General features: G+C 49.4%; 1 protein-coding gene across 1 annotated transcript; it reads right to left on the bottom strand.

Annotated features, from left to right (window-relative positions):
* Nucleotides 1–68,411: 68,411 nt before the first annotated feature.
* LOC140394986 (carboxypeptidase O-like) lies at nucleotides 68,412–124,712 on the bottom strand. The gene is made up of 11 exons (XM_072482258.1): nucleotides 124,561–124,712; nucleotides 122,173–122,248; nucleotides 118,287–118,411; nucleotides 116,870–116,981; nucleotides 116,684–116,785; nucleotides 114,601–114,705; nucleotides 107,087–107,197; nucleotides 106,858–106,948; nucleotides 80,449–80,651; nucleotides 79,013–79,097; nucleotides 68,412–69,043 (listed from the first exon to the last, which is right to left on the bottom strand). Exons 1-11 carry the CDS (start codon nucleotides 124,647–124,649, stop codon nucleotides 68,772–68,774), a joined length of 1,371 nt encoding a protein of 456 aa, XP_072338359.1. The 5' UTR covers nucleotides 124,650–124,712; the 3' UTR covers nucleotides 68,412–68,771.
* Nucleotides 124,713–144,179: the final 19,467 nt, after the last annotated feature.

Genomic DNA, 144,179 nt, shown 5'->3' with positions numbered 1-144,179 from the left:
CACCTCCGTGCTGCCACACTCCTAGGGTTAGATTTTCAATGCAACCTCCAAAGCTTAACCTTTAAATTCGGTGGCCCTATACCCCCCTCACTGTCTGCAGCCTCGCGACCCTCAAGGTCAATCCGCCTTCCCTGTTTGCGAACCTCACCCCGGATTGCAAACCATTCACCACCAGGAGCAGACGGTACAGTGCCCAGGACCGGACCTTTATTAGGTCGGAGGTCCAGCGATTACTGAGGGAAGGTGTCATTGAAGCTAGCAACAGTCCCTGTAGAGCTCAAATAGTGGGTGTAAAGACCGGGGAGAAGCATAGGATGGTCATCGATTATAGCCAGACCATCAACAGGTATACGCAGCTTTGCGCGTACCCTCTCCCCCGCATATCCCATCTGGTCAATAGGATCGCACAATACAAGGTCTTTTCCACGGTGGATCGAAAGTCCGCCTACCACCAGCTCCCCATCTGCCCTAGCGACCGCAAATACACTGCTTTTGAAGCAGATGGACGGCTCTACCACTTCCTAAGGGTTCCCTTCGGTGTCACTAATGGAGACTCGGTCTTCCAACGAGAGATGGGCTGAATGGTTGACCGGTACGGTTTGCGGGCCACGTTTCCGTACCTCGATAATGTCACCATCTGCGGCCACGACCAGCAGGACCACGACACCAACCTCCGAAAATTCCTCCATACCGCAAAAATCCTTAATCTCACATATAACAAGGATAAATGCGTGTTCAGCACCAACAGTCTAGCCATCCTCGACTACGTAGTGCATGATGGAATTATAGGCCCAGGCTCTGAACGCATGCGCCCCCTCATGGAGTTCCCCCTCCCTCACGGCGCGAAGGCACTGAAACGCGGCCTGGGATTTTTCTCTTATTATGCCCAGTGGGTCCCCAACTATGCGGACAAGGCCCACCCGCTAATCCAATCCGCGGTTTTTCCCCTGTTGACAAAGGCGCGCCAGGCATTCAGCCGCATCAAAGCAGACATCGCAAAGGCCACGATGCACGCCATCGATGCGTCCCTCCCCTTCCAAGTCGAGAGCGACGCGTCCGATGTAGTTCTGGCGGCCACCCTCAACCAAGCAGGCAGACCCAAGGCATTCTTCTCCCGTACCCTCCATGCTTCTGAAATGCGCCACTCCTCAGTTGAAAAGGAGGCCCAGGCCTTAGTAGAAGCTGTGCGGCATTGGAAGCATTACCTGGCCGGCAGGAGATTCACTCTCCTCACTGACCAACGGTCGGTGGCCTTCATGTTCGATAATGCACAGCGGGGCAAGATAAAGAACGACAAGATCATACGGTGGAGGATCGAACTCTCCACATACAACTATGAGATCTTATATCGTCCCGGGAAGCTAAACGAGCCTCCTGATGCCCTATCCCGCGGCACATGTGCCAACGCACAAGTGGACCGCCTCCGAGCCCTCCACGAGGACCTCTGCCACCCGGGGGTCACTCGATTCTTCCATTTCATTAAAACCCGCAACCTGCCCTACTCCATCGAGGAGGTCAGGACAACCACCAGGGACTGCCAAATCTACGCGGAGTGCAAGCCGCACTTCTACAGACCAGAGAAAGCGCACCTGATAAAGGCTTCCCGTCCCTTTCAACGCCTCAGTATGGACTTCAAAGGGCCCCTCCCCTCCACCGACTACAACACGTACTTCCTGAACGTGATTGGCGAGTACTCCCGGTTTCCATTCGCCATCCCCTGCCCCGACATGACCGCAGCCGCCGTCATAAAAACCCTCCACAGTATCTTTATGCTGTTTGGTTTCCCCGCCTACATACACAGTGATAGGGGGTCCTCCTTTATGAGTGACGAACTGCGTCAATTCCTGCTCAGCAAGGACATTGCCTCGAGCAGGACGACCAGTTACAACCCCCGGGGAAACGGACAGGTAGAGAGGGAGAACGGAACGATCTGGAAGACCGTCCTACTGGCCCTACAGTCAAGGAATCTCCCAGTCTCCCGCTGGCAGGAGGTCCTCGCGGATGCCCTCCACTCCATCCGGTCACTGCTGTGTACCACAACCAACCAAACACCTCACAAACGTCTCTTTGTGTTCCCTAGAATGTCCTCCTCCAGGGCCTCGTTCTCAACCTGGCTGGCAGCTCCTGGACCGATCCTGCTCCGCAAACACGTGCGGGCGCACAAGTCGGACCCATTGGTCGAGAGAGTCCATCTCCTCCACGCCAACCCTCAGTACACCTACGTGGTGTACCCTTACGGCCGACAGGATACGGTCTCCCTACGGGACCTGGCGCTCGCTGGATCCACACACACACCCCCACCACTAAACCCACCCTCCCTCCCACTGGCGCACCCCACAGGTGGATCGGTCCTCCCACCGGTCCCGTCTAGGGGTGATGAAGCTGCCGAAGAAGCTGAAGCCACAGATGCCTGAGCCGGCGCCTTCATCAGCACCGAAGCCACGATGATCGCAGAGGATGAACAGGGCCCCCGATTGACTAATTGCTTCATTCTGAACTGTAAATAAATTTTGTAAATAGTTGTAATGTAACAATGTAAAACCACTGTACTGATGTATACCGGGTACCTCCATAACCTTAACCTCTACAACTGTGTAATGCGAGGCCACCACCCCCGCCAGACTCTTTTTTTAACAGGGGGTGAATGTGGTAGTCTGTATTAGAGGTATTACGGTACCCTGTAATGTGTAGGAGGTACTGTTTTCATTGGTTAAGCCTGCCTGCTGGTTCCACCCAGTAAGGCGGAGTATAAGAGCCCGTGTCTCCCCAGCAGCTGCCTTCTGTACCTACGCTGCTGGGGGAAACATCTAGTGTAATAAAGCCTTCAATTGTCTCCAATCTCGTTTCTGGAGTTATTGATCGAGCATCAAGTGGTGACTACCACACAAACATCCCCCACCTTTTCTCAAACCCCTCTGCAGAGCCCCTTAACTCATAGTTTATCTTCCCCAACAGTAGGAAGTCGGACAGATTACCCAACAAAGTCGCTATCCCCAGTGGCGATGACGACTGCCCCTCCAGTAAAATTCACTGCCCTGCAATCAGAGAGGCGAAGGCCACAACATCGGCCTGCCTCCTCTCCATAAGCTCCGGCTTCTCTGAAACCCCAAATATCGCCACCAAAGGGTTTGGGTCCACCTCCTCCTCCACTACCCTTGGTAAGTCCGGGAACACTCTTGCCCAAAATCTTTCCAACTTTTTGCAACCCCAAAACATGTGCGCGTGAATCGCTGACCCTTGCCAACACCTCTCACATTCATCTGCTACCCCCTGAAAGAACCCACTCATTCTCGCCCGAGTCATGTGCACCCTGTGCACCACCTTAAACTGTATCAGGCTCACCCTTGCACAAGAGGAGGTCCCGTTTACCCTCCTCAGTGCCTCACTCCATACTCCCCAATTGATCTCCCCTTCCAGCTCCCCTTTCCATTTCTTCTTGATCTTCACCACCCGCTTGCCGCCCCACCAGCCGTTTGTATATATCCCCAATTCCTCCCTCCTCTTCCACATCCGGAAGCAGCAGTCGCTCCAGCAGGGTGTATCCCAGCAGTCTAGGGAATCCCCTCCAGACCTTTCGCGCAAAGTCCCTAACCTGCAGATATCTGAACTCACTACCCCTCGGCAGCTCTATCCTCTCCATTAGCTCCTCCAGACTGGCGAACCCTTCCTCCAAATACAAATCCCTCAGCTTGATCAGCCCCACTTCCCTCCACCTCTTGTATACACTATCCATCCCCCCCGGCTCAAACCCATGATTCTCACATAGCGGCGTTAGCACCGACATCCCATCCACCCTAAAATGCCTCCTCAGCTGATTCCATATCTTCACCATGGACTGCACCACTGGGCTCCCTGAATACCTACTCGGAGCCATTGGCAACGCTGCCGTCACCATAGTCCTCAAACTAGACCCCTTACAAGATTCCTCCTCCTTCCTAACCCACTCTACCCCTTCTCCTTCTCACCATCGCCACACCTTGTCCACATTCGCCACCCAATAATAATGAAGCAAGTTCGGCAACACCAACCCCCCTGCTGCCTCTGCCTCTGTTGTAGGATCGTCCCGACCCTCGGCACCTTAACTGCCCATACAATGTCCGAAATGATTGTGTCCCATTTCCGAAAAAAGGCCTTTGGTATAAAAATCGGGGAGCCTGAAAAACAAACAAGAACCTTGGCAGAATATTCAATTTCATGACTTGGACCCTCCCTGCCAATGTCAGCTGCAGTGTATCCCACCTCTTAAGATCCTTCCTGGCTGGGCAGCACGGTGGCACTGTGGTTAGTGTTGCTGCCTAACCAAGGTCCCAGGTTCAATCCCGGCTCTGGGTTACTGTCCGTGTGGAGTTTGCATATTCTCCCAGTGTTTGTGCAGGGTAGGTGGATTGGCCACGCTAAATTGCCCTTTAATTGGAAAAAATTAATCGGTACTCGAAATTTTTTTTAAAACCATCGTCCCTGACTTCCTCTACCAGTTTGGTTAGGTTCCACTTATGGAGCCCTGTACATTCCCTCGCTACCTGAATCCCCAAATACCAAAACCTATCCCTTGCATCCTCCCATACATATGCCCGCCGTCTCAAATCATTCACCGGGAAAATCTCGCTTTTCCCTCCATTCAGTTTATACCCCAAGAACCGTCCAGATCTCCCCAGCAGGCCCATAATCCTTCCCAAACTCTCCAGTGGATCCAAAACATACAGCAAGAGGTCATTGGCATAGAGCGACACCCGATGCTCCCTCTGTCCCTTCACAATCCCCCGCCACTCCGCCGACCCCCTGAGAGCCATAGCCAATGGCTCTATGGCCAGCATAAACAATAACGGCGACAGCGGGCACCCCTGCCTCGTACCCCTGTGTAAGTCAAAGCTTTGCGAACTCATCATTCGTCCTCGCCCTCGCTCTTGGCGCCACATTCAGCAACCGCACCCATGTCACAAATCTCGGCCCAAACCAAAACCTTCCCAAAACCTCGAACAAGTGCTGCCACTCAACCTGAACAAATGCCTTCCCTGCGTCCATGGACACCACCACCTCCGGTACCAGAGCCCCTGACGGATTCATCACCACATTCAACAGCCGTCTTATATTACTCGCGAGATGCGTGCCCTTTACAAAGCCAGTTTGATCTTCTGCAACCACCCCCTGGACACAATCTTCCATCCTCCTCACCAACAACTTAGCCAATACTTTTACATCCGTGTTCAATAGTGATATGGATTGATACGACCCACATTCCACCGGGTCCTCCCCCTTGTTTGGGATTAGCGTGATTACTGCCTGCTTGTTCCTTTTATCGTCTGTTCATTTTTTGAGGAATCGTCTCCGGCAACTCCCCCTTCTCCCACGCTTCATTAAATGCCCCCAACAGACGTGGTGCCAGGTTCGTCGCAAATTCCTTATAAAATTCCGCCAGATAGCCATCTGGCCCTGGGGTCTTCCCCGACTTCATACCCCTGATACTGTCCAACACCTCCCTCAGACCCAGGGGCTCCTCGAACGCCTGCCTCTTTACTTCCTCCACCTGGGAAAATTCCAGCTCGTCCAGGAACCGCCCCACTTTCCCCTCCTCTCTCCCCGGGTCAGCCTTGCACATTGCCTGGTAGTATTCCCTGAATGCCTCATTTATCTTCCCTGGCTCCGACACCACAGCCCCAGTCCCAGTCCAGAGGGTGGTTTAGCACAGGGCTAAAGAGCTGGCATTTAAAGCAGACCAAGGCAGGCCAGCAGCACAGTTCAATTCCCGTACCAGCCTCCCCGAACAGGCGCCAGAATGTGGCGACTAGGGGCGTTTCACAGTAACTTAATTTGAAGCCTACTTGAGACAATAAGCGATTTTCATTTCAGTCCGTATCTTCAATATTTCCCTGGCCGCAGCCTGCTTCCGCAGCTGTTGCGCCAGCATGCGGCTTGCCTTCTCCCCATACTCATATTGCACCCCCCCCTTGCCCTAAGCAATTGCCCTACTGCCCTCCCTGTTATCAGCCTGTCAAACTGCCCCTGAAACTCTTTCCTCCTCTCCAATCCCTCCGCGGTGGACACCCTGGAATACTATCCGCACGAGCCTTGAACAATATAATTTCCCCCTGGGCCACTGCCTTCAGTGCTTTCCAAAAAATTGCCGCCGACACCTCCCCTTTCTGATTCAACTCCACAAACTCCTTAATCGCCGCCCCCACCTTATCACAAAAACCTCCATCCTGACGCAACCCCGAATCAAACCTCCACCCTGACTTCTGCTCTCGTCCCAATCTAAACCGAATCTCCAGTCAATGGTGCGCATGTTCTAAGATAACTATCCCCGCATACTCTGCCCCCTCCACCCCATCCAAAATCTCCCGACTCACTACAAAGTAATCAATCCTCGAATACACCTGAAAGATGTGTGAATAGAAGGAATACTCCCTTTTCCCTGGGTTCTGAAAGAGCCATGGATCCACCATACCCATCTTCTCCATAAACCCCCCAGCTCCCTTGCCACTCATACCCGATTCATTGACCTGGGACTCGACCTATCCACCCTCGACCTAGGACACAGTTAAAATCTCCTCCCATGATCCACTGGTGCGTGGCCAAATCCGAGATCGCTGCCAGCAACCCCCTCATAAAACCCACATCATCCCAATTTGGAGCAAACACATTTACCAACCCTACCTGCGTACCTTACAATAGCCCACTCACAATCACATATCTCCCACCCAGATCCCTCACCTCCTTCGCACTCACAAATCCCATTTTATTTCTCATTAAAATCCCCATTCCCCTTGATTTTAAATCAAACCCCAAGTGAAAAACCTGCCCGACCCACCCCTTCCTTAACCTAACCTAATCCTTCACTCGGAGATGTGTCTCCTGCAGAAAGACCACCCTCACTTTCAATTTCCTGAGGTGCGCGATCACCTGCGACATTTTAACCGGCCCATTTAGCCCCCGAACGTTCACTTCAAACATGTTTCCAACCATTACGAAATGCTAGAACCCCGGTTCCCAAGCAATGTCCACTCAATTCTCTCCCGGTTTACACTTCTTAATGAAGTCTTCATCTGCTTCTGGGGTCTCGGAAAAATACTCCTGGCCTCCGAATGTCACCCATAATTTCACCGAGTCAAGCACCCCAAACCTGATCTGCCGCCGGTATAGCACCACCTTGGCCTTGCTGAACCCAGCCAGCTGTTTTGTCAACTCGGCTCCAATGTCCTGATAAATTCAGACCTTGTTCCCTTCCCAGTCGCAGGTACGCTTCTCCCTGGCCCAATGCAAAATCTTCTCTTTCTCCACAAATTTGTCGAGTCTCACAAACACCGCCGCCTGTAGTGATATGCATCACTGTATATACAGCAAGCGGTTAATGTAAATACACTACAACTAAGTAACCACTAGAGGGAGCACCAGAAATGTATAGAGACTCTTCACAGGAATGGCAGCAGATGAGCAGGACACAGACAGGCAGCTCAGAGGTAACATAGTATAAGCGCTGGAGAGAGAACAAACTCATAGAAATAAAGCATCTACTTCAACTGTAAGACTACGAGCTTTATTCAGACACAAGGAATAATACATGGTACCAGGTGACTTCAGAACGCTTACTAGAAAAGTTACACAAGATGCAGACAAAGCAAGATCGAAAACAGAAGAAAACTCGTACGTGGGGAGACTTCGCTTAGTCGATGAAACTCATTGGAACTCCACCGCAGCTGAAAACAACAGGTAATTTAAGTCACAGATGGAAAAATGTTAAACAAACGTTCAAACTATATATTGCAGCTAATGAATTGAGCACGGCCTCAGAAGAAATGAAAATAGCACTTCTACCAGCAGGACATCAAGCTAGAGAAATCTATAACTGCTTTAATTACTTGAAAGGTGAAGACAACACCAGAGTAGAAGTAATATGCAAAAAAATTTGAAGATTACTGTAACACCAGTAACAATGCTGCTTTAAGACATTCAATGCTCAGAGACGAAATTGCACAGGGAATGAGTGTTGCGAAACTCAAACAATCATCAGAACAGAAAGGTTTAATGCTGGAAATCGCGATTGACAAGTGCAGATCGCAAGAAAAAAATAACTTTAAGTTCTTAACAAGACTAAAAAAAAAGTCTAAATCAGACAACAAAGTGATTCGACCATTCGAACACCTCATGATGACTTCTTGAAACACAAGAACACTGACGACGTTCACAAAGAAATGACAACATCAACATCACCGCTTCAACAACAGAAGAAGAAAGCAACTCAACCGAACAAATTCATAAAGTTTGGACTCATAAATTTTTTAAATTAAGATTGGACTCATAAATATTAATTGGCATTGTATAATCATCAATATCATCACAACTTGTACATATCGACATTTATCTACCTGTTTTGTACAATTTTCTTTAGCAAAGTACAGAAAATATGTAAAAAGAAAAAAGGGGAGATGTAGTGATATGCATCACTGTATATACACAAGAGGTTAATATAAATACACTACAACTAAGAAACCACTAGAGGGAGCACCAGAGATGTATATATACATAGACAAACAGGAAGTCAAGAGACTTTTCACAGGAACGGCAGCTGGCGAGCAAGACACAGACAGGCAGATGAGATGTAACATAGTATAAGTGCTGGAGAGAGAGCAAGCTCATAGAAATAAAGCATCTACTTCAACTGTAAGACTACGAGCTTTATTCAGATACAAAGAATGATACACCACCCATGGCGGCTCCCCAGCTCTCGGCTTCTGCCTCAGGGACCTTTGTGCTCCATCTAGCACCCCTTCAGCCATCATCCCCGCCAGCATCCTCGAGACGTACCTCATGGCACTCATACCTTCTACTCCTTCAGGCAGGCCCACAATTTGCAGGCTCTGCCTTCTCAGGGTATTCTCCCGCTCCTCCACCTTTGCCCTCAATGTTTTACACAGGTCCCCTAAGAGCCCAACCTCCGCCTCCAGAGCCACCACTCGATCTCTGTGGTCCGAGATCACTCCTTCAATCTCACCTTCCACCTTGCAGCAGCCCTTTCCCCACAGCCATCCTTACATTGACTGCTGAAGCACAGGTTTCCTCCACATCTTTGGCCAGGTCTCTCACAGTCTTCTGCCTGGTTTGGTAACCAGCGGACAAACCATTCCCGGGGGAAACCAGTCCTCCATCTTTTCATCAAAATTGCACCCAGTATCAGGTAAAAAGAGCTCTTTCCTGTGTCTTCAGCAGGGGCTGGCCTGTGTGCGACCACTCACACCATGGCCGCCACCGGAAGTCTCCTTTATTTATTTTATGTTCGTGTATGTAGACCTGTTGGGATGTGTGAAATTCTATGTAAAATTGAATCTGGACAGGATGCTTAATTCAAGGGAAAGATAACTCTAGCAAGAATAAAGAATGGTTCATTTCAAGAACTGATTTAGCACTGGGTGTGAAAAGTGTAAAGTCATTTCAGAAGCAGCTGGCTACTGCAATTAGAGATTTTGTATCTCAGGAGAGGGGAGGGAGGTGAACGAATGAAAAAGGGCCAAGGTCTCTTCTCCTCAAACCTGTTTGTCCAACTTGTGGTTGAAGTGATAAACCACTCACTGCTGGTAGGTAAACACTGTATACAGTTCTGGTCTCCTTATTGAGGACGGACATAAATGCATTTGAGGCAGTTCAGAGAATGGTTACTAGATTGATTCCAGGGTTGAAGGACTATATTCGCTGGACTTTAGAAACAAACATGCATACACACACACACACTCTCTCAATTTCATCAATTCTCTCACACTTGGCATGTGTCTAGGAGACCCTCTGCGTTTGTGTTCCTGTCCATCTATCTCTCGGTCGCTCCATTTATGTCTCAGTGCTCTCTCTGTGGATGTTTGTATGCGTTGCACTCTGTGAGTCTCTCTCTGCCTCTGTGTGTCTCTGCTCTGTGTTTGTCTGTCCCCTGGTATGTCGGTGTCATTGTGTGTGTCTGTGTTTCTCTCCTTTACTACAGTGTCTGCAATGCCCCCCTCCTTTGTGAACACAGAAACAAATTATTAATGGGGAACTATGCTCACTCTTCTGCCGCCACACACCGTTCTTTATAAAGCTCGGATAGGTCCAGCTCCAATCACCACACTTTGGAATAATTTTTTAAAATAATCTTTATTAATGTCACAAGTAGATAAAATTAGGCCCTGGTATTCATAAAGCGAATAAAGCCACAAGATTCCACGGGTTCAAAACAAACCAAACTAAACTTTACAAAGTAAGAAAAGTCAAACAATGTAAAATATCCATCTTATACTCTACATGTTCAGAATTAACAAGGTACACATGGATTAACAGACAAACTATGGTCGAACACACTACACTAGCGAATACATGACAGATGTGACCAAGACAGATCCATGGATTTCTCAGCAACCGGGCCACACGTCACTCCTGAGACTGAGTTCCACTGATCCCTCAATGTTGCACTCCAACACCAACTGCCAGTCACAACTCCAACTCTTTGGCCACGCTGAACAGAACACAACTGCTCCAGAGGGTTACCTTTACCCCAAAGGCTGGAGTCACGTCACGGAAGTCAACGATCATCCACTGCATTTTCAGCTCTCCAGGGTTCCTCCTGAGCCTTCTCTACCCAGAGCCTGCCAACAGCAGCCCTTTTGCGGCTAGAGTGCTCCTCCCTTGCCCCTCTAGCTGGCGGTCTTCTCCCAGTTGCTCCTTCCCCAATCTCGCTCTGGGACCGCTCCTTGGGCTCTCTTCTGTTGGCCCCGGGATGCCCCTATGTTATGACTCCAAATCCTGGCTTCATGACCCTTGCAGCGATGTTCCTTATGACCCAGGTGGCTGAGCCCTTTAACTAAGAAAATAAAATGAGAACGGAGCAACCACAGCCTCTCGTCTTGTTGAAATGAAAATGAAAATCGCGTATTGTCACAAGTAGGCTTCAAATGAAGTTACTGTGAAAAGCCCCTAGTCACCACATTCCGGCGCCTGTTCGGGGATGCTGGTACGGGAATTGAACCGTGCTGCTGGCCTGCCTTGGTCTGCTTTCAAAGCCAGCGATTTAGCCCAGTGTGCTAAACCAGCCCCTCTTCGCACACCAGAACTCTTGTGTCTATCTGGAAAATAAGTTCACGGCACGGCCTCTGCCTGGACTAAGGTAAGTTCCCTTTTTTAAACAATAGCGCAAGCACATTTAAGGGGAAGCCAGATATGGACACACAGGAGAACAGAATCAAATAATATGCTGATAAGCTGATAGAGGGGTGGTGGGGGGGGGGGGGAAATAAATGCACTTTATCAGCCTCTGCAGCATCATTTCAGTGGAAATGTGAACTCCCAGTCTGAAAGATCATCAAACCACTGGAAGCAAAAGTGTGAGGCCAGCAAGCCGAGCAGAGAGAAACCCTCTGACCCTCCCACTTCAACAAACTGAAGATGCCTCAGTTCTGGGATGTGATTCACAGCAAAGATAATCACTTGCGAAGTCGCTGGTGTCTCAGCAGGATTGATAACTGAGTAAATCCCTTCCCACAATCAGCACAGGTGAATGGCCTCTCCCCAGTGGGAACGTGCACATGTGTCATCAGATTGTATAGCTGAGTGAATCCCTTCCCACACTCAGGGCAGATGAACAGTCTCTCTCCAACTCGCTCATGTCTCCGTAGATGGGATGACACACTGAACCCCTTCCCACACTCAGGGCAGACGAATGGTCTCTCCCGGTGTGAACTCGTTGGTGTGTCAGCAGGGTGGATGAATCACTGAATCCCTTCCCACACCCGGGGCAGGTGAACGGCCTCTCTCCAGTGTGAACTCGCTGGTGTATCAGCAGGTTGGATTGGATTGGATTGGATTTGTTTATTGTCACGTGTACCGAGGTACAGTGAAAAGTATTTCTCTGCGAGCAGCTCAACAGATCATTAAGTACATGGGAAGAAAAGGGAATAAAAGAAAATACATAACAGGGCAACACAAAGTATACAATGTGTGGTATTATAGGTATTACGGTACCTGATAGGCTACAACACAATTGGTGGAAACTGTATGCTTTCTATTGGTTAGAATGTGTGATAGCTCAGCCCTGCTAGGCGGGGTATAAGAACCCGTGCTGCCCCAGCAGCCTTCATTCTGTACCTGAGCTGCTGGGGGAAACATCTAGCTTATTAAAGCCTTCAGTTGGACTACAACCAGCCGGAGTGTTTGCAACTTAGCCCTCACGCGGCGAACTCAGCGGCAATCTTTAATCACTAGCTGGCATGCTTTAAAGGGTATCTCGGGACGGCCAAAATCACACCCTCGGGAGAGCAGAAACTGCACGTCCTGCACTCAAGGGTGAGCCCGGAGATCTACACCGTCATCGAGGAAGCGGAAGACTTCGATGCAGCAATAGAGCTGCTAAAAGGACACTATATTCGCCCGGTAAACCAGGTCTACGCCCGGCACCTGCTTGCAACAAGGCGACAAACCCCTGGGGAATCGCTGGAGGAATTCTACCGTGCACCCCTGGTGTTGGGAAGAAGCTGCAGCTGCCCGCATGTTTCGGCGAGCGAACACACGGAACTCTTAGTCTGGGGCGCTTTCGTGGCAAGTATGCTATCTTCACAAATCCGCCTGCGTCTGTTAGAAAAGGTCACCCTGGGTCTCAGGGAGGCACGGGCACTTGCAGGCTCCCTGGACGTGGCCTCCAGGAACGCCCGTGCTTACATTCCCGACCACGCGGCAGCCCCCTGGGCAGCGTGGAATCCCTCCCCGGCCGACCCCGAGATTTCCCCCACAGGCCTGTGCTGCAAGGCGGCCTGGCAACCCCGAGGGGCCCCGCTGCTACTTTTGCGGGCAGGCCAAGCACCCCCGCCAGCGCTGCCTGGCCCGCGCATCCACCTGCAAGGGATGCGGCAGAAAGGGCCTGTTCGTGGTGGGATGCCAGGCCCGTGCGGTTGCCGCGGTCTCCGGCGGTGAATGCGGACCGCAACCACAATCTTCTCCACGGGCCCCGTGTGGCCAGCGGTCGCTGCCATCTTCATATTCCAGGGCCACGGTCGGACCCCGGGCGCTGCCATCTTGTTCCGCGGACGCCACGTTGGAGGGATGGGCGCCGCCATTTTGTGCACCCCCAGCCATGTGCAACCAATGGGAGCCGCCATCTTGGATGAACCCCCAGGACCCCAGCTCGGCTGACCACGCACTGCCCAAAGAGAACTCTCAACTGCTGCGATTAGCCTCGGTGACTCTGGATCAGTCTCGGCCTCGAACACTCTCAACTGCTACGACGCCTGTATTCATCAACGGGCACAGGACGTCCTGCCTAATCGACTCTGGGAGCACGGAGAGCTTCATACACCCTGACACGGTAAGGCGCTGTTCTCTCCTCATCCACCCCGCCAATCAAAAAATTTCCCTGGCTTCCAGTTCACACTCAGTGGAGATAAAGGGGTTTTGTGTAGCAAACCTCACAGTCCAGGGAAGGGAGTTCAAAACTTTCCGTCTCTACGCCCTTCCCCACCTCTGCGTGGCTACACTCCTGGGTTTAGACTTCCAGTGTAATCTTAAAAGTCTGACGTTCAAATTCGGCGGCCCTATACCCCCCCTTACTGTCTGCGGCCTCGCGACCCTTAAGGTCGACCCGCTTTCCCTGTTTGCGAACCTCATCCCGGATTGCAATCCCGTCGCCACCAGGAGCAGACGCTACAGTGCCCAGGACCGGATCTTTATTAGGTCAGAGGTCCAAAGGCCACTGAGGGAAGGGGTAATTGAAGCCAGTAACAGCCCCTGGAGAGTTCAAGTAGTGGTGGTAAAGACCGGGGAGAAGCATAGGATGGTCATCAACTACAGTCAGACCATCAACAGATTTACGCAGCTGGACGTGTACCCTCTCCCCCGCATATCCGACCTGGTAAACAGGATCGCGCATTATAAGGTCTTCTCCATGGTGGATCTCAAGTCCGCCTACCACCAGCTCCCCATCCGTACAAGTGACCGCAAGTACACTGCCTTTGAGGCAGATGGGCGGCTCTATCACTCTTGAGGGTTCCCTTCGGTGTCACCAACGGGGTCTCGGTCTTCCAGCGCGAGATGGACCGAATGGTTGACCGGTACGGTTTACGGGCAACATTCCCGTATCTCGATAATGTCACCATCTGCGGCCACGACCAGCAGGACCACGACACCAACCTCCGAAAATTTCTCCAGACCGCTAAAATCCTTAACCTTACATACAACAAGGATAAATGCGTGTTTAGCACCGACCGTCTAGCCATCCTCGGCTAAGTAGTGCGAAAAGGAGTTATAGGCCCCGACCCTGAACGCATGCGCCCCCTTATGGAGTTCCCCACCCTCACTGCTCCAAGGCCCTGAAACATTGCCTAGGGTTTTTTAGCTATGATGTCCAGTGGGTCCCCAACTATGTGGACAAGGCCCATCCCCTGATCCAATCCACAGCTTTTTCCCTGTCGATAGAGGCCCGCCATGCCTTCAGCCGCACCAAAGCAGAAATTGCAAAGGCCACGATGCACGCCATTGACGAGTCCCTCCCCTTCCAGGCCGAGAGCAATGCGTCCGACGTAGATCTGGCGGCCACCCTCAACCAAGCGGGCAGACCCGTGGCCTTCTTCTCTCGTACCCTCCATGCTTCCGAAATCCGCCACTCCTCAGTCGAAAAGGAGGCCCAGGCCATAGTAGAAGCTGTGCGACATTGGAGGCATTACCTGGCCGGCAGAAGATTCACTCTCCTCACGGACCAACGGTCGGTGACGTTCATGTTCGATAATGCACAGCTGGGCAAGATAAAAAATGACAAGATCTTGCGGCGGAGGATCGAACTCTCCATCTACAACTACGAGATCTTGTATCGTCCCGGGAAGCCAAACAAGCCTCCTGACGCCCTGTCCCGCGGCACATGTGCCATCGCAGAAGTGGACCGCCTCCGAGCCCTCCACTAGGACCTCTGCCACATGGGGGTCACTCGCTACTCCATCGAGGAGGTCAGGACAGCCACCAGGGACTGCCAAATCTGCGCAGAGTGCAAACCGCACTTCTACAGGCCAGAGAAAGCGCACCTGATAAAGGCTTCCCGTCAATTTGAACACCTCAGCATGGACTTCAAAGGTCCCCTCCCCTCCACCGACCGCAACACGTACTTCCTGAACGTGATTGACGAGTACTCCCGGTTCCCATTCGCCATCGCCTGCCCCGACATGACCACAACCACTGTCATCAAGGCTCTCCATAGCATCTTTGCACTGTTTGGGTTCCCCGCTTACATACACAATGATAGGGGGTCCTCCTTTATGAGCGACGAACTGGTCAATTCCTGCTCAGCAAGGACATCGCCTCGAGCAGGACGACCAGTTACAACCCCCGGGGTAACGGACAAGTAGAGAGGGAGAACGGAGCGGTCTGGAAGACCGTCCTACTGGCCCTACGGTCCAGGAACCTCCCAGCCTCCCGCTGGCAATAAGTCCTCCCGGATGCCCTCCATCCGATCACTGCTTTGTACGACCACCAACCAGACACCTCACGAATGTCTCCTTGTCTTCCCCAGGAAGTCCTCCTCTGAGACCTCGCTCCCGACCTGGCTGGCAGCACCCGGACCCATCCTGCTCCGAAAACACGTGCGGGCGCACAAGTCAGACCCGTTGGTCGAGAGGGTCCATCTGCTACACGCTAACCCCCAGTACACCTACATGGCGTACCCCAACGGCCGAAAAGATACGGTCTCCCTACGGGACCGGGTGCCCACCGGAACCCCAACGCACATCCCAGCCACCAGTCCCACCCTCCCCTCCACCTCAGCACCTTACAGGAGGATTGGTCCTTCCGCCGGTCCCATCTAGGCCCCCCCACCCACTGACGCCCCCCGCAGGTGCTCCCTTCCCAGGTCAACCGTTTTCCCCACCAGCGCCGTCTAGGGGTGCCGAAGCTGCCATGGAGACCGAAGCGACACTCCCGGAGTCACAGACGCCCGAGCCTCCACCGGAGCCACCACCGAAGCTGCGACGATCACAGAGGGCGACCAGGGGCCCTGATCGACTTAATTGTAAACTGTAAATATAAACCATCAAATGTTCATAGCCATCAGAATTGTAAATAGTTACTAAACACTGTACGGAGGTATTACGGTACCTCCATAACTAATTCTACCACATTGCTATGTTTTGTAGTTTCAGGCCACCACCCCCGCCGGACTCTTTTTTAACAGGGGGTGAATGTGGTATGATAGGTATTATGGTACCTGATAGGCTAAAGCACCATTGGTGGAAACTGTATGCTTTCTATTGGTTAGAATGTATGATAGCTCCGCCCTGCTAGAAAAAAGAACAAAGAAATGTACAGCACAGGAACAGGCCCTTCGGCCCTCCAAGCCCGTGCCGACCATGCTGCCCGACTAAACTACAATCTTCTACACTTCCTGGGTCCGTATCCCTCTATTCCCACCCTATTCATGTATTTGTCAAGATGCCCCTTAAATGTCACTATCGTCCCTGCTTCCACCACCTCCTCCGGTAGCGAGTTCCAGGCACCCACTACTATCTGTGTGAATAACTTGCCTCGTACATCTACTCTAAACCTTGCCCCTCTCACCTTAAACGTATGCCTCCTAGTAATTGACCCCTCTACCCTAGGTGGGGTATAAGAATCTGTGCCACCCCAGCAGCCTTCATTCTGTACCTGAACTGCTGGGGGAAACATCTAGCTTATTAAAGACTTCAGTTGGACTACAATCTCGCTTTAGTGGTCATTGCTCGTGCATCACAATGTAACTACATAACACCGGCATCAGGTGAAGCATACAGGGTGTAGTGTTAATGAGGTCAGTCCATAAGAGGGTCATTTAGGAGTCTGGTAACAGCGGGGAAGAAGCTGCTTTTGAGTCTCCTCATGCGTGTTCTCAGACTTCTGTATCTCCTGCCCGATGGAAGAAGTTGGAAGAGTGAGTAAGCCGGGTGGGAGGGGTCTTTGATTATGCTGCCCGCTTTCCCCAGGTAGTGGGAGGTGTAGATGGAATCAGTGGATGGGAGGCAGGTTCGTGTGATGGACTGGGCGGTGTTCACGACTCTCTGAAGTTTCTTGCGGTCCTGGGCCGAGCAGTTGCCATACCAGGCTGTGATGCAGCCAGACAGGATACTTTCTATGGTGCATCTGTAAAGGTTGGTGAGGGTTAATGTGGACATGCCAAATTTCCTTAGTTTCCTGAGGAAGTATAGGTGCTGTTGTGCTTTCTTGGTGGTAGCATCGACGTGGGTAGACCAGGACAGATATTTGGAGATGTGCACCCCTAGCAATTTGAAACTGCTAACCATCTCCACCTCGGCCCCGTTGACGCTGACAGGGGTGTGTACAGTACTTTGCTTCCTGAAGTCAATTACCAGCTCTTTAGTTTTGGTGGCATTGAGGGAGAGATTGATGTCGCTGCACCACTCCACTAGGTTCTCAATCTCCCTCCTGTATTCTGACTCATCGTTATTCGAGATCCGGCCCACTATGGTCGTATCGTCAGCAAACTTGTAGATGGAGTTGGAACTAAATTTTGCCACGCAGTCGTGTGTGTACAGGGAGTAGAGTAGGGGGCTAAGTACGCAGTCTTGCGGGACCCTTGTATTGAGGACTATTGCGTAGGAGGTGTTGTTGTTATTTCTTACTGATTGTGGTCTGTTGGTCAGAAAATCGAGGATCCAGTTGCAGAGTGGGGAACCAAGTCCTAGGTTTTGGAGCTTTGATATGAGCTTGGCTGGGATTATTGTGTTGAAGGTGGAGCTGCAGTCAATAAATAGGAGTCTGATGTAGGAGTCCTTGTCGTCGAGATGCTCTAGGGATGAGTGTAGGGCCTAGGGAAATGGCGTCTGCTGTGGACCGGATGTGGCGGTATGCGAATTGCAGTGGATCAAGGCGTTCTGGGAGTATGGAGATGATGCGCTTCATGATCAACCTCTCGAAGCACTTCATTACGACTGAAGTCAGGGCCACCGGACGGTAGAAATTGAGGCACGTTGCCTGGTTCTTCTTTGGCACCGGTATGATGGTGGTCTTCTTGAAGCAGATGGGGACCTCGGCGTGGAGTCAGGACATGTTAAATATGTCCGCAAATATGTCTACCAGCTGGTCCGCACAGGCTCTGAGTGCACGACCAGGGATCCCATCCAGGCCCGTCGCTTTCCGAGGGTTCACTTTCAGGAAGGCCGATCTGACTTCGGAAGCTCTGATGGTGGGTATGAGTGAGTTATGGGCTGCTGGGGCACTTGACAGCGGATTGTTGGTTACCTGCTCAAACCGAGCATAGAATGCATTGAGTTCATCGGGGAGGGGTGCGCTGCTGCCGGAGATACTGCTCGGCTTTGCTTTGTAGCCCGTTATGCTGTTTAGTCCTTGCCTCAATCGCCGAGAGTCTGTCTGTAACTCTAGCTTGGTTTGATATTCTCTCTTGGCATCTTGGATGGCTTTGCGGAGGTCGTACCTGGATTTCTTGTATAGGTCAGGGTCGTCTGACTTGAACGCCTCAGATCTGTCCTTCAGTAGGGAGTCAATCTCATGATTGAGCCATGGTTTCCGGTTGGGGAACGTACGTACTGCTTTCTTCGGCACGCAGTCGTCCACACATTTGCTGATGAAGTCTGTGACGGTGGTGGCATACTCATTTAAGTTGGTCGCTGAGTTCTTAAATATTGACCAGTCCACTGTCTCTAAGCAGTCACGTAAGAGCTCTTCTGTTTTCTCGGACCAGCACTGCACGACCTTCTTAATGGATTCTCCCGCTTGAGTTTCTGCTTGTATGCCGGGAGAAGGAGCACCGTCTTATGGTCTGATTTCCCAAAGTGCGTGTGGGGGATGGAACGGTAGGTGCCCTTGATTTTTGAGCAGCTGTGGTCAAGAGTGTTGTCGCCCTGGTGGGGCAGGAGATGTGCTGGTGAAACTTTGGCAGTATACTCTTGAGGTTGGCCTTAGAACATAGAACATAGAACGATACAGCACAGTACAGGCCCTTCGGCCCACAATGTTGCACCGAAACAAAAGCCATCTAACCTACACTATGCCATTATCATCCATATGCTTATCCAATAAACTTTTAAATGCCCTCAATGTTGGCGCGTTCACTACTGTTGCAGGCAGGGCATTCCACGGCCTCACCACTCTTTGCGTAAAGAACCTACCTCTGACCTCTGTCCCATATCTATTACCCCTCAGTTTAAAGCTATGTCCCCTCGTGCTGGCCATTTCCATCCGCGGGAGAAGGCTCTCACTGCCCACCCTATCTAACCCCCTGATCATTTTGTATGCCTCTATTAAGTCTCCTCTTAACCTTCTTCTCTCTAACGAAAACAACCTCAAGTCCATCAGCCTTTCCTCATAAGATTTTCCCTCCATACCAGGCAACATCCTGGTAAATCTCCTCTGCACCCGCTCCAAAGCTTCCACGTCCTTCCTATAATGCGGTGACCAGAACTGTACGCAATACTCCAAATGCGGCCGTACCAGAGTTTTGTACAGCTGCAACATGACCTCATGACTTGTTGAAGTCTCTGGCCACGATGAACAAGGCCTCCGGGTGTTCTGTTTCCTAGTTGTTTATAACTGTGTATAGTTCGTCCAGCGCCTTCCTCACTTCTGCTTGGGGTGGGATGTAGACCGCTGTGATAATGGCTGAAGTGAGCTCACATGAAGATACTATGGGCGGCACTTCATGGTCAGGTATTCCAGGTCCGGGGAACAGTAGATCCCCAGGGTCGCCATATCCAAGCACCAGGGTGAGTTGATGAGGAGGCAAACCCCTCCACCCTTCGCTTTGCCTGATGATGCCGTGCGGACCGCCCGGTGAATTGAGAAGCCTTCAGGTTGTATGGCACAGTCCGGTGAGGTGGGCATAAGCCATGTCTCTGGTAAACAGAGCACACAGCAGTCTCTTACTTCCCTCTGAGAGGTAAGCCTGGCGTTAAGTTCATCCAGCTTTGTTGTCTTGGACGTTTGCCAGGAGTATGCTGGGGAGAGGGGTCTTGAAACCACGTTGCTTCAGTCTAACCTGCAGACCACCACGTTTCCCTCGCTCCCTCGGTCGGCGGCTGCTGCTGGATGATCCTGGGATCCGGTGGTCTGACCTTGTGGAAGATAGATGGTTGCGTCTGCCGGGGTCGAGGGTGCTGGCAGGGACCAGGGCACTGGTTACATATCTGGGGTCGCGTCTGGCAGGGTCCCGGGCGCTGGTTGAGGTAGAGGGGTTGCTAGGGGGGCATGTTTGCGATCCGGATGGGTCCCAGCGTTCTGCGGGCACGTGAATACCTTGCAGCGCATTCGTGTCCTCGCGCGGGGTCTCCGCCATTTCGGGGGTCCTGGGTCGCAGGCAGGGGCTTCCTGAGGCAGGTTGGGCTGAGTCCCGTGGTCTGTTCCCTCCCTGAGCGCTCCTGGGGTTGGGTCTTGAAGTAGGCCTGGTCGGGCCTCCACATGGACATTTCTTTCTTCCATCTCCAGGTAGGTCGGGTTGCTGGGTGGGCCTCTCCGGGTCGGATCGCTGGGCGGGTCTCTTGGGGCCGAGTTGGGCTGGGTCTCGTCGTTCGGGGTCGGGTCGGGAGCACTGGGGACTGGGCGGGCGATCCAGGGACTGGCGTCGGTTGTTAGGCCGGGTTGGGAGCTCCGATGTCCGGGTCGGCTCCAAATCGAGGACGGGGCTGTGGTGTTGGGTGCTCTGAGGTACAGGTGAACTAACACGGTTGTGATTAGTACAACGCAGTTTTATTCCAACTTGTGGTTTACAGATCTGTCTTGGTACTCAGCACGTGGTGACTGTATGAGTGTCTTTTTAATCAGGTCCTGTCCTTGTCCTGTCTCCAGATCGACTGACCACCAGGTGTCGTGTTTCTTGTCTTATACTGTCTCTGTCCTTGTCTGTGATTGGCTGTCGTGTTATGTGTGCTAATTGGTCTGTTGGTCTGTCTATCATGATGTGTGTGTTTGAATATCATGACATCCCCCCTTTTTTACAAGATTATGTGCCTACGTAGTTATAAATATGACTGTGTCCTGAGTGCAGCTAAAGGTGTGTATGCGTGATATTTACAGCATGTACATATGGCGTAACTATATACATGGGGCGATGTCAGGTGTGGCATGCTAACGAGGTTGTACCATAACAAAAGAAGAAAAACTTTGAAGTGTGGTCCGGTCAAACGAGATCTGGAACGATAAAACAGTAACATGTTACAATACAATAGTTTCTAAACTTTGACGTGTGAACAGTCTCATAAGTCCAGTCTAGTAGGTGTGCGACGAATTCGGGTTGACCGCCTCAAGAGTGGGTCGAGAACCATCGGCTGAGGTGCGAGCCTGGCCACGGGTGGCAACAGAAGTGGCATGGTATATGGGAGCTCCACGAAGTCACTATCAGGAACCAGTGGAGGACCCGGCGTCTGTGTGTGGTTCCGTTGCGAGCGTGGAAGTAGGCGAAGGGCTCGCCGATTGCGCCTACGCACCGATCCATCCATCATGCGTACCAGGAACGAGGTGGAGTCTTTTTCTTTTTATGTGTGTGGAGGTGCTGTCGGATGGCATCTTGTAGCTGATGGGTCGTTGACATTGAAGAGGTACCATCAACAATATCATTCAAGGTCATGGATGTGCCAGATGTTGAAGTTGGATGAGACTGTGCATGCTGGATCTGGCCATATGCTGTGCTGGAAGGGTGATTCTGCTGAGAAGCGTTGAAGCATGTCGATTTGGAGACAGAATTGCTGCTCGCATCAATGTCTGGTGATGGTGTGAAACTAGAACCTTGCATCTGATAGGAATATGCTATCTGGCCAGGCTGTGGTGCAGCAAATCCTGGGCAGTAACTAAGGCATCCAGTCTGTAGTGCAGATTGCGCTGGCGGTAGCCCTCCTTCGGTCTTGATTCCATTACTGGGCAATCCGTAGTGCTGGCCTGTTTGAGAATATGCTGCATAGACTGCTGGCTGCTGCAGGCTTGAACACTGGGTTTGTCCAGCGTGAGCTGTCATTGGCCGCACTGTCGGTGTGGAACAAATGTGTGGATATAGCTGTGGTGAAAATTGGTGTATTCCTCTTGGACTGTAGCCGCTGCTTGTTATTGCTGACCCAGTGTGATTGTCACGTGATCCATCTCCTGTCGTTGTGGCATCTGCTGTCACCCTGAGCGTGCCATCACTGAGGTTGCGACACTGCCTGTCTGGAGTAAAGTCTGGCTTACGTGAATCAGAGTCGGCGTTTGGTTGCTCCCCATCTGGAGTCTGGTCTGTTTTTTGTTGATGCTCCCCGTCCGGAGTCTTAGCAGGTTCACTGAAGTCAGCTGAGATTTCTTGAAGCTGCACGTCTGGAGTCGGAACATGCAGGAATGCATTGACGAGTGGAGAGGTTCGAGCAATTGAGGGTGGAAGAAGTGTGGTGTCACCGGAGTCACCAGTGGTCTCACCGTGATCGTCGAGTGCCTCTGTACGCACTAGCTGAGGTCTGTCACTTTGCACCTTTTGCATGGGAAGTGGAATGCTGTCGTCACTCGTTTCACATCCCGTGGATAGATCCTCATTAGCAGCTTGCTGTTCACTAGGGTTGGGTAAATTGTCAGAGTTTTCATCTGGTGGTGCAAACAATGTGGGTGGACTGTCATTGTCTTGCCGTTGTCCTTCATTTGTGCTTTTCTTCTTTGGAATTCTAAATCTTCCCCCAGACATTACAGAACCTTGTTCATTTCCCTCAATTTCTCCCATATGTAGGGCATCAAATGTTGGATCCAATGTTTCTTTCGTCATTGTACTAGTTTCCAAAGAACAGTCCGTTTCAATTTTCTTCTCAGTTAATTCATATGCATCCTTTTCTAATGTACATGCCTTCATAGTCTCTGGGTCTTATTTTGCTGGGACTGGCATAGTCACAGTCTCTCTTTTACTGTTCTCAATTGCCCACATTCTACTACCCAGACATAAATGCTTAATCTCTGGAGTTAATGTGGTACAATGGATAGACGGGTCGACCTTATCTGCATCTTCACCATCACTGGAAAGCACAATTGGTTCACTTGAAACTGCTGCGGGTTTTAAGTGCTTTTTCTGGCTACTCGATGTCGGTGTCCTCAGGATTCTTGCTCCAATGTTCTGCTCATTTATCAGTGGAGTGTGCAGAGGTTCAATGCGATTAATATTCCCATCAGGGTTTGAAGAGTCATTACTGACTAACTGCTCGTCTCTGAAGTTGGGACTTTGCGGTTTTGTGTTGAAGGGAGACAGTTGTCCCTGCTGTAGATATGATTCAGGTTGTGTTATTTCCATTAAATGAGGATCAATGTCTTGTCCATTTTTTCGATCCGTACTAAAGCAATGGCAATTTACAGTCTGCTCCTTGCAAGTTAGACATACAAGTAATTTCTTTAGCAAATCCTCAGCATCCTGCTGTGACTGCAGCATTATTAATATCTCTTCGGCTAGAATGATCCTGAAGGTCAGCGCATAATCCTTTTTTCTTCTGGCTTGGAAGAGGCGATTCCTTTGGCTTGTCTTCATTTGGGCTTGAACAGTCATCAGCGCTGTGCCCTTCATTGTAGCATGATAGACCGTCATGGTCGTCCTGCTGTGCACTGGAGCGTGGTGGACTGTTATAACCTTCTTGCTGTTTACATGAGCATGGCAGACTTGCATCATCTGCCGCTAGTTGGTCAGAGGAGGTTGCTAGACCCTCATGGTCTTGTTCCTGCAAAGACTGCGCATTGGAGTCTTGCGTTGCTTCCCTCGTAGGGTCGGGGACCCTTCACGGTGCGTGGACCACGCTCTGTGTGGCAGCAGACCGCTCTCTGTGGGCTTGTACCACTTTCTGTCTCTTAATTTCAGGCTGCAGCATCATCCTGCACTGATGAGTTGGGACGTCGTATCTGCTGGGTTGAAGATCCTCAGATCCGAAAAGTGAATCCGCATCTGCATCGGATTCAATGCTGGGGTCGCCAATGTGCAACTTGAAAGGTTCGTCCGGGTCGTAGCCGTCTAGGACCATGGAGCTGTCATTGGGCTCGCGAGGTCCGGAAAAAATGTAAAGATCGGTATCGAAGTATTCGAGGTCGGAATCATCGGTTTGTGCGTAGGTAACTGCTTGTTGCAGGGTTCTTTGGAGGTTAAATTCATTTCCTGGTTCAATTTGAGGCATTGTGCTGTCATTCCAGGTGAAGGAAGGTTGTTTTACAGCTTTAAAATATTTTTTCTTTGATTTGGGACGTTTCCCCTTTAAATTGGATTTGGGATGTTTCCCCTTTAAATTGGTGCAGTCTGGGGCCTCTGACGTCATGACGCGCGTGACGTAGCACGTAGGAAGCGATTGCGCATGCGCAGATCGCTGTTCCTTTACCGATGGCCGTTTTCTTGATTGCGCATGCACGGCGTCTCGCGCATGCACAAACGAACCTTCCGGTTCTGCGCACTTCTCGCGCAACTGCGCTAGTGTAATCCCTTTAGCAAGATGGCCGCCGACCTCGACCCAACAAATCGCTCTCTGGTCCGGAATTTCAGCCTCGAGGTGAGTACTGCCGCTTTTCAAACCTTTCCTTGCCGATTGGAGTGTGTTTTCCTCACAGTATTTGGCGAATTTGTCCAGGACTGCCTGGAAATCGTACCTGTTTTGCCCCTTGGAGAACTTGAATTTTTTAAAGATTTCTTCTGCTCTTGCACCGGCGATGGGGAGGAGAAACTCTATTATTTCATCATCGGTCAGGTCTTTGAGTTCGGCTGCCACCAGGAAGAATTCAAATGTTTGCCGGAATAGCTGCCAGTTTTCGCGGAGATCGCCGTGGCACTGGAGCGGCTGCGGAACCGGGAGCTCGTATATCTTGCCTGGGTATTGCTGGTTGTCTCTGTACACTGAGGTATGGCGGCAGGTATCGATCCACTCACTGGTATCATGTGGTGTTGGGTGCTCTGAGGTACAGATGAACCAACACGGTTGCAATTGGTACAACGCAGTTTTATTCCAACTTGTTGTTTACAGATCTGTCTTGGTACTCAGCACGTGGTGACTGTGTGAGTGTCTTTTTAATCAGGTCCTGTCCTTGTCCTGTCTCCAGATCGACTGACCACCAGGTGTCGTGTTTCTTGTCTTATACTGTCTCTGTCCTTGTCTGTGATTGGCTGTCATGTTATGTGTGCTAATTGGTCTGTTGGTCTGACTATCATGATGTGTGTGTTTGAATATCATGACAAGGGCTTCACTTCCGGTTTGGGCCCGAACCACTTCCAGGTCGTGGAGGTCAGGTCGGGTCGCATCAAAAGGTCTCCACTGGCCTCGGAGGATGTTCAAGCCTGCAAGAAAAGATAAACGAGAGAGGTTAGTAATAATGTTAGTCTTAGAATTAAATTTTAAAAGATCAGAACGAGTATAAGTTAAGTAAAAAGTGGATCTGTTGGGGAGAGCTTGCAGAGAGTCGCCTCGCTCCGGTGCTCCTCGCACCGCGTTGGATGACCAAGTGAATCTGTTCCCACACTCAGGGCAGGTGAATGGCCTGTCCCTGGTGTGAAGGTGCTTGTGGAGCAACAGGTGCAAGGAAAAGGAATCAATAAATCCCTTGTCACAGTAAGAGCAAGTGAAAGGCCTATTCCCAGTGTCAACTCACTGGTGTGTCAGCAGGTTGGATGACTGAGAGAATCCCTTCCCACACTCAGGACAGATGAACGGCCTCTGCCCAGTGTCAACTCGCTGATGAGTTTCCAGCTCAGATGGGAATCGGAAGCCCTTCCCGCAATCTGCACAATTCCACGGTTTCTTCATGCAGCCGGTGTCCCTGTCTCTTCAGGTTCAATGATCAGTTGTAGCTTGTTCACACACATGTACAGTCTCTTCCTGCTGTGAATGTCATGTTTCAGGCTGTGTAATTGGTTAAAGCCCATTCCACAATCAGTGCACTGGAACATTCTCACTCCGGTTAGCACATGTCTCGGTGCTTTCTCAGTCACACTGATGTTTAGAATCATTCAAACCAAGAAAGAACCATATCTCCTCATAAATTCAAAGGGCGATGATATTAAACTCACACGTATCAAGTGACTCTCAAATCTTGACGTGGTTTTTGTTTTGAGATTTCTGTCTGCAAACTTTCGCCTTTTAATATCCTGTAGAACAAGTTCATAAAGTCATCACTGTTAGTACAGGATACAAAGTCAAAACAGATACTTCTAGTTTCTCTGGAATATTCTTTCCTCTCTTGCAAATGTTGGCAATGTTGCACACACACATCCTCCATTCTCATCTACTGTATCTACTACACACCATCTCAATTCTCCTGAAGGTGCTAATTCATGTTGATTGACGGGTCCACGGTCATCACTTCCTCCCCAGACACCGAGGCCAGAAAATCTTCATGTAGACTGTACTTTATACATTACTGGTGTAAATATACGTAGAATTCCGGCAATGCAGTCGAGGCCATTCGACCCATCGACTCTGTACCGACCCTCTGAAAGAGTGCCCTACCTCAGCCCACCCGTCCTATCCCTGTAACCCCACTTAAGCTGCACATATGGTACTGTATCACCTGATTAGAGATACAGGAGAGATGTGTGGAAAGAACTAGATTTTGGGCAGCAAGGGGAAGCAGAGGAGCAATTCCTCTGGGCGGTGATGAGCAGCTGAACAAATTCATTGTCCAACATCCACTTTCAGCCAATGCAAAACTCAGTGGTGTTGATTGGTTGGAGGACAAGAGTCTTTCCGGTTTTCCGGTCTTTCCCATTGGTCAGCGCGCCGCAGGGTGACAGGTGCGAGCAGATACCGAGATGAAGGTCATGCCGTGCTGAGCCGATGGGAAAAGATAATGAACCAATCACCTGACTCACCTGATGAAGGGGCTCCGAAAACTAGTGATTCCAAATAAACCTGTTGGACTTTAACCTGGTGTTGTAAGACTTCTCACTGGAACCAATCAGAATCCAAGATGTGGTCCATTCCCGCCTCTCTCCACACATGTGCTTCTCCTCCCTCTTATTTGCCGCATTTCATGGTCTCCCAGACATGCGCAACATTCCTTCACATCTCGCACATGCGCAACCTCCGTTTTATGCACATGTGCATATTGCGTTCATCCATACACATGCGCAGTTCCTCCCTTTCATTTTACACGTGCATCGCAGGACATGCCACCCAACATTCCACACGCAGTTCCGCTCTCACTGCTCGCATGCGCTGTGCCTAGCACCGCCCTCGCGGCAAACAAAGAGAGTTCACTTCGTGCGCGAGGGCCTCTGGGAGCCAAGGCGCCATTACGTAGCTGGGGCGCAGTCTCTAAACTGCTGAACATGAAGTGGGCGTCGTGGCCCAACTGGCCTCAAGGGAATTTACTATTTTCTGACAGGTAAAAAGGCTATTTTCATGTAAATATTAAAGCCCAGTTTTAATACCCATTTTAAAATAAGGATTTCAGCACTCATAACCTCAGGCCATGACAAAACACATAACTTCAACAGAAGCACAAAAGCCTGACACATGCATAAACTAATTGTAGATTAAAACAACATTTTAGAACAAGCTATTGTTCTAACAAACAGATTTTCAAAGTCAGTTTGACATTAAGAAATAACCAGTAATCGAGATCAAGGTCGAAGTAAGCACCATAGTAATATGAAGGCACCATTGTCCAGAATATGGATAAAGCAAAGTCAGCAGAAAACCAGTAAAAACCAGTCTTGATAATAGCACAAAATCGCATTCCATAGCATACACAAATATTCAAACATGAAACATTCAGAACTTATGTTGCACATTGAGGATTGACAGTTAACCATCGAATCAAATGTATTTGATTCTCACCCAAACCAATTAGGACAACATAGGGGTGTAGACAGATGGCTTTAGATTGCTGAAATTCTCCTTAAACATGATGGTCCGTACAGCCAGCTTTATTCCGGGATCATTCTATACTTTGATCTAACTATTCGCTATCTCTATTTTCATATTTTCACTTTTCCACTCTAACTCTTGAAGTAAATGCAAGCTGTTTTGCCATAAGCAAGAAACCATTTCTGTATTATTTTGAAAGTTAAATTGTTTATAGGTTACTTCTCTTTAAGTCCTTTGCTAGCCGGACTTTATTGAGAATAGATTTAAGTTTCTATCAATTGTAATCAAGTGTAGGCAATAAAGGATTCTTATTTGCATCTGAGACGTTTAACTCAAATTTCTACTGCGTTTCAGTGTTGCAAGACTTCACTAGATCCGCATGGTAGATCTCTTCACGGCCACAAAGGACACGTGAGTAATCACTGAATTCGATGCCCACTTTGCAAAACAGTTAAACAAGCGTTTTGATACCTAGTTGACATAGAGGGTAATAGGTGACTGAAACTGAACCTCACGGTCAGCACGTTCAAGAGAGGGGAAAACGATGAAGGAGGATAGTGGAATAGGGTTACAGTCAATAAGGTGGCAGGATTATGTGGGGAACAGACATTTAGAGATTGAGAGGGAGGAGAGTGTTTTATGGCAAACAGAATTGTCCATTCTGAAGTTCCATCCTTTACTTACAGAGATGGTTTTAGTAAACTCTTTTTACAGGAACTTAGAAAGAGAGTTGGTAACATACTGGCAATGCCACTGGGCTAGTAATCTGAGGATGCGAGTTCAAATTTCATCCTGGTGAATGTATGTTTCTGTGTCTCTTGCTGTGTGTGTAAGTCAGTGCATCTCTCTCTGTTGTAGTAATAGGGTCTGACACATATGGTTAATGTGGAACCGAGTACAGTATCACCCAGACACATGACCCACACCTAGGAGGTAGTGTTGGACAGAGCCCAGTGTAGAAGCAATCATGGAAACAGCTTTTAAGCTTGGACCTTTATTGTATCAATCTATGTAGATAATAAATATGTACTGTTGAACTATCTAAGATTACAAATGCCTTAATAAGACCTAGCAAACTATGTGCAACACTTTGCGACATGGTAGCAGTGAATGGCACAACTCAAAATCTTAGAGACTGCAGAATCAACTTTCAACCTGGAAAACTGAAGGAAAAATTAAAGTTACATGCTGACCTGAAGAAAAGCTCAAGAAACAAAGGTGCAGAAGGAAATTGCCAGAGAAAAGCTTCAAAGAAAGACTTGAAAGCTGAAGCCAGAAATTCAATTCCTCACACCGCAAACTGCAAATTTAGCCCACACAGATGAATGAATTTCATGAAATGGTGGACAACGCCATGTGTAGAAGCAAGCATGGAGGAAGCTCAATGGACATTTACTGTACCAATGTATATAGTTTCTAGAAGCTAATACTTACTATTGAACTACCCAAGATTCCAATTAGTTTAATAGGACCTGCCAAACTACACCCAACACCTTACAACATCTGTGAACCTCCATGTGCGTGTGTGCATCCCTCTGTGTGTGTCTCTGTGTGACTCAGTGAATGTCTTTCTCTGTGCCATTGTGACAGGTTTAGGTACTCCGGATCCGAAAGCACTATTTAACTAACCTATTATTAGGTGAAGCCACCAAAAGAGGGAAATCTGTTTCTCTGTTAAGACACAGAATAGCTCTCACAAGGGGAGGTTGCCTTTCTGTGTCTCAAACAGCCAAACAAGATTTCAGTTACTTTCTCGTGGAAGAAGTTCAGATATGTCACTCATAACTAAAAACCTCCTACCTCTGCTGGTCATGGATCCTTGTCATTTAAGTCTTCCTAAATGAGTGTCTAGAATCTAAAACTTATTGAGAGTAAGAGTGCACAGTTTAATTTACAATAACAGCATTTTTATTATAAAATACTCTCAATTGATACATACAGAATTGCAGAGTTAAAAATATAAATTGGTTAACAGTCCTTTGTTATCTGTTAAGGATATAAAACAGTTAACAGTCCTTTGTTGTCTGCTAACAAACTAACTTCTCTAAGAGAACGATATATCTAAACATGGAAAACCCTAAAGTATCTCATATAAATTTCTAATACATTTCTAAGAAGTTTAATAGAAACATACTTACAAAAACCATTTGGTCTTTGTTTGACGAGGCAAGCTGAAGAACAGAACTTTGACTGCACTCTTTAGCAGGAAATGCCCCTCTGCGAAAATGCCCCTCTTTTTATACATAATTTCTCCTATTTTGTGAAGGGCTTTCCTGTTGTCTTGTCTCTTGATGCTGGCTAATTTTCCATAACCAAATGGTCAAGTTTGTTGTTTTATCAAAATGTGTGCTTTAATGATCTTAGTGTCTGCTTGAATGTCAGATGTCTAAGATATATGGTTTGTTATTGAAAATATGGAAAGATGTGTCACTTGAAACATGAAAGTCTGGCACTATCTGGTCTGAGAGAAACATGAGAGGATACAGGGAAAAATCCCACAAAGAGTTAACAGCAGCTGCAAAGAGCAAGATTGTAAAATGCAGATATCCTTGGTCAAGCAGGCTTAGCAAACACACAGGATTTTGAATGAAGCCAAAAACAATGGCTCACACCTTCATTGAAAATAACTATCTTAGTAAGCAGCTGGAAAGGAGAGGACGAGGTTCAGTTGAATTTGGTGACAATTCTAGGTGTGAAATTTTGCTAATACCAGATAAATTAAAGAAAACTGGAGACTATCAGTCTACGAGAAACATAATTCAAAGCCAAAATCAAAGTCAAAATTGTGAGCTGAGGACACAATTGGAAAATAAAACTATAGAAATGACAGGACCCAAACCGAAATTCACACCTCTTGAAACCAAAGCATTTTTGAATATCACAAAGGAACTTTGAACATCACAAAGGAAACAATGCAATCAGAGACCTGAGAGGTGAGGTTATGTCAAAATGCATATTTAGTTATATTAGAATGTTTAGATCAAAGATACTTTTTACAATCAAAGTGAAAGAAGAGTTACTTTATAATAAAGTCATAAAAACTTAATAACTGTTAGAAAAATATATGAAAACACAGAGACCATAGCACGAACTCCCAGAACTCAGAGAGAGGGGAGAAGCAGAGAAGGAACAAGCAGCTCAGAGTCAGATTACAGTCAGCTCGGCCATGGGAAGGGACAGGGCAAAGCAGCCAAGCTAAAACAGCTAATACATCTAAGGAAGACAAGAATTTCAAGAGTAAGCAGAGTCAGCTCAGAGTCAGCTCAGAGACAGCCAGCAGTGTCATCTCTCACAGCTCGGTACATGGGAAAGATAGGACACAGCAACCGAGCAGAACAGTGAATACATTTAAAGAAGACCAGACTTTAAAAAGAAGATTGATTGTCAAGTTTGGCCTGAAGGTCCCTTCAACCAACCAGAAGGATCCAGAAGCAAGATCTTTTTACTTTTCTGTAAAGACAGTGATTGCATCTTTGAAAAAGAAAAAAATATATAATAATAAAATAACTTAAAAGTTTTAACCTGAAATAGTGGTTATTCCAAAGACTACTTTACTTACTTAGCAATGCGGGACCCAGGATTGATGCTACTAAGTGGTAAGTAGATGAAATCTTCGGTTAAGGTATGGGTTATACCGGGGGATAACTTGAAAATATAGTTTGACCTGAATAGCACCCACTGAAGCCTGCATCTGAGTCAAGGAGTGAGAATCCCTGTTCACCATTTAGAATATCAACCCTTTTTTGGTACAGGGGGAATTCTAAGAATAGTGGTGAGTTTTCAACAACAGGTTGGACAGGGAATTGTTGGGGACATATTTCTACTTCTGTCTATTTTCAATGTGTCAAGTTTCTTAGATATGTAGATGTTCTGGTAGACACTATTCCGAATGGTATTATCTTAAGTGTCAAAAGTTATATAGCTAAGGAAGAAATTTGTTCATTTATTTTGGTTGCTATCTCCGAGTGTCCTTCCCGAGGTCTAGCTTTTGGTTAGAATTGCAGGAAGGTAATTTAAAGAATTTACGGGCTGTGAATTCAAGGATCTTCCTTATCCCACAGTTGTCTGGAATGGCTGAATGATCCTAGGGTTCAGCTAAAGTTTCTTGCAGCAAATGATGACTTTTAAAAGACCTTTCGCTGAAGTGGTTTTATTCTACTTTGAATTAAAATACTTGATGTATTAATTGCTGCTGCTTATACTTGTCCTTATTCTAAACCAAATTCTGCGGAGAGTGTGATCTCTATCACACCGTCTGTGTGTGTGTGCCTTTCTGTATGTGTGCCTGTCTGTGACCCACTCTGGGTGTCTGTCTGTCTGTGTCTCTCTGTCTGTGTGTGTGTCTCTCTGTCTGTCTGTCGCTCTGTCTGTGCGTGTGTGTGTGTCCTTCTCTGGATATGGTAATGCAAGACCATATCCATGGTCCACAAGACCGTAAGAGCAGAAGTAGGCACTTGGAATATAGTGTTCAATTCTGGTCATGACACTACCAGAAGGATGTGGAAACTTTGGAGAGGGTACATTAGGATGTGCTGGGGGAGTGGTGTTAGAATACTAGATTGGATTGAGGATTAGCTGACTGATAGGAAACAGACACACACTCAGAGAAACAGACAAGTGTTTTCCAGCAGTGAATTCCAGGCACCCACTACCCTCAGTGTAAAAAAAAACTTATCTCGCACATCTCCTCTAAAATTTGCACCTCGCACCTTAACCCTATGTGCCCTAGTAATTGACTCTTCCACCCTGGGAAAAAGCTTCTGACTATCCACTCTGCCAATACCCCTCATAATTTTGCAGAAGTCATAGAATTTACAGTGCAGAAGGAGGCCATTGGCCCATCAAGTCTGCACTGGCCCTTACAAAGAGTACCGTACTCAAGCCCACGTGACTACCCTATCCTCGTAACCCAGTAACCCCCATTTAACCTTTTTGGACACTAAGGGCAATTTCGCATGGCCAATCCACCTAACCCGCACATCTTTGGACCGTGGGAGGAAACCGGAGCACCCGGAGGAAACCCACGCAAGACACGGGGAGAACGGCAGACTCCGCACAGACAGTGACCCAAGCCGGGAATCAAACCTGGGACCCTGGAGCTGTGAAGCAATTGTGCTAACCACTATGCTACCGTGCTGCCCTTACAGACTTCTATCAGGTCGCCATTCAACCTCTGTTGTTTCAGTGCGAACAAACCTCTCCTCATAGCTAATGCCCTTCATACCAGGCAACATTCTGGTAAACCTCTTCTGTATCCTGTCCAAAATTCCATGGTGCTCTTTTCAACAAGAGTTGGGGAATTCTCTGCAGTGCCATCAACAACATTTATCCTTTAACCATTGTCACTAAAACACAAATTATCTGTGATGTGGAGATGCTGACTGGGGTGAGCACAGTAAGAAGTCTTACAACACCAGGTTAAAGTCCAACAGGTTTGTTTCGAATCACTAGCTTTCGGAGCACTGTTCCTTCCTCAGGTGAATGAAGAGGTGGGTTCCAGAAACATGTATAGACAAAGTCAAAGATGTAAGATGATACTTTGAATGCGAGTCTTTGCAGGTAATTAAGTCTTTACAGGTCCAGATGGAGCAGCTGGAGAGAGGCATAATCACAGGTTAAAGAGGTGTGAATTGTCTCAAGCCAGGACAGTTGGTCAGATTTCGCATACCCAGGCCAGATGGTGGGGGATGAATCTAATGCGACATGAATCCAAGATCCCGGTTGAGGCCGTACTCATGTGTGCGGAACTTGGCTAAAAGTTTATGCTCGGCGATTCTGATGTTGTGATGTCATGTCATTTTCTTTGTAGCCTTCAACACGTCATCGATGAAGACGAACATCTTGCCAAGGTCGTCCCCACACCCCCACTACTTGCGTAACCTCAAACAGCCTGGCGATTGTCGCGCGATGTCCGTTCATCCGTTGTCGCGGCTCTGCATGGTTTTGCCAATGTACCACGCTTCGGGACACCCTTTCCTGTAGAGTATGAGGAAGACAACGTTGGTCGAGTCACACGAGTATATACTACGTATCTGGTGGGTGGTGTTCTAACGTATAATGGTGGTATCCATGTCGATGATCTGGCACGTCTTGCAGAGATTGCCATTCTTCATTCACCTGAGGAAGGAGCTGTGCTCCGAAAGCTAGTGATTCGAAACAAACCTGTTGGACTTTAACCTGGTGTAAGACGCCTTCGAGATTATCTGATCATTTATCTCACTGCTGTCTATGGGGGTTTGCTCTGTACAAATTGACTCCAGTGTTTTCTACAATCAGTGATTACGAAAAGCATTTCAGTTTTATTCCCCATGCCACCACTACTGTTTCCCTTTCTGACTCAGGGAGAAGGGAGGTGTGATATAGATGCTTGGAGCACTGCCCGGTGTGTCTACATCTATGCACAGAGAAAGCAGGAGGAACTTTAAAATATATATGTTTCAGATTAAAATATTTGTGCATCCACCCGCTGACCGCCTGGCTGTGTTTGGAGACTCAGTACATGAGGGGTTGAAGGTACAAATGTGTTTTCTGTCATATCCGAAAATCTTCTGTGGTTGGTCACAAATGAATCGCAGGTTGTCCAATGTCCTTTGTGGGAGGGGAAGGTTTTAATGCCAGTTATCTCCCTTTACTATTTTAATTCTGATTTTCCTCCCCGCATTCTCTCTGTTTATTCCAGGTCTCAGAACACGAGTTTGGGAAGCTATCAGAAGATGAGTGAGTTCATTTCCTGAAGAGCGCGATCTTTGCTGAATGAGCAGCCTTTGAGGATCGGTGCCGCTTAACTGAGGACATTGGACAATCGACTCTGTCGAATCCGCGGTAGGCTGAACGCATAGACGCATAGACGGAAGTAGAAATTACAGAACAAGGTTTATTTTGATACAATTACAATACTCCACCACTCCCCTCAGGGTCTCCTTCTCCGACCTGCAGCTAGGCTGGGGTTTTTATGAAACTGGGGCTTACCTTGTAAAGGGGAAACCCCGCCCCCTTAAAAGGGAAGGCCTGCCAATCTTAAAGGGGAAGTTCATATCCCTGAGGAAGGTCATGGGAAATCCCTCCCCACCCCCCAAGTCCAGAGAAATGGCCACATCCATGGATAGGTGCGCTGGACCTTTTGATCATTTGGCCTGTGAATGGTGTGCAGGCGGCAACCCCGCGGTGTCAGGAAGAATATAATAATATAATAATCGCTTATTGTCACAAGTAGGCTTCAATGAAGTTACTGTGAACAGCCCCTAGTCGCCACATTCCGGCGCCTTTTCGAAGAGGCCAGTACGGGAATTAAACCCACGCTACTGCCTTACAAGCATTACAAGCCAGCTGTTTAGCCCACTGTGCTAAACCAGCCCCATATGGTTGCATATATCGGACCGGGGAGTAGCGTTTACATGGTGAGTATCCGGGTGGCGGCAGCAATGCAGGGGTGGCCACGGGAGCCGGCACAGTCACCTCCAGCGGTGGCAGAATGTCCATCTCGGTTTCAGAGTCGGAGCTAGGTGATTCTTCGTCCGGCATCTCGGTGTCCTCAAAGATCACCACTGAATCCTCGGCAACTTGATGAACCGGGTGTATTGGTGCTAACAGTGGTGGCCGGGGCAGTGGTGAAGACATGGGGCGCAATTCTCCGAAATCGGCGCGATGTCCATCGACCGGCGCCAAAAACGGCGCAAATCAGTCCGGCATCGCGCCGCCCCAAAGGTGCGGAATCCCAAAGGACCGGCCGAGCCCTAACCTTGAGGGGCTAGGCCCGAGCCGGATTGATTTCCGCCCCGCCAGCTGTCGGGAAAGGCCTTTGGTGCCCCGCCAGCTGGCGCGGAAATGACATTGCCGGGCGGCGCATGCGCGGAAGCGTCAGCGGCCGCTCACGGCATCCCCGCGCATACGCAGTGGAGGGGGTCTCCTCCGCCATGATGGAGACCGTGGCGAAGGCGGAAGGAAAAGAGTGCCCCCACGGCAGAGGCCCGCCCGCGGATCGGTGAGCCCCGATCGCGGGCCAGGCCACCGTGGGGGCACCCCCCGGGGCCAGATCGCCCCGCGCCCCCCCAGGACACTGGAGCCCACCCGCGCCACCTTGTCCCGCCAGTAAGAGAGGTGGTTTATTCCACACCGGCGGGACAGGCATTCTAGCAGCGGGACTTTGGCCCATCCGGGCCGGAGAATCGCCGGGGGGGCCCACCAACCGGCGCGGAGCGATTCCCGCCCCCGCCGGATCTCCGATGCCGGAGAATTCGGCAACCGGCGAGGGCGGGATTCACGCCAGCCCCCGGCAATTCTCCAGCCCGGCGGGGGGTCGGAGAATCTCGCCCATGATGTCTGAATCGAAGGTGGTTCACGCAGCTTCGGAGATGGTCCATGTGGCGCTTAGACTCCAGGCCATGCGCCCATATTTGGTCAGAAACTTGACCTGTTTTCACCAACACGACACCTGGGATCTTAGCGGCCCCTCTGCCGAAGTCTCCGGCATGTACCTCTCCTGGTGCGAACTCGTGCAGTGGCCTGTGGCGACCTGCGTCTGCCTCGGTTCAGTCCTGAGCACGACAAACCTTTCCACCAATATCCGGAGGAACGAGATGGTGCGGAGGCGGTGACCCATTAGTATCTCAGCTGGCGCGATGCCCATCGTGGCATGCGGGGTTGTCCGGTAGCAGAACAAGAACCTTGAGGGGCAGCACGGTGGCGCAATGGGTTAGCCCTGTTGCCTCACGGTGCCGAGGTCCCAGGTTCGATCCCGGCTCTGGGTCACTGTCCGCGTGGAGTTTGCACATTCGCCCGGTGTCTGTGTGGGTTTCACCCCCACAGCCCAAAGATGTGCAGGGTAGGTGGATTGGCCATGCCAAATTGCCCCTTAATTGGAAAAAATGAATTGGGTACTCTAAATTTATTTTTAAAGAATAAGAACCTTGCTGAGTGGGTCTCCCAGGATCCCGATGTTTGTTTTTTCATGCTGAGTTTAAAAGTTTGCACAGCCTGCGTGGCCAACCCATTCGAGACTGGTGGTATGGGGCACATGACGGATCCAGTTGGCAGACATGAATGTCGCAACTTCCGCCCTTGTAAATGACGTACGGGTATGCTGTGCGCGCTGAAAGTGTGCAGGAGTTTGTCTATGGTGGTCCGGGCCGTCGCACCTCTACCTTGAGGACCTCCATCCACTTTGAATGTGCATCGATGAGGAAAGGGGCCCACAAAGTCAATATAGAGGCGAGACCACGGACAACCTGGCCATTCCCACAGGGCTGCAGGAGGCAATGTCTGGTGTATCTGACACAGGACACAGCGCTGCCCCACCCGCTCGATGCCGAGCCACCAAACATAGCTTCGAGCTAACATTTTCATTTTGGTCACACCAGGGTGACCATTGTGAAGGTCTGTCAGGAGGGGGCCACGTTCACGTTCGGGGACCACCACGCGGATGCCCCAATGGAGCACACTGCCCTCTATGCAAAGCTCCTGCACCTTTGTGGCGTAGACTTTTAGGTCCTGCAGTATAGCCCTGTGCTGAGCCCCACACTGCACTATGTGACGGACGAGGGATAGCTACGGGTCAGTCTGGGTCCACCCGCGAATGCGGGATGCCATGACTGGGAGCAATTCCATAAAGTGGAGGGCGGCAATGATCTTGCCGGCCTTCATTGGTGTTGGTGGCTGGTCGGCAGGGGCAGGTTGCGTAACAAATTGGCGTGGGGAATTTTGTTCCCAGAGCAGTGCTTCAATACATAGTCATATGCTGCGAGCAGCAATGTCCATCGCTGGATGCGGGCGGAAGCAATGGGGAGAAATTGCCCGATCCTTCTTCAGTCCTCGCAGGGGCTTGTGGACCAAGAGAACGGTGAAGCCAATTAAAAATTGATAATTCCAGGATCAGAGCTGTATTGTTCTCAGAGGGAGGTGAAAGCTCCAATTGGTGGGAGAAAAAGTAAGAAGTCTTACAACTCCAGGTTAAAGTCCTACAAGTTTGTTTCAAATCACTTGCTTTCGGGGCGCAGCTCCTTCCTGGGTATCCTGTGTACAGCACCATCTGGTGGCCGGCGACGAAAATTGCACTGATCTGAACACCCCGGACCTAGCTCCATCAGGTGGCCGAAGAGCAGAATCGCACCAACCTGGAATTCTTAAGTGAAACACCATCCGGTGGTCAAAGGATGGAGGAGCGCTCATCTGAACCTCTTGAGTAAATCTATTTCCCAGAGGCTGCAACCACAGTAGTGGAGACTCATGTCAGACCAACCCGTTTATTCCCTGCTTTTTTTTATTCCTCGCTGACCCTTACTGTGTGTCTGTCTTGTGTTTGCCTGGGTAGAGGGTGGGATGGGGACTTGGGATTAGGTTCCCCTGGTAGGCCATTATCCTATTATTTCCTTATGTTCATCTTTCCTCTTTTTATTAATAAATAGTTTGTTAAAAATCTGGGACTGGATTCTCCGGTCGCCAACACCGAAATCGGGTTCGGCGACAAGCCAGTGAATCCAAATTCCTGACAGAATCAGGGGCGGCGCCACTTCTGCGATGCTTCACCTCCTGCACGTATCCACGGCCTGAGGCTTGCCTCCCCTGATGCTCCGCCTCCGACCGGCCGAGTTCCCGACGGCATGCGGTATGTGGGGGATGACAGTGGATAGACAATGGCAAACATGCAAGGAATGCATGGGGGAACTACAGCAACTGTTCATTTCTGTCTGGCACAAAAGCAAAGGGGGTAAGAGGGCCAATCCATGGCTTACAAAGGAAATTAGAAATAGTATCCGATACAAAGAAGAAGCATACAGATTGGCCAAGAAAAATAATAGGTCTGAGGGTTGGGAACAGTTTAGAATTCAGCAAAGGACGAAGGGATTGATTAAGAAGGGGACAGTACAGTACAAAAGGAAGCCTGCAGGAAACATAAAGACTGGCACTAAGAGTTTCTAGATATGTAAAGAGAAAGAGATTGGTGAAGAGAAATGTAGGCCCCCTAAAGACAGAAACAGGGGAATGCATAATAAGGGACAAAGAAATGGCTGAGCAATTGAATACATACTTTGGTCTTCACAAATGAGGACACAAATCAGATCCCTAAAATGTTGGAGAATGAAATGTTTAGTGAGAGGGAAGAACTGAGGGAGATCAACATTAGTAGAGAGATGGTGCTGGGAAAATTGATGGGATTGAAGGCGGATAAATCCCCAGGGCCTGAGAATCTGCATCCCAGAGCACTCTTCCGGGATTCTATAGACTCTGGAACTGTCCCTGCAGATTGGAGGGTAGCTCACGTCACCCTGATATTCAAAAAGGGAGGTAGAGAGAAAACAGGGAATTATAGACCAGTAAGCCTAACTTCGGTAGTGGGGAAAATGCTTGAATCTATTATCAAGGAATTTATAGCGGAACATTTAGAAAGCAGTGACAGGATCAGTCAGAGTCAGCATGGATTTATGATGGGGAAATCATGCTTGACAAATCTGTTGGAATTCTTTGAAGATGTAACCAGTACAGTTGACAAGGGGGAGCCAGTCGATGTGGTATATTTGGACTTTCAGAATGCGTTTGACAAAGCCCCGCATAAGAGATAATTGTGCAAAATTAAAGCGCATGGGATTGGGGGAAATGTATTGAGGTGGATAGAAAACTGATTGGCAGGGAGGAAACAAAGAGTAGGGATTAATGGGTTCTTTTCAAATTGGCAGGCAGTAACTAGTGGGGTACCATAGGGATCGGTGCTGGGACCCCAGCAATTCACAATAAAAAATTAATGATTTGGACGAGGGAACAAAATGTAACATCTCAAAGTTTGCAGATGATACCAAATTTGGTGCGAGGTGCAGGGATCCTACAGCAAGATCTGTAGGTTGGGCGAGTGGGCAAATCAATGGCAGATGCAGTATAATTTGGACAAGTGTGAAGTTATTCACTTTGGAAGCAAAAACAGGAAGGCAGATTACTACCTGAATGATTGTAAATTGGGAGAGGGGAGTGTGCAGCGGGACCTGGGTGTCCATGTGCACCATTCGCTAAAGGTAAGCATGCAGGTGCAGCAGGTGGTAAAGAAGGCTAATTGTATGTTGGCCTTCATTGCGAGAGGTTTCAAGTATAGAAGCAGGGATGTGTTGCTGCAATTGTACAGGGCCTTGGTGAGGCCACACCTGGAGTATTGTGTGCAGTTTAGGTCTCCTTCTCTGAGGAAGGATGTTCTTGATCTTGAGGGAGTGCAGTGAAGGTTTACCAGACTGATTCCAGGGATGGCGGGACTGTCATATGAGGAGAGAGTGACTAGGTTGGGATTGTTCTCGCTGGAGTTCAGAAGAATGAGGGGGGAATCTCATCGAGACTGATAAAATTCTAACAGAACTAGACAGGGTAGATGCAGGGAAGATGTTACCAATGATGGGTGTGTCCAGAACAGGGGTCACAGTCTGAGGATTCAGGGTAAACCATTTCAGACAGAGATAAGGAGACATTTCTTCACCCAAAGAGTGGTGAGCCTGTGGAATTCATTACCACAGGAAGTAGTTGATGCTAAAACATTGAATATATTTAAGAGGTGGCTAGATATAGCACTTGGGGAGAATGACATCAAAGGCTATGGGGAGAAAGCAGGATTAGGCTATTGAGTTGGATGATCAGCCATGATCGTGATGAATGGCGGAGCAGGCTAGCAGGCCAAAAGGCCTCCTCCTGCTCCTATCTTCTACGTATCTATGTATCTATGTCTCACCCGTCAGGAACTCAGCGTGGCGGCTGCGGACTCAGTCCAGTGTCGCCACAGTCGGGGGAGAGCCGATCCGCGGGTAAGGGGGACATTATTCGGAGCTGGGGGCACTGTGGTGGGGTGGTCCGGGGCATCCTAGGTGGCCGAAGGGGAGGACTATTTCGCGGGCCAGGTCTATGGACTGCATCCATCATGAAGCGCGGCATGGCCGCTGCAGGCCCCGCTGTGCACTTGCACGGCCACGAACCCGGCAATTCTCTGAGACATACCGGCAGCTAGAGCCGGGTGCTCTATGCTGCCTTCCTGCTAGCCCCCAGCAAAACGGATGAATCCGTGGTCATTTTGCGCCAGGATTCCTTCCCACGCTGGCTTGGGGATATAGTCTCCAAATCGGAGAATCCAGCCCCTGGTGTCTATAACTCATTGGAGCAGTCAAGGGTTAACAATCTTCGGAAAATACAAATTATTGGTTGATTGACTTATTTTGGGACTCCAGGGTCTGTGGGATTGGAATTAACCGGGCACTCATCCAGGGTGCCGTAACACTTGCTCATTGTTCGAGCCTTTGCACTGACTGTGGCAGCAATTTATGAGGTGATTATTTATACCACTAGGGAGCGTGTCTAAACTTTTTTTGTGAAGACAGACGTGATGACAAAGCCGACACCTGCCTCCCTCTCTTTGTCTTGCCGATCCAGACGATTGTGTGGCCTGTTGATAGCTCTGTTACTGTCATTCTTCTGCTGGCCTAGTTTCGCTTAAAGCAGCAATGTCAACATTGCACTGTGATCGCTCCCTGACAAGTAGCGTAGTTCTGCGTTGGGGTTAGGTGCTGTTGTTGTTCCAAGAAGCTAAATAGTTTCCATTTCTTCTTCTTTTTGTCTCACCCACAATACATGGCAGTGTGCAGGTGAATACTAAAGAAGCACATTTTTCAGGATATAACGGGATGCTTGTAATTGACTCGGTAAGGTGTTCATGAATCGATTACAGTGGAAGATGGATTGGGGGTGGCCAGTCCACTCTCAAACTTACCCATCTGTTCCTGGTGGCTTGACAAATCAAGCTGACTGGAGATGTGGTCGACTGCAGTGGAGAACGTTGTACCTTCTGCGTCTGTGCCAGTGAACTTCAGAGCCTTGCAGTGTTGTCTGTAAATTGTCAGACACTTCCACCAGTTTATTACTAAAACGTTTCACCCAGATGCCCTTATTTATGAGATGAACAAAGGACAAACACAGGTTCATGATTAAACTCAAATTTATTCACAAACACAATAGAACAGTTATTATTCCAAATTGTCTCCATATTATCTGCCCAAGATTCTAATACTACCTGGGCCGATGAACAGATCGAGCTGCGGGTTGTCTCGGGGCCCTCATCTGCGAAGGTGGTTCTCGCGCGCCTCTTCCGTCCGTCTCTGGTTCCCCGCCGAGTCTGGTTGGTCCGTAGTGTCCATGTCGACTCTTCACTGGGAGGGTCTTTGGGTGTCCCTTCTTATCCCCCTCTTTATGCCCTCCCAATATTTTCTCGAGCCCTCAGCCAATAAGGTCACTGGGCGGGGTCACAACACCCAATGGAGTTGTCGATTGCAACTCTGCAGGACACCAGGAAACGCCCCCCCCCTCCCAAAACCAGTTGTCCATTCTCAGGTGCATTGTCCACGGACAACCTTGTCCAATGTAAGTTGGACATTGTAAGTGGGCAGCACGGTAGCATTGTGGATAGCACAATTGCTTCACAGCTCCAGGGTCCCAGGTTCGATTCCGGCTTGGGTCACTGTCTGTGCGGAGTCTGCACATCCTCCCCGTGTGTGCGAGGGTTTTCTCCGGGTGCTCCGGTTTCCTCCCACAGTCCAAAGACGTGCAGGTTAGGTGGATTGGCCATGATAAATTGCCCTTAGTGTCCAAAATTGCCCTGGGTTATGGGGATAGGATGGAGGTTAGATGTCTTGTTAAGAGGAAAAAGGTGACTTATGTAAGGCTGAGGAAACAAGGTTCAGACAGGGCATTGGAGGGATACAAGATAGCCAGGAGGGAACTGAAGAAAGGGATTAGGAGAGCTAAGAGAGGGCATGAACAATCTTTGGCGGGTAGGATCAAGGAAAACCCCAAGGCCTTTTACACATATGTGAGAAATATGAGAATGACTAGAGCGAGGGTAGGTCCGATCAAGGACAGTAGCGGGAGATTGTGTATTGAGTCTGAAGAGATAGGAGAGGTCTTGAATGAGTATTTTTCTTCTGTATTTACAAATGAGAGGGGCGATATTGTTGGAGAGGACAGTGTGAAACAGATTGGTAAGCTCGAGGAAATACTTGTCAGGAAGGAAGATGTGTTGGGCATTTTGAAAAACTTGAGGATAGACAAGTCCCCCGGGCCTGACGGGATATATCCAAGGATTCTATGGGAAGCAAGAGATGAAATTGCAGAGCCGTTGGCAATGATCTTTTCGTCCTCACTGTCAACAGGGGTGGTACCAGGGGATTGGAGAGTGGCGAATGTCGTGCCCCTGTTCAAAAAAGGAACTAGGGATAACCCTGGGAATTACAGGCCAGTTAGTCTTACTTCGGTGGTAGGCAAAGTAATGGAAAGGGTACTGAAGGATAGGATTTCTGAGCATCTGGAAAGACACTGCTTGATTAGGGATAGTCAGCACGGATTTGTGAGGGGTAGGTCTTGCCTTACAAATCTTATTGAATTCTTTGAGGAGGTGACCAAGCATGTGGATGAAGGTAAAGCAGTGGATATAGTGTACATGGATTTTAGTAAGGCATTTGATAAAGTTCCCCATGGTAGGCTTATGCAGAAAGTAAGGAGGCATGGGATAGTGGGAAATTTGGCCAGTTGGATAACGAACTGGCTAACCGATAGAAGTCAGAGAGTGGTGGTGGATGGCAAATATTCAGCCTGGATCCCAGTTACCAGTGGCGTACCGCAGGGATCAGTTCTGGGTCCTCTGCTGTTTGTGATTTTCATTAATGACTTGGATGAGGGAGTTGAAGGGTGGGTCAGTAAATTTGCAGATGATACGAAGATTGGTGGAGTTGTGGATAGTAAGGAGGGCTGTTGTCGGCTGCAACGAGACATAGATAGGATGCAGAGCTGGGCTGAGAAGTGGCAGATGGAGTTTAACCCTGAAAAGTGTGAGGTTGTCCATTTTGGAAGGACAAATATGAATGCGGAATATAGGGTTAACGGTAGAGTTCTTGGCAATGTGGAGGAGCAGAGAGATCTTGGGGTCTATGTTCATACATCTTTGAAAGTTGCCACTCAAGTGGATAGAGCTGTGAAGAAGGCCTATGGTGTGCTCGCGTTCATTAACAGAGGGATTGAATTTAAGAGCCGTGAGGTGATGATGCAGCTGTACAAAACTTTGGTAAGGCCACATTTGGAGTACTGTGTACAGTTCTGGTCGCCTCATTTTAGGAAGGATGTGGAAGCTCTGGAAAAGGTGCAAAGAAGATTTACCAGGATGTTGCCTGGAATGGAGAGTAGGTCTTACGAGGAAAGGTTGAGGGTGCTAGGCCTTTTCTCATTAGAGCGGAGAAGGATGAGGGGCGACTTGATAGAGGTTTATAAGATGATCAGGGGAATAGATAGAGTAGACAGTCAGAGACTTTTTCCCCGGGTGGAACACACCATTACAAGGGGACATAAATTTAAGGTGAAAGGTGGAAGATATAGGAGGGATATCAGAGGTAGGTTCTTTACCCAGAGAGTAGTGGGGGCATGGAATGCACTGCCTGTGGAAGTAGTTGAGTCGGAAACATTAGGGACCTTCAAGCAGCTATTGGATAGGTACATGGATGACGGTAAAATGATATACTGTAGATTTATTTGTTCTTAAGGGCAGCACGGTAGCATTGTGGATAGCGCAATTGCTTCACAGCTCCATGGTCCCAGGTTCGATTCCGGCTTGGGTCATTGTCTGTGCGGAGTCTGCACGTCCTCCCCGTGTCTGCGTGGGTTTCCTCCGGGTGCTACGGTTTCCTCCCACAGTCCAAAGATGTGCGGGTTAGGTGAATTGGCCAATGATAAATTGCCCTTAATGTCCAAATTGCCCTTGGTGTTGGGTGGAGGTGTTGAGTTTGGGTATGGTGCTCTTTCCAAGAGCCGGTGCAGACTCAAAGGGCCGAATGGCCTCCTTCTGCACTGTAAATTCAATGATAATCTATGATTAATCTAGGACAAAGGTTCGGCACAACATCGTGGGCCGAAGGGCCTGTTCTGTGCTGTATTTTCTATGTTCTATGTTTAACCTTGGGTAGGGTGCTCTTTCCAAGAGCCGGTGCAGACTCGATGGGCCGAATGGCCTCCTTCTGCACTGTAAAATCTATGATCTATGAAGTTAATGGCGGGAAATCAAGGTGCCAGAAAGACTGGCTGCATCTGGGAAATCCACAGCAATCGATCTATCTGAATGGGGCCGATTCTCTCTGATCTCCTGTTTACAGGACGAGTCCAGACTTGCCCCGGCTGTAGTTCAGACTTGCTGTCTCTCTGACCCTCGTCTGCAACTCTGGCAGGTCTGACACTCCAAATATGGCCTTCAAGGCAGTGTTTTTCAAACTCATGCGCCCGGGACCCATTTTTCCAACCAGCCATCCTTCGGGACTCACAACGGCTGACCTTGGGGACCCACACAGCAGTCTGTTGTGACCCACGCTGGCCGTCCTTCGCGACCCACCATTTTCACTTACCTTTAATGCGATAGGTGAGCCTGCTTGGCCCTCACGATCTCACTTGCTTTGTTATTCAATGGTGCATTTCTGATATTGACTTCAGCTGATGATTTAAGATCTCACTGCACCATTGAATAAAACAGACGTTTGTCCTCAAACTCACCATGTTTAGTCTTCAATGTCTCTGAATTTTTGAGGGTTTTAAACATTCATTGGTCAGTGCTCCCCCCATACAACACACATGTTGCTGGATTTTCCGTCGGTGGGATCCACCGCTTCGCTGGCGACGCACTCACACCCGCGGATTTCCCGATGGCTTGGGGGTGCCCACAATGGGAAGCCCAATTGGCCGGCTGTTGGAACAGAGGATCCCATTGCAACATGCCACAGCAAATAACCGCACTGACCTCCTCAGAAGACAAACACAGGGCACAACCGACAGAATACCCTTCGTCGTCCAGTACTTCCCCGGATCATCTTCACAGCCTTCAACACGTCAGCAATGAAGGCACCTTGCCAAAGCCATCCCCACACCCCACTACTAGCCTTCAAACAACTGCACAACCTCAAACAGACCATTGTTTGCAGCAAACTACCAGCCTTCAGGAGAACAGCGACCACGACACCACACAACCCTGCCATGGCAAACTCGGTAAGACGTGCCAGATCATCGACATGGGTACCACTATTACACATGAGAACACCACCCACCAGGTACGCGGTACATACTCGTGCAACTCGGCCAACGTTGCCTACCTCATACGCTGCAGGAAAGGATGTCCCGAAGCGTGGTACATTGGCGAGACCGTGAAGACGCTGCAACAAGGATGAATGGGCATCGCACGGCAATCGCCAGGCAGGAATGTTCCCTTCCAGTCAGGCAATGCTTCACCAGTTAAGGGCATTCAGCCTTAGATCTTCGGGTAAGCGTTCTCCAAGGCGGCCTTCAGGACACGAGACAAAGCTGAGTCACTGAGCAGAACCTGATAGCCAAGTTCCGTACGCATATGTACGGCCTCAAACGGGACCTTGGATTCATGTCTCATTACATTCACCGCTCATCGTATGGCCTGGGCATGAGAAATCCTACCAACTGTCCTGGCTTGAGACAATTCACACCTCTTTAACCTGTGATTATCCCTCTCTCCAGTCGCTCTGTCTGGACCTGTAAAGACTTAATTACCTGCAAATACTAGCATTCAAAGTATCATTTGCATCATTGACTTTGTCTATATATGTGGTTGTGGAAACCACCTCTTCACTCACCTGATGAAGGAGCTGCGCTCCGAAAGCTTGTGATTCGAACCAAACCTGGTGGACTTTCACCTGGTGTTGTAAGACTCCTTACTGTGCCAACCCCGGTCCAATGCCAGCATCTCCACACCATATCCTCTGCCAGGATCATCCCATAAGTCCCTGAAGTACTCCCCTCCTCCATCCCCTCAAGTAACAACACCCTCTCCCAATGATCATGGCGGCACCACTGGGAATGTCGCGAAAATCTTCCTCAAAAATTATGAACCTGAAAATACCTGAGGTTTTCTGACTGCGAGAACCCAAATATCTCCGACAATTCCTCCAAACTCTCAGAACCCACAAAAAACAAATCCCCTATTCCTTCCACCCCCTTATCCTCCCACCCTCTAAGTTTGGCACCTGGCTGGCTCAAACATATGGTTCGCACAAATTGGCTGAAACTTCGAGACTGCTCCTAATTTGAAGTGCTGTGGAAATTGTCTTCATATCCTCAATGCGGAGACCACCACTGGATTACCCAAATGCTTCCCTGGGAAGAACGAAAGTGAGGCCATCACCAATGTCTGCAGCCCTGACCCCATACACGACCCTGACTCCATCTCCACCCAAACTGCCTCCCGATCCCCAAAACAACCCAACGCCTTCCCCGCATTCACCGCCCAATAGTAATATATCAAATTCGGCAACACCAAACGCCCTGACTGTCGGTCCCTCTGGAGAACGAATTTCCGAATTCCTGCTACCTTTCCTGCCCAGCTGAAGGATGAAATCAATCTCTCCACATCCACCGAAAGAATGCTCCATCTCCCTCATGAATGCCGCCAACCTTTGCTGCCCCCGAAGGGGTCAGCAACTTCGGCTTCTACTTGCCAGGGGCATGGCCAGCATCTTTGCAATGCAGCCGACGTTCTCAGCCATGTGTGTGGGCCACACTCAGAAGCGCCGTTGCAATGTCCAAGTGACAGAGGGCAGTCCTGTCTTGGGCCGCGGCCAATGCCTGCACAGAATGCCCTATGCCTTGGACATGCTAATCCATGGCCAAAACCCTCGCCTACAATCCCTCCGCCACGGATGCCACCCGTGCGGTGTTGGCCGAGGTGCCACGCATGATCGGCACCGCCTCTGCTGCTGCACGCGGTTGCACTCTACGCCGGCAGATGCTGGATGCTCGCCGACAACCCCTCATGTAGTCCTGGGCTCTGCGACTGCATCTCCGCGATTGATAGGACTGTCCATTCCAGAAGCCCGAAACACGTTTGGACAGTAGCTAGTCCCTCGGGTCGGCCCGCCTTCCGACTGTCCGCCCCCTTGGGTGTTCCTACCTCCAGCTCATGTACCGGATCAGTTATGTGGTGTGCACCAGAGGGTGTCCCAGGAGCCTCTTCACCAAAGTGCCAAACCGAGGTGAGTGTCTCTGGGATCATGGAGGGTGTTGGAGATAGCTGTGACAAGAAATCTGCGTGATCCCCGAACTCGAGCTCTGGGTCTCAGATCGCGAGCTCCCGTCTGTGCTGGCGTCCTCGTCTCTCGTCGACACATAGGGGAGTCTGGCTGGGGGCGGGGGAGACCGAAATGGACAGTGTAGACTGCCCGACACATGTAGCCTAGGGGGTGGGTAGCTGGTTGCCTCAGTGGCCAGGGCACGTGCCACGGCGGCCAGTATGGGTACCACCATGTGGTGCAGGATGGGGGTTCTGCTGCCCTCCATGTGGTGGGTTCCGGGTGGTGGAATGAGGGTTGGTGCCAGGAGCACATTGCTGCCAATTCACCCTGGCTGCCCTGAGGAGGTTGTAAAGTTTCTTTCTGCACTCCAGGCTGGTCCGGATGGTGTTGCTGATGGCGCTGACTGCCTCTGCCACCTGGGATGGGGTACAGGGTGGCCTGAATCTGCTCCGCCGCATTCAGGAGGGTCTTCAGCTTGGCATCTGTGAACCTTGGCGCCGCGTGTCTTGCTGCCATCTTGTTGGCTGGGATGGTGTATGTGAGGAGTGAAATGCGTATATGCGGCTGCAGCTTGTCAGCCTCCTGAGTGTCAAAGTGTGAATCGCAAAACTGGACAATCCTGCACCCTTTCTCATTGGAATCGATTGTGTTCCATGTGGTGCCGGTGCTAGCCCCTTAACAGTCGCTGAACAGTCCAGGTGCGGCGCCAGTTTTGCTGTCGTGAAAGGTCATGAATCCTGCCCCGGTGTCAACACTTATTCTCAGGAAGGGAGAATCCAGCCGAGAATTTGTTACAGCAATGTCCCCGAACAAACACATCCCAACAACAAAGTCCCTGTTTCACTACTCTCAGTTCAGCCCAAATCCTTGAGCTTTCACGAACGCCTCCACGGTTTCGAGAAAGTGATCTTTGGAGTTATGCGTAACCCTCAACCATGTTGGGTACACCACAATAAAATGCACTCCACTCTTGTATAGCGCTGACTGGGCCCTGTTGAAGGCCACTCGCCTCTTTGCCAGCTCTGCCATGACATCTCACCTCACCTCCCAATTATCGTTGGCCCAGGTCATAGAATCATAGAATTTACAGTGCAGAAGGAGGCCATTCGGCCCATTGAGTCTGCACTGGCCCTTACAAACAGCACCCTACTCAAGCCCACATCTGTACCCTGGCCCTGTAACCCAGTAACCCCCACTTAACCTTTTCTGTTTTTGGACACTAAGGGCAATTTGGCGTGGCCAATCCACCTAACCCACACATCTTTGGACTGTTGGAGGAAACGGGAGCACCCGGAGGAAACCCACGCAGACACAGGGAGAACGTACAGACTCCGCACAGACAGTGACCCAAGCCGGGAATCGAACCTGGGACCCTGGAGGTGTGAAGCAACTGTGCTAACCACTATACTACCGTGCTGCCCACCCTTCATCCGATAGCTGTGAAAACAGACTATCACTGCTCTTGGTGGCTCATCCGCCTGTGGTTTCGCCCAGAGCAACCAGTGTGCCCTGTCCAACTCAAACTCTTTATCCCCCAACTACTTTGCAAACATTGTCACAAAATACTCAGTTGGCCTCAGACCCTACAACCCCTCAGGCAACCGCACAATTCTGAGGTTCTGCCTCCGCGGCCTATTCTCCAGGAACTCGACCGTGGACCTCAGGCCCGATCCTCCACCTTCAGCAGCTCTGTTTCCAATTAGGCCGGCTGGTTACTGTGCTGCGACAGTGCCTACTCCACTCTCTTCAACACCTCACCGGCCTCCCGCGCTACCTCCGTATTTCCAAGAACCTCCTTTATCGGGGCCAGTGTGTCCTCCAGCATCTCCCTCCCTTGCTTTTCAAAGTGTTTATTGAACTGCCGTTCAAATTCATCTGCCATCACCTCTGCAGCTTACCCATTATAATAGGTGTGACCCCAACCGATGAGCCTGGTTCCAACACTTTCCCCCCCAATGAACTCTGCACCTTGCTCGACTCTGCAGGAGGACTAAAGTTCAGATCTTTCTTCCCAAGATTCCAAGTTTTTTGACGTCCTTCAGCAAACACCTCTCAACTGAGGCGAGTCTGTCCACAAATTATCTCAGAAACCATGTAAAAATGGGCAGAGACCGAGGACTCTAGCGGGAGCTACCTTGCGTGCGACCTCTTCCTTCATGTCGTCACCGGGTGTTCCCTGCATCCCTATTGATGGAACCCAAAGTACCTTATGCTATATTAACTGTGCTTTCAACCTGTCCTTCCACCTTCACCAATCGATGCACATTTACCCCCACGTCCCTCTGCTCCTGCACCCCATTTAGAATTGTACCCTTTATTTTATATTGTCTCTGCACTCTTTGAACCAAAACTAACCAATTCAATATTGTTTACATTAAATGTCATCTGTTGTTTGTCCGCCCATACCACCAACCTGTCCTTCTGAAGTTCTACGCTATCCTCCTCACCGTTCACAATTCCTCCAAGTTTCATATCATCTGCAAATTTATGCATTTTCAGGTTTTGCAAGTGTGAGTTGGTTGAGTATGATCTACACTCTGCTTATTACAAAAAAGCCAAAGGAATGTACTGTTTGATTTACATTGCCTCCAAATATTTGTATCATCCGTCAGTTTTGAAGTTGCATCTGGGCCATTAACATTATCAGGAAGGGCAGGGTCCTAATACTGACCCCTGGGAAACTGCTACAGTCTGAAAGCTGACCGTTCATCAAGAGACTTTAAGACCATAAGACATAGGAGCGGAAGTAAGGCCATTCGGCCCATCGAGTCCACTCCACCATTCAATCATGGCTGATTTCAACTCCATTTACCCGCTCTCTCTCCATAGCCCTTAATTCCTCGAGAAATCAAGAATTTATCAACTTCTGTCTTAAAGACACTCAACGTCCCGGCCTCCACCGCCCTCTGTGGCAATGAATTCCACAGACCCACCACTCTCTGGCTGAAGAAATTTCTCCTCATCTCTGTTCTAAAGTGACTCCCTTTTATTCTAAGGCTGTGCCCCCGGGTCCTAGTCTCCTCTGCTAATGGAAACAACTTCCCTACATCCACCCTATCTAAGCCATTCATTATCTTGTAAGTTTCTATTAGATCTCCCCTCAACCTCCTAAACTCCAATGAATATAATCCCAGGATCCTCAGACGTTCATCGTATGTTAGGCCTACCATTCCTGGGATCATCCGTGTGAATCTCCGCTGGACCCGCTCCAGTGCCAGTATGTCCTTCCTGAGGTGTGGGGCCCAAAATTGCTCACAGTATTCCAAATGGGGCCTAACTAATGCTTTATAAAGCTTCAGAAGTACATCCCTGCTTTTATATTCCAAGTCTCTTGAGATAAATGACAACGTTGCATTTGCTTTCTTAATTACGGACTCAACCTGCAAGTTTACCTTTAGAGAATCCTGGACTAGGACTCCCAAGTCCCTTTGCACTTCAGCATTATGAATTTTGTCACCGTTTAGAAAATAGTCCATGCCTCTATTCTTTTTTCCAAAGTGCAAGACCTCGCACTTGCCCACGTTGAATTTCATCAGCCATTTCTTGGACCACTCTCCTAAACTGTCTAAATCTTTCTGCCGCCTCCCCACCTCCTCCATACTACCTGCCCCTCCACCTATCTTTGTATCATCGGCAAACTTAGCCAGAATGCCCCCAGTCCCGTCATCTAGATCGTTAATATATAAAGAGAACAGCTGTGGTCCCAACACTGAACCCTGCGGGACACAACTCGTCACCGGTTGCCATTCCGAAAAAGAACCTTTTATCCCAACTCTCTGCCTTCTGCCTGACAGCCAATCGTCAATCCATGTTAGTACCTTGCCTCGAATACCATGGGCCCTTATTTTACTCAGCAGTCTCCCGTGAGGCATCTTATCAAAGGCCTTTTGGAAGTCAAGATAGATAACATCCATTGGCTCTCCTTGGTCGAACCTATTTGTTATCTCTTCAAAGAACTCTAACAGGTTTGTCAGGCACGACCTCCCCTTACTAAATCCATGCTGACTTGTCTAATCTGACCCTGCACTTCCAAGAATTTAGAAATCTCATCCTTAACAATGGATTCTAGAATCTTGCCAACAACCGAGGTTAGGCTAATTGGCCTATAATTTTCCATCTTTTTCCTTGTTCCCGTCTTGAACAAGGGGGTTACAACAGCGATTTTCCAATCCTCTGGGACCTTCCCTGACTCCAGTGACTTTTGAAAGATCATAACTAATGCCTCCACTATTTCTTCAGCTATCTTCTTTAGAACTCTAGGATGTAGCCCATCTGGGCCCGGAGATTTATCAATTTTTAAACCTCTTAGTTTCTCTAGCACTTTCTCATTTGTGATGGCTACCATATTCAACTCTGTCCCCTGACTCTCCGGAATTGTTGGGATATTACTCATGTCTTCTACTGTGAAGACTGACGCAAAGTACTTATTTAGTTCCTCAGCTATTTCCTTGTGTCCCATCACTAGATTCCCAGCGTCATTTTGGAGCGGCCCAATGTCTACTTTTGCCTCCCGTTTGTTTTTAATGTATTTAAAGAAACTTTTACTATCATTCCTAATGTTACTGGCTAGCCTACCTCTCTTTCCTTATTTCTCTCTTTGTTATCCTCTGTTTGTTTTTGTAGCCTTCCCAATCTTCTGACTTCCCACTACTCTTTGCCACATTATAGGCTTTCTCTTTTGCTTTGATGCATTCCCTAACTTCCTTTGTCAGCCATGGCTGCCTAATCCCCCCTCTGATAATCTTTCTTTTCTTTGGGATGAACCTCTGTACTGTGTCCTCAATTACTCCCAGAAACTCCTGCTGTTCTACTGTCTTTCCCACTAGGCTCTACTCCCAGTCGACTTTCGTCAGTTCCTCCCTCATGCCCTGTAGTTACCTTTATTTAACTATAACACCTTTACATCTGATTCTACCTTCCTTCTTTCAAATTGGAGATTGAATTCGACCATATTATGATCACTGCCTCCTAAGTGTTCCCTTACTTTCAGATCTTTAATCAAGTCTGGCTCATTACATAACACTAAGTCCAGAATGGCCTGTCTCCTCGTGGGCTCCATCACAAGCTGTTCCAAAAAGCCCTCCTGTAAACATTCAATGAATTCCCTTTCCTTGGGTCCACTGGCAAGCATTATTTACCCAGTCCACCTGCATATTGAAGTCCCCCATGATCACTGTGACCTTGCCTTTCTGACATACACTTTCTATTACGTGGTGCATTTGGTGCCCCTGGTCCTGACCACTGTTAGGAGGCCTGTACATAACTCCCATTATGTTTTTTTTGCCTTTGTGGTTCCTCAACTCTACCCACACAGACTCCACATCATCTGACCCTATTTTGTTTAGGGCTATTGATTTAATTTCATTCCTAATTAACAAGGCAACCCCACCCCATCTGCCCACCTCTCTGTCTTTTCGATAGGTTGTGAATCACTGGATGTTTAAATGCCAGTCCTGAACCCCCTGCAACCACGTCTCTGTGATGCCTACCACATCATACCTGCCAGTCACAATCTGGGCCACAAGCTCATCTATCTTGTTCCGTACACTGCGCGCATTTAAATATAGCACCTTTAATTCTCTATTGACCGTCCCTTTTTGTTTTCTTAGTGTGGTGGACCTTGGTTTACTGAGCCTTTCCATACACTGTGTCATATTTGATGGGATAAGGACTATCGTAACCTCTCCTGAGTTCTGTCTTTTCGTGTTTTTTTGTATTCCTAAGCAGCTACGCTTCCCACTGATTACTTCACCTCTTGGTTCCCTGACTTTCCCTTCCCCCCCAATCTCTAGTTTAAAGTCCGATTGACCACCCTATTTACTCTTTTCGCCAGAACACTGGTCCCAGCTCGGTTCAGGTGGAGACCATCCCAACGGTATAGGTCCCCCCTGTCCCAAAACTGATGCCAGTGTCCCATGAAAAGGAACCCCTCTTTCCCACACCGCTCTTTCAGCCACGTGTTAACTTCCCTTATTCTTGCCTCCCTATGCCAATTTGCACGTGGCTCGGGCAGTAATCCGGAGATTATGACCCTTGAGGACCTGTTTTTAAATTTGAATCCTAGCTCTTTATAATCTCTAAACAGGTCCTCTTTTCTAGACTTGTCTATGTTGTTGGTACCGACATGGACCACAACAACTGGATCCTCCCCCTCCCTCTCCAGTATCCTTTCAAGCTGGTCAGAGATGTCCCGCACCCTAGCACTGGGCAGGCAACATACCATGTGGGACTCTTTATCCTGCTCACAAAGGATACTATCTATCCCCCTGATAATAGAATCCCCTACAACTACAACTTGCCTATTTACTCCCTCCCCTTGAATGGCCTGCTGAACCATGGTGCCTTGGTCAGCTGACTCATCCTTCCTGCAGCCCTGTTCGCCATCCACACAGGGAGCAAGTGCCTCATACCTGTTGGACAGGGTCAAGGGCTGAGGCTCCTGAGTTCCTGACTGCTGGTTCCCTTTACCTGCCTGACTTGCAGTCACACCCTGCTGTCCCTGGCCACTGGCAGGATTTGAACTATTTACTCTGACAGGTGTGACTGCCTCCTGAAACACAGTGTCATTTGTTTTCTGTCACTCTGCCAATTCTGTATCTGTACTGTTATTGTCCCTTTTATTCCATTGTGAGAAAAATGTGGATTAGATGTACAATTTAATTTTTTTAATAAAAAGAACTGTTGATCGACAAACTGTGACAAACATAGGTGTTTAAAATCCAGTCAAGCTAAATCAAAGAGAGATAGCTCCTTTCAGGATGTTCCAATGTGTTTTACAGCAAAATAAAGAACTTTTGAAACATAGTCGCTGTTATAATGTATAAAATGCAGGAACCCATTTGCAAGGTGTTGTAAACACTACTAGTGGTATATTGTATGGATTACGGCACTGCCCGTATATTACAGGTACGACGGTAAATCCCTGCCTGCTGGCTCCGCCCAGTAGGCGGTGTATAAATGTGTGTGCTCGCCGGTGCTGCAGCCATTCTGGTTCCAGCTACAGGAGGCACAACATCTTGTTCAATAAAGCCTCGATTGTTCCACCATTCTCATCTCATGGTAATTGACGGTACATCAATTGATTGAACAAGATTTTAAAAGATGAATTTCCTCATCAAATTCCTGATCACCTGCAGCTGAGCCCTCACGCAGCCAACGCCACGTCCACCTTCGACCACTGGCTAGACTGCTTCGAAGGCTACCTCAGAGCAGCCACTGAAGAACCCTCGGACTCGCAGAAGCTCCAAGTCCTCTACTCACGGGTGAGCCCTGATATTTTCCCCTCATCCGGGATGCGCCCACCTACTCCGAAACGATGACGCTCCTGAAGGGACATTACGTTAAACCGGTGAATCAAGTGTATGCCAGGCACCTCCTGGCCACGAGACAGCAACTTCCCGCGGAGACTCTGGACGATTTCTTGCAGGCCCTACAGATCCTCGTTAGGAACTGTGACTGCCAGGCAGTTTCGGCAGTCCAACACACCGAACGTTTAATTAGAGACGCTTATGTCACGGGCATGAAGTCTATGTACGTCCGCCAGCGACTATTGGAAGGGTTGCTCGATCTCGCGGGGACTAGGCAGCTTGCTAATTCATTAGAAGTGGCCTCCCATAACATGCAATCCTACACCCCCGACCACATGGCACCCTTGTGGGCATCGTGGGCCCCACCAACTGCCGACTCCTGCTCACCGCAAGCCTAGGCCACGCGGCAGCCAGCCAACTCTGGGGGGGCGCAAGTGTTATTTTTGTGGACAAAGCAAACACCCCAGGCAATGCTGCCCGGCGCGGAGCGCGACCTGCAACGGGTGTGGGAAGAAAGGGCACTTTTTTCCGTTTGCCAGGCCCGGTTGGTCGCCGCTGTTTCCAGGCCCGGCATTTCTACACTCCTCACATGCGGCCCATGGGCGCCGCCATCTTTGATGCTGCCCACCATGTGTGCCCCATGTGCGCCACCAGAGCCATTTTGGACCGCCCCTCAGGACCCCTGCTCGTCGGGCCGTTCGCCACCTACTGCCACCTCCGCCACCGCTGATCAGCCCGGGACCTCCCAGCATCTTCCGCAGTTCACCTCCATCACCCTGGATCGGTCTCTGCCCCACAACCGCGCGATCGCTACGACGACAGTAAAGATCAACGGGCACGAGACGACCTGCCTCTTTGACTCCAGCAGCACAGAGAGTTTCATCCACCCCACTACAGTAAGGCGCTGCTCCCTCCCGGTACTCCCCGTCACCCAGAAAATCTCCCTGGCCTCCGGATCCCATTCTGTTGAAATCCGGGGGTACTGTATCGCGACCCTTACCGTCCAGGGTGTAGAGTTCAGCAACTTCAGGCTCTACGTCCTCCCCCACCTCTGCGCTGCCCTGTTGCATGTTGCATGCCTGGATTTTCAGTGCCATCTCCAAAGCCTGACTTTGAAATTCGGCGGACACCTGCACCTAGGACAGAACCTTCATCAGGTCGGAGGTCCAACGGCTTCTCTGGGAGGGGATCATCGAGGCCAGCAACAGCCCCTGGAGAGCTCAAGTAGTGGTAGTGAAAACTGGGGAGAAGCGCAGGATGGTCATCGACTACAGTCAGACCATCAACCGGTACATGCAGCTCGACGCGTACTCAGTTTACGCAGTATTGAGTCTTTTCCACGGTAGACTTGAAGCCCGCCTACCACCAGCTCCACATCCGCCCGGAGGACCGCCAATACACTGCGTTCGAAGCAGATGGCCGCCTCTATCACTTCTTTATGGTTCCCTTCGGCGTCACCAATGGGGTCTCGGTCTTCCAGCGAGGGATGGACCGAACGGTTGACCAGTACTGGCTGCTGACCACCTTCCGTACCTAGATAACATCACCATCTGCAGCCACGATCAGCAGGACCACGACGCAAACCTCCAAAAATTCTTCCATCTCGCCAAACTCCTTAACCTCACCTACAATAAGGAGAAATGCGTGTTCCACACCAACCGCTTAGCCATCCTATCCTTGGCTATGTAGTGGAAAATGGAGTCCTAGGGCCCAACCCCGACCGCATGCGCCCCCTCCTGGAACTCCCTCTCCCCCACTGCCCCAACGCCCTCAAACGATGCCTGGGGTTTTTCTCATATTACGCCCAGTGGGTCCCTAATTATGCGGACAAGGCCCGCCCACTCATCACGTCCACAATTTTTCCCCTGATGGCTGAAGCCCTCCAGGCCTTCAGCCACATCAAGGCGGACATCGCCAAGGCCACGATGCACGCGGTCGACGCGTCCCTTCCCTTCCAAGTGGAGAGCGATGCATCGGACGTAGCTCTGGCCGCCACCCTCAACCGGGCGGGCAGGCCCGTGGCTTTCTTTTCCCGCACCCTCCATGCCTCCGAGATTCGGCACTCCTCTGTCGAGAAGGAGGCCCAAGCCATTGTGGAAGCTGTGCGGCATTGGAGGCATTACCTGGCCAGCAGGAAATTCACTCTCCTCACTGACCAACGGTCGGTTGCCTTCATGTTTAATAATACACAGCGGGGCAAGATAGAAATGACAAGATCTTGAGGTGGAGGATCGAGCTCTCCACCTATAACTATGAGATCTTGTATCGCCCGGGGAAGCTCAATGAGCCCCCAGATGCCCTATCCCACGATACATGTGCCAGCGCACAGGTAGACCGACTCCGGGCTCTCCACTTTGTCAAGGCCCGCAACCTGCCCTACTCCATTGAGGAGGTCAGGACCGTCACCAGAGACTGCCAAGTCTGCGCAGAGTGCAAGCCACACTTCTACATGCCAGATAGAGCACACCTGGTGAAGGCTTCCCGCCCCTTTGAATGCCTCAGCAAGGACTTCAAAGGGCCCCTCCCCTCCACCGACCGCAACGTATACTTCCTCAACGTTATTGATGAGTACTCCCAGTTCCCCTTCGCCATCCCGTGCCCCGACATGACTTCTGCCACCCTAATTAACGCCCTGCACAGCATCTTCACTCTGTTCGGTTTCCCCACCTACATCCACAGGGATCGGGGATCCACTTTCATGAGCGATGAGCTGCGTCAGTTCCTGCTCAGCAAGGGCATCGCCTCGAGCAGGATGACCAGCTATAACCCCTAGGGAAACGAGCAGGTCGAGAGGGAGACTGGGACAGTCTGGAAGGCCGTCCTGCTGGCCCTGCGGTCTGTAAATCTCCCGCTCTCCCGCTGGCAGGAGGTCCTCCCCGACGTGCTCCACTCCATCCGGTCGCTCCTCTGCGCCGCCACTAATGAGACAGGAGTTCCAGTTACAGGAGGCACAACATCTTGTTCAATAAAGCCTTGATTGTTCCACCATTCTCGTCTCGTGGTAATTGACGGTACATCACAAGGTCCGACAAACGGCACTGTGATAACGTGATAATGATAATCGTTAGCGACTCAACATACAAATTCCGATGTCTTATACAAGTTAACTGTCTTGACCAATAAAGCCGATATCTGGTTGAGAAGGGAGCATAAGGATTGACCCGCCCACTCATCACAAGGCCCGCCACTCATCACATCCACAATTTTTCCCCTGACGGCTGAGGCCCGCCAGGCCTCATACCAAAGGACCTGTTTCTGTCCTGTAAGTTCTATGCCTTGTGCCATGATGACCTGATTGTGAGGAATTGGCACAATATACGTATGTTCCCCACCACTTATAGTCATCATGCTGGTATCAATCGATTTGCCCGCTATACACAGTGAACACGGCAACCTAGAAATTAAATGGCAATGTGGGTAACTCACAAACCACACAGTTCAAGGGCAATTAGGGATGGGCAACAAATTCTGGCAATGGTATTGATTGTAATGTTGGTGCCATACTTAGTTCTGTACCCAACCTATATTGTTGACTGGGTGGACATAAGGGTCAAGGGTTGAAATGCTCTGGTCACCATGCCAGGCATCTTTTCCCGACCCCAAAAGTATGGAACATTCAGGAACGTAGGGGAGGTATAAAATACACTTACTGCAGGATTTACTGAGAATTTCCTTCAAAAATTCAAGCAACTTTCTTTTGTTTGTTCAAAATATAGAATACCCAATCTTTTCTTTTTCCAATTAAGGGGCAATTTAGCGTGGCCAATCCACCTACCAGACACATTTTTGAGTTGTGGGGGTGAGATCCACGCAGTCACGGACAGATTCAAGCGACTTGGTGGAATGAATAATTTTAATATGCTCACAGAACATGAAGCAAATCAGAACTGAGATTGAGAAAAAGCCGACGGGCGCTATTCTCCTCCCCCACGCCGGGTGGGAGAATCGCCGGGGCGCCGCGCGGATCGCGCCACGCCGCCACAACCCCCGCACGCGATTCTCCCACCCCCCCGGAAAACAGCGGCGCGCGATTCGCACCGGGCTGCTCGGAGAACTGGCGAGCGGCAATTCTCCGGCCGGATGGGCCAAGCGGCCAGTACGATACGACTCTGCGGGAACGCTGGGGGGGTGGCCTGTGGTGGAGGGAGGGGGGCTCCTTCACCGGGGTGGCCTCCGATGGGGTATGGACCGCGATCGGGACCCACCGATCGGCGGGCCGGCCTCTCCCCCCCAGGCCTACCTCCTCCCCTTGTTGGTGAGGGGCCGGCATGCGTAAGGCGTTCCCCGCACATGCGCAGGATGGCGCGGCGCCCATGTGGCACCGCGTAAGGGTGCTGGAGCGGCATGAACCACTCCAGCGCTGTGCTGGCCCCCTGTGGGGGCCAGAATAGGTCGTGCCCGGGCCCTGTTTGCGCCGTCGTGAAATGTGACGGCGTTCACGACGGAGCGACCACTTGGCCTCCATATCGGAGAATCGCCCCCTACATTTGTCAAATTCAATGGAGAAAGCAATCATCATGGTGGGAAATATGAATGCTGGGTGTTCACCTCAAATCTCGCTGGTGTTGCCAAAAAAAGAGACATGCAGTTGAAGCTTTTATGCTTGCACTCATCAGGTCAGATTCATAACATAAATTTATACTGCAGGAGAAGAGAGTGCTGATTGGTTGGCAAGCCAACTCTGGTAGAAGCATTGCCATGCAAATGCACCAAGGAGCAGTTGACTGCCAAGCTTTTATTTAAATTCAAACCGGCAGGTTGACTCTGATTACCATGGGGAATGAACAAGGAAATAGCTGTCCACCGAACTTCTGAAAAAAGGTGCAATCCGTGGACACGCTCCTTCTGTTTGCAAAGGATAGAGCCCTGCATGTCAATATAGGTAAATTGACTTGAATGTAAACAAAAGCTTGGAAGTTAACTGATCCCTGCTACATGTGTCTCTTTTTCAGCAAAACTGAAGTTCCTTACTACCCAACAACTATCTCATTAGTATTTTATTTGCATCCATTATTTACATAAAAATGCCACCTTCCCTCCATTTCCTTGGTGCAATAATGATTGAGAAAATGGAGACATTGGGATTAGAATTTGGGAGTTTTTCCATCTCCTCCTTTGTCTATTTTTCAGTGCCTGAGCTACATGTCGTCATCAGCCCCATGCATCCCTCCCACCCACAACAGCCTCTGGATAATAAACACAGAAATGCTGGAAAAGCTCAGCAAGGCTGGCATCATTGGTGGAGAGAGAGACATCGGGGTGAATTTTCCACCTCCCCAGCCCGGGTTTCTCAGCGGCGCACCATCGCTGGCAGCGGGGTTCTCCCTTCCCGCCGCTGGCCAATGGGATTTCCCATTGTAGCCACGCCACCGGGAAACCTGCGGGCGAGTGTACAAGCTGGTGGAATGGAGAATCCCGCCAGCGAAGAACTCACCCCAGAGTTAACGCTTTGAGACCAATGTGACTAAAGGAGAAGAAGCACTGGACTCATATTGGTCATATTGGACTCGAAATGTTAACTCTGTTTCTCTCTCCACAGATGCTGCCTGACCTGAATTTTTACAGCATTCTCTGTTTTTATTTCAGGTTGCAAGCGTCTGCAAGATTTTGCTTTTAATGCCACAAGATGTCTGCTGATGTGTTTTGTCTGCGATACCTGTCCTTCATGGCAGTAGCAGATATTTCTGACTATTTAATCAAAACACTGAGTATCCTTTACCCAATACCCTTGGGGCCAATTGTGCTTCAGTAATCGGATATTCTCAGTTTTTGGATGTGATAATGCCTACTGTACTACATTTCCCGCGGTAAAGATTGGGACTGGTCAGTTCAGGTCACTGATTTCCCATGCTAAAGGTTGGGTCCACTCAGCTTGGTCACTGATTTCCTGCGCTAAAGATTGGGTCCAGTCAAGGGCAACAAGGTGGCGCATTGCTGCCTCACGGCGCCGAGGTCCCAGGTTCGATCCCGGCTCTGGATCACTGTCTGTGTGGAGTTCGCGCATTCTCCCCATTTTTGCGTGGGTTTCACCCCCACAACCCAAAGATGTGCAGGGTAGGTGGATTGGGCACGCTAAATTGCCCCTTAATTGGAAAAAATGAATTGGGGGCTCTAAATTTTCTTTTTTTAAAAGATTGGTTCCAGTCAGCTCGGTCACTGATTTCCAGTACTAAAGATTGGATCCAGTCAGCTCGGTCACTAATTTCCCACGCTAAAGATTGGTTCCAGTCAGCTCGGTCACTGATTTCCCATACTAAAGATTGGTTCCAGTCAGCTCGGTCACTGATTTCCCGTACTAAAGATTGGATCCAGTCAGCTCGGTCACTGATTTCCCGTTCTAAAGATTGGTTCCAGTCAGCTCGGTCACTGATTTCCCACGCTAAAGATTGGTTCCAGTCAGCTCGGTCACTGATTTCCCACGCTAAAGATTGGTTCCAGTCAGCTCGGTCACTGATTTCCCCCGCTAAAGATTGGTTCCAGTCAGCTTGGTCACTGATTTCCCGTACTAAAGATTGGATCCAGTCAGCTCGGTCACTGATTTCCCCCGCTAAAGATTCACGCTAAAGATTGGTTCCAGTCAGCTCGGTCACTGATTTCCCACGCTAAAGATTGGTTCCAGTCAGCTCGGTCACTGATTTCCCGTACTAAAGATTGGATCCAGTCAGCTCGGTCACTGATTTCGCCCGCTAAAGATTGGATCCAGTCAGCTCGGTCACTGATTTCTCACGCTAAAGATTGGTTCCAGTCAGCTCGGTCACTGATTTCCCATACTAAAGATTGGATCCAGTCAGCTCGGTCACTGATTTCCCATGCTAAAGATTCGGTCTGGTCAGTTAGGGTCACTGATTTCCCACACTAAAGATGAGATCCAGTCAGCTCTGTCACTGATTTCCCGCCTAAATACTAGATCTGGTCAGTTCAGGTCACTGATTTCTCACGCGAAAGATTCGGTCTGGTCAGTTCAGGTCACTGATTTCTCATGCTAAAAAGGTCTGGGGCGAAATTCTCCTACCCGCCCCTCCACATTTCTGCCCCGACCGGCCGGCGGGATGCTCCGTAACACCGGCCGGTCAATGGGGTTTCCCATTGTGGGGCAGCCCCACGCCGTCGGGAAACCCCCGGGCGCCGGCAAAACGGAGACTCCCGCCGGCGGAGAATGACGCCCCTGGTTTTTGGATATGTTCGGATTTGAGATGCATGGATAAAGTGTTTCTGCTCTATAGAAACCTCCTGCCACCTCACATCATCCAATTGGAGGGATGCGACATAGGTTTCCAAAAATGGTACCTGATTACCAGGGTTGAGTTACGAGGAGAGATTATCCAAATTACACCTGTTTTCACTAGAATTCAGAAGTATTCATGATATTAACAGGGAAAGACAGGATAGATAAAGATAAACAATTTCCGCTGTTGGAGATTCTAAAACTAGGTGGCATAGTTTAAAAATTCGGGCTAGACTGTTCAGGAGAGATGTTTGGAAGAATGTCTTCACTCAAAGGCTGGTAGAGGTTTGGAACTCTCTCCCACAAAGAGCAGTTGAAGCTGGATCAGTTGTTCATTTTAAATCTGAGAGAGATAGGAATTTGTCAAGCAAAGATATTGAGGGATATGGGCCAAAGGCAGCTATATGGAGTTAGGCCACCGATCAGCCATATCTCATTGAATGGCCGGACAGGCTCGAGGGGCTGAGTGGCCTACTCCTGTTCCTATGTTCCAAAATCTATCACTATATCCTTCTCCCTCCTGTACCTTCTCCCTCATGTTCACCTCAATCACTCAAAGACCAGGATTTTAAGCCCCCCCACCGCCTGCTGTTTACGACTTCCAGTTGCGACCATGGAGTGAATGGTCACATTCAGGGCAGCTCCTGCTTAAATCACAGAAAAGAGCTCTTTTTACCCAAAACAGGGTGGAATTTTGATGAAAGGTGGATGTTAGAGGAATAGTTTCCCCCGGGAGTGGTCTATCTGCTGGTTACCAGACCCGACAGAAAACAGTGAGAGATTTGGCTGGAAAGTTGGAACAGTCTTGTGCTGCAGCAACAGCCTCTTTAAACATGGAGGCGGGGGAAGGGCTGTTGCAAGCGGCAAGGCCCCAGATACAGGAGCTGATGGCTTTTATCAAGGCGGAATTCCATCAAACAGAGGAAGGAAATGCGTGAGGATCGCGCAAAGGGCATCGAAGCAGCTGTGGCATCCCTGAAGAATTCTCTGGAACGGGTGGAGAGGTGTTTGGAGGTGCAGGGGTCACAGATTCGGGAGATTGAAGGAGTGATCTCGGATCATAGCGATCATGTGGTGGCTCTGGAGGCGGAGGTGGGGCTCCTGGGGGACCTGTGTAAAACGCTGAGGGCAAAGGTGTAGGAGCAGGAGAAAACCTCGAGAAGACAGAACCTGCAAATAGTGGGTCTGCCTGAAGGAATGGAAGGTGTGAATGCCACGAGGTACGTCTTGAAGATGCTGGCGGGGCTGGTGGCAGAAGGGGTGCTGGATAAGGCGTCTGAAGTGGACCGAGCGCACAGTTCTCTGAGGCAGAAGCCTAGAGCTGGGGAGCCGCCGCGGCCAGTGTTCATGTGACTCCATACATTTGTGGAGAAAGAGATGATTCTGCGATAGGCCAGGGAGAAGCGTAGCTGCGACTGGGAGGGGAAAAACGTCCAACTTTATCAGGATATCGGAGCCACGTGGGCAAAGTGGTGGACAGGTTTCAACAAGGCCAAGGTGGTGCTGTACCGGCGGCAGATCAACTTTGGGGTGCTCTACCCGGCGAAATTCTGGGTGGCGTTTGGAGGCCGGGAGTATAATGTTGAGACCCCAGAAGCGGCCGAAGACTTCATGAAGGAGCATAAACTGGGGGAGAACTGAGCGGACAATGCTTGGGGACCAGGGTGCTGGCACTATGTAATGGTCGGGGCATGTTTGAAGTGGGTCTACGGATTGGGGGATTTTTGTCTGTTTTTGAAGGGGGGGGCTGGGGTTTGCTGTTTAATGTTGAGATTGTAAGGAGTTGTAGTGGTGAAAAGTTTATGTGGGGATGGGGGTGGGGAAGGTCAACAGGTGGCCTTCTTCCTTGCGCTGAGGAGTGGGGGGGGGGGGAGAAGGCCGAGAGGGGTGACCATGGGAGGGGGGAGGTGGGTGGGGGGTGGGGAGGGGAAGGTTGTTGCGATGTGGCGGGGGGGGTTGAGAGATGACATGGTCAGGGGCAGAGAAAGAGGCCACCTGGGATGGGCTCGCTATAGGGGGGAATTAAGGGGGTGGGAGTTAAGTGGGGAAGATGATGGACGGTCGAGGGGTTTGGAGGCATAAGCCTCCGGTAAGGCTGGTAACTTGGAACGTCCAGGGACTGAATGGGTCGGTTAAAAGGTCGCGGGTTTTCACGTACCTCAGGAACTTGAAAGCGGCGGTTGTCTTTCTGCAGGAGGCGCACCTCCATGTGAAGGACCGGGTTAGGTTAAGGAAGGGGTGGGTCGGGCAGGTTTTTCACTCGGGGTTTGATTTGAAATCAAGGGAAGTGGTGATTTTAATGAGCAAAAAAATGGGATTTGTGAATGCGAAGGAGGTGAGGGATCCGTGAGGGATATATGTGATTGTGAGTTGGGTATTGGAAGGGGCACTGGTGGTGTTGGTAAATGTGTACGCCCCAAATTGGGATGATGTGGGTTTTATGAGGGGGTTGCTGGCAACGAATCCGGATTTGGCACGCACCAGTTGATCATGGGAGATTTTCTTTTTTTTAGAAAACATTTTATTGAAGCATTTTTAATTTACACAGTATAACAAATTAACATTCTAAACAGCCTAGCGGCCGGACACACGCAACAATATTGCAATAACATAAAACAACTACCCCCCCGCCCCCCCCACCCCACACCACCACCACCACCTTAACTCCTAACTACCCATATCATGGGAGGAGATTTTAACTGTCCTGGAGCCGAGGGTGGATAGATCGAGCCCCAGGTCGATGGGTAGGGTACGAATGGCAAGGGAGCTGGGGGGGGTTTATGGAGAGGACGGGTATGGTGGACCCATGGCGTTAACAGAACCCAGGGGGAAGGGAGTATTCCTTCTTTTCACACATCCATAAGGTGTATTCGAGGATTGACAATTTGTAATGAGTCGGGAGATTCTGGTTGGGGTGGAGGGGGCAGAGTATGTGGGGATAGTTATCTCGGACCATGCGCCCCACTGGCTGGAGATTCAGTTTAGATCGGGACGAGAGTAGCGGTCGGGGTGGAGGTTTGACTCGGGGTTGTTGGCGGATGGACGTTTTTGTGATAAGGTGCGGACAGCGATTAAGGAGTATGTGGAGTTGAATCAGAAAGGGGAAAATGCCTGTGGCCATTTTCTGGGAAGCACTGAAGGCAGTGGTCTGAGAGGAAATTATTTTCATTATGGCTGGTGCGGATAAGGAAAGTAGGGCAGAACATGACCCTCTAGTGAGTGAGATAGTGGAGGTGGACAAGGAATATTCGAGGTTGCCCACCATGGGAGGGATTGGCGAGGAGGAAAAAGTTACAGGGGCAGTTTGACAGGCTGACAATGGGGAGGGCAGTAGGGCAGCTGCGTAGGGCAAGAGGGGTGCAATATGAGAATGGGGAGAAGGCGAGCCGCATGCTCGCGCACTAGCTGCAGAGGCAAGCCACGTCCAGGGAAATATTGAAGATATGGACTGGGACTGGGAGTGTGGTGTCGGAGCCAGGGAAGATAAACAAGGCATTTAGGGAGTACTATCAGGCACTTTACGAGGCGGGCCCAGGGGGGAGAGGAGGGGGACATGGGGTGGTTTCTGGACGAGCTGGAATTTCCCTAGGTGGACGAAGCAAAGAGGCAGGCGTTGGAGGAGCCCCTGGGGCTGAGGGAGGTGCTGGATAGTATCAGGGATATGAAGTCGGGGAAGGCCCCTGGACCGGATGGGTCCCCGGCGGAATTTAATGAGGAATTTGCGGCGGACCTGGCACCACATCTGTTGGGGGCATTTAATGATGCACTGGAGAAGGGGGAGTTGACGGAGACGATGACGCAGGCAGTAATCATGCTAATCCCCAAAAAAGGGAAGCATCCGTTGGAATGTGAGTCGTATAGATCCATATCACTATTGAACACGGATGTGAAAGTATTGGCTAAGTTGTTGGCTGGGAGGATGGAGGATTGTGTCCCAGGGGTGGTTGCAGAAGATCAAACAGGCTTTGTGAAGGGCAGGCAGCTCGCGAGTAATATAAGACGGCTGTTGAATGTGGTGATGAATCCGTGGGGGATCTGGTACCGGAGATGGTGGTGTCTATGGACGCGGAGAAGGCATTTGATCGGGTGGAGTGGCGGTACTTGTTCGAAGTTTTGGGAAGATTTGGGTTTGGGCCGAGATTTGTGGCATGGGTGCATGCCACAGTTGCTGTATGTGGCAGAATGATATGAGCTCACGAAGATTGGACTTAACACAGGTGTACAAGGCAGGGGTGCCCACTGTCACTGTTGCTGTTTGCGCTGGCCACAGAGACATTGCCGATGGCTCTCAGGGGGTCGGCGGAGTGGCAGTGGATTATGAGAGGACAGACGGAGCATCAGGTGTCGCTCTATGCCGATGACCTCTTGCTGTATGTTTTAGATCTGTTGGAGAGTATGGGAAGGATTATGGGCCTGCTGGGAGGCTTGGAGGGTTCTCGGGATACAAACTGAATGTAAGGAAAAGCAAGGTAATCCCGGTGAATCAGCTGGGACAGTTGGCTAGTTTAGGGGGGTGCCATTTACGGTTGCGAGGGATAGGTTTAGGTACTTGGGGATTCAGGTAGCGAGGGACTGGACAGGGCTCCATAAGCGGAACTTAACGAAGCTGGTGGAGGAGGCCAGGGAGGAACGTAGGAGGTGGGATACACTGCACTTAATGCTGGCAGGAAGGATCCAAGTGGTGAAACTAAATATTCTGCCGAGGTTCTTGTTTACCTTTCAGACTCGCCCAATCATTATACCAAAGGCCTTTTTTCAGAAAGTGGACACGATCATCTCGGATTTTGTATGGGAAGGTGCCGAGGGTAGGGAGGACCCTGCTACAGAGGAAGAGGCAGCAGGGGGGGTTGGCATTGCCAAACTTGCTTCATTATTATTGGGCGGCGAATGTGGACAAGGTGTGGCGATGGTGGAAAGGAGAAGGGGTAGAGTGGGTTAGGATGGAGGAGAAATCTTGTAAGGGGTCTAGTTTGAGGGCTATGGTGACGGCAGCTCCAAGTAGGTATTCAGGGAGCCCAGTGGTCCAGTCCACGGTGAAGTTATGGAATTAGCTGAGGAGGCATTTTAGGGTGGAAGGGATGTCGGTGCTAACGCCGCTGTGCGAGAATCATGGGTTTGAGCCGGGGGGATGGATAGTGTATACAGGAAGTGGAGGGAAGTGGGGCTGGTCAAGCTGAGGAATTTGTATTTGGAGGAAGGGTTCACCAGTCTGGAGGAGCTAAGGGAGAGGATGGAGCTGCCGAGGTGGAGTGAGTTCAGGTATCTACAGGTTAGGGACTTTGCACAAAAGGTCTGGAGTGGGTTCCCTAGGTTGTCGGGATCCACCCTGCTGGAGCGACTGCTGCTTCCGGATGTGGAAGGGGAGGGAAGAATTGGGGATATATACAAGTGGTTGGGGGAGCAGGGAGATGAGCGGGTGGCGAAGATCAAGGAGAAATGGGAAGCAGAGTTGGGAAGGGAGATCAATTGGGGAGTATGGAGTGAGGCACTGTGGAGGGTAAACGGGACCTCCTCCTGTGCAAGGATGAGCCTGATACAGTTTAAGGTGGTGCACAGGGTGCATATGATTCGGGCGAGAATGAGTGGGTTCTTTCAGGGGGTAGCAGATGAGTGTGAGAGGTGTGGACGGGGGCCAGCGAATCACGCGCACAAGTTTTGGGGTTGCGAAAAATTGGGAAGATTCTGGGCGGGAGTGTTCACGGTCTGAGCCAGGATAGTGGAGGAGGAGGTGGATGATATTTGGTGGTGATATTTGGGGTTTCAGAGAAGCTGGAGCTCATGGAGAGGAGGAAGGCCGATGTCGTGGCTTTCACCTCTCTGATTGCACGGTGCCGAATTTTGCTGGAGTGGCGGTCGGCATCGGCATGGTTGGGTGACCTGTACGACTTCCTGCAGTTGGAGAAGATAAAGTATGAGTTATGGGGAGTTTGAGAAAAGGTGGGGGATGTTTGTCACCGTGTTTGAGGAGCTGTTCGTCGCTGGGGGGTGGATGCTGGTGGGAGGGGGGGTGAAAAAGGGGAAAAATCTGTACAGACTATAATTGATTGTTGGGAAGTATGTTTCCCGGGGTGTTTATTGGCTGCAACCTGCATTGATACATGTTTGCAATAAAATACATTTCAAAAAAAAGAAATTACCGTTTACTATGAGGAGACCGTATTATCCCATTGGGCGGCAGGGCAGTACATTCCTGGCCCAAGTTGAACACTCGCTGTGTGAAGAATTTTCTCCTGAGCACATCGTTGGATTTAATAGTGACTGTCTTACATTTTTATGGCCATTAATTTTGGTCTCATTCCCCCGCCCCCCCCCACCCAGGGGTAGGATCATCTTTTCTGCATCATTACATCGCTTCCTCATTTCAAGACCTCTATCAGGTTATGTATCAGCCCCCTCTTCCCTACAGTAAATTCACGAAGTACATGCTCAAGAAGCAGGACGCCAGCACACCCGACCACAGAGCTACAACAGCCGGAGCGGCGTTCAGGAAATGTTTATCATATATGTGCTCGATAATGGTGGTCACAGCAGCCATGGTCTCCTCACAGGTAGCCTGGATCTGATTCTCCGGGAGGATGAAATGATAGGTCCCGTTGTCTCGGAGCTCAAACGTGTAGGAAAAGTCAATCTGGAGATCACCTGCCCAGTCCTGGGAAGAGCCAGACAAATAATCTGAAAGGGGGAACATTTCCATGGTTAGTTGACTTGATGCACTATTCTCTTGCTGTTAAACACCAATTTATGTTTATATAGCTCCTCTGAGGTAAAACAACTTTACAAAGGTACATCCTCCTTTTGAGCAACCCCTGCCTTCATTGGCAGCTGTACCTTCAGCTGCCTCGGCCTTAAGCTCTAGAATTCCTCCCTCCAACACTCTACATCTCCCTACAACTCTCTTTTCTCCTTTATGGTAGCTGTTTTCGATTAAAAAAAATATATTTTCATTGCTTTTGCATTTATTGATAACAGCATTGCACGGGATATCACACAACAATAAAGGGAAATCTACAAAAGAATGCGCTAAAGAAAAAAGAAACAGGTAGGCATACAAAAGTAACATACATTCAGATGCGGAGCCCTAACTTTGGACCCCCAGTGATCGGTTAGCACAACTGTATTGTATTAGTTATAGACATGTTGCCTCCTGGTATTAAAACATACCAGGGGCGTGTTTGATGCCAACCAGGCGTACCTTGGTATTGTAGTTGTGGTCGCGCCCGTGGGTTTCCTTGCCCCTTATCCCCGCTGGTTCCTCTGCCCTGCTTACCCCATGTTCTGATTGGTTTCTCTCCCCTCCCCTCCTCGTATCTCCCTCCTATCCTCCACGCCTCCTTTCTCCCCCCCCCCCCACTTTCTTTTCTCCTTCCGTAATCCATTTTGATCTCTCCCCCCTGGCCCTCCCCCTGCCAGTCACAAACAGGTCTTGGAACAGGCTGGTGAATAGCTTCTACGTGTTGTGGAAGCCTTCCTCCGATCCTCGAATGATGTATTTTATCTTTTCTAATTCTGCAGCCTTGGGTGGCACTGCTGATTTCCAGCCGAGCAGGAGTCTCCGCCGGGCGATAGGGAGGCAAAGGCTAGGGCGGCTGCCCCTTTCCCTGTGTGGTAGTCACCATTGTCATGATATTCATATAAACATATCATGGTGCAAACACACACACACACTGATGGACAGATCAATGGACCAATCAACACACACGCAACATCACAGCCAATCACCAGTGAGAGCACACGCACTATAAAACGGGGAACACCACAGTTCCCGCTCATTCCAGCAGGAGATAGCTGAGAGCACAGAGCTCACAGCATGCCACTCAGACATACACCATGTGCTGAGTGCCTCTCTAAGATAGTGCAAGGGCTGGGTCCTCAGGTTAACTGGGAAAGTACGAACCACAGCCAGAAGTATACAGTAGATGTTATCAAGAATAATAAAACAGAGTTGTGCCATCTACAACCGTGTTGGTTCGTTTGTATAGCGGAACGCCCAACACGACAACCACTAACTGTATTAGATGTAGGACGGTAAGACTCCTGTACTAGAGGTACATGGGTAAATCCCTGCCTGCTGGCTCCGCCCAGTAGGCGGTGTATAAATGTGCGTGCTCACCGGTGCTGCAGCCATTCTGGGAGCAGCTACAGGAGGCCACACATCTTTGCTCAATAAAGCCTCGATTATTCACTACTCTTGTCTTTGTAGTAATTGATAGTGCATCACCCTGTAAAGAGTTCTGGCTGTTCTGATGCCCCGAAGACCGCCACTACTGCGTATGGCTCCCAGTATGGGTATGTGTCCTCATCCCTGACACCTTGGACATGGCATCGTAAAAGGTGGTCCAGTACCCAACAGGTCTGGGACAGGAACAGAACATAGCCTCCCGAGCACCGTTCACATTTGTCCACCTCTAGGAAGAACCGTTGTGTTCTGGTCAAGTGCGTGCTGCGCACTACCTATAGCTGCGTTAGGCTCAGCCCTGCGCCTGAGGAGGTGGAGTTCGCCCTATGCAATGCTTCGATCTCTATGTCTAGCTCTTCCTCCCACTTCTCCCATATCTCGTCCAGTGGCGCCCATATCTCCTCTAGGAGTCATCCATACATGTCAGCACAGTTACAGTCCCCAAGGTACTGGCGCAGCTCATCGCTCATGAATGAGGATCCCTGGTCGCTGTGGACGTAGGCGGGGAAGCGGAACAGAGCGAAGATGGTGTTGAGGGCTTTGATGACGGTGGCAGATATCATGTCGGGGCATGGGATGGCAAAGGGGAATCGGGAATATTCATCGACCACACTGAGAAAGTACGTGTTGCAGCCGGTGGAGGGGAGGGGCCCTTTGAAGTCCACACTGAGGCGTTCAAAGGAGCAGGAGGCCTTCACCAGGCACGCACGGTCTGGCCATTAGAAGTGCGGTTTACACTCCGCGCAGACCTGGCAGTCTCTGGTGATCGCCATGACTTCCTCGATGGAGTAGGGCACGTTGCGGGCCCCTGGGTGACAGAGGTTGTCGTGCAGGGTCCGGAGTCTGTCCACTTGTGCGCTGGCACATGTACCTCGGGATAGGGCATCGGGGGGCTCGTTGAGCTTACCGGGGCGATACAAAATCACGTAATTGTAGGTGGAGAGCTCGATCCTCCACATCAAGATTTTATCGTTTTTGATCTTGCCCCGCTGAGTGTTATTAAACATGAAGGCAACCGACCATTGGTCGGTGAGGAGAGTGAATCTCCTGCCGGCCAGGTAATGCCTCCAATGCCGCACAGCTTCAAAGATGGCTTGTGCCTCTTTTTCGACGGAGCAGTGCCGAATTTCAGAGGCATGGAGGGTGCGGGAAAAGAATGCCACGGGCCTGCCTGCCTGGTTGAGGGTGGCGGCCAGAGCGACGTTTGATGCATCGCTCTCGACTTGGAAGGGGAGCGTCTCGTCGACCGCGTGCATCGCGGCCTTGGCAATGTCGGCCTTGATACGGTTATAGGCCTGGTGAGCCTCAGCCATCAGAGGAAACACAGTGGATTGAATGAGTGGGCGGGCCTTGTCCGCATAGTTTGGGGCCCACTGGGCGTAATACGAAAAGAACCCCGGGCAACGTTTGAGGGCCTTGGAGCAGTGGGGGAGGGGGAGTTCCATGAGGGGGCGCATGCGATCGGGGTCAGGCCCCAGAACTCCGTTCTGGACCACATAGCCGAGGATGGATAAGCGGTTCGTGCTGAACACCCACTTCTCCTTGGTATACGTAAGGTTGAGGAGAGTGGCGGTGTGGAGAAATTTGGCACGGTTGGCGTCATGGTCCTGCTGATCATGGCCGCAGATGGTGATATTGTCCAGGTACGGGAAAGTGGCCCGCAGCCCGTACCAGTCAACAATTCGGTCCATCTCCCGTTGGAAGACCGAGACCCCCATTGGTGACGCTGAAGGGAACCCTGAAAAAGTGGTAAAGGCGGCCATCTGCCTCGAACGCAGTGTATTGGCGGTCCGCCTTGCGGATGGGGAGCTGGTGGTAGGCAGATTTCAGGTCTATTGTCGAGATGACCCGGTACTGTGCAATCTGATTGACCATATCAGATATGCGAGGGAGGGGGTACGCGTCGAGCTGCGTGTACCGATTGATGGTCTGACTGTAGTCAACGACCATCCTGTTTTTCTCCCCAGTTTTCTCCCACTACCATTTGGGCTCTCCAGGGGATGATGGCCTTCCCGAAGCAGCCGCTGGACTTCAGACCTGATGAAGGTCCTGTCCTGGGCGCTGTACTGTCTGCTCCTGGTGGCGACGGGTTTGCAATCTGGGGTGAGGTTCGCAAACAGAGAAGGTGGGTCGACCTTAAGGGTCGCGAGGCCGCACACAGTAAGGTGTGGTAGGGGCCCGCCAAATTTCAGAGTTAGGCTCTGGAGGTTGCACTGGAAGTCCAGGCCGAGTAGCAAGGCAGCGCAGAGGTTGGGGAGGGCGTAGAGGCGGAAACCGCTGAACTCCACGTTCTGGACAGTGAGAGTGGAGATGCAGTACCCCCGGATCGCCACAGAGTGGGACCCGGAAGCCAGGGAGTTTCTCTGGTTAGCGGGGTGGACCGCAAGGGAGCAGCGCCTTACCGTATCGGGGTGAATGAAGCTCTCAGTGCTCCCGGAGTCCAGCAGGCAGGATATCTCGTGCCCGTTGACCTTCACTTTAGTTGAAGCAGTCGCGAGGTTGTGTGGTCGAGACTGGTCACTCGTGACCGAGGCAAGACGCGGCTGGTCGTTGGCGGTTGCAGGCGATGAGTGGCCGGATGAGGTGCCCGACGGGCATGGGTCCTGAATCGGGTAAGATGGTGGCGCCCACTGGCTGCACATGTCGTGGGGAAAGCAAGATGGCGGCGCCCGTTGGTCCTGGGAGGAACAAGATGGCGGCGCACACGGGCCGCATGTGTTGCAAGTCGAGCAAGATGGCGGCATCCACTGGCCGCACGTGGTCCTAGGAGGGGAAGATGCCGGTGCCCACCGGCTGCACGTGGGGGGTGCCGGGATAATAGCGGCGATTGAGCGGGCCTGGCACACTGCAGCAAAATGTCCCTTCTTGCCACAGGCCTTGCAGAGGGCGCTCTGCGCCGGGCAGCGCTGTCGGGGGTGTTTTGACTGCCCACAGAAGTAGCATTTGGGGCCCCCTGGGGTTGGTTGGCTGTCGCGTGGCACAGGCGTGGGATTGTCTGAGGGCGGTCGCTGATGGGGTCCACGATGGGGCGGCCGCCTGCGGAGTTACACGATGCACAGGGGGGGTGGGCCGCGCGGTCGGGGGCATAGACCTGAATGTTGCGTGATGCGACCGAAAGTGAAAGCGCTAGTTTTCTGGTCGCCGCGAGGTCGAGCGTGGCCCCCTCTAAGAGGCGCTGGCGGATGTAGTCAGACCCTGTGCCCGTAACAAATGCGTCTCTCATTAGCAAATTAAAGTGTTAATTATAACAATATTAGGCGGGAACTGAAGAAACTAGATTGGGGGAGGATGTTTGAGGGTAAATCAACATCTGACATGTGGGAGGCTTTCAAATGTCAGTTGGAAGGAATTCCACGACCAGAAGGATGTGGAGGCTTTAGAGAGGGTGCAGAAGAGATTTACCAGGATGTTGCCTGGTATGAAGGGCATTAGCTATGAGGAGCGGTTTAATAAACCCGGTTTGTTCTCAATGGAACGACGGAGGTTAAGGGGCGACCTGATAGAGGTCTGCAAATTTATGAGGGGCATAGACAGAGTGGATAGACAGAGGCTTTTCCCCAGGGTAGAGGGGTCAATTACTAGGGGGCATAGGTTTAAGGTGCGAGGGGCAAGATTTAGAGGAAATGTACGAGGCAAGTTTTTTACACAGCGGGTAGTGGGTGCCTGGAACTCGCTACCGGAGGATGTGGTGGAAGCAGGGACGATAGTGACATTTAAGGGGCATCTTGACAAATACATGAATAGGATGGGAACAGAGGGATACGGATCCAGGAAGTGTGGAAGATTTTAGTTTAGACGGGCAGCATGGTCGGCACTGGCTTGGAGGGCCGAAGGGCCTGTTCCTGTGCTGTACATTTCTTTGTTCTTGTTCCGTGGCCGAAATGGCCTGACAGTCACAGTCTCCAACTAGGGGGGAGCAGGGCGCACCAGAAATCTTCCACTGACTCTCCGGGAAGTTTGATGGCGCGTGGAGAGGAGGTGCCTGGCGTAGAGTGTGTTAGTCCGCTGAGCGTAGTTTTCCTTCAGTAGCGCCATGGCCTCTGCGTAGGTCGGCGCGTCCTGGACAAGTGGAAAGACGTTGGAGCTCAGCCGTGCGTAAAGGATCTGGAGCTTCTGTGCTTCTGGAATTTCCTCTGGCGCAGACCCGATGTACGTTTCAAAACAGGCTAGCCAATGTTCAACGTCCTTTTTGGCGTTGTCTGCGTGCGGATGCAGCTGCAGGCGATCCGGCTTCATGCGGAGGTCCATCTTCTGAAAAACTCAGTGTAATAAATTGATGCACGATCAATGACACAAAGACGAGAGTGGGATGTAATCAAGGCTATATTACACTGAGATGTGTGGCCTCCTACAGCAGCTGACGAAATGGCTGACGTACTGGGAGCACACATAATTATACTCCACCTACTGGGCGGAACCAGCAGGCAGGGATCTACCCCCATACCTGTAGTACAGGGGCCTTACCGTAATGCACCTATATCAACATCCTATATATACAATAGATACATCAGTGGTGACTACCACAGTCCCCTACCGTCAGTACCTCTTCATGCTGACTAAACCTTTTGAAGGAGGCATCTATTGTCGCTGGGAAAAATTTATAGCTCTTGCAGATTTGGGCCATGGTGGACATTGCAACCAGACTAAAGTGGTGCCTGAGTTGATTCCACGTCCTCAGCGTGGCCACTACCACTGGGCTTCTTGAGGACCTGGCTGAAGGTAATGGGAGTGGGGCCGTGGCCAGTGCTCAGAGGGATGCTGTCCCCTGTTCTTACCCATTCCACCTCCAGTTCTGTGACCCATCCCCATACTCTTTCGGTAGCTGCCCAGTGGTAGAATCGGAGGTTAGGAAGGGCCATGCCCCCCATATTCCTCCTTCTCTGTAATACGCTTTTGTACTCAGCAGTCCCTCTTTACCTCCTCCACCAGGCTCGACACATTCCATTTGTGGATCCGTGCCCAGTCGTGGGCTATTTGGATCCCCAGGTATTGGAATTTGGTTTGGGCCAGCTTGAACGGTCATTTCCCCAGCTCTGATTTCCCCTCTCGCGGGCTAACAGGGAGGGTTTTGCTCTTACTCAGGCTACGTTTGTAACCTGAGAAGACTGCGAACTCCCTGAGGAGTTCCATTATTCCTCGCATGCTGGCTAGGGGATTCAAGATGTAGAGGAGCAGGTCATCCACATCGAGTGAGACTCCATGTCCCTGTCATCCCTCTATATGCCTCTCCACCCCTTCACTGATCTGAACACGATGGCCAAAGGCTCAATTGCCAGGGTTAATGGCAGGGGGGATAATGAGCATCCCTGCTCATGCCTCTGTGCAGCCGGAAGTATTCAGAGCTGGTGGTGTTTGGCATGGCAGCGCTTTGCTGTTGTTTCATCCATGAGGTGAACCCTGGCCCCAACCCAAATTATTCCAGTATCTCCATTCAACTCCGTCGAAGGCCTTCTCTGCGTCTAGGGAGATGATCACTTCTGGTGTCTCCTCCCCGGGTCAGGTCATGATAATGTTCAGCAGACGCCTGATGTTCACCATTAGTTGCCTGCCCTTGACGAAGCTCATCTGATCCACCCTGACTATCTCTGGCGCACAACTCTCCAGTCGCCTTGCCAGGGCCTTTGCTGGGATTTTGGAGTCAGTGTTTAGGAGTGAGATGGGTCTGCATGACCCGCACTCCATCGGGTCTTTGTCCTTTTCGGGAATCAACGATATCGAGGTCTGTGCCAGTGTGGGCAGCAGGGTCCCTCTCGACAGTGAGTCATTGAACATCTCCCGGAGGTACGGGGCCAGAGCTGCCGCACATTCTTTATAGAATTCCACCGGGAACTGGCCTGGACCCAGTGCCTCGCCGACTGTATGGAGGTAATGCTCTCCATGGCGGACGCCTTTGCCTTTGCCTCCCTGATAGCCGTTCACAGAATCCTGCTCGGCTGGCGGTCAGCAGCACCACCCAAATCTGCAGACTGGCTGTCCGACCTCTCAGAATCTCTCCCAAATGGACAAAATGAAATTCGCCATCTGAGGGTCGGAAGATGGCTTCCTCAAAACATGGGAACCATTCACCCAACTGTTTGTGGCCAAAAGACAAATAAACAAGTAGCCAAAAGCCTGGAGAAAGTAGCCAAGACATGATAGAAGAGAGGGAAGGGAGGGAGGACTGGGGAGGGAGGGGTGGCAGAGCAAGGGGGAGTAGCCAAACACAGCAGAAAAGAAAGGGGAGTATCAGAGAAGAAGTGGACGGGAGGGAGGGGAGGAGGGGTGGGGACAGGGAGGGAGGAAGGACGAGGGAAGGAGATCAACAGAGGGGAGCCAGAAAGGGAGAAAAGAGGAGGGAACACAAACTAGGGGGAGAGCACAGGAAACGACAACAACAAGCACATTAAGGCGAAAGAGAGAAAGAAAGAACAGCAAGAAGAAACGACAGATGGCCAAAGCTGAGGCAAATAGCAAAGGGGCAGAAGCAAAAAAGAAAACCGACCAAGAGATGCAAGTAAGATCAGGGGCACCTCCCAGATGCTCCTTCCACCGGTTTTCATTTGCTTGTTTTGTGTATTAAAAAAGAGAAGTGGGGGGAGAAGCCTCCCCCCCCCCCCCCCCACCCCTCACTGGCATGTGTAAAGACATTTTTCTTGCTTCTTTGTATATATACATCCTCTTTTTTCCCCCTCGTTTTTAGTTTTTAGTCTTTTTTATTTCTTTTTGGTTTCTCGGTGTGTACATTTTTAAGTACACCATGTATAAAACCCAATAATAAATTTTGTTTTAAAAGTGTGGCAGAGCGGGAACTGCCCCGAGTTTACCGGCGCCCAGCCCATCAAGGCCGGCAACATTATTCAATGTTAATTGGTCCAGTTAACGAGCCCCCATGGGCTTCTCATCCCAAACGAAGGCTCACCTGCCGATTCGCCGGCACCGCGCTCACCAAACCACTGTTAACGAAGTCGCACAGCACTTGCTCAGCCAACCCCAGTCAGCTTGCAACAATGGCACCCAGGAGACCAGCCCCAAGATTCGGGGATGCAGATCTGGGAAGGCTCCTAGAAGCCGTGGAGGCCAGGAGAGATGTCCTGTTCCCCCGAGGGTCCCGGAGGGTCAGTCACATGGCAGCCAGTGCTGCCTGGATTACGATGGAGGTGGCTGTGAGAGCCGGGAGAGTGACCAGGAGGACTGGCCTCCAGTGTCAGAAAAAGGTCAACGACCTACACTGGGAGGCACGAGTGAGTAGACATCATGCACCCCCCCATGATCATTCCACCCTCTCGTGAGCATGCACCTCTCCCCCAACTCTCCATGCGACCCCTGACCCTCCCTCCACCCCCTTCTCCCTTTAACCGCCCCCCCCCCCATCTTTTCCTTCACACCCCTCTCTCACCACTGTGAGCCATGTTTGCGTCTAATGATGCTCTCTCTGTGTCTCCTCAGGAAGAGCTCTCCCACAATCACCTTGAGAGGGCCTAGCCTGGCGGTAGGGTGCTGGACTTAAGACTCCTCACCTCCTTTGAGGAACGGGACCCTGGAGGTGACTGGGGTGACTGAGGACAGAGCGGTCACCAATGCGGAGACTCGCGGAGCCACCTGGCTCCACCCGGAAGACCTGTCAAACATGAGTTATTATTGCCGGACTGACTGACCCATCCCTCCCACTGACCACATGTCCATTCTCCCGCAGGTCCTTCAGCCGTCGGCACCAGGTCATCCCGTGTGGCCCCCTTCCAGCCTACCACGTGACCACCGCAGAAGGGAGCTCCGAGGTCGCCACAATCGACGTGTTACAAGTGTCATCCCCACCCTCCGCCAGTGCAGATACACGCACCTCGGTGGGAAATGTTAGTGGTCAGGCCTCTGGGACACAATCTGGTGAGCACCACACTGCTGATGATGCATATCAGGTGGAGGCAGGAACCCCCAGACGACACAGCAGTCGGAGGTCTTCTGGTTCCCAGGACACACCTGGGTCCAAGCTTGATGGCCTATGGATCTGGTTGGGATCTCAACTCCACTTTACCATCCCAAATCCCTGATGGCATTTTCCAGGAAAACTTGCAGGACCCCATGAACCTCCTCGTAGATCAGGCCAGAGATGCGCTTGACGTCCTCACGTCACGCCAATCAGTGAATGGCTGGTTTAGTGATACCCTGATGTTATCGCATTTTGAACCCGCACTTTAATATTTGGTCTGCATTGGCCTCCTAATCTTTGTTGGTGTATTCAATTTCCTCATTGTGGAATTTGATGGTTTGGACTCATTTCAATCTGTGGTTTTCCTTCAAGAAGGGACCACTATTGTTCTCCTCAGTGGCATTCACCATTGTAATGTAACACAGCTCCTTCCTTTGTAATATTAAAAAGAAGCACTGACTTCGGAGAAGTTAATGTTGGGAGGGTCTCTAATCTGAGCTGGTCAAATTGAGACTGCACAGGAATGAAGAGACAGGTCAATAGCACAAACAGTGAAACCTACAGAGGATCCACGAAGAAGGCCCCACTTTAAACTTGGTCCCATGCTTCCGCTCCAAGGCATCGGCCGCTTTCTTTCCGACTCTCATCTGCAAAATAACCGGATAGTATTGCTCAAACAAGCAGAAAAGAACGCTGGAATGCAAGAACAAGCTGTGCGTAGCACTGAGCTGACTGTGCATACATTTATTCTTTCATGGCATGTGTCAATGCCTGCTTTAGTTGTTCATCCCTAATTGCCCTTGAACTGAGTGTTTCGCTGGTCCATTTCAGAGGGCGGTTAAGAGTCAACCACTTTGCTGTGGGTCTGGAGTCACATGTCGGCCAGACCGGGTAAGGGCGGCAGATTTCCTTCCCGAAGGGGACATTAATGAACCAGATGGGTTTGTATAACAATCAATGACAGTTATCACGGTCACCGTTACTGAGACTAGCTTTCGATTCCAGATTTTTAAAAATTAATTGAATTTACATAAATGGTGGGGTTTTAACCCATGTCCAAAGTATCAGACTGAGTATCCGGATTGCTAGTCCAGTGACATCACCACTATGCCATCAGCTTCGCCCCGAGGGGAGAGCTATTTATGACAATAATGAAATGATGAAACCTTTTAACCACAGCTTTTAGCTGCACAGGTCTCCTGTTTTTGGATATAAACCATAATGTAGACAATTCCTCTCCTACAGAAGGCCCATAGGGAGGCCCCATGATTAGTTGAATTAAGCCAATCATGATATAAAAGGATCTTTGTAGAGATGGTCCTGCTCTGTGAGTGGGGTACAAAAGTAAGTTCTGAGCAAGGCAGCGCAAATTCAGACGGGAGTCGGGAATTGCCTCTGCCAGTCAGGTTATTGGTGAGGGGGGTGGATTTGAAAGTGGTCAGAAATGGGAGAATCTGGGACTTAGGGGCATCCAAAATTGCCTCGTGGGACCCTGCGCTCAATCCTGCCCTCCCTGGCTCACAAAGAACCCCATTGAAACCGTCAGTGAAAACCCACTTGCCTGGGTCCTCTTTACCCCATGACCCAACGGATTGGGCCCTTAAGCCGTGACCGGAGCCTGGTTTGTATATTTAAAGGGATGTCCCCACCAGCTCAGGTGAGTGGCCTCACTGTACCTGCAATTTGAAATCACACATTAGGGCTGAAATTATGAGATGGATGTGTTGCCCCTCATTTCATTTTGCCTGCTACCCCTCCACCCCCACCCACTACCCAACCGCTTGTCTATCGCCTGATCCCTGATTGTCTTCGAACTGAGTGGCTTGTTCAGCCATTTCAGAGCCACATGTAGGCCAGGCCGGGTAAGGGTGGCAGATTTCCTTCCCTAAAGGGACATTCGTGAACCCAGATGTGTTTTTACAACAATCGATGATAGTTTCATGGTCACTGTGAATGAGACCTGTTTTCAATTCCAGAAAGCAGACGATGGCATCTCACCATTTCCTCGTGGTTGTTGGCTGTTTTGTTTGTGTACCCGTAAGGAGTGAGAATCATCTGCCCATAGGAGTGAATGGTCAGGTAGCATAAAATATCAGGCAGACTCTTACGGATAAGACCAGCAACGGCAATGGTCTCCGGCTCAGACTCTGGTGCTGAACCGCAGTGGATTTCTGAACAGCAGTCTCTCGAAGCCCCAATACCTGTAACAACAAATGAAACACACGGTTTCAAAGCAAAGCAACAACAAATAGATGCATCAATCCGTCCATTCCTCCAATTGTGGCCGCTTGTGTATACATCATCTTCATCGCGATCCATTTTCGTTAAGCTGCCTGGGTCCTACACTCTGGAATTTTCTCCATAAACATCTCCATCTCCCTTTCCATCTTGACTACACCCCATAAAAAATGCCTCTCTGAGCAAACTTTTAGTTATCTGCTCTGATATTTCCTGATGTATCAAATGTCGTTTGGCAATCATTCCTGTGAAGCATTTAGGGATATTTTACAGGACTAAAGATGCTTTAAGAATGCAGGTTGTTGTTGTATGATTCTTCGCCGCAGATATAAAGGATTGTTGCTTATATTTCAACAACTGCACAGGGCTATGCTGGGAGGTCCGTCGATTCCAATCTGACATCAATCGGCCTTTGAAAATCCTGCCCTTCCAGCAGTGATAGGCGACCTGCGACCCCGGAGCCACATGTGGCCCATCTGAGCTCTGAGTGTGACCCACGAGACATTTTGTTGACTGTTGCCCATTCGCAGGGTCGCCACCTTCCGCTGGTTTCCATTTGTGTCATTTTTGTTCCTACCGGTGTGACTGAAGTGAGATGCACATAAAGCCAGGGCGAGTGAAATGAGGTGCGTGCTGATTGTTCACAACACTGACTGTGAGAGCCATGCATCCCATTAAGTATAAATATTTCTGGTTGGAAGGTGCACCTTCCCCAAGCTGCCAGAGATCGAAAGGGCACACAGGTCGCTCCAGCCAAAGCCTAAGGCCGGGGAGGTGCCAAGGACGATAATCGCCAAGCTGCACAGGTACCAGGACCGGGAGAGGATCCTGCGCTGGGCTCGGCAGACCAAAGCAAGCAGTTGGGAAGGACACAGAATAAGGAAGTATCAGAACATTGGGGCGAACCTGGAAAAGCCCAGGACCGAGTTCAACCACGCGAAGTCAGCCTTGTATGAGAACAGTATAAAATTTGGCTTGTTATTCCCAACCAGGCGCTGGTTATTTCAGAATAAAGAACATTACTTCACCACCCGGCAGAGGTGGACAAGTTCGTGCTTGTGAACGTCCTGGACAAAAGGCAACCAAGGCAACAGTGAAGAAGACACAGCGAGGAAAAGTAATGAGGACAATTTTGCGCGCACTGTCTCGCAGGAGAATTAGCTCATAGGAAGTAAGGAGTGAGGACAGCAGGGTGCAGAAGAGGGTAAGGGGGAGACAGAGATGACAGCCCACCAGGATTATCACCTGGAAGTTAAGGGGACCTAACGGCCAGTGAAGAGATCCAGAGTCTTCAATCACCTGCAAAGTATGAAAGCCGACACAGTCTTCTTCAAACAGAAGCACCTGAGCGAGAAAGACCGATTGCATGTAAGGAACGGCTGGATGGGACAGACCTACCATTCCTGCTATGGGACAAGGGCAAGGGGGTAGCTATTTTGATAAGCAAGAGGACAGTGTTTATGGCGATAAAGATGGTCATGGACCAAGGGGGACGGTACGTCATGCTCAGCGGTGTCCAAGACAGGGCACCGGTATTCCTGGTTAACGTGAATGCGCCCAACTGGAATGGCACGGAATTTGTAAAGAAGACCATGCCGGAAATCGCCTACACAGACACACCGACTGATTATGTGGGGGGACTTTAACTGTGTACAGGACCCACTGACGGACAGATCAAACCCCAGAATGAGTAAAACGACAGCCATGTCTAGGAAACTAGGAACGTTTATGGAGCAGATGGGGACAGTGGGTCCATGGCCGTTCCTGCACCCAGGTGAGAAGGAATTTTCATTCTTACCAGTACACAAGATATACACTCGTATTGACTTCTATGTGGTGGGGATATTGGTGCCTCCAGAAATAGTCAGAGCAGAAAAATCTGCGATCATAAACTCAGACCACGCTCCATATTACATGGATGTAAGATTGGAGACACAGGCCATTCCCAACACCCCGCAAGGAGATTGGACACGGCCCACTTGGTCGACAAGGTCTTTTGCCAGAAAATATCACAGGCCATAGGCGAGTACGTTACTAACAACCAGAATGGGTAAGTCTCACCTTCCACGTTCTGGGAGGCACTGTAGGCTGTGATTAGGTGAGAAATTATAGCCTACAAGGCTCGGAGAAACAGGGAAGAGAGGTGGGCTGAGCAATAACTGATCAACTCCATCCTGGAGGTGAAGACAGGACAGGAGGACCAGAAGACATAGGAGTAGAATTAGGCCACTCGGCCCATCGAGCCTCCTCCGCCATTCAATCATGTCTGATATTTTTCTCATCCCCATTCTTCTGGCTTCACTCCATAACCCCTGATCCTCTTATTAATCAAGAACCTATCTATCTCTGTCTTAAAGACACTCAGTGATTTGGCCTCCACAGCCTTCTGTGGCAAAGCGTTCCACAGATTCACCAACCTCTGGCTGAGTCCTCCTCATCCCTGTTTTAAAGGATCGTCCCTTTGGTCTGAGATTGTGTCTTCTGGATCTAGTTTTTCCTACCAGTGGAACATCCTCTATACAGTCCTGTACGTTTCGATAAGATCTCCCCTCACTCTTCTAAACTCAAACGAGTACAGGCCCAGACTCCTCAACCGTTCCTCATACGACAAGTTCTTCATTCCAGGGATCATTCTTATGAACCTCCTGTGGACCCTTTCCAAGGCCAGCACATCCTTCCTTAGATACGGGGCCTTAAACTGCTCACAATACTCCAAATGGGTCTGACCAGAGCCTTATACACCCTCAGAAGTACATCCCTGGTCTTGTATTAGAACATAGAACATAGAACACAGAATGATACAGCGCAGTACAGGCCGTTCGGCCCACGATGTTGCACTGAAACAAAAGCCATCTAACCTACACTATGCCATTATCATCCATATGTTTATCCAATAAACTTTTAAATGCCCTCAATGTTGGCGAGTTCACTACTGTAGCAGGTAGGGCATTCCACGGCCTCACTACTCTTTGCGTAAAGAACCTACCTCTGACCTCTGTCCTATATCTATTACCCCTCAGTTTAAAGCTATGTCCCCTCGTGCCAGCCATTTCCATCCGCGGGAGAAGGCTCTCACTGTCCACCCTATCTAACCCCCTGATCATTTTGTATGCCTCTATTAAGTCTCCTCTTAACCTTCTTCTCTCCAACGAAAACAACCTCAAGTCCATCAGCCTTTCCTCATAAGATTTTCCCTCCATACCAGGCAACATCCTGGTAAATCTCCTCTGCACCCGCTCCAAAGCTTCCACGTCCTTCCTATAATGCGGTGACCAGAACTGTACGCAATACTCCAAATGCGGCCGTACCAGAGTTCTGTACAGCTGCAACATGACCTCCTGACTCCGGAACTCAATCCCTCTACCAATAAAGGCCAACACTCCATAGGCCTTCTTCACAACCCTATCAACCTGGGTGGCAACTTTCAGGGATCTATGTACATGGACACCTAGATCCCTCTGCTCATCCACACTTCCAAGAACTTTACCATTAGCCAAATATTCCACATTCCTGTTATTCCTTCCAAAGTGTATCACCTCACACTTCTCTACATTAAACTCCATTTGCCACCTCTCAGCCCAGCTCTGCAGCTTATCTATATCCCTCTGTAACCTGCTACATCCTTCCACACTATCGACAACACCACCGACTTTAGTATCGTCTGCAAATTTACTCACCCACACTTCTGCGCCTTCCTCTAGGTCATTGATAAAAATGACAAACAGCAACGGCCCCAGAACAGATCCTTGTGGTATTCCACTTGTAACTGAACTCCATTCTGAACATTTCCCATCAACCACCACCCTCTGTCTTCTTTCAGCTAGCCAATTTCTGGTCCACATCTCTAAATCACCCTCAATCCCCAGCCTCCGTATTTTCTGTAATAGCCTACCGTGGGAAACCTTATCAAACGCTTTGCTGAAATCCATGTACACCACATCAACTGCTCTACCCTCGTCTACCTGTTCAGTCACCTTCTCAAAGAACTCGATAAGGTTTGTGAGGCATGACCTACCCTTCACAAAGCCATGCTGACTATCCCTGATCATATTATTCCTATCTAGATGATTATAAATCTTGTCTCTTATAATCCCCTCCAAGACTTTACCCACTACAGACGTGAGGCTCACCGGTCTATAGTTGCCGGGGTTGTCTCTGCTCCCCTTTTTGAACAAAGGGACCACATTTGCTATCCTCCAGTCCTCTGGCACTATTCCTGTAGCCAATGATGACATAAAAATCAAAGCCAAAGGTCCAGCAATCTCTTCCCTGGCCTCCCAGAGAATCCTAGGATAAATCCCATCAGGACCCGGGGACTTATCTATTTTCAGCCTGTCCAGAATTGCCAACACCTCTTCCCTACGTACCTCAATGCCATCTATTCTATTAGCCTGGGTCTCAGCATTCTCCTCCACAGCATTATCTTTTTCCTGAGTGAATACTGACGAAAAATATTCATTTAGTATCTCGCCTATCTCTTCAGACTCCACAAACAACTTCCCATCCCTGTCCTTGACTGGTCCTACTCTTTCCCTAGTCATTCGCTTATTCCTGACATACCCATAGAAAGCTTTTGGGTTTTCCTTGATCCTACCTGCCAAATACTTCTCATGTCCCCTCCTTGCTCGTCTTAGCTCTCTCTTTAGATCCTTCCTCGCTACCTTGTAACTATCCATCGCCCCAACTGAAACTTCACACCTCATCTTCACATAGGCCTCCTTCTTCCTCTTAACAAGAGATTCCACTTCTTTGGTAAACCACGGTTCCCTCGCTCGACGCCTTCCTCCCTGCCTGACTGGTACATACTTATCAAGAACACGCAGTAGCTGATCCTTGAACAAGCTCCACTTATCCAGTGTGCCCAACACTTGCAGCCTACTTCTCCACCTTATCCCCCCAAGCCACGTCTAATGGCATCATAATTGCCCTTCTCCCAGCTATAACTCTTGCCATGCGGTGTATACTTATCCCTTTCCATCATTAACGTAAAAGTCACCGAATTGTGGTCACTGTCCCCAAAGTGCTCTCCTACCTCCAAATCCAACACCTGGCCTGGTACATTACCCAAAACCAAATCCAACGTGGCCTCGCCTCTTGTTGGCCTGTCAACATATTGTGTCAGGAAACCCTCCTGCACACACTGTACAAAAAACGACCCATCTAATGTACTCGAACTATATCTTTTCCAGTCAATATTTGGAAAGTTAAAGTCTCCCATAATAACTACCCTGTTACTTTCGCTCTTATCCAGGATCATCCTCGCCATCCTTTCCTCTACATCCCTAGAACTATTTGGAGGCCTATAGAAGACTCCCAACAGTGTGACCTCTCCTTTCATGTTTCTAACCTCAGCCCATACTACCTCGGAAGATGAGTCCCCATCTCGCATCCTCTCCGCCACCGTAATACTGCTCTTGACTAGCAGCGCCACACCTCCCTCGCCCTCTAGCCCTCACGACATGAATGCAAACATTGCATTTGCCTTCCTAACTGTCGACAGAACCTACACGTTAAGCGATTTTTCACAGTGCTCAGCAAAGGTTTATACCAACAAAAAGGAAGGACGGTAGAAAGGGGGAAAATCGACCGGGGATATCTAAGGAAATAAGGGAGAGTATCAAATTGAAGGAAAAAGCATTCAAAGTAGCAAAGATGAGTGGGAGACCTGAGGACTGGGAAATCTTTAGGAGGCAACAGAAAGCTACTAAAAAAGCTATAAAGAAGAGTAAGATAGATTATGAGAGTAAACTTGCTCAGAATATAAAAACAGATAGTAAAAGCTTCTACAAATATATAAAACAAAAAAGAGTGGCTAAGGTAAATATTGGTCCTTTAGAGGATGAGAAGGGAGATTTAATAATGGGAGATGAGGAAATGGCTGAGGAACTGAACAAGTTTTCTGGGTCGGTCTTCACAGTGGAAGACACAAATAACATGCCAGTGACTGATGGAAATGAGGCTATGACAGGTGAGGACCTTGAGAGGATTGTTATCACCAAGGAGGTAGTGATGGGCAAGATAATGGGGCTAAAGGTAGACAAGTCCCCTGGACCTGATGGAATGCATCCCAGAGTGCTAAAAGAGATGGCTAGGGAAATTGCAAATGCTCTCGTGATAATTTACCAAAATTCACTAGACTCTGGGGTGGTCCCGGCCGATTGGAAATTAGCAAACGTGACACCACTGTTTAAAAAAGGAGGTAGGCAGAAAGCAGGTAATTATAGGCCAGTGAGCTTAACTTCGGTAGTAGGGAAGATGCTGGAATCTATCATCAAGGAAGAAATAGCGAGGCATCTGGATGGAAAATGTCCTATTGGGCAGACACAGCATGGGTTCATAAAGGGCAGGTCGTGCCGAACTAATTTAGTGGAATTTTTTGAGGACATTACCAGTGCGGTAGATAACGGGGAGCCAATGGATGTGGTATATCTGGATTTCCAGAAAGCCTTTGACAAGGTGCCACACAAAAGGTTGCTGCATAAGATAAAGATGCATGGCATTAAGGGAAAAGTAGTAGCATGGATAGAGGATTGGTTAATTAATAGAAAGCAAAGAGTGGGGATTAATGGGTGTTTCTCTGGTTGGCAATCAGTAGCTAGTGGTGTCCCTCAGGGATCAGTGTCGGGCCCACAACTGTTCACAATTTACATAGATGATTTGGAGTTGGGGACCAAGGGAAATGTGTCCAAGTTTGCAGACGACACTAAGATAAGTGGTAAAGCAAAACGTGCAGAGGATACTGGAAGTCTGCAAAGAACAAAGAACAAAGAAATGTACAGCACAGGAACAGGCCCTTCGGCCCTCGAAGCCCGTGCCGACCATGCTGCCCGACTAAACTACAATCTTCTACACTTCCTGGGTCCGTATCCCTCTATTCCCATCCTATTCATGTATTTGTCAAGATGCCCCTTAAATGTCACTATCGTCCCTGCTTCCACCACCTCCTCCGGTAGCGAGTTTCAGGCACCCACTACCCTCTGTGTAAAAAACTTGCCTCGTTCATCTACTCTAAACCTTGCCCCTCTCACCTTAAACCTATGCCCCCTAGTAATTGACCCCTCTACCCCGGGGGAAAGCCTCTGACTATCCACTCTGTCTATGCCCCTCATAATTTTGTAGACCTCTATCAGGTCGCCCCTCAACCTCCTTCGTTCCAGTGAGAACAAACCGACTTTATTCAACCGCTCCTCATAGCTAATGTCCTCCATACCAGGCAACATTCTGGTAAATCTCTTCTGCACCCTCTCTAAAGCCTCCACATCCTTCTTATACTCAATGCCCTGGCCAATGAAGGCAAGCATGCCGTATGCCTTCTTGACTACCTCCTCCACCTGTGATGCCCCTTTCAGTGACCTGTGGACCTGTACTCCTAGATCTATCTGACTTTCAATACTCTTGAGGGTTCTACCATTCACTGTATATTCCCTACCTGCATTAGACCTTCCAAAATGCATTACCTCACATTTGTCCGGATTAAACTCCATCTGCCATCTCTCCGCCCAAGTCTCCAAACAATCTAAATCCTGCTGTATCCTCTGACAGTCCTCATCGCTATCCGTAATTCCACCAATCTTTGTGTCGTCTGGAAACTTACTAATCAGACCAGTTACATTTTCCTCCAAATCATTTATATATACTACAAACAGCAAAGGCCCCAGCACTGATCCCTGTGGAACACCACTGGTCACAGCCCTCCAATTAGAAAAGCATCCTTCCATTGCTACTCTCTGCCTTCTATGACCTAGCCAGTTCTGTATCCACCTTGCCAGCTCACCCCTGATCCCGTGTGACTTCACTTTTTGTGCCAGTCTACCATGAGGGACCTTATCAAAGGCCTTACTGAAGTCCAGAGAGACAACATCCACTGCCCTACCTGCATCAATCATCTTTGTGACCTCCTCGAAAAACTCTATCAAGTTAGTGAGACACGACCTCCCCTTCACAAAACTATGCTGCCTCTCACTAATACGTCCATTTGCTTCCAAATGGGAGTAGATCCTGTCTCGAAGAATTCTCTCCAGTAATTTCCCTACCACTGAAGTAAGGCTCACCGGCCTGTAGTTCCCTGGATTATCCTTGCTACCCTTCTTAAACAGAGGAACAACATTGGCTATTCTCCAGTATTCCGGGACATCACCTGAAGACAGTGAGGATCCAAAGATTTCTGTCAAGGCCTCAGCAATTTCCTCTCCAGCCTCCTTCAGTATTCTGGCGTAGATCCCATCAGGCCCTGGGGACTTATCTACCTTAATATTTTTTAAGACGCCCAACACCTCGTCTTTTTGGATCTCAATGTGACCCAGGCTATCTACACACCCTTCTCCAGACTCAACATTTACCAATTATTTCTCTTTGATGAATACTGATGCAAAGTATTCATTTAGTACCTCGCCCATTTCCTCTGGCTCCACACATAGATTACCTTGCCTATCCTTCAGTGGGCCAACCCTTTCCCTGGCTACCCTCTTGCTTTTTATGTACGTGTAAAAAGCCTTGGGATTTTCCTTAACCCTATTTGCCAATGACTTTTCGTGACCCCTTCTAGCCCTCCTGACTCCTTGCTTAAGTGCAGAGGGATTTGGATAGGCTAAGTGAATGGGCTAGGGTCTGGCAGATGGAATACAATGTTGACAAATGTGAGGTTATCCATTTTGGTAGGAATAACAGCAAAAGGGATTATTATTTAAATGATAAAATATTAAAACATACTGCTGTGCAGAGAGACCTGGGTGTGCTAGTGCATGAGTCGCACAAAGTTGGTTTACAGGTGCAACAGGTGATTAAGAAGGCAAATGGAATTTTGTCCTTCATTGCTGGAGGGATGGAGTTTAAGACTAGGGAGGTTATGCTGCAATTGTATAAGGTGTTAGTGAGGCCACAAGTGGAGTATTGTGTTCAGTTTTGGTCTCCTTACTTGAGAAAGGACGTACTGGCACTGGAGGGTGTGCAGAGGAGATTCACTAGGTTAATCCCAGAGCTGAAGGGGTTGGATTACGAGGAGAGGTTGAGTAGACTGGGACTGTACTCGTTGGAATTTAGAAGGATGAGGGGGGATCTTATAGAAACATATAAAATTATGAAGGGAATAGATAGGATAGATGCGGGCAGGTTGTTTCCACTGGCGGGTGAAAGCAGAACTAGGGGGCATAGCCTCAAAATAAGGGGAAGTAGATTTAGAACTGAGTTTAGGAGGAACTTCTTCACCCAAAGGGTTGTGAATCTATGGAATTCCTTGCCCAGTGAAGCAGTAGAGGCTCCTTGATTAAATGTTTTTAAGATAAAGATAGATAGTTTTTTGAAGAATAAAGGGATTAAGGGTTCTGGTGTTCAGGCCGGAAAGTGGAGCTGAGTCCACAAAAGATCAGCCATGATCTCATTGAATGGTGGAGCAGGCTCGAGGGGCCAGATGGCCTACTCCTGCTTCTAGTTCTTATGTTGTTAACCTTAAGAGAATCATGAACAAGGACTCCCAAGTCTCTTTGTACTTCTGATTTCCCAAGCATTTCCCCATTTAGAAAATAGTCCATGCCTCTATTCCTCCTTCCAAAGATCATAGACCTCACACTTTTCCGGATTGTATTGTATTCCATCTGCCACTTCTTTGCCCACTCTCCTAGCCTATCCAAATCCTTCTGCAATCTCTCTGCTTCGTCAATACTACCTGTCCCTCTACAGAGCTTTGTAACATCTGCAAACTTAGCAACAGTGCCTTCAGTTCCTTCTTCAAGATCATCAATGTATATTGTGAAAAGTTGTGGTCCCAGCACCAACCCCTGAGGCACACCACTAGTCACTGGCTGCCATCATGAAAAAGACCCCTTTATCCCCACGCTCTGCCTTCTGCCAGTCAGCCAATCCTCTATCCATGCCAGGATCTTACCCTTAACACCATGGGCTCTTAACTTATTTAACAGTCTCCGACGCGGCACATTGTCAAAGGCCTTCTGGAAATCTAAATAAATCACGTCCATTGGTTCTCCTTTGTCTAACCTGTCTGACGGTTAGGGACTTTTACACAGGGACAGACTGGTGACTCTAGAAGAGCTGACGAAGAGACTGGAACTACCAAATGGACAGGAACTCCAACATCTGCAAATCAAAAACTTCTCTGACAAGGTTCCCAAGGGCCCTGAGAGACCCAATGTTGCAGGAGTTACTGGACAGGGACAGTCTGGGAAAGGGGATCTGTGGGGACATATACAGACGACTTTTAGAAAGGACATGCTCCCCACTTGACGAAGACCAATTACCAGTGACTCAGCATTAGACAGCAGCAGAAACACAAGTATCCATTCTGTCACATCAGCAACATGAATGAAAGTGGGAATTTTGACATGCTCATCAAACAAACTATGGAGGGGAAAGGTTCAGAAACAGTTCCAATGTAAACCGTATGATATAAGAAGACAAGAATCATGATGGTTCGAGCCTGCACTTTCAAACATAATTTTCAAATGTAAAACTATGCCAAACATCAAGTTTGCTGCAGGAGTTTTGTACATGCTCATGGGAACGGTTGGATGGATGAGGATGGAGTAAAGTTATGAATCGATAATGTGTGGAATGGGTGTCTGAGTGGCCTTTGTGAAGAACACATTGTGGGACATGGTCAGATCCCTCATAACCGGTGAGAACAAGGGCTGCCGGTGAAGAAATTACACCTACATTACAGTAATACCAAGGGCCTAAAGTCTGTTCAATTCTTTGGATGTGTGCTTTCACAAGACATTCAAGGATCATAGTCACACCAAAATGGAACAGGCCGGTGGTCGACGGAGAAGAAACCTTCACAAAGATTGGAATTATTTGAGCTGCCCCGCTTGATGTATTGTGCCTGGACGGCTGGGACGTGATGTTGAGCGAGGCCAACATTGCAGGTTCAATTCCCGAGATTATTCATGAAGGCTCTGCCTTCTCAAACTTGCCCCTCACCTGAGGTGTGGCAACCCTCAGGTTAAATCACCATTAGTCGGCAGCATGGTGGCACAGTGGTTAGAACTGGTGCCTCATGGCACCGACGACCCGGGTTCGATCCCGGCCCTTGGTCACTGTCTGTATGGAGTTTGCACATTCTCCCCATGTCTGCGTGGGTCTCACCCCCACAACCCAAAGATGTGCGGGGTTGGTAATTTGGCTAAATTGTCCCTTAATTGGAAAAAAAAACTATTGGGCACTCTAAATTTATTTTCAATCAAATCACCACCAGTCAGCTCTCTCTCAAAAGAGGAGAGCAGCCTATGGTCCTCGGAGACCTTGGTGACATTTACATTGCCATTGACATTGTGGGATGCTAGTAAGTGTCAACAGATCATTCAAAAAGAGCAAAACACCCAATTCAGTGGGTACAGAGGAAGACGATTTGGTGTGGAGAGATTATTCGAAAAGCGAAAGCTCCATATCTGATCCAGAGTGGGATCCTTACGATGATGTCATAGCCAAAATGACTCCGAATTGAATTCGATAAACTCTCTGCATCGGATGCCAAAGACACTGGGTGGAATTTTCCGTCGGCCGATGCCAGAATCGCAATTGGGCAAAGAATACGGCGTCAGCCAAAAATCGAGGTCGGTGCCAGGTGCCGAAAGGAATGCCATGCTCCGGCACCTTGTTAGTGGTGTGAATGCATTCCATGCCATGTGCCAGCGTGGGGATACAAAACAACCAGTTGATTGCTATAATATCTCATTAATGGGCCCAACCCGGTAGTCTCCGGTCTCTCCCGATGCTACATCCGCCAGGTGGAAGTGACAATGGCAAGGTTCACTTGTGGTATTTAAAATTAGGAAATATGCGCCGTGGCTACTGAGGGAGACAGGCGGTTGGTAATGTCCCCAAAGGCACAATGGTTGGCTGACAGTTGTGCAGCTCGCTGGGGGGCGAATGCCAGGAGGGGGGTGGATGACGAGGGGATCGAACAGGGCATGGGCCCTGGGGTCGGGGGATCCCCCAGGGCTGGGGTGTGCAGGCACGGATCGCCATTGCCGTGGCCTGCAAGGCAGCCATCTGACCGTGCACTCCACTGACTGCCCACTGTTACCTGTAGATGTGCAGAACATCACCAGCCGCATGGGTGCAGAGGAGATTTACCAGAATGTTGCCTGGTATGGAGGGAAGATCTTATGAGGAAAGGCTGAGGGACTTGAGGCTGTTTTCGTTAGAGAGAAGAAGATTAAGAGGTGACTTAATTGAGGCATACAAGATGATCAGAGGATTGGATAGGGTGGACAGTGAGAGCCTTTTTCCTCGGATGGTGATGTCTAGCACGAGGGGACATAGCTTTAAATTGAGGGGAGATAGGTATAGGACAGATGTCAGAGGTAGGTTCTTTACTCAGAGAGTAGTAAGAGTGTGGAATGCCCTGCCTGCAACAGTAGTGGACTCGCCAACACTAAGGGCATTCAAATGGTCATTGGATAGACATATGGACGATAAGGGAATAGTGTAGATGGGCTTTAGAGTCGTTTCACAGGTCGGCGCAACATCGAGGGCCAAAGGGCCTGTACTGCGCTGTAATGTTCTATGTTCTATGTTCTATTCCGCCCCACCCCCTGCCCACATCGTGGTAGCCTGCTACGTACTCCACAACATAGTGTTGTCCTCCATAGCTGCGTCCTCCACAATATATGCTGGAGGAGGAGGATGAATGCCAGGCCTCGGCCGATGAACATGATGCGGAGGAGGGACGGGATGGGCAGGACATGGGGCTCAGGCAGGCACAGGGGCCGCACAATGTGTGCACCAGCGCCGCCTCACATGGCACAATCTAATTGACTGCAGGTTCACCGACTAGGCGGCCTGGCTGCTAGCAGGCCAAATGTCCCGTCCCACCCCCATGCACCCCGGCCAACCACCTCCCTCCCCTGTCCCCGCTCCTTGCACTCCACCACCCTCCGTGCTTCCCACCTGCTTCACCACAAGGTGCTAACCCAGGGCTAGTAGCATAGTCCATGGGATGGAGGATGATGACGATCCGCTCGCGATGAGCTCTGGCGCTCCATATCATTTGACAAAGTCTGACTCTTGCCTATGGGGCACATTCCACCATCCGTCCAGGTGATCCATGCATGTGCATTGCCGATTCCATCTCACGGTACCATTGAACCCCTGGAGTGGGGATGGGTTGGGTGTTGGGGTGGTGTGCGTTGATGGGTCACTCACTGGGTAGGCCCGACCACATGGCGCTCCCACATATCTGGCACCATCCCCTGCCACCTCCGAAAGTGACCCCGAGGGTAACCTCTGACTTCCCTGGGGGCACTGGCCCTGCACCCCCTACTGCCGGCCTCCTACCACTCTGGCCTCCCCGGCACATCCTCTGCACCAAGCCCATCCCTCACACCCTTCAGACAGAAGCCAGTTCGGAATGTCGGTGAACAGGTGTTTATTGTGATATATACAAGTGTTGTGCCCCAGCCCCTATCGCTAATTTATGTGCTTCATGCGTGCCAATATAACTGGTGTCTACCTTTCTAATCTTGAATGTCCGAGATGATGCCCCAGGCAGTGCATCAGGTGTGAGGTGGCCTGCTGCGTATCTCGCCCTAAAACCTGGGTCTCCTTTGGCGGCCTTCCTCTGGAGCGAGTAGATGGGCCTGGCTGTCTTCCGGGTGTCACAGGTGGCATAGAATTTACAGCGCAGAAGGAGGCCATTCGGCCCATCGAGTCTGCACCGGCTCTTGGAAAGAGCACCCTACCCAAGGTCAACACTTCCACCCTATCCCCATAACCCAGTAACCCCACCCAACACTAAGGGAAATTTTGGACACTAAGGGCAATTTATCATGGCCAATCCACCTAGCCTGAACATCTTTGGACTGTGGGAGGAAACCAGAGCGCCCGGAGGAAACCCACGCACACACAGGGAGGATGTGCAGACTCCGCACAGACAGTGACCCAAGCCAGAAATCGAACCTGGGACCCTGGAGCTGTGAAGCAATTGTGCTATCCACAATGCTACCATGCCGACACCATGGTGCCACCCTGTTCTGCCTGCTGCCCATCGAATGCGCCAGGGACAGGTGGGAGAGATTCAGAGGCACTGAAGTGGTCCAGCACCTCCCCCTCAGGAGTCACCGGCATGGGACCCATCACCTCCTACTCTCTCGGGGTGCCCGATGGCCCCCAAGCTACTCCTTGCGACGAGGATATGGCTGGCGCGAGATCTGGGGGCTCTCCCGCGACCGGGAGGCCCGCTTTTGTCTCGAGCAAGCTCGCGGCCATCAGCACAGAGACTCTGCCATGTCACTCTGGGACGAGGTCACATCATTCAGGGACCAGCTCAGTCCAGCCAGCACCAGGCCAATGCCCTCGACATCTGCACCCAAGGCCCGTTGTGACTGGGCCAAGCTCTGGCGCGCCGCTGCAATGTCCAGGTGGCCAGTGACATGGCTGCCCTGTCTGTGCACCTGCCTCCGCCCGTACAGACTACCCCCGGCCTTGGATCTCTTGATCCATGGCAGATAACTTCACGCACAAGACCTCCACCGCCACCTGTGCATTGTTGGCCTGGGTAGCACGCAAGGTTGGCACCATCTCCTGCTCCTGCACATGGTTGGACATCTCCAACTGCACCTGCAGCCGCTGGAAGGTTGCTAACACTCCCTCATGTACTCACCAGCTCTGCATCTCCACAATAGATGGGACTGCCCTTTCCAAAAGCCCGAGACCCTTTTGGATGGCAGCTAGTCCCTGGGGTCGGGCTGCTCCCTCGGTACCACCAACTGATTGGAAGAAAAGAATTGGATCGAAGAAAAAACAATCATCAGAGCTTAAGCCCTATTTACATACAATTAACAGGAGCCACCCCATTTCCAATGGACTCGTCATTTATCGGCCTCCCCAGCAAGTGGTCATGCTGGCGCCAATTAATACTTCTTTTTAAAAATGTGAACCTAGCGGAAGAGTATCTGTGGGGAGCCGAGGAGGTGAGTAGGCAAAAGAGTTCGGGGGCACTGGGCTTGCTGTCCCTGTGCTCGGTGGGGTTGGGGGACACTTGGCTGGGGGTGGGGACACTCGTGTGGGGGTGGACGACACTCCACAGGGGCAGCCCCTCATGGGAGAGTGGGGGGAAGGTTCTGGGGGGCAACCGCTCACAGCGCAACCATGCCAACCCCTGGATCGGGTGTACCCATTCTGGGGGCAAACCTTGTCCCTGCTCGTTGGTCCCAATGAACACCCTCTGGCCGTGCAGCTGAATGGTATTGCTAATAGGGAATTGCCAATCTTGGTTTGTGGAACAAAGGTGGGGCTCTCGGCCCGACCAGAAGCCTCTCTCTCTCTCGACCCCGGGTGAGTGAGGAAAAAAAAAAGAACTTCCCCTTTTTCAAAAAAAAACTATTTGAAAAGAAAACTTTGAAAGAGAAAGAATTTTTTCACTTAAAAAAAAAAACATTTTTTTGAAAAGAGTTTTTGAATGAAAAGTGCTAAAGGAGAGAAGGGAGGGGGAAAGAAATGGGTGGGGGGGTGGGGGAAAGGGGAAGAGAAAAAGAGTGCCAGAAGGGAGCCAAAGCAGAGGGAGAAAGGGCACCAAAAGCAGACAGGGCAACGGGCGAGCCCGTTCAGATGAGCTAATCGGCGCACGAAGCGGCGGATGGGAGGGTTCGCCGCAACAAAAAGAACTGGACAGACAGGAGCATTTTCCCCCTGGGCCAGGAACTGGAAGGCAGCCTTTGCCGAGGCGCTGAGGGAATATCAGCAGGAAAACAAGGCAGAGGCCTGAGCAGACATGGAGGCCGCAGTGCAGCAATGGTCAAGGCCCTGGCGGAGGTGCAGCTCGCCCTGGGCATTGCAGAGGAGAAACTGGAAGCCCAAGAGGAGAATCTGGAAGCCCAAGAGGCGACCATTAAGGAGCTGGAAAAAGCCGCGACTGACATGAGCGACCGGATCATGGCCCTGGAGAAGAAGGTGGCGAGACTGCGCACAACGCAAGGGATCCTGAAGGGCAGATTGGACAATCAGGAAAACCGCTCGAGAAGGCAAAATGTCAGGATAGTGGGCTTACCAGACGGGATCAAGGGTAGAAACCCCACGGCATACATGGCCGGGATGCTGGGCAACTTAGTGGGAGGAAAACTTTCCGCAACCCACCAGAAATGGACAGAGCACACCGGTCGCTGCACCCAAAGCCCAAGGCAGGGGATCAACTGAGGGCAGTAATAGCTAAACTGCACCGGTACCACGACAGGGAAACAATCCTGCGCTGGGCCAGGACAAACAGAACCTGCAAATGGAAAGGACGCTTCATTAGAGTTTACGAGGACATTGGGGCAGACCTAGCCAGGAGACGGGCCGAATTCAATGGAGCGAAAGCAGCTCTTCACAAGAACGACGTGCGTTTTGGTATGCTGCACCCAGCGAACCTCTGGGTCACATACCAAGAAAGAGAATACTTCTTCACAGCACCAGCCGAAGCAAATAAGTTTGTCGAGGAACACGGGTTGTCAAACAAACAGCTAGGGTAGAAATAAGGGGCCCCTGGCAAGGGGCAAAAGCATGCCGACGGGGGGGGGAGGCAATGCCAGACCCGCCACCACCCCCGCCACAGCGAGCGCACCCTGAACAAAAAGCAAACCACTAACTGAGAGACCGCTTCAGGTGGGAGACCAGGCCCCAGCACGAGGGAACGAGAGTAGCAGAGAAGGGAGAGCAAGTGAGAGGAGTCCAGGGTAGGACGGTGGAAGAGCGGGCAGAAAACCGTAGAGGCCAGGAAGGGGGAAGCGAGACAGTAACTCCCGAGAGGAGGGCCACCGCACTAGTAGGAAAGCTAGCGCCAGGGACATGCAACAAAGCAGGGCCGCAGCGCGCCCCCAACATGGGGGATGGCGCCAGACAGGGGGGACCACTCAACAGAGGCGGGAGAGCAAACGGGGATAGGAACAGGGGAAAGAGGGACAAAAGAGTGGTATACAGGAGAGGGCAGAAAAAGGGTGGGAAAGGGAGGGGCGGGGGGAAGACACAGGGAAGGAGGGACAAACAAGGCTAGAAAGGGGATAACAATAGGGCTACAAAGTGCCTGTGGTGAAGGTATTGCATTAACCATTCACCATGTATGTCACTGTATCACGCTGTTGCCCATGTGGGCTCCACCTATGGACCATTGCATGATATTACATGGAATGTATCATGTTGCTGCCCTTGTGGGCTCCGCCCCTGGCTCCGCCCCTTGAGGGGAGGTATAAAGAGCAGCAGCCCTGTAGGCAGCTCTCACTAGCAGACCAGTCATAGGCAGGCACTGTTCTAGTCGAGTAAAGCCACAGTTTACATCTACTCTCTGTTTCGCGTGAATTGATGTGCCACAACCAAGGGCTCGGAACAAGGAATCGCTGCAAGCATCCACTCAGTATGGTCTCTGGGTGAAGGGAGACTCCAGAGTGCAGGGCACTACCCGCATGGCGGACGCACAGTGGGCAGCCATGTCGGGTGCCCCCTGGACAAAGCGAAACCCCGGAGCACAGGGACCCGACCGCATGGAGAGAGCAGTGACAGCGGCCATCCTGGATGGCCCCCTAACAAAGGGAAACCCCGGAGGGCAGGGGCGCGTCCACCAGGTAAGTATGGTTAATCCCACAGGAGCGAGGGGACAGAAGCCCCCACCAGGATAGTCACCTGGAACGTAAGGGGACTCAACGGCCCAATGAAAAGATCCAGAGTCCTCACCACCTAAGAAGTATGAAAGCCAACATAGTCTACTTCCAAGAGACACACCTGAGAGAGCAGGACCGACTGCGGGTAAGAAAGGGCTGGGTGGGACAGACCTACCATTCCTGCTGTGGGACGAGGGTCAGGGGGGTGGCTATATTGATCGGCAAGAGGTCAATGTTTAGGGCGACAAAGACGGTTACGGACACAGGGGGACGGTATGTCATGGTCAGCGGAGCCCTGGATGGGGCACAGGTAGTACTAGATAATGAGTACTTGCCCAACTGGGTCGACACGAACTTCATCAAAAAGACCATGGCAGAAATCCCCGACATAACGATGCACCGACTAATCATGGGGGGGGAACTTCAACTGTATACAGGAGCCAACGACTGACAGATCAAGCTCCAGAACGGGGAAAACCTCAAGCATGGCAAGGGAACTCGGTCACTTTATGGAACAGATGGGAGCGGTGGACCCCTGGAGGTTCACCCACCCAGGGGAGAAGGAATTCTTCTTCTCCCCAGTACACAACGTATACACCAGAACCGAGTTCTTTGTGATGGGGAAAACAGTGCTTCCGGGGATAGACAAAGTGGAATGCTCCACAATTGTGATATCCGACCACGCTCCACATTTCGTGGACATGAGGCTGGAGACAGGCAGGGCCCAACGCCCCACATGGAGGTTGGACATTGCCCTACTAGCTGACAAGGCCTTCAACAAAAATATATCGCAGGCCATAGCAGAGTACAAGGAGAACAACCAGAACGGGGAGGCCTCACCCTCCATGTTCTGGGAAGCGCTAAAGGCCATACTAAGAGGGGAAATTCTCGCTCTCAAAGCGCGAAGAGATAGGGAGGAAAGGGTGGCTAGGCAGCAACTGGTCGACTCCATACTGGAGGTAGACCGTAAATACTCCGAGGCCCCGACCGTAGAGCTCCTGGCGGAGAGGAATGAGCTACAAAGGAACTTTGACCTGCTCTCCATCAGGAAAGCAGTGCACCAACTCCGCCAGGCACGTGGGACCCTATTCGAACACGGAGACAAAGCCAGCCGCCTGTTGGCACACCAGCTGAGAAATCAGGCAGCCACCAGAGAAATTGCACAAATCAGGGATACCAGAGGCACGTTAGAAACAGAACCAGAAAAGAGCAACAAAACCTTCAAGGCCTTCTACCAAGGGCTGTACACCTCAGAGCCCCCAATGGGGGAGTCTGGGATGAAACGGTTCCTTGATGGACTGGACATTCCAGTCGTGGGGGAGGGCAGAAAACGGGGCTTGGAAGTACCACTAGCACTGGGAGAGATCATGGACAGCATTAGTTCCATGCAGGCGGGGAAGGCGCCGGGATTCCCGGCGGACTTCTACAAAAAATTTGCAACAGCGCTGGCCCCGCACCTGCGGGGATGTTCACAGACTCGCTCGCGAGGGGCACACTGACACCTATGCTAGCACAGGCCTCAATCTCGCTGATACCTAAGAAAGATAAAGACCCAACGGAATGTGGGTTATACAGACCCATCTCACTAGCCAAAATGCTAGAAGACTGCATACCAGAGGTGGTCGCAGAGGACCAGATGGGTTTTGTCAAAGATAGACAGTTTATCTCGAACATCAGGCACCTGCTGAACGTGATAATGACCCCATCCGGGGAGAGAATACCAGAGGTAATTGTCTCCCTAGACGCAGAAAAGGCCTTGGACAGGGTTGAATGGAAATACCTCATAGAGGTACTGGAACAGTTTGGGCTTGGAACAGGGTTCACCTGCTGGGCAAAACTCCTATACAATCCTCCCATGGCGAGCGTATGGACCAAAAACACCAACTCGCGATACTTCCAGCTGCACAGGGGCACCAGACAAGGATGTCCAATGTCCCGCCTGTTGTTTGCTCTAGCGATTGAACCACTAGCAATTGCTCTTAGAGCTGCATAAAGCTGCAGGGGGATCTGAAAGGGCGGCAGAGAGCACAGAGTCTCACTCTATGCAGATGACCTGCTCCTCTACATTTCGGACCCACAAAGCAGCACGGACAGAATCATCGCGCTCCTGAAAGAGTTTGGCGCCTTCTCGGGCTACAAACTCAACATGAGCAAAAGTGAGAACTTCCCAGTACAGCCACAAGTAGGGGCTCTAACAGGACTGCTGTTTCAACAAGCCCGACACAAATTCCGCTACCTGGGGATCCAAATAGCCCAAGACTGGAAAGGGATCCACAAATGGAACCTCACCAGTCTGACAGAGGAAGTAAAAAAGGACCTGCAAAGATGGAACACACTCCCACTCTCCCTCGCGGGGAGAGTCCAGACGATCAAAGTGAACGTACTGCCCAGGTACCTCTTCCTACTTAGATCCATCCCGAGCTACATCCCCAAGGACTTTTTGAAAGCACTAGACAAACTAATCATGGCGTTCATATGACGGGAGAAGAATGCTAGGATCCCAAAGAAGGTCCTCCAAAAAACAAAATCCGGGGGTTCTACCACTGAGCGGCGACAGCCGAGCGAATAGCGGATGGATCAAGGAGCCAGAAGTCGAGTGTGTGCGCGCGGAAGAGGCCTCCTGCATGGGGACCTCCCTCCGGGCCCTCGCCACGGCGGCACTCCCATCCCCACCCAAAAAACACTCCAGCATCCCGGTGGTGATAGCCACCCTCCAGTCTGGGAACCAACTACGGCAGCAATTTGGCCTGACCAAAATGTCGGACCAGGCTCCCATCTGCAACAACCATAGGTTTACACCAGCACTGACTGACGCCACCTTCAAAAAGTGGGGGCAGGACGGAGGGACACTGACAGTCAGGGACCTATACACGGATGGCAGGGTCGCAACAATGGATGAACTGACAGAGAAATTCCAGCTAACCAGGGGGAATGAGCTAAGGTACCTGCAACTCAAAAACTTCCTGCGAAAGGAGACAAGGACGTACCCACAACTGCCACGACAGACATTACTAGAAGATTTACTGGACGCAAGCATCCTAGATAAAGGGAACTGTAGCAACATGTATGACTGACTGATAGAAAGGGCCGACACCGTACTGCATGCAACAAGAAAGAAATGGGAGGAGGACCTGGGGATTGAGATAGGGTGGGGACTCTGGAGCGAAGCACTGCATAGGGTCAACTCCACCTCCATGTGCGCAAGGCTCACCCTGAAGCAACTAAAAGTGGTACATAGAGCCCACTTAACAAGAATCCGTATGAGTAGGTTCTTCCCGAAGGTGGAGGATAGATGTGAACGGTGCCAAGGAGGCCAGGCCAACCACGCCCACAAGTTCTGGTCTTGCCCCAGACTTGCTGGGTACTGGACAGCCTTCTTCGAGGCAATGTCCAAAGTGGTGGGGGTGAGGGTGGAGCCATGCCCGAAAATGGTGGTCTTCGGGGTTTCAGACCAGCCAGATCTATTCCTGGGGAGGAGGGCGGACGCCCTTGCCTTTGCCTCCCTGATCGCCCGCCGCAGAATCCTGTTTGGCTGGCGGTCAGCAGCATCACCCAAAGCTGCAGACTGGCTGTCCGACCTCTCGGAATCTCTCCAAATGGAGAAAATCAAATTCGCCATCTGAGGGTCAGACGACGGCTTCCACAGAACGTGGGAGCCAATCACCCAATTGTTCCGGGACCTGTTTGTGGCCAACGAACAAGCAGAAGAATAGCCAGGTAGCCAAGAATCAGCGGAAAGTAGCCGAGGCAGGGGAGGGAGGGATAGACCAGGAGAGCGGAGGGGGGGGGGACACAGCTAAACCTAAGAGGAAAGAAAGGCGAACCACAGGAGGGGGGAAGGGGCAGAAGCGGGGTGGGGGGGAGGGGGGGAAGAGTTAAGAGACAGGGAACAATAGAGGAGTACCAGGGAGGTGGGGGGGGAGGCAAGGGAATGGCTGCCGGAAGGAGGGCACGGGAAACGATAACAAACTTGGCTTCTACAGGAGCAGAGAACAAGGAAAATCCGGGTGAAAGACGGGACGAAGGCTGAAGCGGAGGTGATCGCGAGACGACAACGGCAGCGAAAACCGTCCGGGAGAAGCAAGCGACACCAACACCAGGCCCATTCGCGTATTGCCCTCTGTAATTGTTTCTCCAGCACCCAAATGTATATCTGCATATCAGTTTCGCCCCCCCCCCCGCCCCTCCCCCCCACAAACAGATGCCTACTTATGTGTTATCAATAATATTGCTAATTGTACAGAGTTGCTGCTGTTGAACTGGTGCATCATACCTTCCCAGTTATTTTATTTTATTTTTAATTTCTTTTATTATATTTTTTTTTTGTATGTTTGTGTGTGCCCTTCTCTTCTATTTATATATATATATTATTCTGTGTACATAACGGTAAATATACTTTGTTCAAAAACCCAATAAAATCATTTATTTTTAAAAAGTGAGCACTTCACACAACCCAAGTGGATTGCCCTGGGAGGGTGGGAAATGGGGATGGTGGGTATGGTTGCGAGATGAACCAGGCCACATCCTCGGTGAAGCGGGCGAGTATGAGGCCCACCGGGCTTGCCAGACCCTCACTGCTGCCGCCTGTCCTGCAGCCTCCAGCTGAGACTCAGATTCCTCCCCGCTGATCCAGCGCCTCCTCAACATCCTCGTGATCCTCCTGTCCTCCTCCTCCTCGGTGGCCAATGTTCCTCGTCACCAACTCCAGGTGTGGAGGATGCAGCAGATCACCACAAAGCGGGCGACCCTCCGGAGCAGTTGAGGTATCGGAACTGCATCTTGAGGAGTCCGATGCACAGCTCAATGACAGCCCACATGGCCACATGGGCCTCAGAGAGAATCTCCGCTTCGGTCTCCGGCCTCCGTACTGATGTCATGAGCCAGGTCCTCAGTGGGTATCCTTTATCCCTCAAGAGCCAACTGACTCGTGTTGGAGGGAACCTTGTGATACTGGACTATGATATAAATTATAGGTGGCCCTGTAACTACATTTGTGCTCCTATATTACTTTTGAATAGTTCTGATGAAACAAAAGGTATTCATTGGCTTAGATGCCTGTTTAGAAGAGGCAATTTGTAGAAATAGATAGTGTATACACAATGCTTGTTAATATCAGAAAACACACAAAATGGCTGTTAGCTATGCTGTGATATTAATGACACAAAATGGCTGAACAAGCCACATTCCTGTAAACTGCCCCATGAAAACCAAACCGTGGGTATGTATAGGGAGTGTCCCAACAGCCGCTGATAACAGCTTTACAGAACAAGACATGCAATGTATCCTTGATGAAGCTCAAGGTCTATAGCTGCAGACAGGACACATTATTATGTTAGTTTTGAATGACTTCTGTATGAAGTTAGGGGCGGGTAAGACAACACCCACTTTAACCATATATGTGATAACTGGGATGCTAGGAAAATTGATTGACTGCATGTAATAAGTGTGACGCGAATATAGTTAATTGATTGTATGTAAATGAGAATACAACTAATTCCGCCCCTTGAATCTGCATATTAACCCGTGTGAACCTTAGCCTTAGAGAGAAGGTGCTGTCAAAGGCTGCAGAGTCTCAGACCTAGGGCGTCATTCTCCGACCCCCCGCCGGTTGCTGAAGTCTCAGGTACCGGATATTCGGCGGGGGCGGGAATCGGGCCGCGCCGGTTGGCGGGCCCCCCCCGCTCGATTCTCCGGCCCGGATGGGCCGAAGTCCCGCCGATAAATTGCCTGTCCCGCCGGCGTGAATTAAAGCACCTATTTACCGGCGGGACAAGGCGGCGTGGGCGGGCTCCGGGGTCCTGGGGGGGGCGCGGGGCGATCTGGCCCCGGGGGGGTGCCCCCACAGTGGCCTGGCCTGCGATCGGGGCCCACTGACCCACAGGCGGGCCTGTGCCGTGGGGGCACTCTTTCCCTTCCGCCTCCGCCACGGTCTCCACCATGGCGGAGGCAGAAGAGACTCCCTCCACTGCACATGCGCGGGAAACTGTCAGCGGCCGCTGACGCTCCCGCGCATGCGCCGCCCCGACATGTCATTTCCGCGCCAGCTGGCGGGGCAACAAAGGCCGTTTCCGCCAGCTGGCGGGGCGGAAATTCCTCCGGCGCCGGCCTAGCCCCTCAATGTTGGGGCTCGGCCCCCAAAGGTGCGGAGCATGCCGCACCTTTGGGGCGGCGCGATGCCCGACTGATTGGCACCGTTTTGGGCGCCAGTCAGCGGACATCGCGCCGTTTCGGGAGAATTTCGCCCCTTGTCTCCCAGAATTCTGACATAATAAACTGCTTTTTTTAACTGATACTCAGGCCTTCGTGTGAATATTTTCACCCCTAACACTATCACGGGGTGCTCCTCGAAGAGGCCTGGGATGACCGACTGCCCCAGGATGTAGTTGCCATGCACAGTCCCCGGGAAGTGTACACACACGTACATTATCTTAATCTGGTGGTCGCAGACGAGTTATATGTTGAGAGAATGGAACCCCTTTCGGTTAACATGGGGCAACCCCAGATGGCGTGGTGAGCGCAGGGCAAAATGCGTGGCATCTATGTCTCCCTGGACCTGGTGCATCCCGGCGATGGTGGAGAAACCTGCTGCCCAGGCATACAGGGCACTCGTGACCTGCCAGATGCACCTGTGGCCTGTGAGATGGCACACAGATCACCATTCGAGCCCTGGAATGATCCCGTGACATAAAGGTTCAGGGCTGCAGTGAACATAACAGCCACCTGGAGCGGGTGTTCTCCTCTTCCACGTAGTGCCAAGTCCGTGAGGACATGACGCAGGTGCCGCACTGTCGCCTTGTTGAGGCGGAGCCTCCTGCTGCACATGCTGTCCGTCATCTGTTCAAACGACCAGCGATGCCTGTACACCCTGGGCCATCGCGGGATTCCCCCTCTGTGTCTCTCCCTAGCCTGATGGGTGACCGGGTCCTTGGGGTGTGGGGAGGGGTCCGGCACTTGTGCCGCTACCTCAAGCATCTGCAGACGCCACTGCTGCCGCCTTCTCCGGCGTCTGGCATCGCGTAGCACCAGCAACACTGGGGCAATGTCTGCGTCCAACATCCCTGCCATAGTTTTCAATATCTGTAAGGCATTGGGAGAGGGTGTTAGACTGGCAAACAGCGGTGAATCCCACGCCGGTCCCTCCATTTCCCCACTGATCACACCCCACCCTCACTCCTACCCGGAACACCGAACTCACGCACACCCGGACACAGCGGGCTCCCGTCACCGGGCCCCAGCCCTGCATCCCAGACACCCGCTCACAACATCCAACTAAAGCGGGCGCTGACCCCCTCCCTGTGGCACTCACCCACACTCCGGCCACGGGCATGTCCCTCGGAGCTGTGTCCCATCCCCAGGGTGTTTGGATGTTGGCTGCTGAATGTGTGGTGTAACCTCCCGCAGTGTTCAGGCATCGCAATGTGATTGGGATGCTGGGCAATGACTCCCACATGCTACATGGCCCGCCCACCCACAGGAATCCACTTGGGTTGTGTGAACTGCTCACTTAACCACGAAAGGCAATTCCCGAGAGGCTATAGCCTTCATCCACGCAGCCAGAGGCCTCGGCAGTCGGTGCAGGTTATGGGTGGTCGGCAAAGCAGACGGGCAGGGACAAGGTTTGCCCCCGGAGCGGGTACACATGATCCAGGGGTTGGCATGGTCGTGCAGTGAGCGGTTGCCCACGGTTCCCCCCCCCCCCCCCCCCAGCATGCCCCCCCACCCTCCCATTGCAGGCTACCCCTGCGGAGGGCCCCCCCCCCACCGGCCGAGGATCCCCCAACGCCCACCGAGCACAGGGGCAGAAAGCCCAGAGCTTCTGGATTTTTTGCCTGTGAGCAAAGATGGCTACTCACCTCCTCGGCTAAAAGCCCTTCCGCCAGGATCACGTTTTTCAAATGGAGTACTAATCGGCACTTGCGTAAGCACTTGCTGGGAGGCTGCTGAATGATGGGAGGCTGTTGGATATGGGGTGGCTCTCGTTAATTATATAGAAATGGGGCTTAAGTGATGATTATTGGCTTTTCGCCACGCTACAGCGGGAACCTGATTTCGTCTACGGGGAGCGGGCCGGTTCCATCGCAAACTGTTTGCCGCCTGGCACGGTTCCCGTTTCTGGCCCCACCCGCTATTCACCGGCCTCATTACGCTTAAGCACGAATGTAACGAGGCCAGAAGATCATGCCCTTAGTCTCTGAAATGGAGAATCTCTCCTAATTAATTAGTCGGTTCTTAAAACACTTTGATTGTGGTTAAAGTTATCCTTGTACATTTAATTTATTAATAAAACTTGATTTAGTTTGAATTTGCGGTTTTTCACATCCCTGAATGGTGACCACCTATACCAACACCTCACACCTCACATTTATACACGGCATATTAGCCAAACCCCATTTTGGGAAGGACTTGTCAAGGTCTCAAAGGTCAACTTAAATGCTAAGATCGACAGTGGGTACAGCAGATAGACAGACAGAGTTGGAGTAATTGCAGGGGCCAGAGAGACAATAGGTTGATTCAGAAATCGAGACAGATGTAAAACATGTGGATTTAGCTGAGGAAGAGATAGGGAAGCTGTGAGAATTCCACTTACTGCACCATTTTGCATCATAATTCCTGTTGAGGTCAGTTCCGAAACAGGTGCTGTTGGCACATGGAGACCTGGATTTTCTCCATAGTCGATCCTAGAGATAGAGAAAGGCGTTCAATTCCAAAATGGATACAGATATGGTCAGGTCCACGGAGATGAGTTTCACAGATTAGCTGTTGGAGTATTTTGGGTCAGCAATACTATATAATACGTTGTCTGGGATTGTACTTACTTTCAACCAAGAGTAAACGTAACCATCGATGTTCAGAACCGGCAGAATGTAAAAGTCAATGTGTTCGAGGAAGCGATCAGTGTTAGGGTCTGCAGTGTAGGTCTCTAATACCTATACACATACAAATGCACACAGAAAGTGAGATTAAATAGAGACAATTCGAGTTTTATTTAGTGAGCCTCATCATGATTGTAACCAAATGACCTGGGACTGTTATAATGCACTGCCCATTCACTGAGGAATCTGAAGCCAGTCTTACCTTCACACAGGTCTATTCACAAAGTACAGACACCCTTTTCCTTCCCCCCACACAGGTTGAAATCAGTTCTTATCTACACTTCAGACTAATACCCTAACCTTTCCCCAGGTCGTAACAGTCGTTCTCAATTCCAACTAGAGCACGTACCGCACTGTGACAGGATTGCAACAGCGACTACCTGGTGTCAATATTGGGTTTCTCCAGTGAGTAGCCAATCACATGAAAGGATTTCCATAAACAGCAAACCAGCAAATGAAAAACACTAATAACAAATCCACTTAAAAACAATACAGGAAGTGTAATAAAGATTAGGGACATAGACCTGGTTATGGTAGAAGCTGAAAATATGAACAAATATTTTTTTCAAAGATTATTTAGAAAATCTAGTGATTAACCATACTGGAGAAATTTAACTCAAATTGTGCTATTTTGCAGGGCTAAATCTGTTCCATTCCTCAATACTGACATTGCTCATCATTATCGGCAAATAATTCACTTAAAAAAGGTTAGCTTCTTTCAGTTTTGTTTATCCTTCAGCCCTGTCCCCATTCATTGTGATGGGCAATGGTTTCTGATGGTGAAGAATTTATCCCTGAAATTACGCTGCCTCTTAATATGCAGTCAGTGGTGAAGTAATGATGCCTTCCACTCTCTTTGAAGAACACTACACTGAGAGATGTAACAACCTCTCGGTGAGAATTTTACCTCCCTCAGTGTGCAACTAATTGTAGCATTGCTGAATGGGGATTCCTGGTGTTAAGCTGTAGTAAGATCATCAAGCTGTCTAAGCAGTCAATCACATAAAAGGATTTCCACAGACAGCAAACCAGCAAAAGAAAAGCTCTAATAACAAATTCACTTTTTTTTAAATGCAGAGAGTAAACTAAAGATTAGGGACGTAAACGTGGTTAAGGTAGAAAGAAGCTGAAAATATCATGAACAAACTTTTTTTTAAGATTAATTCTTTTAAAAATCTAGCATACAAAATCCAGCGATTAATCATAATGGAAAAATGTAACGATGTTCCAATATTCATCAGGGCTCAATCTGTTGTTCAGCAGTCACTCATATTGGCATTAAAAACCTGGGGCTGGATTCTCCACCCCGCCACCCACATTTGTGCCCTGACCCGCTGGCGGGATGCTCCATTACACTGGCCAGTCAATGGGGTCTCCCATTGTGAGGCAGCCCCACGCCATCGGAAAACCCTCGGCTCCGGCAAAACAGAGAATCCCGCCCCATGTTACTGTGCTGAACAAGGCACTTTTTATGGAGCACTGAATATCAATTATATAGCAGGAAAGGGTAGGTTGTTGCCAGATCAATTATTTACATTGATTTCTTGGTTGTCTTGGCTGGCAGGGGGAGGTATTTCAGGGCTTGTTTGGAACACTGACAGTACTGTCATCAGAAATCCAACACATCCAGTTTCCTAATATAAACATAAAATGCTGTATAAACTCAGAAGGTCTGGTAGCATCCATGGAGAGAGAAATAGAGTTTAACATTACGAGTCCACATGCCTCTTCAAAATCTGTGGAAGGGTCAAATGGAACTCAAAACATTAACTCTCACTTCCGGTGGCGGCCATGGAGTGTGAGGTAACTTATTTGGTAGCTCCTGCTTGTGGTGGACCTTTGGGACCTTTTCCCCCGATTTATGGGGGATTTGACCGGTAAAATTGTAGACTGCTGAGGCAGAGAAGAGGAATCCCCCACCGGTTTATGGAGTCGTGGACCGGGAGTGGTCTGCAAAGAAGAGATTGTTGGGCAAAGAAGAGAGTGCAGCCTGCAGCACAGGAAAACATGGCGGAGGCTCAGGGACTGGGATTGCTGCCCAGTGGTCAACGGAGCAGCTGGTGAAATTCCTCCAGGAGAGTTTTGCCAAGCAAAGACAGGAGTACCTGGACCCGATTAAGATGGGGATTGATCGGGTGGAGAAAAGGTTGGAAGCCCAGGGACTGGCGATCCAGAAGGTTGAAGAGAAGGTGGCTGAGCACGAGGGCCAGCTAAAAGCAATGGCAATGGAGATGGATCTGATGAAGGAACATCAGAAAAGGCTGCAGGAGAAGGTGGAGGATTTGGAGAACAGGGCGCGCAGGCAGAACTTGAGGATCGTTGGCCTCCTGAAGGGCATTGACACAGGGGCATACATGGTACGTATGTTTGAGAAGCTGCTTGGCGAAGGTGCGTTTGCTTGACCCCTGGAAGTAGACAAGGCGTACAGAGTGCTTGCAAGGAAGCCACGGATGAATGAGCCGCCAATGGGTGATGGTGGTGCAAATGCAGCGGTTCCTGGATAAGGAACAGATATAGAGATGGGCCAGCAGACAAGGAGCTGCAAATGGGAAGACAGCGCATTTACCAGGACTTGGGTGTGGAACTGGCCAAAAGCAGAGTGAGCTTGAACAAGGTTATATCGGCCCTCTTCAAGAAGGGGGTGAAGTTCGGCATGCTGTACCCAGCTTGTTTGTGGGTCACTTACGAGGGCCAAGAACATTATTTCGGATCGCCAGATGAGGCGATGAACTTTGTCAGGGACAGGAGACTGGCAGGTGATTGAGGACAATGAACTTGGGAGCGAGTAATTCTGTGCCTGTGCTGCGAAAGTTATTTTCTTTTTGAGCTGTGTATGTAGTGTTTTTGTACCAATTTTTGGGGAAGATGCCCAGTTTTGTGTGCAGGTTAACTTTGTCCTTGTGGGGGGATGGTGGGTGGTATTTTCTTCTTTGTGTTTGTTGTGGATTGTTATGTTTTGCATTAGCATGCTCGAGCGGGAGCGGGGGGGGGGGCGAGAACATTAGGGGGTAGGATCTTGGCCCCATGGCTACCAGTCTAGCTGGGTGGGCTAGCTCACGGAAGCGCAATGAGGGGCGAGCAGGTGACTAGTTTGATATGGGGGTTTGGGACTGTTGGTTTGTTAGTGGGGGGTGGGAGTGGGGGAATTTTTCTGCTGACAGGGGAGGGACTAGCGTTGGGAGACAAATTGGAGGTCGAGGACGGTGGGCAACCGAGTGCGGGCCTGAGAAGGCGCGGGATGCGGGTTGGAGGCTGGAAGCTGGCCTAAGGAGGCTGATGGTTGATTGGCGGGTGTGGTGGGGGAAGGTGCCTCCCGACCAGGCTGATCACACGTAACATGAGAGGCCTGAATGGGCCGGTCAAGAGGGCTCGCGTGTTCGCGCATTTGAGGAGGTTTAAGGCGGACATGGCAATGCTACAAGAGACACACCTGAGGGTAGTGGATCAGACGACACTGAGGATGGGGTGGGTCAGGCAGATATTTCACTTGGGGCTAGACTCTAAGACTAGGGGGGTTGTGATCCTGATCAATAAGCGGGTATCATTTGAGGTAGGAAATATAGTGGCGGACTCAGGGGGTAGGTGAGCGGGAAGCTGGAGGGGATGCCGGTGCTATTAGTGAATATTTATGCACAAATTGGGACGACGCAAAGTTTATGGGGCGGGTGTTAGGGAAGATCCCGGACCTGGATCGCATAAGCTGATCATGGAGGAGGGGGGCTTCAATACGGTCATTGATCCGAGGTTGGACCGGCGTGTTCAAGGACAGAGAGGGTGTCAGCCACGGTGAAAGAGCAAAAGGGGTTTATGGAACAGATGGGGGGTGCAGACCTGTGGAGGTTAAGACGGCCAAGAGCGAAGGAATTTTCTTTTTTTTCCCATGTGCACAAAGTGTACTCCCGGATTGATTTTCTCATTTTAAACAGGGCTTTATTGGCGGGGATGGTCGATACAGAGTATTCGGCGATTGTTGTGTTGGACCATGCCCCACATTGGGTGGATCTACGGGTGAACAAGGAGGGGGTCAGCGCCTGCAATGGAGATTGGATGTAGGACTGTTAGCGGATGAGGGGATGCGCGGACGGGTGAGGGAGGCCATCCAGAATTATTTGGAGATAAATGATACGGGGGAAGTTTTGGCAGCAATGGCATGGGAAGCGCTAAAGGCAGTGATTAGGAGGCCATGCAGTCAGGCAAGGCCCCGGTACCAGACGGCTACCCAGTGGAATTCTACAAGAAGTTCTCTGGGATACTGGGTCCGCTGTGGTGAGGGCACTTAATGAGGCTAGAGGTGTCCTTCCCTCAACAATGTCACAGGCTTCGATATCATTGTTCCTGAAGCGGGAGCAGGACCCAGAGCAATGTGGGTCGTACAGACCAATCTCCCGACTGAATTTCAATGCCAAATTGCTGGCCAAACTTTTGGCCTCAAGGACAGAGGACTGTGTTCCGAGGGTGATAGGGGAAGACCAGACAGGGTTTGTGAAAGGCAGGCAGATAATGGCCAACGTTAGAAGGCTCCTAAATGTGATCATGATGCCCTCCGAGGGGAGGGAGGTGGAGGTAGTGGTCGCTATGGACACGGAAAAGGCCTTCGACCGGGTGGAATGGAATTATCTATGGGAGGTCCTGCGATGGTTTGGGTTTGGGCAGGGCTTTCTTGACTATGTTCAGTTGCTGTACCAGGCACCAGTGGTGAGTGTGCGGACTAATCGGCTGAGTGCGGACTACTTTAAATTGCACCGATGGACAAGGCAAGGATGTCCACTCTCCCCACTGTTGTTTGCCTTGGCCATAGAGCCATTGGCAATGGCGCTGAGAGCATCAAAGGACTGGAAGGGGCTAGACCGGGAGGAAGGAACACAGGGTCTCATTATATGCGGACAACCTACTCCTGTACATTCTGACCCATTAGTGGGGATGGGAGAGATTATGAGGATCTTAGGGGAATTTGTCCGGTTCTCGGGGTACAAATTGAATGGGAAAAAGTGAGGTTTTTGTGAGCCAGGTGAGGGGGCAGGAGAGGAGGCTGGGGGAGTTGCTGTTTAAAGTGTTGGGAGGGAGCTTCCGATATTTGGGAATCCAGGTGGCACGGGGATGGGAGCAGCTACATAAATTAAATCTGGCCCTGTTAGTTGAGGAAATGAAGGAGGACTTTCGGAGGTGGGACATGCTCCCGTTGTCACTGGCGGGGAGGGTACAGACCGTGAAGATGACGGTCCTCCCAAGATTTCTGTTTGCTTTCCAGTGCCTCCCTATTTTCATAACAAAGGCCTTTTTTAAGCGGGTGAATAGGGTGATCTCTGGTTTTGTGTGGGCGGGTAAAACTCCACGAGTAAAGAAAGTGCTGCTGGAGCGAAGCCGAGGTGGGGGTGGGCTGGCGCTGCCAAACTTTAGTAATTATTACTTACTGGGCGGAAACTATAGCCATGATCAGGAAGGGGGGGGGGTCGGTGTGGGAGCGGGTAGAGGCGGCATCATGTAAGGGTACATGTTTGGGGGCATTGGTAACGGCTCCTCTGCCGTTCTCGCCAGCCCGGAACTCTACGAGCCTGAAGGTGGTGGCAGCCCTGAGAGTCTGGGGGCAGTGGCGGAAACATATGGGAGTGGAGGGAGCATCGGTGTGGGCTCCAATTTGTGGCAATCACAGGTTTGTCCCAGGGAGGCTGGATGGGAGGTTTTGGAGGTGACAGAGAGCAGGGATTGAGAGGCTGGGGGATCTATTTATTGATGGGAGCTTTCCATGTTTAGAGGATTTGGAAGTGGAGTTTGAATTGCCGGGAGGGAATGGGTTTTGATATCTGCAGATAAAGGAATTTGTGCGAAGGCAGGTTGCAACCTTTCCGCTTCTGCCGCCACAGGGGACACAGGGCAAGGTAGTTTCTAAAATGGGGGTGAGGAAGGGGAAGGTTTCGGATATCTATAAAGAACATATGGAGTTGGAGGAAACTCAGATATGTGAGCTAAATGGTAAATGGGAAGATGAGCTGGGAGGGGAAGTAGAGGTGGGTCTCTGGGAGGATGCTCTGAGAAGAGTCAACATGTCTTCATCATGTGCCAGGCTCAGCCTGATACAATTCAAGGCGGTTCACCGGGCACATATGACGGGGGCCTGGATGAGCAAATTTTGGGGGATAGAGGACAAGTGTGTGAGGTGTGTAGGAGGGCCAGCAAACCAAGTCCATATGTTTTGGGCATGCCCGAAGCTTAGGGGATACGAGCAGGGATTTGCGGATGTCATGTCCATGGTACTAAAAACAAGGGTGGCGCCGAGTCCAGAGGTGGCGGTTTTCAGAAAATGTGCAGGGCATGTGAATTGGCTACGTTTTGGAGTCCAGGGGGCGAGAGAGGCTGACGTTTTGGCCGTTGCCTCCTTGGTAGCCCGAAGACAGATCTTATTAGCGTGGAGGGACTCGAAGCACCAAAATCAGGGGTTTGGGTTCGCGACATGGCTGGGTTTCTCAGACTTGAGAAAATTAAGTTCAGCCTGAGAGGATCAACATTTGGGTTCATCCGGAGGTGGCAGCCGTTTATCGACTTCTTCAGAGAAAACTAAACTGTTAGCAGATTCGATAAAGGGGAGGCCGGTGGGGTGGGGGGGGGGGGGGGGGGGGTTAGGGGGTAGAGGGGAGTTTCACTATTTTGTGTTTAGAATAGGCGGGATAAAGAAGAGATAGAGGGATGTGTTACTGAACTATGTGTACATTCGTATTTGCATTGTTTATTGTTATAAAATCATAAATGCATTAAGAAAATGTATTTTTAAAGAAAAGGTTAACTCTGGCCGGAATGCTCTGGCCTTTCGCTGACAGCGGGATTCTCGGGTCCTGCCAGCAGTGCACCCCTGTTTTCCTGGTGCCGTGGTGTGGTTTCAATGGGAATTCCCATTGACAGCAGCAGTAGCAGAGAATCCCACCCTCTGTTTTTCTCTCTCCACAGATGCTGCCAGACCTGCTGAGTTGATCCTGCGTCTTCTGTTTTTGTTTCAGAATTCCAGCATCTGCAGTATTTTGCTTCGACATTCAGTTCCCTGTTTTCTGACTTCCTCTCAACTGCCCTCAGCACAAACTTTCCTCATTATGATAAGTTAGTTATTGACCGGATTGTACTTGTTGTTGCCAAGACCAGCATGGATTATCTTGCACATCGCAGTGTTTATCTCACATGCTATCTACCTTGAGGCCTCTGCTCACTGCCTTTCCATAGCGAGGAAACGGCTTCCTCTGCATGATCTGATGTTACCTGTCTCGAACATTCTGTTTACAAAACACCAGGCTAACAGCTGCCATAAAAAGAATTGACACCATCAATCTGCACTATCTGGAAGCCAGTTCATTATCTGCGGTTCGATTATGCCACGTTGCTCAAGGCCACTTGGGGCCCTCCAATATTGAAGCTGGTGAAAGGATTATGACTCAGATGGCCCCGTTGTGAATCCACAGTAAGGAGACACTCACCTCCCTCGCAAACCACTGGCAGAAAGCAGGGGCAATCCACTCCCTGGCATGAATTCCACAATCCATCCAGATAATCTTCTTGGGCCTGTCGGACTTTCTGCTGATCTGCAGGCAGAACAAATGGGAATTGAAGGAGACATTGGTTCTCTTGTTGGTTTGTGTGGGCGTGACTGGGATCACGGCGACTCGTGCAGACGATAGTGTGATGTGTGGCAATGGCTCTGGTGCCAATTACAGAAAAATGCAGAAATGTGGCAAATTGAAATTTCTGGCACCTACAGAGACAATTATCTGAGGTGGAGGGACCAGTGCACAGGGCATGAATGATAAGGTTATGGGTTCAGGTTTGTTGCCATCTGATGGATTTCTATTCCCTTCTTCATATTTTAAAATGGATATGAAGGACATCTGGCCCTTCCTGTAACAAAGAGGATCAAATTCATTTCAGGAAGAAAATTTGAGGGAAAAAAAATTAGGAAGATCAAGGAGCTCCACTGGTGAATCAATTATGGCCTGAAGGGTAGTCCTCACTCCACAGCACTAACTTCAAAGCACATCCCTTCCACAAGCCAATCATTCCCCATTCTAGAGATCTGGATTCTCCGAGCCTTGGCCTTGACCGACGCCGGAACGGGAACCTCCGGTGACCGGAGAATCAGTGCCAGTCACGCGGTCGACGCGGCGTCGGTCGGGGGCCGATGAAAGGCCCCAGTGGTGATTCTCCGTGGTCGACCGACTGAGTTCCCGCCGAGTTCTGCCGTTCCCGTATGGTTCCACCTGACGTGAGCTCGGCGTCGCGCCTGCGCTGGCTGTCCGTGTGGGGGGCGGGGGGGTCAGTCTCCAAGGGTTGGCTCCACGACAGCCAGGTCCGCAATCGGGGGCCACCGATCGGTGGGCATGCACGCTGTGGGGGGGACTACTTCCCTCTGCACCGGTCAGGTGTGTGGCTACTCCATGTTGCGCGGCCCCGGCACCGCAGCCGGCCGCCGTGTGCATGCACGGACCCGCGGCCGGAAGTGCAGGGCCGCAAATCGGCAGCAGGAGCTGCGCGGCACATGCCGGGGCCCTGCAATCCCTCTTAAAACCAGAGAATCACGCCGGACGTTTTGAGAAAGTCTGGAGTGATTCGCGCCCGTTTTCTGGCGGGCGTGGGGCCAGAGCCCCATTATTGGAGAATCCCGGCCCTGATTTTAACCTTCCAGTGACTTAGGATAAAGTGAATCCCAGATCAAGACATGAAGGTTTCCCTTCCCTACTGATGTGGGTGGGGGAGACGGTGAACCTTTGCTTTTTGTTTCTAAATTTAGAGCACCCAATTATTTTTTTCCAAATAAGGGACAATTTAGTGTGGCCAATTCACATACCCTGCACATCTTTGGGTTGTGGGGATAGACCCACGCAGACATGGGGAGAATGTGCAAACTCCAGACGGACAGTGACCCGGGGCGGGATTGAACCTGGGTCCTCAGCGGTGTGAGACAGCAGTGCTACCCACTGCGCCAACGTGCCGCCCCACAACTTTGCTTTTTAACCTCTTGTGATTTGAGTTCAAATCCAGTTATGATCGAGAGGAATAAAGGTGTAAGATGAATGTTTTAAAGGCCAGAGCATACGAGGCTATGGACAAAGTGCTGGAAAATGGGATTAGAATGGACAGGAGTTTGATGGCCAACACAGACACGATGGACCAATGGGCCTCTTTTCGCACAGTAAAACTCTTGGCTATTTTCTGTGGAGGATCCTGCAACATAAATTGTCCAGAAGTCCCAGCCTTTCAGCTCCGGCCATTAGCTGAGCCCAGATAGACAATGATGAAGGATTTCTCTCACGCAATTCCAACTGATAATCTCAACTACTCGACACTGCTCTCAGGGCCCAAGTAGCCTGGTAATGGGGAAGCTGACAGAAGCTGTCCAAGGATAGAAAGTAAGGAGTGGAATTGTCACATGGATGTAACAGGGTCAGGGGGCTGTGGAGTGATGAAGTTCATTGCTGGGCCAATGTTGGTAGAAGTGGGTTATGGCTGAAGCTGTAATGAGATAAAAAGGAGGGAGTACACTTGTGTGTAACACTCTCGGGATACCTTCAGATAATACATCGGCCGTTTCTCATAGGTCACTCCCAGCAGATGCTGTGTCACCAACTCCTTATAGCTTTCCTTCATTTGTTCCATCCAGTGATAGATCTGAGTGTTTGAGAGAGAAACAGTGATTTTTTTCAGTTACAAAATGGGAAAGGAGGCAATTCTTCCCTCTTGTATCAATCTTACCTCCTCCATTGGGTGATACTTGGTATAGTTGTGAGCTCTGGAATTGAAACGTTGTTTATCCTCACTCTGTATCTGCCTATCCAGGAGATCTTGAATATTTTGTGTTAAAACACTGTTGGTTCAGAGAAGACAGGTTGATGCAGCATTTAATGGGCAAAGATGGTTTTATAACACAGGTTAGAACCGCGTGTGAAGAGACTGACGGCTGCAGTGGTGGTTCAGATAGAACTGATCTGGCAGATAAAGGCTGGTCTTGCAGAGCAGTGGGTACTGTCCCTGCCTCTGAGTCAGAAACACTGTTGGTTACAGAAGGAGCATTAATGGCCTGGCCAAACAGTTTAGCAATGAACCTGGTAATTAATCCCTCCCACACTTCCATGCAGATAACAGTGGGAGAGATCTTGTTCAGCCATGCTTGTTGCAAAGTGATGCCCCTCAAGCTGTATATAGTTGTCTCTCTCTCTCCAAGTCTCTTGGGAACTATGGCGAATGACAGACAGAGCTGGCATTTGACACATGGTTGGGTCGATCGGCTGAATTTTCCACGCAGTGCACAGAGTGCTGACTGAGGTGGGAAAACTGCTCTCCAGCTGCACGGGTTTTCTCTCTGGATAATCTGGCACTCAGTGCACTAAACATCTGGAGAAATGGCCCTCGACGTCATGGTGGCAAGGTAGGACTGATAGAGCCGGCAATGCCGGCTCCACAGAGATCGGGGCAGTGTCAGGGTAAGTGCCAGAGTAATCCCCAGGCATGTCCCTCTCCCCCCCAGTGCCTATACTTACCTGTGCGCCCCTGACAGGTTAATTTTGACTGCTTCATGTTTTTTAACAGAAGTTGTTGACATCACCAGATTGAAACATACATAGAAACCTACATAGAAAATAGAAGCAGGAGGAGGCCATTCGGCCCATCGCGCCTGCCCGTCCATTCATTATGGTCATGGCTGATTATCAAATTCAATACCCTGATCCTGCCTTCCCACCATATCCCTCGATATCTTTAACCCCAAGAGCTATGTCCAATTCCTTCTTGAAATCACACAAGTTGACCTCAATTACTTTCTGTGGTAGTGAATTCCACAGATTCACTACTCTCTGGGTGAATACATTTCCCCTCACCTCATTCCTAAACAGTTTACCCCTTATCCTCGAACTATGACCCCTGATTCAGGGCTCCCCCATCATCAGGAACATTCTTTCTGAATCTACCCTGTCTAATCCTGTGAGAATTTTATAGGTTTCTATGAGATCCCCTCTCACGCTTCTGAACTCCAATGAATGGTTGGATATTGGACCTAGAGAGGGAGATGCAGCAAAACTCTGCTGACAGCCTGACAATGTGTAAAATGGCTGCCCGAGCACAACGGAGGCAAGGGAAAACTTACAATTGTTTAATCATTCGCAGCCACACCTACCTGTATTGAAGGGCCCTTTCCTTCAGTTCACCTTTAACTGTGCCGAGTGCTGAGGCTGGGATCCGGGCATGGATCTCACCCTGAGGTTGAATACCCTCTGGGAACTGAGGCTTCCATAAATCAATCTGCACAAAATATAAAACATAAACCCTCAGGAATCGTAAACACAGTGATAATGGGATCACTCCATAAAACCCTTATCTGTAAATACTTAACAACCAATTTCGACATCAACATCTTGAGACCAAGACATTGTCCTGTTTAAAATCTTCCCTGGGAAACGTGATTTATGAAACAAATTTAAAAATGCAAGGAAGCTCCATTGATACTAAGAAAAATGAAACTTGTCCTTTTTTTCAGAATAACACAGGGCCATAATAACAATAATCTTTATTTTGTCACAAGTAGGCTTACATTAACACTACAATGAAGTTACTGTGAAAATCCCCTAGTCGCCACACTCCGGCACCTGTTGGGGTTCACAGGGGGCGGGGGGGTGGGAGAATTCAGAATGTCCAAATTACCGAACAGCACATCTTTCGGGACTTGTGGGAAGAAATCGGAGCACCCAGAGGAAACCCACACAGGCACGGGGAGAACGTGCAGACTCCACACAGACAGTGACCCAAGCCAGGAATCAAACCTGGGACCCTGACACTGTGAAGTAACAGTGCTAACCACTGTGCAATATGACTAATTGGAGAGCCCATTGGAAAAGCCAATGCAAACACAATGTGCTGAACGGCCATCTTCTGTTTTCTAGATGCAATGGCTGGATTTATTTTCACTTTGTATTAATTTTCTTTGCAAAGTAACTGAATGAAAAGTGAAAATTAAGTTTGAAAAATGAAAGAAGTGAAAATGACATTATTCTCACAAGTGTCACTGATTTAACAAACTGGCCCATCCCCAGTTGTGCTTCAATATCCGTTGCAACTGCAAACATGTTACTGGCCACAGTGAACTGTTGGAGGATCTGATTAGTACAGTGCAATTCTATCTCTTTTATTATGCCTCCAATTTTCTGGCTGTGCTGCTGCTGAACCCGTAGTTACTCTATCTTCAAACCTTGAACACCATTCAAATGTGAAAGGGCAAAGTCCAAAGTCTCTGAAGTTAGTGGTGTCAGCTATGGCCCGGTTTAGGTCCCTTTCCCAAGCTGAAAGATAATGGGCTCAAGGCCTACACATGAGACTTGAGTGAAAAGCTTCGACTGACACTTTAATGCACTCCAAGGGAGTGTTTCATTGCCGGAGAGACCTTAGCTGAGGCCCTGTCTGCATTGTCCCCTTATCTCAGGAAAGATGTAATTGCATTGGAGGCAGTCCACAGAAGGTTCACGAGGTTGATTGCAGGTATGGAGGGATTTTTTTATGAGGAGAGTTTGAGTAGATTGGGTCAGTTGTCATTGGAGTTTGAGGAATAAGAGGCAACCTCATTGAGTCACGTAGGATTTTCAGGGAGCTCGACAGGGTAGATGCTGAGAGGATGTTTCCCCTTGTGGGAGAGTCAAGGACTCGAGAACATAATCTCAGAGTCATCCATTTAAGACAGAGGTGAGGAGGACTTTTTTCTGTCAGAGGGCAGTGAATCTGTGGAATTCTTTACCACAGAGAGCTGTTGAGGCTGCGTTGTTAATTATGTTCAATACTGAGATAGATTTTTAATCAGCCAGAGAATAAAGGGTTATGGATATAAGGTGGTAAACTGGAGTTGAGAATTATCACATCGCAGCAGTCATGGTCTCATTGTATAGCGGAGCAGACATGAAGAGCCAAATGGCCCGCTTCTGCTCCTATGTCTTATTATTGTCTATCGGGTGGACATGATAAGGTCCCATGGTAACATTTTAAGAAGAGCATGGGAGTTCTTTGGGTGTTCTGGGCAACATTTATCCATTGACCAATACCATTAACGCAGATGTTCTGAGAGTGGTAAGTGTATGTGTGTCACAAACAAAGACAGGGCTCAGAGTGAGGGGATGGCACGATTCACTGCACCAAGTTTTAACAAGAATAAAGGTCAGGACAAGATCATGGGCAGAGTATTCTGACATTGCCCGAAGTCTACTGGGAATGGACAATGAGCCTGATGATACCTGAGTGAATCCTTCAGAATCACTGAATCTTTCCAGTGCAGAAGAAGCGTATTTGGCCCATTGGGTTTCACTGTCTCGCTGACAGAGTATTCCACCTAATCCCACACTCCTGCCGAATCCCTGTAACCTTGCAAATTCTTTCTTTTCAGTTAGCAATGTAGTTCCCTTTTGAATCCCTCGATTGAACCTGCCTCCACCACCCCCTCAGGAAGGTCATTCTTGACTCCAACCATCCTCTGGGTGAAATTCTCTCCACCCCCCCACTCAAATCACTGCTACTTCTTTTGCCCATTATTTTGAATCTGTGTCCCCTAGCTCCTGTTGCACTCTTGTGTGGAAACAGTTTCTCACTATTTGCTCTGTCCATAACCCTCAGGATCTTGAATATCTCTATCCTATTCTCCTCCCCGCCATCTTTTCTCCAAGGAAAACAGACCCAACCCACTAATCTATCTATCCTCATAACTACAATTCTTTGTCTTGTGAATTTTCTCTGTACTCTCTCCAATGCCATCACATCCTTCCTCAAGTATGGTGCCCAGAACGGGACGCAGTCTCCAGTGTGGTGATATTCGTGTGGATAGGTTGTACAGAGTTAATAATGACAACCTCCAACCAGCTGGTGGCATCAGACGTCGGTCACATGACGTGAGATACCCACCAGTTGGCAGTAAGACATACAGCCCAGAGTGCAAGGCTCTGCAGCCCACTATTGAAGGTGCAGTCTTGACCATAACCGCACAGTCCCTCAGAAGGATGCCAACATGGGACATCTCAGCGGACGTTCCACAAGCAACCACTCCCATGGCGCAGGCCAGTGGCAGGATGGGTGCTACCAAAGTCAAGCAGAAAAAGAGGCGTAGTCACAAAATTGCTCTCAAGAAAAATAAGAGGAAGAAAAGGAGAGTGGCAGATGCCATGAGTCCCACCTATGATACTAAACAAGGAGACATCGGCAATGTGGTCGATAGCTGTGATGCTAACAAGAAAACATTGGCAATGTGCCATAAAGTACACGATGACGCAGCAAAAAGCATTGAATTAAAAAACTAAAGAAGCTGGAGATGCATGCATGGCCGGCAAGGATACCGGTCTTCAGGACGCATCGCATCAAAAGGCGAAGACAAAAAAGACCTGCACGGAAACCGGTCTTCCAGAAGCAAAAGCGACGTTGGGAAGCTAATAAGAGCCCAGAAGGTCAACGAGGTGATCCTGTTGGAGATGCACAAGAGCTGTGCACCAGGGACACATTCAGCAGGCATATGTTGATTGAGGCATAGGTGCATCCATATATGTATAATGGCTGTTGAAAGATAATACAAATCATGTTTTTGTATATAAATGGTAGCATTTCCAAAGGAAGGGGGATATGCCTGTGAATTGTTTGTACAGAGTTAATAATGCAACCTCCAACCAGCTGCTGGCATCAGACATCGATCACGTGACGTAGATACCCGCCAGTTGGTAGTAAGACGTACAAAAGGACCGTCGCACATAGAGTAACTCCAGGAGAGTTCACTGAACTCATTTAGTAGCTTTGTCTGTATCTTTGTTATCCTTCCACGTGTTCATCAATAAATCATCCTTCTAGTTAAACAATTAGATGTCCTGTGTATGTGCTTACAACGGCAAGACCACAGAACACAACATCCAGATGAGACCTGACTCAACAGGAAGATCCAGTTGCCTACCTTTAGTAACTTTGTTCAAGAAATGAAACCAACACCAGAATGCCGATGCCACTTGATTACAGCTAACCAAGATGCACATACTCATTCCAGAACCTACCCACTCATTCTCCACCAGCTGCCGCAGAAACTCCACCTGCTCGGAATCTGCCGGGATGAGTTGGAGCACCTGGTCCCTGAAACGAAAAAATAAATTCCTTTTTATAACTCCAATTTCTCCTCGTGCATGATCACTTACTGAACAAAAACTGACCGAGATATGGCACCTTTGGCGGAACTTCAGATAGATTGGGGAAGCTGGGGTTCCTCTTCTTAGAGGAGACAAGATTTAGAGGAGATTTGATAGAGGTTTTCAAAGATCATTAGGGGTGCAGGTGGCATAGATAGAGAGAGAAGCTGTTCCTCTTGGCAGGAGAGTTGAAAAACAGAGGAGACTGGTTTAAGTGGATGGCTAAAGAATCAAAGGCAACATGCGAAGAGAAAATGCTGGAAAATCTCAGCAGGTCTGGCAACATCGGTGGGGAGAGAAAGGAGCTAACATTTCAAATCCAGATAACCCTTTGTCAAAGTTGTTCTCACCCTACAGATGCTGCCAGACCTGCTGAGATTTTCCAGCATTTTCTCTTTTGGTTTCAGATTCCAGCAACCACAGTAATTTGCTTTTATGCAGCAACTAGTTAAGGTCTGGAATGCACTCCCTGAGAGTGTGGATTCAAATGGGGCCTTGTAAAAGGCGATGTATAAACGTCTGAACAAAACGTATTTGCAGGGTCATGGGGAAAAGGCAGGGGAGTGGGACTAGCTGAGTTGCTCATGCAGAGTTAGCTTGGAGGGAGCTGGTGGCGCAGTGGTATTGGCATCGACTAAAACTCCAGAGAACCAGGTTCACAGGAACAAAGAAAATAGGAGCAGGAGGTGGCGATTCGGCCCATCAAGCCTGTTCCATCGTTCATTATGATCGTGGCTGACCACCCAACTCAGTTACCAGTTCCCACTTTCCCCCGATATCCTTTGATCCATAGAATCCCTAAAGTGCATAAGGGGGCCCTTTGGCCCATCGAGTCTGCAATGACCCTCCGAAAAAGAAGCCTACCGAGGCCCACTCCCCTGTCCTATCCCCATAACCCCACCTAACCTGCACATTTTTGGACTGTGGGAGGAAACTGGAGCACTCAGTGGAAACCCACGCAGACTCGGAGGGAACATGCAAACTTCACACAGACAGTCACCCAGCACCGGAATCAGACCCGGGTCGCTGGTGCTCTGAGGTAGCAGTGCCAACCACTGTGCTGCCCCCTTTGCCCCAAGAGCTATATCTAACACCTACTTGAAAACTTACAGCGCTGGATTCTCCTCTGTCGGGATTCTCCATTGCGCCAGCAGCCCAGGGGATTTCCAGATGGTGTGGGCCCACAATGGGAAAACCCTTTGGCCAGCAGGCGAGACGTAGAATCCCAGGGGCGCAGGGGACGGAGAGTCCCGCCCATAATATTTTGATCTCAACTGCTTTCTGTGGTAGCGAATTCCACAGGCTGACCACTCTGGGTAAAGACATTTCTTCACATTTTAGTCCTAAATGGTTTATCCCGTATCCTGGTTCTGGACTCCCCACCATTGGGAACATCCATCCTGCATTTATCCTGTCCAGTCCTGTTCACATTTTATCGGTTCCAATCCCACCACGGCAGATGCTAAAATTTGAATTCAATGAAAATCTGGAAGTCTAGAGATGACCAAGAAACCATTGGCGATTGTCATAAAAACCCATCTGGTTCACTAATGTCCTTTGGGGAAGGAAATCGGCCATCCTTATCTGATCTGGCCTACATGTGACTCCAGACCCACAGCAATGTGGTTAACTTTTAAATGCCAGAGCAGGGGTGCTTAAGGATTGGCAACAAATGCTGGCCCACAATTTTTTTTTTTTTTAAATGACCTTGACAGGGTGAATGACTCCTTCTGTGCAGTTCTATGATTCTAGAATGGTCCCGAGGCATTTAACAGGATAATTATACTAAGCCACATAAGTAGCAATTCGGACAAGTGACCAAACTCTTGGTAAAAAGAGATGATTAAAATAGCTAGATCCTTCTAAACTGGAGGGAGAGGTAGAGAGGGGAAGGCGCTTAAGGAGAGAATTCCAAAGCCCTGATGGCAAGTCTGCCAATGGGAAGTGATTAAAGATCGGAGATGAACAAGACACAGGAGAAATGTTGACCAGGACACAAGGATAGTACCATAAGATCTTTGGTATATGCCCCAATGAATGGAGAACACTTTGGTTTAATTCTTCTGCTGGAGCTCCCTCAGCTCTGCACTGCGGTATCAGCTCAGATTACAAACTCAAACAAACTCAGATGTGATGGATCATTGTCATTGGTGGTAATCTCCATAGAGGCTACAGAATTATTATCACATTTTGTTAGTATTAGTCAGTTACTAATAGTCATCCTCACTTATAAGACAGCAGTAATATTTGATGACTTACCCATTGTATTGTGCCTGGAAGCTGTATGCGATCAGAGGGAATATCCCCAGTGTAGAGACACACATTATCCACCACTGCATGGTGAACATATTCCACTTCCACCTTCTCAAACTGTCACAAAAGGACTTGGGAGCTGAGAGCTGGTCAGAGTACAGGCTCAAACAACACTGTATCCACACCCACAATCTTAACCCATGAATAACCTGGTTTCAGCCTCTTCATATTGGAAATGAAGTTAATGAAAGACTAGATTAACTTCATCCATGTGCAGAAACTGGAGAAGCTTTCCCACTTTTGCTTAAAGTGAAGACGGTTAAGGGGAGATTTAATTGATGTATTCTAGATTGCGGGCGGAATTTTCCACTCCCGCCAGTGGCGGCAATTGTGGCGGGTGGGGCACTAAATTTGGTGTAATGGGAAAAGTCAATTTCCATCGGCAGGAAACAAGTTTAGAATTTTGTTCTCCCAACTTTGTTGGCAGGTTAAAGGCAGGTTGGGTTTCCTGCTAATTTGAGTCAGAACCTCATTTGCTTTGGTTTGCATCTCTTTAATGTTCATTAAAAGGCCAACTTGCCAGAATCACGATCGCCCTCCAAATTAAGTGGCCTACTTGCAGAAAATTAGAATGGTCTGTTTCTCGACTGTACATAGAGAGGAGAGGAGTGTGGTCAAAGAACAGAGGGGAAGAGTGAAAGACCGTCCTGGAGTAAGAGCTATAAGATTATTCAGGGAAGAGTTAGAGACTGTCCTGGGACTGAGGCAGCACTGTCAGGGGCACATTGAGCAGGCTGTCCTGGGTCTGTGCAGGTCATGTTTTCATCCACTGAAATTTGCTATGCTTCTTCGGCAAGTCCATCAGTGGAGCAACCACGTTGCTAAAATTCGGCGCAAATTTACGATAAAATCCATTTATGCCAAGAAATCTCATTATTTCCCTTTGTGTCGAGAGTATTGGAAACTCCCCAATAACTTATGTTTTCACATCCCGTGGGACCATTTTTCCATGTCCAATTGTATGACTTGGGCTTTTCCAAGCTAACTTTTGGCTAGGTTTACCACCAAACGCGCCTCCTGAAGTCGATCGAATAACTCCATCAGATGCTTCAAATGTTCTTTTCATGTCTGACTAAAGATTACCAGATCGTCCATGTATACCACACAATTGGATGTGTGACTTTAATAGTTAACTGTTGAAATGTGGCTGGGGCATTTTTCATACCAAATGGCATAACTTTGAATTGGTATATACCATTTGGAGTCACAAAAGCTGAAATCTCCTTCGCCCTTTCGGATAAAGGTACCTGCCAGTAACCTTTAAGTAAATCCAGTTTGGAGAAAAAAGATGATTGTCCCACCTTCTCAATGCAATCCTCCAAACATGGGATAGGACAAGAGTCGGTTCTTGTAACTGCATTAACCTTTCTATAGTCCACACAGTCATTGGGTACCGTCCGGTTTCGTTACCATCACTTTGGGTGAGCTCCATTGGCTGCAACTTTTAAGCATACTTTCAATTTCTTTTTGAACCTGTGCCAATTTTAAAGGGTTAAGTCTATATGGATGTTTAAATGGAACAGCATTTCCCACATCTACATCATGTACAGCCATTTCAGTACTCCCCAATTAATATCCACAAAACTTGCCCATGTGACATTAATAGCTGTTTCAGGTCAGTTTGTTTTTCCTCTGGAAGGTAACTCAATAATTAATCCCAAGATTTAAGAACATCCTCGTTATCCAATTTAATTTGAGGAATGTCAAATTCAAAATCATCTGGATTTGGCTCTTCACTTTGAGTTAGAATCACTAAAACCTCCTCCTTTTGCTCTCCTTCCCTTTCAAAATATCTTTTAAGCATATTCACGAGACAGACTTGGTTAGTTTTCCTTCTATCTGGCGTTCTTACCAAATAATTCACCTCACTCAATTTCCTTTCAACCTGATAAAGTCCACAAAACCTTGTTTTTAAAGGTTCACTTACCACTGGTAACAATACTAAAACTTTGCTCGCCTTTGCCTTCCTGATCGCCCACCGCAGAATCCTATTCGGCTGGAGGACAGCACCACCACCCAAAGCTGCAGACTGGCTGTCCAACCTCTCAGAATCTCTCCAAATGGAGAAAATCAAATTTGCCATCCGAGGGTCAGACGACGGCTTCCACAGAACGTGGGAGCCACTTACCCAATTGTTCCGGGACCTGCCTGTGGCCAACGAACAAGCAGAAGAATAGCCAGGTAGCCAAGAATCAGGGGAAAATAGCCAAAGCATGAGAGGGAGAGATAGAGAAGGAGAGGGGGGGGGGGGGGACAGCTAAACCTAAGAGGAAGGAAAGGCGAACCACAGGAGGTGGGGAGGGGGCAGAAGCGGGAGGGGGGGAAGAGGGAAGAGACAGGGACCAATAGCGGAGAACCAGGGAGGTGGGGGGGAAGGCAGGGAAACGATAACAAACTTGGCATCCACAAGAACAGAGAAAAAAGAGAATACAGGCGGAAGATGGGAGGTGAACGCGAGACGACAACGGCAGCGAAATCCGTCCGGGTGAAGCAAGTGACAACACCAGCACCAGACCATTCGAGTATTGCCCTCTGTAATTGTTTCTCTGGCACCCAAATATATATCTACCCCCCCCCTGGTCTCCACACCCGCACCACCACCAACCACCACCCTCCCACCCACCCCCACCCCCACCCCCACGCACACAAACAGATGCCTATTTATTGTGTGTTGTAAATAATTTTGCCAAGTGTACAGAGTTTCTGCTGTTGAGTTGGTGCATAATACCTTACCAGTTACTTTATCTGATTTTTTATTTTTTTCTTATTACTTTTTTTTGTGATATGTTTGTGTGTGTCCTTCTCTTCTATATATATATATATATCATATCCTGTGTACATAATGGCAAATATACTTTGTTCAAAAACACAATAAAAAACATTTATTAAAAAAAACAATACTAAAACTTTATCTCCACTGGCAAAACAACAAGCTTTTGCTTTCTTGTCCACTGCCTGTTTCATCACATGCTGTGCAACTTTTAAATTTTGTCTTGCCAATTCATCTACTCTATTTAATCATTTCTTAAAATTTGACATTTAATCAAATAATGTAATTTCAGACTGTTCACTCACCAATTTAAGTGATCCTCTTACTTCATGACCAAAAATTAGTTCAAAAGGACTAAATTTGGTTGACTCATTAGGTGCATCCCTAATTGCAAACAGTATGAATGAAATTCCTTTGTCCCAATCCTCTGGGTAATCTTGACAATAAGCCCTCAACATTGTCTTTAATGTCTGATGCCACCTTTCTAACGCTCCCTGCGATTCTGGGTGGTACACAATTGATTTAAATTGTTTTACTCCTAAGCTATCCATAATCTTCTTGAATAACCTTGAGGTACAATTTGATCCTTGATCCATTTCTATTTCTGTGGGTAGTCCATATCGAGTAAAAAATTTAAGTAACTCCTCCACAATCTTTTTAATTGTAATATTGTGTGCTGGAATGGCCTCTGGAAACCGAGTAGACACATCCATGATTGTCAAAAGATTTTGAATTCCCACTTTTCTTTTTAGGACCTGATCCTACGCAATCAATTAAGACCCTTGTAAAAGATTCCTCAAATGCTGGAATGGGTATTAAGGCCGCTGGTAGTCACCACTTGAGGTTTCCCTATCATTTGAGATGTCAGAGGTAGGTTCTTTACACAGAGAGTAGTGGGTGACTGGAATGCACTGCCAGCAGAGGTGGTGGCGTCAGAGTCATTAGGGACATTAAAGCGACTCTTGGACATGCACATGGACAGCAGTAAATTGAAGGAGTGTAGGTCAGGTTGATCTTAGATTAGGATAAATGGTTGGCACAACATCGTGGGCTGAAGGACTGTACTGTTCTCGGTTCTATGTGTGACATGATTGTCAAAACGCGACCACATCTTTATGTAGTCCAGCCAATAAAAATGTTTTTGTATTTTAGCTTGAGTTTTCCTTAGTCCCAAATTACCTCCTACTGGTACCTCGTGTGCCACTCTCAACACCTCCTTTCTGTACCCTACCTGTAGTACCACTTGATGAACTTCTGCCCACTTTTCATCCGCCTGCATATGTAAAGGTCTTCATTTTCTCATCAAGACATCACTTTTACGGTAATAACACTCTAGTATACACTCAGATTCCTCTTCTGTGTATGCTTTCTGATATATCCATTTTATTTTAATATTTTTCTGTTGTTACTCTGCCAACTTTCCAGAACTAAAAATACCTGCCTCATCCTCCATCTGTTCTTGTTCTTTTCCAGCCATCTGATCTAAAATCGTTTCTGATAATTGCACTTCAGCTTCATCTTCACTCTTTGATTTCTCCTCTTGTCTTAACCTCTGACTTTGTGACCTTGTCACTACATAATCAAAAAAAATCCCTGGATATTTGTCCTTTAATGATTCAGTTGTTTCATTCGCCTCTGGCTTATCAACTGCAGTAGGCATCACTACCACCTGCGATCCAGCTATATCATTGCCCAAAATAAACTGTATTCCTGGACAAGGTAGTTTCTCTATTACTCCTACTACCACTTCACCACGCTTCACTGGACTTTCCAACTTCACCTTATATAATGGAACACTACTCTTCTCACCCTGAATTCCACATATTACCACCTTTTCTGGCAATATTCCTCCAAAACTACATAATTTCTCATCTCTTACCATCAAAGATTGACTCGCTCACGTATCTCTTAAAATTCTGAATTCTTTACCTACTCCTCCTGGCACACATGAGTAAATGTTACCCACACAAGTAAATTCTTTAAAGAGATCTGGCACCTTCTTATCAATCACCTCTTGATCAGGCTGTACATTCTTTTGCACCACCTTCGCTTCAATGGGACTTTCCTTTACCACTTTAACAAACATATCCTGTTTTACCACGTCAGCCTTCCCACTGTTTTTCTTCAACCACCAACACTGTGACTTTACATGGCCTAGTTTATTACAGTGAAAACATCGGAAACTTTTCATTTCTGTTCCACCCTCCTGGATTTCTTTTTTAATCTGAGGTACACTCCCCTTATTATCTCCCATCAGATCTCCTTTACCTTTACCACCTGAGTATTTCTCCTTTCCACAGTTTCTGTCCCTTGCAGGCTGAAACTTATGTCGGAAACCAAACTTTGATTTATGAACTAATTCATAATCATCTGACATTTCTGCTGCTAATCTCGCAGTTTTAACCCTCTGTTCTTCCACATGAGTTCTCAATACATCAGGAATTGAATTTTTAAACTCCTCCAAAAGTATAATTTCTCTGAGAGCTTCATACGTTTGGTCGATTTTCAAAGCCCTCATCCACCTATCAAAATTACTCTGTTTGATCCTCTCAAACTCCATGTCTGTTTGACCAGGTTCTTCCCTTAAATTTCTAAACCTTTGTCTGTAGGCTTCAGGCACCAGTTCATATGCACCTAAGATGGATTTTTGCACCGCTTCATGAATCCCAGATACCTCCTCCGGTAGTGATGCAAACACTTCACTCATTCTACCTACCAACTTTGTTTGAATCAGTTATACCCACATGTCCTGTGGCCATTTCATTTGTTTAGCTACCTTCTGAAATTAAATGGAAAAGGCTTCTACACCCTTCTCATCAAACCTTGGCAATGCTCGGACATATGTAAATAGATCCCCACCAAGCCTTTGACTCTTACGTTCTTGCTCACTACCTTCATCACTATCCTCAGACTGTACGTTTCTCTTTACCTCCGCCAATTTTAACTGACTTTCATGTTTCATGCCCAGTTTCTGAAGTTCAAAGTCTCTGTCTTTTTCCTTTTCACTGATCTGTATCTCCCTTTCTAAATCTAAAAGCCTTTTTTTAGTCTCTGTTAGTAAGTTACTGCGTGTGACCTTCTCCACCCCCAAAAACGTCTGAGCCTCTGAAAGAGCCATTGTCCACAACACACTTCCTATTTAACCTTGAATACAACACCTGAAAAGCAAACACAAATATGCTCACCCCTTAATGTCTTTAAGTTCACTAAGCCAACCCAATCACGAAAGATAGGCTTTTATCCTGGATGAGCCCCCAATTTGTTATGGGCCAGGATTTAGAAAACACCAACGTATACTATGGCGTTCATCTGACCCATAACTATTTATTGATTTTGGTTACGATGAGCACAAGAGCCTGTCTTTCAGGTGTTATTTAACAGAGTTCCCAGGTGCTTTTAATCAAAAAACAAGCTTTATTCTACAAATTTAGTTAACATTTGTATAAATACACACAGTAAGAGTTTTTATCAGCTTCAAACATAAAGACCCCACACAGCTATAGTAATCTATATTAACCCTTAATGAATTCCCCCTTAACTGTTCCAGATCAATAACAAAATCCAAGTAAATCAGAAATCCCTTTTCAAAGGTGATTTCACACGGCATTCTCACTGGTTTCAACTTGTTATTGATATTCTGCTCCCCTTTTCAAACAGTGGGTTTGAATTCCTTCCAGAAAGCAAATATCTCTTTTAAGTTATCAAATAGTCTGGAAACAGCTTTTAAAATGAAGATAGAGAGACACTTCTTTCAACCTGTGCAGTTCAAAACCAGTCCAAAACTCAAACTGAAAGTCAAACCTCACAGAGCCACAGCCCAACTCCACCCACACAATGACATCACTGAAGCCATGTGATAAGACAAAAACATTTATTAAAGGGACACTCCCATGACATATGCAGCAAATTCCATATCGATTGGCACCCTGTGACTTCAGAGAGGAATTCCGTGAAATACCGCCAAGCAGCCGTTCAGGAGCAAACCAAAATCCTCACAGAATAATACTGCAGGGAGGCATGAAAGACTTTGATGCTCGACGATGAATAATACTGTTCACAAAACCTCACAGTTATTAAATAAACCCCATTGCAAAGTGTAATTGGCTGAAAAACCCAACATTGTTTGCGACAAGTACACCAAAAAACACCAGACTTCAGTGTGACAACATCAGGATAATCACTAACCTTGATGAACAATTCTCATTGGATTTGTTTATTGTCACGTGTGCTGAGGTACAGTGAAAAGTATTTTTCTGCGTGCAGCTCAAACAGATCATTTAGTACATGAAAAGAAAAATAAATACGTAATAGGGCAACACAAGATACACAATGTAAATACCTAGACACCGGCATCGGGTGAAGCATACAGGAGTGTAGTACTAATCAGGTCAGTCCATAAGAGGGTGGTTTAGGAGTCTGGTAACAGTGGGGAAGAAGCTGTTTTTGAATCTGATCATGCTTGTTCTTAGATTTGTGTATCTCCTGCCCGATGGAAGAAGTTGGAAGAGTGAGTAAGCTGGGTCCTTGGCGCCGTGAGGCAGCAGTGCTAACCACTGCGCCACCATGCCTATCCTTGAAAAGGGGATGATTAAGCCTGGGTGTGGACTTAGGGAAAGTAAACAAATTGTAGAAAGAGCTGCAACGCCAGAGCTGAAGCATGGAGCAGATTTTACCTGCTCCATACAACGAGATGTGGGGAATAAATGTTGTGTAAAAATATATGTCATAATACTGACTGTTTGAGGTGCTTTGCTTCATTGGAGCAACCTCCTCCATGCTTGTAATAAAATCTCCTACTTTCAGCTTACTCTAGACTTGAGTGTTGTTTTGTCCCATGGCACAAAGAAACTAGTGTCATCTCAGCTCCGAGGTACAAAATATGCAACAAATGGTGCCAGCGAGGGTGGTGATGGTGTGGGATTCAGCTGTTGTAATGCTGTTGAATGTTAAGGGGAGTTGATTAGATTCTCCTTTGTTGGAGATGGTCATTGGCTGCCACTTGTATGGTGTGAGTGTCCCTTGTCACTTATAGCTGAGAACCTGAATGTTGTCCAGGTCTTGCTTTGTATCGACGCGGACTGCTTCTGGATCTGAAGCGTCGTGAATGGTACTGCTCATTGAGCAATCATCAGAAAACATCCCAATTCAAACTGGCATGTCAAATCTGATTGGTCAAGGCATTGCCCTGGGGAATGAACCAGGGAATGATTGCCCACCAAGCTTTGGTTTATTAGGAAAAAGTGTAAAACGTGAACATGCTCTTTCTGCCTGCAAATAATTCAATCGCCTTGGCAATGCCTTGACCAATCAGAGTTGACCTGCCCAGTTTGAATTTGAAGAAAGCTGGGCAGTTAACTGTTCCATGCTGCATTCTCCATGGCAATGATGCACACAAAAACCTGGACTGGAATTGTCTTGTAGATTTCTCTTTCTAAAACGCTCATAGTCTCTTAACACCTGTGTACCGTGTTGGGTTTTCTTGTACCTCTTGGATTTTGGATCAAGCTATTCCCATTAATGGATCTATTTTTTTTTCTACTGCAAAGAAAATGTTTTTGACTTCCTTACTTATACCCAAAACAGTTAATTAGTCAGTTTGCTCTTTTACAAACTACTGGATCCAATTGAACAGTTAATAATGAAAAAAATAATAATAATACCAGAGCACGTAATTGATTTTTAATTGGCTATGCGCACCTGATGTTAGCTCCTAATCTATTACAATGATAAGTAAGAAGATTCTCACTCATCCAAATACCTTATCAATTTATACCAGATACAACCAGACTGGTACAGCTTAATGCAGTTCAAGGTACGTATGCAAACCAAGGTTGCAAGGGTTCACTTAGGTTCTGAATTGTAGTGTATAAACGTATGCAGACATGTATTAAAGGTAGAGAATTTGAATACGTGGTTAAATTCTTTTACAAGTCCCAATACTAAGGCATGGGGCTGGATTCATTTCAAACGGAGAATTCATGGGCGTTCTTCGACACCAAAATCGGCGCCGAACCCTCACGGATTACGGGACTGGTGAGGGGCTAGCAGCCGCGCCATGTAAAGCCTGCTGATACGGACACCACGCCAGGTTTCTGAAAAGTGAGAGGACACGTGTCCCACGACGTCAGGAAGTCGGTCCATCAGGGTAGGAGCCTCAGGGGAGGGACGCAGGTGACGCCCTGAGGCCGTCCCGCCGGCGTGCGGCTTACCCGCCGAATATGCCATTTTTGAGGGGGTGGAGCATCGGAAAAACAGCGCCGCCCTCGATTTCGGCGTAAAATTGGATTCTCCGACCAATCGCCGAACGGCGTCGGCAATCGGAGAATCCTGCCCATGATGTCTCACAGAGGTTCCTGGTATGTTTTTGTGTTCACAGTTGTGATCAAGCGTCCAAAGGATGGGTTGCTTATCAGATGCAAAGTGAATGGATATTTCCGAGTAAACGGAAAGAAATTCAGAAAGTGAGGAGGAAGATCCAACAGTCGTGGTCGGTTAGGTTCCCAACCCACTAGGGTTGGCTTGGAGTCTCCATGAATTGAATGATCCTGGAGAAGGTGGAGAATATGTATGATCCTGGAGAAAAATCATTGGGACGTTAAAGTTTAAATTTTTATTTACATTTTTTTTGAAGACTTCTCTTCATCAGATGCAAAAATATTGAAAATGGAGGATTAAACAAAAAGGCTGAAATAAGCAAAATACTACGGGTGCTGAAAATCTAAATAAAAACAGAAAATACTGGATTAACTCACCAGGTCCGGCAACATCTGTGGAGAGAAACAGAGTTAATGGTTTGGGTCTAAATGATCCTTCTACAGAACTGAAGAAAGGTAGAAATGGACAGAATTATACAGCTGGAAAGGGGGCAGAGGAGGTAGGACAGAAAAACAGGTATAGGTCAGGGCAAAGGAGATATGGACAAATGTTGTCATTGGTCTTCTATCCCTGATATGTCCTCTATATGATTCTGTTATTTAGATCTGAAACATCAACTCTGTTTGTCTCTCCACAGATGCTGCCAGACCTGCTGTGTTTATCCAGCATTTGCTGTTTTTATTTATGATAAACAAAAGCTTGGTTGGCTGGCAGTTAAGCATCATGCAATTGGAATGAGTCTTTTTGCTTTCCGGCTGGTGTAGCAAGGTCGTGCGTCACAAGGATGGATGTGTTATCCAACTAATTGCTGGAGCGTGGGGGGGGAGGGGTTTGGGGATACAAGTCATCCGATGAAACCACCGGGAATACCTTTTAAACACAGCTGCCACCCCTCATGGTCCATCTCGCGTCCAGTAAAGTACGGAACAAATAGAAGGCTGTTCAGAAGTTTGCAATTAATTTTTTCTTTTAAAAAAGGACCTCAGGGACAGTAATCTTGGGGTCATCATCCAGATTGAGCAAATACAATTATGAAACAGAAATACAAAAGGACTGCTAATTATGAAGTGAAAGGAACGTCTCTTTAAATGCGTAGACACTAGGAAGATGGGGTGGCCACATAATTCTTGGAAAGTAGTGTTTGAATGGGGCACAGGAAGTGAGAGATCCAAGATTACAGATACTCAGATCATTAAAGATGGATTTCCAAAAAAGCCTTTGATAAGGTACCACATAGTGAACTCATAGCGAGGGACACAACATGTCAGAAGAATGAGGGGGGATGTCATAGAGACTGATAAAATTCTAACAGGACTAGACAGGGTAGATGCAGGGAAGATGTTACCAATGATGGATGTATCCAGAACCAGGGGTCACAGTCTGAGGATTCAGGAAAAACCATTTCAGACAGAGATGAGACATTTGTTCACCCAAAGATAGGTGAGCCTGTGGAATTCATTACCACAGGAAGTAGTTGATGCTAAAACATTGAGTATATTCAAGAGGCGGCTAGATATAGCACTTGGGGAGAATGGGATCAAAGGCTATGGGGAGAAAGCGGGATTAGGTTATTGAGTTGGATGATCAGCTACGATCGTGATAAATGGAGGAGCAGGCTCGAAGGGCAAAAGGTCTCCTCCTGATGTATGTATCTATGTATGTGGAGTCAGGTAACAAGTAGGCTTGGTTACAAAACAGATAAAAAAGACAATGGGCACAATTTTATCATTTTTTGACTAAATTCTCACCTCAGGCGGGAAAAGCGGCGTGTATCCAGCCGGCTCCATTGTTGGCTTTCCTCTCCATGTGTTTTGACACTAAGGGCAAGATTATCCAGCCTCCCAGTCGAGTGGGCTTCCAACTTTCACAGTTGAGGCACATCATTGTCTTTTGATTAACATCATCAAAACAAATCTCAACCAGATGTCCACATTCAGAGGTTTTTTTAAAATATTTTTATTCTCCTCCTTTTTCACATTTTCTCCCACATTTACACACACCAACAATAAACAAAAGCAGTAACAAATATAATATCAATAACAACAACCCCATCCTCCCACCAAACCCCCAAACAGCATGTTAACATAAACACATAACAAAAAGGAATCAGGAATCACCCATAGTCACCATTAACACATACAGTCCTCCTACCCCAACCCTCCCAACTGGAGCACCCGGAGGAAACCCACGCAGACACAGACTCCGCACAGACAGTGACCCAGCAGGGAATCGAACCTGGGACCCTGGAGCTGTGAAGTCACCGTGCTATCTACTTGTGCTGCCCTTTGTTTGTTCGAGAGTGGAAATATTTTATTGTACTCACAATTCAATTGTAGAACCCCTCCATTCTTCCCCTCAGTTCAAACCTAACCTTCCCAAGAGTTAAGAATTCCAACAGGTACCCACGCCACGCCAGGGCACAGGGTGGAGAGATTGCTCTCCATCCCAACAGGATCGCCTTTGAGCAATCAACGAGGCGAAGAAATCGTTGCGCACTCTGGAAAACCAGAGAAGACTTTCACAATAAAGTGAAGGATGACGAGTCTACGTCAGAATCAATGTCAGCTACAGTGTCAGATAGTTCAACAGTTCCTGAGCATGAGAATGTCAGGGAGAACATTGAATCTACAAGTTCTGAGCAGCAAGGTCAATCTTTGAGTAAATCAACCAGAGTCTGAAGAAAACCTGATTGACTCAATTTGTAGATTTGTTCATACTATGCTTGCTGTTCTTGAATATATATATACTGATGATAATGCGTTAATTTATTCCTTCAAAGGAAAGGGGATGCAGTGAGATCATGGTTGCGTTGTTATTCACCGACTGACCACTAGGAGTCTCACTAGTATATAAGTGAATGTTAAAGTCAGGTTATGGCACACTGACTGGAGGGAGCTGGAGAGAGAGTTTGCTTGTCCATGATCATACTGCTATTAATCTGTTATTTTGTATATAATGTACCCACAGTTAATGTTAATAACTTGTTCATAGCTTTAGTTGCAAGAGTTCTTGTAATATAAATCAGGCCATCCGACAAGAACATTACAGCCACCAGCTCCCCGAGACTCACTCCCCTGACAACGGCACACCTCGGAGCCAGCACTCTCGTCCTCCTTGGAGGTGGCACATATTCCTCCCCCTCTACTTCCAGCACATCGCCCCACTGCTGCGCCAGGTTGTGGAGGGCCCAGAAGACCACCACAAAGCGGGTAATTGTCTGGGAGACCGTCTGAGTGGCATGGTAGCACAGTGGTTAGCACTGCTGCTTCACAGCGCCAGGGTCCCAGGTTCGATTCCCGCTTGGGTCACCGTCTGTGCGGAGTCTGCAAGTTCTCCCTGAGTCTGCGTGGGTTCCCTCCGGGTGCTCCGGTTTCCTCCCGCAAATCCTGAAAGACGTGCTGTTAGGTAATTTGGTCATTCTGTATTCTCCCTCTGTATATCTGAACAGGCGCCGGAGTGTGACGACTAGGGGCTTTTCACAATAACTTCTATGCAGTGTTAACGTAAGCCTACTCGTGACAATAAAGATTATTATTAATATTATTATGAATTGGACATTCTGAATTCTCCCTCAGTGTACGCGAACAGGCACCATAGTGTGGCGACTAGCAACTTCATTGCAGTGTTAATGTAAGCCTACTTGTGACACTAATAAAGATTATTATTATTATTGCTGCAGTGCACCACCAGAGCGGTCGAGGCATCAGAACCCCATCTTGAGGAGTCCAATGCACTGCTCAATGACAGCCTGGGTGCCTCATGGGCCTCGTTGCATCGGGTCTCCACATTGGTCATTGGCCTCCAAACTGGAGTCATTAGCCAGGCCCTTAGCGGATACCCCTTATCCGCTTAGAGCCAACTGTCCATCCTGGGGTCGTCCTCGAAAAGAGCGGGATCTCCAACTGCCCCAGGATGTGGATGCTCTGCACATTCCCTGGGAAGTGTGTACACACACAAGCATGATATTGAGGAGGTGGTCTTGCATGAGCTGGATGCTCAGGGATTGGAACTCTGCCTGTTGATATAGGGCACTCCCTGAGGGCCAGGTGAGCACAAGGCAACCTGCATGCCATCTATTACCCCCTGGGTCTGGGGCATCCTGACGATGGTGGAGAATACCACTGCCCTGGCATCTTGTTGGGCCTGGTCCATGGTCCGCGCAAGCTCAAACAAACCATTGTTTGCAGCAAACTACCCAGCCTTCAGAACAGCGACCACGACACCGCACAACCCTGCCATGGCAATCTCTGCAAGACGTGCCAGATCATCGACATGGGTACCACCATTACACGTGAGAACACCACCCACCAGGTACGTAGTACATACTCATGCGACTCGGCCAACGTTGTCTGCCTCATACGCTGCAGGAAAGGATGTCCCGAAGCGTGGTACATTGGCGAGACCATGCAGACACTGTGACAACGGATGAACGGACATCGCGCGACAATCGCCAGGCAGGAATGTTCCCTTCCAGTCGGGGAACACTTCAGCAGTCAAGGATATTCAGCCTCTGATCTTCGGGTGAGCATTCTCCAAGGCGGCCTTCAGGCCGCGCGACAACGCAGAATTGCCGAGCAGAAACTTATCGTCAAGTTCCACAGGTGAAGAAGATCATAAAATAACTTGGGAAGGATAGATATGAAAAGCAGAGATTGTTTTAAATACAAGCAATGTCAGGTCATGTCCCTCTCTACTACAACTCCCGAGAATTAATCAGACAAGGAATCAAGGGTTATGGGGAAAGGTAGAGTTGAGGGTTATCATTTCAGATCAGGCGTGATCTCATTGAATAGCAGAGCAGACTCGATGCGACGAATGGCATATTTCCTTTGCCTTATGGACTTATGGGATGTACAGGGATGGAGGGATCTGGATGTTCATGCCCATGTGTCATTGAGGGTGGCAGGACATACTGAACAAGTAATTACCAAAGCCTATGGGATCTTTCACTTCATAAATATCATCGATGTTTTGGACAGGATTTTCCAGGACCGCTGCAGGAGATTTGACGGCCCACCTTGTTTAGAACACACTTGGAGCACTGTCAGCTGGCAGGGGCACTGCCAGAGTGCCAGGCTGGCACAGTCAAGCTAGCATTTATTGCACAATGGGGATTCGGCTTGGGGTGCCCTGTGTGAGTGAGTACAGTGGGGGGGGGGGGGAGATAGGACCTCCTTATTGTTGTGGGGGGGGGGGGGGAGATAGGACCTCCTTATTGTTGTATTGAGGCTTGGGGAGGGGAGGGTTTAGGGTCGTGTCTGGGGGTCGAGAGATCAGGACCCCATTTCCCGATCTCTCCCTGCACTGAGGAGTATCAGAGAGAAGAGCTCCTCAGTACAGAAAACAGGACTAAGTGTGGCCTTGGCCATGCGTTCCCCACTGAGGCCCCTGATCTACCCGAATGGCTGTTGGATAGCGTGGTGTTTTTTACCGCTCCAAGCACCGGGAAACACCTGGCTAATTGCATGCACGATGCGACTCTGTTCCCATTCAGGTAGATCATGCCCTTAATCTTATTCATAGGGTCATGGTCAGTGAACAAGCCTGATTTCAATCCTGTGGCTCACTGAGATGAAGAAGGGTCATTCATGCAGCCCACTCACTAACCTATAGATACTCAGTAAGCGTTCATGACTGACTGATTTAACAGGGACACTGCCATGTCACTGAACTCTGTGTAGCTGCCCAGTGGACCCTCGTACAGTTTCATGAAAAAGAATTTCATATAATTACACAATGACTAATCCCCACTGAAGTTCAAGTTTGGGTGGAGTCCAACTTTACCCAAATCCGTAACAATGCAAGTGAGCAACGAGAATGTGAATTCCATTTGCTTCTCTGTGAACATTAAGACAATACGGCAGCAAAAATACTTGGGTTGAAATCCTCCCTTTTCTCTCCTCCATCTCCATGGCTAATTTCCATTTCATCTGATCTGCTTCTCATCGATGTTGATGTTAAGGGAGACCAGCTGAGTGTAAAATGGTAAAATGCAATGTTCAGTTCAGTTTTTGGCTCCCTGGCCATTGCCTGTGGCAAAACCAGACTCTTGTATTTTGACCCTGAGTTAAGCTTCCGACCCCAGGTTCTCAGAAATCTTTATTCAACTGGTTTAGTCTATTGAGAAGCGATTCTCATTTACAATAACGACCTGGCCAAGGGGCTAATGTCGCAGCAACATAAATTACACAATACAATTGTTTAAACAGCAAAAACAATCAAAGCTGGATTTGTTTAAAACCAGACAAATAACAAAGTAACCGAGGCAGAACAAACCAAAGCTGTTCTCATTGACCATCTTGGAATCGTCAGTCAGGGAAGTGTCTTCAACCCTCCACTGGTACCGTTGTTCCTCAAAGCCACTGCTGCTTTCAGTCCCACTCCTGGTGTCAGTACTACCGCTGCTCCCGGTGTCAGTGCTCTGACCGTTACCAGAAAGGACCGTCGCTTCTCTAACATCTCCCATCGCCGCCACAGCTTATCTGGTGCTGGAACCTGGGGAGGTGGAGGCATAGTGGTATTGTCGCTGGTCTAGTAATCCAGAGACCCAGGATAATGATCTGGGGACCCAGGTTCAAATCTCATCATGACGGGTGGTGGAATTTAAACTCAATAAAATATCTCGAATTATACGTCTAATAATGATCATGAAACCATTGTCGATTGTCGTAAAAGTCCATCTGGTTCACCAATGTCCTTCAAGCACGGAAATTTGCCATCCTTACCTGATCTGGCCGACATGTGACTCCAGACCCACAGCAATGTGATTGACTTAAACGCCCCTGAAATGGCCCAGCAAGCCACTCAGTTGTATTCAACCGCTACAAAAAAGAATGAAACCGGACGGACCACCCAACATCGAACCAGGCACCGGAAACAACAACGGCAAACCCAGCCTTGCCAGCCCTGCAAAGTCCTCCCTACTGACATCTGGGGCCTTGTGCCAAAGTTGGGAGAGTTGTCTCACAGACCAGTGCACAGTCCTTATGGAGATAAATTCCTGTCTTCACATTGTGGATACCCGACAGAGTCACTCGCACAGCATCATACTGTACAATGTCCCAGACACCACTGTCACTATTCATAGAACATAGAACATAGAAAATACAGCACAGAACAGGCCCTGCGGCCCACGATGTTGTGCTGAACCTTTGTCCTAGATTAATCATAGATTATCATTGAATTTACAGTGCAGAAGGAGGCCATTCGGCCCTTTGAGTCTGCACCGGCTCTTGGAAAGAGCACCATACCCAAACTCAACACCTCCACCCAACACCAAGGGCAATTTGGACATTAAGGGCAATTTATCATTGGCCAATTCACCTAACCCGCACATCTTAGACTGTGGGAGGAAACCGGAGCACCCGGAGGAAACCCACGCAGACACGGGGAGGACGTGCAGACTCCGCACAGACAATGACCCAAGCCGGAATCGAACCTGGGACCATGGAGCTGTGAAGCAATTGCGCTATCCACAATGCTACCGTGCTGCCCTTAAGAACAAATAAATCTACATTATATCATTTTACCGTCATCCATGTACCTATCCAATAGCTGCTTGAAGGTCCCTAATGTTTCCGACTCAACTACTTCCACAGGCAGTGCATTCCATGCCCCCACTACTCTCTGGGTAAAGAACCTACCTCTGATATCCCTCCTATATCTTCCACCTTTCACCTTAAATTTATGTCCCCTTGTAATGGTGTGTTCCACCCGGGGGAAAAGTCTCTGACTGTCTACTCTATCTATTCCCCTGATCATCTTATAAACCTCTATCAAGTCGCCCCTCATCCTTCTCCGCTCTAATGAGAAAAGGCCTAGCACCCTCAACCTTTCCTCGTAAGACCTACTCTCCATTCCAGGCAACATTCTGGTAAATCTTCTTTGCACCTTTTCCAGAGCTTCCACATCCTTCCTAAAATGAGGCGACCAGAACTGTACACAGTACTCCAAATGTGGCCTTACCAAAGTTTTGTACAGCTGCATCATCACCTCACGGCTCTTAAATTCAATCCTGGGTATGTCCTGTCCCACCAGGAGGACAGACCCAGCAGAGGTGGTGGCACAGTGGTATAGAGTCGGGTGGGAGTTGCCCTGGGAGTCCTCAACATCGACTCTGGACCCCATGAATTTCATGGCTTCAGGTTAAACATGGGCGATGAAACCTCCTGCTGATTACCACATACCGGCCACCATCAGCTGATGAATCGGTGCTCCTCCATGTTGAACATCACTTGGAGGAAGCACTGAGGGTGGCAAGGGTGTAGAATTTGCTCTGGATGGGGGACTTCAATGCCCATCATCAAAAGTGTCTCGGTAGTACCAGCACAGACCCAGCTGGCGGGATCCTAAAGGACATAGCTGCTGAACTGGGTCTGCGGCAGGTGGTGAGGGAACCAAGAAGAGGGAAAAGCATACTTGATCTCATTCTCACCAATATGGATGCTGCAGATACAACTATCCATGTCAGTATTGGCAGAAGTGACCAGTGCACAGTCCTTATGGAGATAAATTCCTGTCTTCACATTGTGGATACCTTCCATCGTGTTGTGTGGCACTACCTGCTAAATGGAATAGACTTCAAACAGATCTAGCGACTCAAGACTGGGCATCCATGAGGCATTGTGGGCCATCAGCAGCAGCAGAATTGTATTCAACCACAAACTGCAACCTCATGGCCCAGCATATCCCCCAGTCTACCATTACCACCAAGCCAGGGAATCAACCCAGGTTCAATGAAGAGTGCAGGAGAGCATGTTAGGAGCAACACCAGGCATAGCGAAAAATGAGATGCCAACCTGATGAAGCTACAACACAGGACTAAATGTGTGCCAAACAGTATAAGCAACAAATGTGGTTAGCACTGTTGCATCACAGCGCTAGGGACCTGGATTCAATTCCTGGCTTGGATCCCTGCCTGTGCGGAGTCCGCACGTTCTCCCCGTGTCTGCCTGTGTTTCCTCCGGGTGCTCCGGTTTCCCCCCACAAATCCCGAAAGACGTGCTTGTTAGGTGAATTGGACATTCTGAATTCTCCCTCTGTGCACCCAAACAGGCGCCGGAGTGCGGCACCGAGGGGATTTTCACAGTAACTTCAGTGTTAATGTAAGCCTACTTGTGACACTAATAAAAATTATTATAATCATAATAGACATAACTAAGAGATTCCATAACATCAGATCTAAGCTCTGCAATCCTGCCACATTCAGCCGTGAATGGTGGTGGACTATTAAACAACTCACTGGAGGAGGAGGCTCCACAAATATCCCCATCCTCAATGATGGCGGAGCCCAGCACGTATGTTCAAAATACAAGGCTGAAAAACAGGGAAGTTCACGGAAAGCAAAGGGCAAAAATGGAGGGGTCAGGGGTATGGATGGGAGATAGAGCTGAGGGGGTGGAACGAGAAGGGGGAAACACAGGGGCAAGGGGGGAGAAGTGGAGTGATAGGGGTGGGGGGGAGGAGTAGAGTGCCATTTGCAATGGGCTGCACGTGGAAACTGCGAGAAAGGGGAAGCACTTGGCAGCTATCGTAAATGGCTCAAGAGCGGGGGCAGACCGATCAGATAGGGCGGGGCCTCAACAGGTGAATATGGCTAACCCCACAGGAGGTTGGGGGGGGGGCATCCATCCGCATAGTTACATGGAACGTGAGGGGCCTCAACAGGCCGGTGAAGAGATCCAGTGTCCTCACCCATCTTAAGAGTCTGAAGGTGGACGTAGCCTTCCTACAGGAAACACACCAGAGGGAGAGATACAGACAGTGGGTAAGGAAGATCAGGTTAGGAGCCCATATTAGCTAGCAGGACAGTCTCATTACGGCGACAAGTACAGTGATGGAGCCAGGGGGCGCGATTCGTTATGGTTAGCAGTACCCTGGAAGGGAACCGGGTAGTTTTGGTAAATACATATGTCCTGAACTGGGACGACGCAGAATTCATCAAGAAAACGATAGCAAAAATTCCAGACATGGGGCAGTATTATCCGACCCCCCGCCGAGTCGGAGAATCGCCGGGGGCCGGCGTGAATCCGGCACCGGAGATTCGACGGGGGCGGGAATCGCGCCGCGCCGGTCGGCGGGCCTCTCCCCCCCGGCGATTCTCTGGCCCACGATGGGCCGAAGTCCCGCTGCTGTAATGCCAGTCCCGCTGGCGTGAATTAAACCACCTCCCTTACCGGCGGGACCAGGCGGCACGAGCGGGCTCCGGGCTCCTGGCGGGGTGCGGTCTGGACCCGGGAGGGTGGCCTGGCCCGCGATCGGGGCCCACCAATCCGCGGGCGGGCTGCTGACGCTCCCACACATGCGCGGACCGCTGCCGGCGGAGTCCCTTCGGCCCTAGCTGGCGTGGCGCCAAAGGCCTTCCACGCCAGCCGGCGGGACGGCAACCACTCCGGCGCAGGCCTAGCCCCTAAAGGTGAGG

Source organism: Scyliorhinus torazame, chromosome 2 (genome assembly GCF_047496885.1).
Source record: "Scyliorhinus torazame isolate Kashiwa2021f chromosome 2, sScyTor2.1, whole genome shotgun sequence".
NCBI classification, from domain to species: domain Eukaryota; kingdom Metazoa; phylum Chordata; class Chondrichthyes; order Carcharhiniformes; family Scyliorhinidae; genus Scyliorhinus; species Scyliorhinus torazame.
This window is presented reverse-complemented; position numbering and strand designations above follow the sequence as displayed.

Bases quoted from the DNA above. Each gene is read 5' to 3' on its own strand.
- LOC140394986 (XM_072482258.1), bottom strand. From the start codon at position 124,649: ATGTTCACCATGCAGTGGTGGATAATGTGTGTCTCTACACTGGGGATA. The intron at 118,412-122,172 runs GTAGGTTCTGGA...TATTTTGTGCAG, and splicing joins AGCTGGTGGAGAATGAGTGG to ATTGATTTATGGAAGCCTCA. The intron at 114,706-116,683 runs GTATCCCGAGAG...TTCTGCCTGCAG, and splicing joins GGCCGATGTATTATCTGAAG to ATCAGCAGAAAGTCCGACAG.